Source organism: Ananas comosus, linkage group 14 (genome assembly GCF_001540865.1).
Source record: "Ananas comosus cultivar F153 linkage group 14, ASM154086v1, whole genome shotgun sequence".
Taxonomy (NCBI): domain Eukaryota; kingdom Viridiplantae; phylum Streptophyta; class Magnoliopsida; order Poales; family Bromeliaceae; genus Ananas; species Ananas comosus.
In genome coordinates, this window is record NC_033634.1 from 2,689,086 (window position 1) to 2,813,931 (window position 124,846).

The following is a 124,846-nucleotide window of genomic DNA, read 5'->3' on the forward strand; positions in this document are numbered from 1 at the left end:
ATTATTTCTAGCAATTTATTTTGTGTTCATATTTGTTATTAATATTACTTATTGAGCATGCACATATACATATGTGGATGCAATCATATATATATATTTAATTAGTGCTTGAAGCATTTATTAAGCAATGAAAAATGCTTTACTCACTACCATATTTACCATATAATCGCGTACCAAGAGTGGTGTATATATTGGATTGAGCAATTTAGAGTTTTGTGAGATATGCACAATTAGTAAATAGCAATAATTTATTTCATTTACTCTAAAATAAATAGGAGACGATATATCATCACGTTAAATCACAACTATTCTTTTTTCTTTTGAAAAATACTCATAAATAATACATTTAAGCTATCAAATCATAGTCATTTCATGGTGCTATTAACAAGGAATTGGACGAGGCTTATTTGGCCACGTTACACGTACGAGTGGACTGTGAAAACCCATGCAGTTGAAATATCACTTTTCAGGTGAAGACAAAGTCACCTTCTATTAAAAATAAAAAATAGTATATATATATATATATATATATATATAGAGAGAGAGAGAGAGAGAGAGTGTGAGGCTACTATATTTCTGAAAGCATAGAGCCTTTGTGCTTCTAGATCTTTTTTGATGTTGCGATTTTCGAATTGTCGATCGGTTCTGTTAAACTTGATCTAGAGTATTTGAAGTACTTAGAAAATAAATTTTATGATTTTTTGATATCATTTGCCTAGTGATCGAAGGGACTCAAAATCAATAATTTTAATGACCGTGGTGAGCCGTTTGCAAGTTTAACGGTGTAGAAATATCCAAATCACGTAAAATTTTGATAGAAAATTCTTTATACTATATAAAACAAGATCAATATCTTTGATCTAAAATTTTAATGTCATATTATCACGTTTTGTAAGATTTTTATTTCTGCCGTTGATTTTGAGCCCCTTAGTTCACTAGGCAAATGATATCGAAAAATTGTAAAATTTATTTTCTAGATACTTCAAATACTCTAGATCAAGTTTAACGGAGCCGATCGACGATTCGAAAGTCGCAACATCAAAAACGACCTGGAAGCACGGAAGACTTCGTGCTTCCAGAAGCATAGTAGTCTCACTCATCTATATATATATATACATATATTAAAACTCTTACATAGAATTCAACTAAAATACTATTAGTAGCAAAAAAAAAAAATATTTATTATCAATCTTTTAATCTTTTTTTTTAGAGAAAAAATCTTTTAATCTTTAAATAAAAGCTAGTGCAATCATCTAGAACTAGTAATATGCTAGCCCCACTACAGTTATATATAAATTGTGTTGTTAATAAGAAACAAATAGAGATGTTAAATGCAAAACTGTGTACATATTATGACATATAAAACAAATTCAGTATTGTTATTTTTGTGGTTGAATGTAAATTGTCCCATTAATTAACATGCCAAGAAAATGATATATAGCAAAGTCTCTTTCCTATTTGCCAAATTTTGCCAGTGAAATGTCCCAATGCAACTATTCTTCGTTGATCGATTCTCAATAGATCGACCTCGAAAGGGAACTTGTTGGCTGTTAATGTCGTTGTATATAGCGATCGATTGTTTAGGGAAAGCGTCGATCGAGGGGGACGATGTCGATATCTTTCGAACAAATGTTGATGTGAAACTGCACCAGCAAATCGATCAACATTTCAATGGTGAAGCCATTTTTGATGTAATAATTCAATGTCAACCTATCAATCGAGTACGTACGTAATTTCATGAATTGCTATATTCTTAGTGAGAGGTGAGTCCTTTTCTGCGCTAAGAGGTAAGAGTAGGACATCATGTTCCTTTCAAGGAGATATTAATTCGAGGATTAAAAACTTGCGTTGTAAGTTTTTCAACTTTAATTGTTAACTATTTCTCGGGAATAAAAAAAAAGATATGTCAACTTCTTTATAATTAACCTTACTTTTTTTTTACAACAATAAAAAAGAGTTAGGTAACAAAGATTTTGGCAACATAAAATGTGGTTTAACAACATGTCAAAAGGTGTATATATATTCATATATAGCTTAAGAAATTATGGGAAATGAGAAAAGCATGCTACATTGTCATATATAAATATATATGTCTAGTATGAACAATAAAGTCGAATTTTCTAACAAAGACAAAGGCACACTAATTGTTTCCAACAGCTTGTGATTTGTCTCATGTACACGAGTGCATTATTTTAAGAAATAAATGCTTTTTATACTGTGTAGTTAGGTTAATTTATTTTGTATCATGTTACTTTCTCACAGCTGGCGCGAAAGATAAAGGAAAAAAATGATGAATAGAAATTTCATTAATTTGGATCTTCATCCTGTAACTAATCATGAAAAACATTAATCTTTTTCTACTTAGTTGGATTCTTTCAATTTAATTGATGCATTAATTAATCCATGTCATTATTTGCACAAATAATTTCTTTAAAAAAACAAAAAAAGCACTGCAAATTAAAGTTGGTGTTGACTTATTATCTATAGGGGACCAGGTTTAATTTCTTCAAAAATCCTTTCTTTACCTGCAACATTTCAATTTCCTTGTGATATACAGAGTCTCTCTCATGTCCTCCTGATGCTAAATTTTCCATATATATATATATATATGTCACATACAGCATATGTGGCACATTAATTAGTTGGAGCCCTCATGCAATATTTTAGTGTACTACCATTAATTACAAGATAATTACATTTTCCTAGATTAATTATCCCTAATGGTGACACCAATTAATTAATTAATTAATTACTTCTGATCAATCTTTTTGTCATGAAAATAAGTTGATTATCAATTACTTACTCTATATATGTGGTGTTAAGCGCGTAAGCATGTGCGTGCACTAACAGTGTGCATTTTTTAATTAACATTAGACATTTTGCTTTTCGAGTTACATCAAACAATTAGTGACAATAATTAACATGTTACCAACAGGGTTGTTTTCTGTAATAGTATTAATGCATGTTTCTTTACAGTTAAGCATGCGAAAATAATACGCATGCATGTGCTACTGTAGATATCTTTTTCCTACTCAACTCAAATATGATTTGGTTTGACATGGAAAAAAAATTTAAGACATGCATATGGTGGCAGTTTTTTAAGCCATGAATTATATATAATAAGCTCTCTTTATATATATATATATATATATATATATATATATAGTTGAAATAGTTATAGGATAATCTGATGCTAAATCTAGATTAAGAGAGCTTGAGTTAATATAATTCATGCTATATATTAATAACGCTTATCTTTATATATATATATATATAGTTTTACTATATGATAACAAATAAAGAGCTTATATTAAGGTATAAATATACTATAATAGTAGGTTCTGTGTGCTAATTGGCTTGGTTCAAAGGCACGCAGGCCTTGTCACCTACATTTTGCCGTTTTTCCTTCACAGAATGAAGCATGGGAGCTTACCCCGAATCGACGATCGGCTCCAATCCCTTAGACTCTGATCTAGTATTTGACTATCTTAGAAAATAATTTTTGCGATTTTCGGCGTATCCATTTTATCGCTAGGCGATCGAAAGGGTTCAAAATAAATTTTTAATGGTTGATGTACCGTTGGCAAGTTTAACGTGTAGAAGTATTCAAATCAGATGTAATCTTGATAGAAAATTCTTTATACTATTACAACAAGATCAACATGTTTAATTGAAATTTTAATGCTATATCACCACTTTTTATAAGATTTTTATTTTCAGCCGTTGATTTTGAACCCTTTCGATCGTTAGGTAAATGATATCGAAAGTCACAAATTTATTTTGTAGATATTCAACATATACTAAATCAAGTCTAACGGGCCGATCGTCGATTCGGAAATCTCATCATCGACAAACGGTCATCAGAGAGCCGGAAGCGGTAGTTAACTGAAATCTATATATATATATATATATATATATATATATATATATATATATATATATATATATATATATATATATAAAGAGAGCGATCTCTAGAATATTTTTGTACTACACCGACACTAAACAAATAAATGCAAAATTCTCTGACTTGCTCGATGCAATTGACTTCGGAAGAGAAATGATATACATACCCACAACGTTGAACATGCATGTCAGATTTGTTAGTATCATGAATTATTTATATAGTGATGGATGGACCTGAGTTTTGGCCTATGATTTGTAAACATGTAAATTCTGACCATTTATTTTTCTGAATGAGTGGTTGAGCTGTAATATGACTCTAAAGATGATTGGCCACCATATAGCAATCTAGAGGGTATTTTGATCTTTGCAGAGTGTTTGGGTTCGTAAGACTCTTCGTTGGTCTTGTCCAACTAAGGGTATTATGGACATTTCGAAGTACCTACAAATTGTGAATTTAATTTAAAAACAGCATACAAAGTTTAATTTTGGCTCAAATTTAACTTTTCTTAAATATAAAATACAATCTCAAAATAAAACTTTCAGTTCGAATTCACAATTTCAATTTAAGTCAAAAGTTAAAATTTTTGCTTTTAAAACTAAAATTACAATTTAGATTCACAATTAAAATTTTAAATTTTGGAATTTTATATTAAAAATAAAATTCAAATTTTAAATTTTGAATTTTAATTAAATCAATGTATTTTTTTTGAGTCGGATACTTAACATATTGGATACTATCTAAATTTGCAAATAATGAAAATAAGGAATTTAAAATTTAAAAGGCGCTATCGTATTGTTGGCTAATAACCTGTTCAACAAATTTTTTTTATGTAATAGACAATCATATCCTACGCTAATTAACGGTTCAATTAGCGGTTGAGAACGGTGTTTATATAATTTTATAGTTAACATGTTAGATGATTATAGGTGCATATATATATATATAGAATTAGTTGGATCTTAAATAATTATGTAATCTGTAAAATTAAAAGGAAAATGTCTTGCCTATTGCTAAAATGTAAACGGAATAGTTTGTGCATTTAAATGATAGATATATAACGTAGCATTACTTATAAACCAACTTTATTTAATTGCCACATTTTTAAGTAAAAAAAAAGTGACACCTTAATTTACTAATTCACTAATCTCTCTCTCTATATATATTGTGGTTCTTGAGTTGAATCTTCAAAATGGATCGATCGATCGTACTTGTTCAAAATTGAATTATTGGATAGAATAATTGTACGACGTGTAACATTCGCGACCCTACGAATGATGCTGAGAACTCGAAAGAGGTAGGTTATATTTCTTTCAAACTGGAGGAAAAAACAACTTCAAATGTCATTTTCCATTGGAGTGTTCTTTCTCAAAAGATGGTGGTACCAAAAGTTCAACAAGCAGAATGATAGATACCTCTCCAGCTGGTTGTGCTCAAGTAAATGCTTCCACACAGAATTTTCGAATATAACAAAGTATATTAATGTAATTCCCACATTTTGTTTAATTAATTTTGTTTTAACTTGATCTATGTTCTGTAATCAAGTCGATAGGATCTAATTGTTCCCTTTTCTTTCTTTCTTTCTTTCTTTTTCCCAATGTAAATTAACAACAAAAAAAGTGTGTTAATGTAGTTTCAAATTAGCCCGTCGATCATCATGTCACTATTCAAATGGAAATGTACACGTAGCTAAGTATTTATATGCAAATTAAAACTAGTACAAATATACACAAGAGGGGGTGAGTTATAACTTATAACCGAGCAATCTAACCGAGCAATATTGTATTAGGGCTCGAATACATGACATGATTTTTCATTAATGTGTTTGTCCTCCACTAATTGAGGACAAATTTAGGCCCACTAATCAATGGGACTAGACATAAAATAGCGATACGGATGAGGCTTCATCATTTATCCTATAGCTAATTTTTGCGCCTAATTCATCTCCTCCACAACAAGCTTATCATCATCACGATTTTGTCGAGCATTCGATCAACGGATGCACGAGGGAATCGATGGAGCTCACCGACAAGGGACCCAAAGATGTCTAGTTAGTAGTGATGCATTACCAACTATTACTTAAAGATATTGCCTATGTGAACAATAATTTTTAGTACTCTTCTTTTTAGTGAAATTAATATATACATAGTTTACATGTTTGGAACTATATATATATAGGCTAAGGTTACTATACTCTTGTGAGTATATACCACTTTGTACTTATAACAGTATAGTAGCCCTAGTTTATATATAAATGTGTGTGTGCGTGTGTATTTCTACAATAGAAATAGCAATGAACCATTCATATTTAATTATATAGGCTAAGGTTACTATAGTCTTATGAGTATAGACCACTTTGTACTTTGTACTCATAAGAGTATATATAGTAGCTCCCTAGCCTATATATAAATGTCTCTGTGTGTGTATTTCTACAATAGAAATAGCAATGAACCATTCATATTGTTAATTAATATGCCTTCATGAAATTATATGTGGATTATATGGTAATGGTTTAGCAGGGAAACACAGTAGTACTCTACCTACCATTAAAGCATGTGTGGTATGCTCCATATATACCTTATCTCTTCGTATGGAAATAAATGGGGACAAAGATGCGAAGAAGAGTTGTAGGGTACCCCTTTACATGCAAGTCCAAAAATCCCACAAGTGGACAATTAATAACCATCACCATATAGGCCCCTCTAATTAAGAGCCTATATTCCACATTACCTAGCTAGCTACATATTTAGCTAGCTAGGTGTAGGTAACTAATTTGGATGTCCATGTACATGAGAGGATTACTCTGGGACAACATTATAATTACTTCGAAATTAACAATGTTTGTGATGTGACCTCCAAAAATGATCATGAGTATTTGAAGTGACTAGAAACTAAATGCGTTGTTTTAATTATGACACTATACATCTTTAATTTATCGATGCATGCATTAAGTAGTTTCTGAAACATGTAACAATTTCAGTGGCACTTGTAAGTATAACAGTTAAATATGATTGAAAAGAGTTGAAAATTTATCGAAGATGTTTTAAATATCTAAATCAAGAATAGTTACTTAATTATAATATATATACAGGCTTTGGAAATTAATTAATTTACTCAAATTAATTTACATTATTTATTTATATCTCAACTTGATGTATAGATAAATTAAGAGCATTGAAAACCGTGACGTTTAATATATAATAACTTCAGATATTCTTGATCACTACTTCAAGACGGCACGGATCTTAATTTGATTCGAATATTTCAGCAATATCGAATTTGTAAAGAAATTAAGGATTCATACACAATTTTGTTTGGAGTGTAGATTAGTCTCACTCCACAAATTAACTATAGTAAAATATACTTATTGAAAGTGATAGTGATCATATAAGATGCTCAGAGACAAACAACTTAAAGTAGTAACATGTAATAAATATTTAGGGATAGGTTGAAACATACCTGAGCTACATATATATACCTCCTAATTAACATATCTCCTATATAATAATAAATGTATAGGACATTGTCCTATAGCTAGGAAAGAGCCTTTATTTTCGTGGGACATAAGAAGGGCTCACCTAGGAATTTACCAGAAAAATAAGGGGCCCATAATGCACCCAACCAATCAAAGTACATTAACTCATGATATTCCCCTTAAAGAAAAAAGAAAAAAAAGAAAAAAGCTGAGTCAACACTTAATGATGCAATGTACGTAATATGCAGAAAAAGAATAAAGCACCATGCAATATATGTAACTGGATATATATATATATATATATATATATATATATATATATATATATATATATATATATATATATATATACCTGGTCAACACTAATCCTTTTGGGTGACAATGAACAGAGACCCCTTCAACTACAGGCGAATTTGAAATGGCCCTCTATTTTTTTTTTAAACTTAAGACCTTCTTAATTTTCGATACCTTAAAATTAAGTAATCAGATAATTAATAACTAAAATGTCACTAATTTTAAAGATTTTTAATTTAAATTAATATAAAAACTCAAATGAAAAAAATACAGAAGTTGAAGAAGGTTTAATAAAAAAAATAAAAGTTTATGTCTACCTTTTTAAATTGCCTATAGCTGGAGGGGTTCCTTATACTTTTCCACGCTACTTTTTCTATTCGTGGCGATGTTTTAATGTCACAATCATTATTTTCCTACTCCAACTGTGTCCAAAAACCTAAGACTTTTCCCACAAATAGCTAATAACTGTGGCTGCACACATGGAGGGACCCGAAAAGGTTCATGATATTTACCACATTAATTATTAAAAAAATATTTTTTCTACTCAACTTTTTTTATGATGTGAAATTTTTTTTGTGAGGATTTTATAGTTATATTATCTCCCAACACATAAATTATATGTGCATGTTTTTTCCAATTTCAATTACGGCATTGTTGGGTATTGTCACCACTTTTTATTTTTTGAAATAGATCTTTATATAAATATGGTGGATTATTGACACTCCTTACATCCAAAGTGCTTGTTTGATGCTAAAATTTTCTTTTCTTTTAAGGTTACTTTAAAGTAAGTTATTACTTAATGTTTGACTCGAGTGTTACAAGTTAACAAAATATGACAACATAAAAAAGAAATATTTTCGTCGGTACATTAAATTATATAAAAGTAATATTTAAAATAAGTGAAATAAAAAATAGCCATTCCATATGAGGCTTAAGTAATTAAATAACTATCTTTAATCTTGACATCTTTGCCAAATAGTTATAGAAGCCATATACTAATTAATCTCGACTCCTTCTCAATTATGCTGATTATAATAGGCATTTTATTATTTTCCACACTATATATCTATTTTTTATGACCGAACCAGCCATATAATAATTAATGGACCTCTTATTCTGATACTATATAAAATAACTATATGTTTATAAAAAATTAAACTGTTGAAAGTATTTAGAAACTAAATTTTATAATTTTTCGATATCATTTACCTATCAAACAAGTAGTCTAAAATTCAACGGCTGAAAATAAAAATCTCATGAAAAATGATGATAAAAGATTTAAAATCAAGATCAGATATACTGATCTTACTCTAAATAGTGAAAAGAATTTTCTATAAAATTTTCATCGCATTTGGATTGTTTTACACCGTTAAACTTACAAACACACTACATCGGCCATTAAAATTATCAATTTTGAGATCTTTTGATACTAAGTCAAATTGATGTCGAAAAAATCTAAAATTAGTTCCAATACTTTTCAATAGTGTAAATCAAGTCTAACGAAGCGATCGTCGATTGGAAGCGCGATCATCGAAAACAACTTGGTAGCACGGGAGCGCTCTGTGCTACCGATAGCATAGTAGCCGGATTATATATATATATATATATATATATACTATATAGTATATTACTATATTATATATATTATGGGTCGGCTACTGTACTATTATGAGTACGATCGCCCTCATACTCATAAGTTGTTTATTAATTTTTCGGAATTCTTTACTTACAATCAAGAGGTCACAAATTTGACAATTTTAACGGCTGGTATGGAATACTTGCTAGTTTAACGGTGTAAAGAATCGGAATTTGTTGAATTTTTGATAGAAAATTCTATTCACTATTATAGGGTAAGATCAATAACTGATCCGATCTTGAATTGAAGGATCCGATCATCCTTTTTAGGATGTTGGTCGATTTTGACATTCATTTATGCCCACTTGATGGACTTTATTATGATTTCAAAAATTTACGAAATTATTTTCTAGTTAAGTTTCAAATACTCTAGATCATATTTACACAAGTGAATCGTGGATTCGGAAGCTCCATCATAAAACAATTATGAGCTACGACGGGCTCCATACTCTATAATATAATACAATTGTCCTATATATATATATATATATATATATATATATATATATATATATATATATATATATATTATAGAGAGAGATATATTATCTGTGTGATCACGTAGATCCTACGTCATTAATGGCATGGAAAATTAATGCAAAATTGTTATACATATATACAAATTTTTACGTGGGTGGTGCTTCTTTAACAATATTGGACGTATCACGTGGATTGTTGCTATCGATCGTCCGCATGCAAATTGACCTTTTCTTCTTCTTTTTTTTTCCTTTTTTTATTTTTTCTCTTCCCAACAGTAACGTCGTATTCCCCATAATGTGTGTATAGCAACGTGGAATCAATGCATCGCCCCCACACTCAAAAGCACCTCTCAATGCACGTCCCTCTCACCTTTTACGGTGATGTGAGCCTCGTCCACGCTAGTAATTAATTTATTTATTAACTCCCCTTTTTTTTTCTTTTTTTCTTTTTTTTTTGCTATGTTTCGTACGTTACAGCTACCTCTCGTGGTTGTGAAGTATAATATAGAAAAGAACCTTCTATCTCAATTCTCAGTTAAAATAAACGTTCATCGTTAATAAAAAAAATCAAGCTGTGTAAAAGTGAGATATTTTTAATACTTATGTTCAATGTTTTTTTTTAGAGAGAGAGAGAGAGAGGTAGTATGCTATTCGTTTTGTTTATTTTATTTAGAAATAAACTTAGCTGAAAATATGAATCAATTAGGATTCAAACTTGGGGTCTCGGATACCAACCATCAAATCCTTTGCTACTTGCGCTAGGAACGATTAGTATGTTCAATATTTTCTTGATGTGCAAGACCTGTCCTTTAGTTATACAAAAGAAAATTAAATAAGATTAATGAGGAGTCTAGCGAGATCCAAGTTCAAATCGAACTCAAGATCCTTTGTTTTGAATACCATGTGAAAGGTGCTTTTAACATTCATATTCAGCATCTCTTATGTTGCTATATTTAAACGGTTATATCTTTTACGCCATTTTACTTAATTGAGTGATAGTCATAATTCACGAGGATAAAGATTTAGTTTATGAAAATAATAACAATTATAGATGCAAAAAGTGGTAAATTTGTATGGGGGCAAAGCATTTTTCATGTTTTGCTCATTGAAAGATCATTTAGAGTGTACAGTGTATACATCTAATTTATGTACGAAACTTAGATAACTAACTCGATCCATAGGTGGACATGTATTATTCTGAAAACCTAAAACTATTTAGGGCCATGCAACGGAGTAGATGCAAACTATTACGAGGATCTTAGAAAATTGTAATATAGCTATCGATCAACTGTTTCAAACAGTGACAATATTCGAAGCTGAGAACGAACCTTCTCTAATTTCTTCGTGCAACGACTCGCATTAAACCTCGTTTTGTTACCAACTCCTACGTCGCTTTAATCATATTTATTACTTTCCTATTTAACTGTTCTTAGCATACATCACCATTCGCTCTCTCCTACTGTTTAAACAAGCTCAAACAGTTTAAACAATTTAAAACATGCTCTTTATTATATGCGAAGAAGCTTCTATTTAACAAGCGTTTCGTATAGGGTTTATATTAGATCAATCCATTAGTAATTTTATATTAATGAAATTAAAAATTTAGTGGTGTTTTATTGCGTATTATTATTCGAATTACACGAGAGTATGTGTTATTTATGTTGTTATATTGAAGCTAGCGTTTGCATATATATATATATATATATATATATATATATATATATAAGAACGGTGGATGGAACAGCGAGACACGTGGCGCGTGCACACGTGCCGAGAGCGACGTGGAGGAGCTCCCAATAGCGCGGGATGGGCCCCACTTGGTGGGCTGTGGGGCCCACTCGACAGGCGAGGCCCAATAAGAAAGCGACGCTACGAAACAACGGCTCGGTTTTCGACGGCAACTCCTGATTGGCAATTCTATCTTCTTCTTCTTTTCTTTTTTTTAAAATTTAAAAATAATAAATGGATTATAAGAACTTAAAATTTTTGAATATTTCATAATGATAAAATTTTGTAAAGGATGGTTTATATATTGAATACAATATTTAATTCATATTAAAATAAATTGAATAATTGAATAATAAATTAAAATTTAAAATTTAAGTACCGTAGTCAGCTAAATAATATCGAATACAGTATTTTGCTTTGAAGGGAAGGCCCAGTAGAGGTGAAACTACATGAGATTGAAAAGTACAATAAATAAAATATTTTATTGATTCCTCTAAGTAATATGACATCACGCGGATCGCATTAATTTTACAAAGATATAATTTTTTCCTATTCTATCATAAAATAAAAAAGCTAATTAAATTTATATCTGCATCTCTTTTCTGTATTTCTTTTTTATTTTTCTTTTGATCCAATAGTGTTACCCTACACAACAAGGCCCTAGAACTCTATTACGAAACAAAAACGGATAATTATGTTATTAAATAATATATTCTGTAAAAATTTAAGCCAGTGAAAAACGATATTTAAATATTTTTATATTTAACACTTTTTATAATATCCGGGCCAGAGACTCTTCTCTAGGCCCAAACGTAAATTTGAATTTAATGGAAGAAAATTAATAATGCTCGGAGTCTAGTATGACTCAAATTCAGTATCTACTGTTCTGATACCATACTAAATAATACGAAACAATTATTATTTTTTTTAAAAAAAAAAAGAAGAGAGAAAGGCATAGGACTTTTATGAGTGGCACTTATCGAAATAAATTGATAGGGGCCCACAAGGCCCACGTGTTCAGCAAGTTGCATGGTAAAGTAGTGGGCCGTGGACCCGGCCCAACTTATGAGATTATTGCACAGCTGGATAGAGCGCTTCGCTCAACGGCCCACTGGGCCACTCGCGACCCACCGCACGCGCTCCCGTTTAGTGGTGGGCCCCACCGAAGAAGTCCACGTCGGATGGTGACGTCCCCCGCCAGCTGTCGCTCTCTTATTAGTGGTTTGTTCTAAAGCAAGCGGGTCCCACGCCTGTGAGGGAGCTCTCGTGGCCCCCCCTCTGCTTGCCACGTGTCCCAATGTGTCATCCCACGGCCCGTAATAATTTAGCCCGGATAATATAACATATAAGAAAAATGAAAAATAAAAAAAAATTAAAAAAAGGAGAGAGAGAGAGAGAGAAAACACGAGCTCTACCAATATGAGTTTCCTTGAAGAGTTTAAACAATGGATGCTCAGTATTTGTTTGTTTCGTGAACCAATTTCATAAAAACTTCAATAGTATAAATCATTTAAAATTGAATTGTTATTTTTCTTAAAAAAAAAAAGTGAAAATGTAACATTTGCTACCACTACAATAGCCCTTCTAATTGGTTAGGACGGTTAATTTTAAGCATGAAATTTTTTTTTTTTTATCTATACTTAAAATCAAACATTCTGAAAACTGTCTCCTGCACTTTAGTTCATATCTCAACTAATCTCTCACATAAATAATTATAATAATTACCGACTGTCCCTAGAGCAAGTGGCAAAAGGCTTGGTGGTTGGTATCCGAGACCCAAGTTCGAATCCTAGTTGATTTACATTTCTAGCTAAGTTTATTTCTAATGAAATAAACGAAGCGGGTAGCATGCTATCTATCTCTAAAAAAAAAAAAAAATTATAATAATTTTTATTTCACGTTTATTTTCACTATCAAATTTAAAATTTTGAAATAATTACTAACTTAGCTGCAGAAGTTGCAGTTCATGAACACTCTTCACAGACTTAGCGTACACGGTTACTTTTCGAGTGTATTTCATGACGAGCTTATTATTATTGTCTCCTAAGAAAATTTGACAAAATGTAATTAAAGGTGGGAGAGATTAATGAAAGGAGTTTAGCTTTTGATCTATGAAAAGAATGTTAGGGAACCAAATCAATTGTGATATGACTTTAATAAAAAAAGGTTAAAGCATTCTAAGACAAGGATTTATTTGTCCACATATTTTTAGGTGGAAATGTAACTTTATCCCCCTTGAAGCAATCACAAAACTCGTTTTGTTTAGTGGGATATGATGCTCAATTCTCATCACTCCATGCATCATCACAAAGAAATTAAGGAGGCCAAAGAGAAATTTCACAATCAATTAGACCACTATGTGTATACCTAATCCTTTAAATATTAAATTTTTTTACCAATTTTATCACATCAGGAAGAGACACCACTTTAAGAAATATCATGAGCATTTTTTTTTATTTAATGAATTCCACTAACTTTCTAAAAAAAGGAAAGAAAAGAAAAGGATAAAAGAAAACTAATTCATTCAGCCTTTTTTTTTTGAAAAAAAAAAAAAAAAGGTAATGAATTGAGGCCACATTTCCAAACTGAACCACCTTTGAAGAGAATTGAAAGGCCCATCCAAATTTTGATTGTGACTACAATTCCCACTAGACTAATCCATCTAGCCCCATTTCAAGCTGCAACAATCAAGCCAAATTAGCTTGTCATTTCGTTTGAGAATGTGTTCTCCGAAGAAAAATGCTACACGTACACTTATGTATAGATGTAAATCTTAAACTTGTGGATCCTAAGGTTCACAAAATTTTGAATTTAGTAAAAAAAAAAATGATAAGACTATTAGGAAGATGATGGCTTTTGGATGAACTAGCATAAGAGTTCAACTTCTGAGAAATTCAAAAACATTTTCGAGCTCCGCTGATTTGATGCTAAAAAGTGATAGTGAAAATTTGAAGAAATATCCCAACCGATGCTTTTAAGGAGTGAGACTTCATAAAGCTTTTGAATATTTAGGGACCTCAAACAGCTTGTTTGGTAAGGACGATGTCGTCCACAGACATCAAGTGTTTGAAAAGAATTCTTGAAGTTAGTCAGCCACTGGACCAATATGATAATTATTTCTAGAGGTGATAAGTTTGTGTATGAAACGAGCCAGTCACTTATATATTAGCTAAGTAATGTTGAAGTTATTGAACTCACGAGTGTGACATACTCTTGACTCCATTCGACAAAACATGCCCTAGAGCAAGTAGTTGCGTTTGGAAGACACTTTTTTTTTTTTTTATGTATATGAAGTGATCTTTTGCTCACCAAGCTCAAGCTGAAGTCGGCAAATCCATCTCTTCCGCCACCGACTTCAATTTGAATTCGGCGCATACTCTGTCCCCCACTCCGAGATCACGAAACTCGCCAAAGAGACCTGTTGCGCCGCCGATTTCAGCAAAAGTCGAGGTATCACGGCACCGACTTCTAGGAACTGATCAGCAAACTGTTTAAAAAGCGACACACACACAACTTCGTCGCAAAATCGGCGGATCGAGCAACGCTCTCCTCCCTCACGCGAATACTCCCTCTCCAAAATCTCAAATCGCTTAGGTTCTCTTTTTGCCTCTCCTCTTTTAATTCTTGTTATCAGTTTAATTTTAATAATACACAGGAATGAGCTTTTAGATCTACAATGATTTTAGGATTTTTCTTACTTCACCAATATGGTGATTTTTTTTTTTTTTTTTTTTTTTTTTAACAAATTTTTTTTTTTTTTTTTTTTACTGGGATTAGTAGCACTATTGCAAATTTAAGGTAATTTTCTACACTTTAGATGTAAATTCCTCTGGATTTCTACTAATTTTTAGGGATTTTTCATTAAGGTAAATTTGTTCCTGCATTTTATGCCTACTAGAAGTGGTAGCAGCTAAGTTTGTATACATAATTTGAGTGAGAAAGTGGGATCTTATTTTAGTTTTCCTCAATCTACTATTTACAGTGTTTCCAAGAACTTCAAATGAGATCGTTACGATCGACCCATTTTCGATGATAGGACATCTGAATGCAAGTTAAGATTTAAACTGCAACACATAATAGCTATGCTTTTTTCTTTTTTTTTTGAGAAATAGGTAGCTAGCTACCTGCTTCATTCATTAAGTAAAGTGAATTAGGCATACATGATGGAAGCAACTAAAATAGCTATGCATTTTAAGATCCGAAAAGATTACCCATAGGGTACGTTTGGTTCGCGTTATCTTTTTAAGATTATTAGTAATCCAATAGAAATAAAAAAGTATGGCGGTGTTTGGCTAAACGCACTAAGTAATCTAGTTGGTAATATTAGATTTACTTGGGAATGAGATTCATCCCAAAGTACTAACCTCATTCCCTTGAGAAAAGGTGGGTATCCTCATATTAATGGATTTGAATAATCATAAAATGTCTAATTTTTTTCTTTCTTTTTACCCGCCGGCTAGTTGGTATTATTTTTCTTTACACTCTAACCTCATATCTCTCTCTAAACTTATCTTTTTCTCTCTAAACTTCAACTCTTTTTCTCTCTCTAAACTAAGCTCTCTCTCCCCCTTTTTTCTAAAATCTTAACTCTCTCACTCTCTCTAATCTCGACTCTATTTCTCTTCCTATTTCTTTAATTATGCTCTCTCTCTCTCTAACCTATGTTCTTTTTTCCTTTTTTCTAAAAAGATGTTGAAATTTTTTATAGCATTATCTAAATTAAATTAATTAATAATTAATTAATTGTATATTTTTTGTAATCTTAAATAACATGACTAAATAATATGACCGTGCAAACCAAACATTGGAATACTAATAGGATGAATAGGAATAAGATTCTCGGACATCTTTTTATTTCTAGTAATCTTTCATAGTACGAACCAAACGTGCCCATATAGTTATCATACAGTGTTCCTACAGCACAGTTTTCTTAATGCACATTGAAGTGTAGCTACAACAAAATAAGTTGTTTCAAGCATTCAAGGGGCTTAAAATTATAGGAAGCCCATTCTTAGGTTGTAGAGTAAGCAAGTCCGCTGGCGCATGTTTGTAGTTTGGCGAGACGCGGAACGAGAACCTCTGTAGGATCATCGCGAGCACTATCTTTGCTTCGAGCATCGCAAAGTTCTGACCAATGCATGCTCTCGGGCCGATCGAGAACGCCAGGAGAGCATTAGGATGCTTGGCGGCTTTCGTGATCCCGTTCTGGAACCTAAACGGATTGAACTCATTGGCATCTGCGCCCCAAATCTCTTTGTCGCGGTGCATGATGACCAGCGGAAGCGTTACTGCGGTGCCTTTCGGAATCTGTAGGGTCCCTAAGTTCATGTCTTTATCGGCTTTCCTTTGCATCATGACTACCGGGCCGTAGAGCCGCAGGGCTTCGAATAGAACCATTGTCACCTATAAACAAATTTGAATTTGAAGGATCATTCAAAAGAAGAAGGGCCTTTTATGCATCCAATTCGTAGTAGGAAGTTAGTTTTAGTGCAAATGTGAAAATTCAGATTTTACGAAGGTATATATGTTAATATTGCAAGTATGTTTACATTAATATATCGATGAAATGTGACAAGATTAGTAGAGTGAGTATGATAAACTTACTAATCTTAGTTTGCTGAGCATATCTGCATCAGGAATTTCCTTTCCGCATTCTCTCAACACCTCCTCCCTGAGCCTCTCTTGCCATTCTGGGTTTGCTCCTAATAGAAACGTAGTCCAAGTTAGCCAGTGAGAGGTAGTCTCATGCCCCGCAAAGAAGAACGTCTTGCACTCATCGATGATCTCGTCCATGTTCATCCTCTGATCTTCTTTCTTTCCGCCATAGTGTCCTGAAGTGCACGCCTCGAGCATCAGTCCAAGCAAGTCATTTCCATAGCCTGATTCTTTCGAGTCGAATCGTGATTGTATGATCCGCATGAGCGTGTTCCTCGCCTTCCGTTCTAGCTTCCACTTGTGTAGATTTCTGCTAGTAGGAATATATCTGCAAACGGAAGTATATATTCATATCAGATAAAGAATTTCTGGGGCTTTCGAGAGCCCTTCTCGGAAAGCCAAATTGATTACCTGAATATCGGCAGGTGAATGTTAAAGAAAGTCGCGAGCGCGAGCTTTTGAAGCTCCTTCTGTGCCAGAAAGACTTCTTTGCCCTCCTTGTAGCTGCTTCCGAAAGCAGTATGAGAGATAACGTCAGCTGTTAACTCTTGGAATTGCCTGCCAAACTCAATTTCCTTTTCCTGACTCTCATCTTGAATTTGCCACCCTTCAATCATTGATTGCGCGCATTTGGCGATCGACTTGGTCATCATCTGTCACAAATGTCATACAAAAGCAAATGTGTTATGGTATAATTTGGTGTCTCTCTACCAGATATAATGGGTTCCATTTTCTAAAACCAGGTGCAGTTTGATCAATCTCAATCTTGGGTGTCTATCTATCAGCCCATAAATTGGATTAATCTATGACAATATTGGTTCATTTTATTTTGATTCTCTCAGAGCACCTCGAATTATCAACCACGACCTCAATCGACCAATATGGTTTTCAACGCACTTTTAGTTCAACTATGCTTTAAGATACCTAATAAAACATCTACAGTAGTTTGTAACTTTGCATAGCATGTTTTCGGAGTACTGAATTAAGCATCTATCGCAGTTTGGGGACAGCATGCCAATTAATATATATACTTTTTTTTGAGTAAAAATTGAGAGTAGATAATGTAATCTTGGTGTTTGTATGCTTTTTATTTGCTTTGTTATTACGTGTATAACACTGGAATCAAGTACCCTTAAGCCATCCAATGTTTAGAGAAAAGAACAAAATAATAATGAATGAATAAACTATACATTGTTATTGTTTGTCTATTAAAATATGCAACATAATTCTCATAAACCTCTATGATTCATATGACCTGTTTGAAACCTCGTTCAAACTAAAAAATGAACTTTATTCCAGTAATCTTATGAGTCTTAAACAAATATCTATGTACTACATATCACTGTTGGGAGAAAATAGTTGTTCCTTTTGGCAATGGATTTAAGAACAAGTGAAGCTTTACCTTCAGCTTATCCATGGCGAAAGCAGGGTTTACGACCCTGCGATGCCGTGCCCAGTCCGATCCTTCTGAAAAGACCAAGCCCTTACCCATTAAAGCAAATATGATCGGGTTTGGCTCCGGCTTGATGTAGAAGCCAAACTTGTTGGACAGCACTTGTTTGGTCTGCTCTGGATCAGTTACGCAGATCCTCGGCTGTGGTCCAAACCAATACAAAAATGTTCTGCCTGTAAGACAAGGCAAATATTATATGGTTAATCACACCTCTTGTACTCCGTGTTTATGAGTTAATAGAAACTAAGCTAGCGTAGTATTCCAGAATTGTTTCTCATACTTTCTATTCCGATCCAATTCGGGTTTCCGGATACGTTGGCTATCCGGTTTGTAAGTTTCCGCTGCCCTATTATTTCCAACACTGTTGTAACTGATAAATAACACAAAGCATCTCAAATATGCAACTATTGTTTTATTCATCTCTTTTGTGAAGTTCAAATTGTCCGGAAGATGTTGTTGATGATTCACTACGGCGCAGAAGACTCCACATAGTATGATCATATAAAATGAGAGTGAAAGTTGGTGAACGATTCTATATTGATGCGTCTGTAGTTTGTCTCCTGTTTACAAATTGTATGCGTCTGTAGTTTGTCTAGATTTTTCTGGCTGTGGGGCTTACCAAAGCCTGTTTCCTCTTTGCTTATATCATGATTTTAGGAATGAATGAACTGGCAGGTCTGCCAAATCCTCCAATTTAAAGAAGATGGTTCCTTAAAAAAAAAAAAGTTTTATTTGTTGAGACTATTTGTTGACCATTTTCTATTAGATGGGTGTTTTGGGTAATATGGTATTAAAAACGGTCCTAAGCCTGCAGTTTTAAGAAATTATGGGTTCAAGTCCTACATCTATTATTTAATGGTATGAATTTCTATCTGGTATCTTTTCTGTAGCCTGTTAAGTCAGTGCACAAGTTATGGTTTTAGTTGATGATCTTCACCATGCACATAAGTGGGGGTACTGGGGGTGTTAAGATTAACTATGAATCATCATCACACCATAGGATATAAAGCGAGAAAACTAGATTAGTATCTTTTAGATAACACCATTCATCTCAGTACAGGAGAGAGAGAGAGAGAGAGAGAGAGAGAGAGACCATATAGGGAGATCCATTTGGTGTAGTGAGGAAGGACCCTGGGAGTGATATCATGGGAGTTGATGTCCAAGACCACCCCTTCACTGGCCCTTCTTATGCTTATGATCTCCTTAATAGATCCTGACCACAGCATGTATGCTGGACCCATAATCCCTTGCTCCCTAAACTTCTTTGTTATTGCATATGGCCTCCATATTACATAGACCAAGAAGCTCCAAAGCCTGGTGATGAGCACCACCAACAAGGTACCCAGTATCACCCCTAGCAGATAACCCATCTCACTTGTTTCTACAAGGAGGAGAATAAGAAGTAGAACTTAATGAAATAGCATGAGTAGTAGTGTGATATGTACATATACAAATGATGAACTTGTCGGATATTGATTTGGTGATTATTTTTGTGCTTGTGTGCTCGCTTTCACTTGCTTTTGAAAGTGAGATCATGGGTGATGTAAGCAAATATGGTAGGTTGGCATGCAATGCAATCATACTGCACTGGTTTCTGATGTACCCTATCCTCAGAATGGCTGTATGTGGATGGCTTTAGTTGACACTTCTCTTAGAAGCTGCGGCGCCCACCGTGCATTTAACTCGTGACTCAGAGAGAGAGAGGAAGAGTTTTCCTATGTATGGGCCATTTTTAGCATTGCTTATATATTGATTATTGAGTATAACATATTAAAATGCTGTTACATATAAGTTTTAGCACATGTTTTCAGAATAGGAGTTCATATGTTTGAATTTTACTAGAATCCTAATTTTATTTTGTTTTCTCCCTTTTATTTTGAGTCTATGTCTTTTAGATTTATCAAAAAGTCTAACATTGTTCTCTACAAGAGTAATCTTTTGTAGTAATAAAAAATTAGAACAAACTTTAAGTTGCATAATTTTTTTTTAGGATAATATGTAGGTGCTTCTTTTTCTCTCTCTAGTTATCGAAAGTATTTCAAACCTTCCAATATGCGCATCTTTTATATAAGATTCCCTCTGCATCAGAATTTGATTAGGAACTGTACTACTAGCATCTGGATAAGGTCTTCCCCATAGGACTCTATCTCCAGCATCTTATCTTTCCAAGCCGATCTGTTCATAACTCGGATGTTAGTCAAACTGAGAATGAGCAGAGGAGAACGGGAGTTGACGGAGTTTGCAGGCTTCTAGCGAAAGCACTTTATCGAAATGTTAAAACATTCCAAGCATGTTTCCTCTGTAGCAGAATCAGAATAACCATATCAGAACTTTTACTTTTAAGGCTCAGAATTTTATTCTTCCTTTCAACTACAACAGAAGTTATAAATTACTCTATTAAATATTACTGTTGTCGAAAGCGTAAGCAATCATATTTGTTGCAGGATGTGACCCTTGATGCTAAGGAATCATATACTAATGATGATAAATATGGGCTGCAGCCGCATGGGGACAAATATATTGCTTGTGTGGTTTCTGGTCCACAAGGACTATAAACAGAAGCTGAATCCACATCCACATATACCAGGTAATGAAACTTATTTATTTGTTGCTATTTTTGTGGCTTATCTCCAACACAAACAATCTTTGCTGGACAATAGTACTCCTCTAGAAGCATGCTCTCTGATATGTCGCTATTTGTGTATTTAATGTTTGTTGTGATCTTCTGGTTGTGCTTTTTAGGCGAAATTAAGAAATGTCTCCTTACGCTTACCCCTTGTATCAATAACCCTCCTATATTAAAAAGTGTGCCGATTATCGTCCTATATTTTGCTATTATTTCAAACCGGTCCAGCTATTTTGGATGATCAAGTAATATGGTAGAATCATATAAATTGATTGAAATTGCTCAATAAACTATCATGTCTATTCTTTGAGTTGCAAATTAAATAGATATTAAGATACAAAACAATGTGATCTATTAGGGATGGTGACTTAAGTGTGGTACAGTAATTGACGCAAATTGTAACGAAGTTTTTTTTTTTTTTTTTTTGGTATATGATTTAGCCTTCATTTTATGTTTACCGGTAAAGATGTGCAAAACCATAGAGTGTATTTTGAGGAGAGGGTTTAAGAAGAGTTTGCTTATAAGAATAGCATTATTATTAAAGCCTAATCGCCCTCTTCCATAGGTCGATTTGGCCGGCGAAGAGGTGGTAATTATTATTTTTTTGTTTCTATCTCTACACAATTTTCTCTTTGTTTTTCCTTTTCTTTTCTGATTTTTCTTCGTTGTCTTCTCCGTTCCTAGGAACCTTTCTTTCTCATACATTTGTTACCACCCTCTCATATCTAACCACAAATTAAATTGAAAAATATTGGGTTTGATAAGTAATGTGTTTATAAGTTCTAACCTTAAATAAGTGTGAATGTAGTTGGCATTTTATAGAGATGTGTTATTTCTGATTCCAACCAAACAAACAAAGCAAATAAAAATTTGAAATTTTTGCATTCATGGTGTTACATAAAGATTTCAAACACTTACTAGGCCCAATTGCAAAGGCCAAAATAGTAAGCATTTCTTAAATGGGCTAGAGCCTTTGCTGAGCCTATCACACTTGCTAACCCAACTCCTATAATGGCTCTCTACTTCTCTTTTTCTTTTTTCTTTTTTTCTTTTTTCTTTTTTTCCTTTTTTGGGGAGAATAGTAGGACGTTATTATTTCGTTCTTTTTTTAAAAAAAAAATTAGCTAAAAATATAAAATAACTAAACTTCAAATTTGAAACCTCCAATATCAACCATTAAGTCTAGTTTTAACTTAGATCTTTGAGATTAAACCTGTGATTTAGAAAACTTTGGCGTTAAGGTTGTGAGATCAATTTTTTGACTTCGACGGAGCAAGTGAAGTGAAATTGGCGAAACTCATATATTCTTCACTCTCCGACTTTCCACTTCTAAATAGCTTCTAACTCTCAGATAGAAACTGATAAGTTGGTGTCTAAATTGGGCCACTAATTTTTTTTTTTTTCCTTTTAAAAAAAAAGAATTTTGTAATATTGAGAAAATTCAGAAGAAGGTGTTTTGTGCTTGTACCATGTAGGATGCATCATAAGAATTAGAAAAAATAACAACAAAACCAAAAAAAAAAAAAAAGAAAGAACAATCAATAAACTATTTGTTGGATATTTGGAAGCCCACCAAATAGCCAAACCGAAAAAATGGTGGTTTTTAATTCACTATATAAGTCTAGTTTTGTAAATAAAATTGTTATGGAATTATTTTTATAATTATAATATTTTTTTAAGTCTATTAATATATTTTCTTTTATATCATCTCTTCTTTTACGGGAACACAATCATTTTAGTTTACTCGAAACAAAGAATGTTATAAAGTCAAAGTCAATAAATGTTAGATTCAATTTTAGCTGTTTGACATGAAATTATATCATACGTGAGTGTTCACAAACTAAATTATTTTAAATTAGGTAGTTTTGGGATCGTCAAAAGTAATTAGCTAAACAACCGGGGTGTTTTTAGCATAATTACACATTTCCCTCGAAGAATCGTTGTGGGGGGAAGAGAGAGAGAGAGAGAGAGAGAGAGACAGCGAGCGCGCGTTTCTCTGACAAATCTAATCTCCAACGAGCGACGTCGAGCGACTGAGGCGAAACCCCCACCCCGACGTTTCCGATCACCACCACTCTCCTCCTCCGAAACCCTAATGGCTTCGGTGGCGGCGGCGGCGGCGATCTCCACCCTCCCCTTCCTACCGGTGAAGGCCCGCGGCGCCGGCGATATCCTGCGACGGGGCCGCCCCCGGCGTGTTCGGTGCGCGATCGCCAGCGACACCGCCGTCTCCTCCCGGGACGGCGGCGGAGACGAGGCGGCGCCGCCGCGGTGGGTGGCGGCGGAGTGCGTGGTGGTGGGCGGCGGCGTGAGCGGGCTCTGCACCGCGCAGGCGCTGGCGACGCGGCACGGGGTCGGGGGGCTGCTGGTGACGGAGGCGCGGGCGAGGGCCGGGGGGAACATCACCACCGTCGAGAGGGACGGGTACCTGTGGGAGGAGGGGCCGAACAGTTTCCAACCCTCCGATCCCGTCCTCACCATGGCGGTACACGACGATCCCTCTCATTTACAATTTTTTTTTTAGGGTTTCCTACGACTAGGATTTGATTTGCTTGTAATTGAAGCTTTTTCTGTAGCGAGAATGGTAGTGTGCGACTTTACTTTTGGATTTTGTCTTTTCCGATTTTCTTGGGTAAAATTTAGGTACAAGTTTTCACTCTTACATGCATAATTTGATTATAGCATCCAACATTAACCATATATTTAAAGTAGTTCTCTATGAGTGTTTCAGTGTTGTAATCACTCTTTAATCCAGTTAAATTTACTATATCTGTTTTTTGTTTCTTTTTTTATCTATTTTGTTTCAGGTAGATAGCGGTCTGAAGGAGGACCTTGTATTTGGCGATCCAAATGCTCCGCGCTTTGTTTTGTGGAATGGGAAATTGCGGCCGGTTCCTTCGAAGCCAAACGATTTGCCATTCTTTGACTTGATGAGCTTTCCTGGTAAATTGAGGGCTGGATTTGGCGCTATCGGCATTCGTCCTCCTCCGCCAGTTTGTCCTCTTGATTCGTTCCATGCTTCTTTTAGTTCTTTATTTGCTGTAGTGAATAAAAATAATTGCATTAATTGTTCTGATGTTATAGCATTTGCCAAATATTTTAGGGTCACGAAGAGTCGGTAGAAGAGTTTGTGCGCCGCAATCTTGGAGATGAGGTTTTTGAACGCCTGATCGAGCCATTCTGCTCAGGTTGGTTTTAGTATTTAATCTTTTTGTGTTTTTGCTATATTCCCATAACCAAATGAAGAACATGATAACTTTGTACCTAAAACACCTCACCTTCGTAAGTTTCTTGCATATATATTCTATGTTCGGGTTAGGTGATCTTTAGTGACTAAAGTTGAGTATTAAGTTTGCTGAGAAGTCGACTTACATGGCATATTAATATATATTTGTAATGCTATTCTTTGTGGTTCAACTGTATACATGACAACAGAACTTATTGTATTGAATCTATTGATTATGTGGAAACGGATAGTGGCATTTAGTTATTATGACATTTTAACATTAATTGGAATTTTGCAATGCATAAATAGACGTAATAATGTACACTTTCATAGAACCTTTTCTGTGGCTACCTTTCTAGATTAATACTTAGTTCATGATGATTTTGACAACTATATTATAACTTCAATTCAACTCAAATGGCATGAAACAAGATATTCTTTCCAATCATACATGTTATTTGGTGTTGATAGATTGCTCAAAGTTGCTTTTCAAATTGTAGAACGACTTTATAGGCTTTTAATGTGATGGAGAGCTGCTTTGAACATAGGTGTATATGCTGGTGATCCTGCGAAGCTAAGTATGAAAGCGGCTTTTGGAAAGGTTTGGAAGCTAGAGCAGAATGGTGGTAGCATTATTGGTGGAACTATAAAGGCAATTCAAGAGAGGAGTAAAACTCCCAAACCACCAAGAGATCCGTAAGAGATCAATATGCAAGTGGTTGAATTTTGTGATTGCTCTGCTCACTCAGTCACTGAACATTCAATTTTATTGTTGGATGCATACAGGCGTTTGCCAAAACCAAAGGGGCAGACAGTGGCATCATTTAGGAAAGGACTTGCTATGCTTCCTAATGCAATTTCCTCTAGGTAACTTTGCTACCCTTCTCAGCTTAAACACCCACTTATGAGAATCTTAGACAAAAGTAATTACTCATCGCATGTTACTCTATATTGGGTTACATAACTACACACTTGCTTTTGTAGACTGATGGATATTTTTAGGTAGTCTGTGTAATCATCCTTACATCTAAGAAAATTTTGTTCATTGCATCCTAGCCTCCTAGGTATCCTTGTACAGTTATGCTAGTGCCTTAAAGCATTGATCTTTCCCATTTTATCCCCCAATTAAAAGTTGATGCTATTATGTGTTACCAATTGCCAACCAATTTTTCCCTTCTCTTTTTTCATTCAAGTTTGTTGTAACGAACAAACTAGTAAGTGACTGTTATGTGAAGGTCAGCTCATGCATCTTTTTTTAAGAAAACATTAAGGTATCTTCATAACACAACATTTCATTCTTCAGTGTCAGTTTTACGATTGTTGCTCAATTCCATCACATTCATCTTTCAGGCTGGGTGACAAAGTCAAACTGTTGTGGAAACTCACAAGCATTAAAAAGTCAGAGAACCAGGGTTATTCGCTATTGTATGATACACCAGAAGGATCAGTCTCAGTGCAGACCAGAAGTGTCATCATGACCATTCCATCATACATTGCTAGTGGCATCTTACGACCCCTTTCTGTATGTAACATATCCTTGTTTTAACATACGCCCTAGAGTAATTGAAACTTGTAAAACAATGTGACAACTTTGCATTAGACATTTTATGCTTCTAGCAGCAGCGAAACATTTGTCAAAAAATTTAAAATCATTATGAGCTTTCAGAGCCAAGTGCTTCTGTATAGCGAGATGAGTTCCTCTATCTACCTTTTATCATAACTTACATGTAGCCAGCAAGATGAATTTTCGCATCCTTATCGTGTATGATTGTTACCAGAAGCTATACTGTTGAAGCAACTTTTATGAAGGTTGAAAACACATTTAACACACTGCATTACCTCTTTAACTTTATTGGACTGGCTTACTTTTCTATTATGGCATGTCTAGAAGCTTCATTCTTATATTGTTAAAACTTATCTATTTGTGGTTGGTTCAAGAATGATGCGGCGGATGCACTGTCAAAATTCTATTACCCACCAGTTGCTGCGGTAACTGTTTCATATGCGAAGGGAGCAATCAGAGAAGAATGCTTGATAGATGGCGAGCTTAAGGGGTTCGGGCAGTTACATCCGCGTAGTCAAGGAATTGAGACACTAGGTATTATGCACTTTTTGTTTTCCCAACAACTCTTCTTGCATCTGCTTGATTCATGCATTTCTCTTTCCCTTCACAAATGTTTGTCAGTTTTTCCATAATCCATGTTATCCATTCAATAATATTTCTTCATCATGCTTATGTAAATTTTCTTACTTTTCTGTATCTATTGTAGCTATCTGAACTATCCTGATTCTCCAATCTCACAGGAACAATATATAGCTCATCGCTGTTTCCTAATCGTGCTCCTCCTGGGAGGGTGCTGCTTCTCAACTACATTGGAGGTGCTACGAACACAGGAATCATATCCAAGGTAATCTTCCGTACCTTTTGTTCATATAATTTCACTCTTGGGTTTTCGAGGTGTGGAATTCACTAATAAAGTTCAAACTACTTTAGTTCGGGCATACTTTTAACATGCGTGGAAGCTTTCATAGGCTCGATCTTTTTGTTCCCAATGCGGCATATGGTGGTGCGAATTTTGGTCTTTCTTTAGTAAACAGTGCTCTTTCATTCCAGCCATCTTTGATCCTTTTATTCATTCAGTTCTTCCCGGTATTAGTCTAGGTTAATGAGCAAAACATATACGATTGTCCCTAAACTTGGACTTCGCAACTTGGCTAAGTCTTGCAAAAGAAGAATTGAGTTGTATACTCGCACTAAAAGATGTTTAACTCGGTATTGTTAGTAAAACTTGATTCAAATCACCTTGTCCTTTGGGTTCAATTCCACTGATTGCCATGTTTTTCTGATGATCCTAACCCTACATTTTTGGTGCAGAGTGAGGATGAACTAGTGGAATCCGTCAATCGTGACCTGAGGAAAATGCTAATAAACCCAAACGCCGAGGACCCCTTAGTTCATGGTGTGAGAGTTTGGCCGCAAGCGATACCTCAGTTTTTGGTGGGCCATCTTGACCATCTCGAAGCTGCACGGTCTGCGCTCGCCAAAGGCGGTTTCGACGGTCTGTTTTTGGGAGGCAACTACGTTGCAGGCGTGGCACTGGGCCGATGCGTGGAGGGCGCATACGAGAGCGCTGCTGCGGTCTCCGAGTTCTTGGCAAAGTACGCTTACAAGTAGAGGAGGAGAAGCAGCAATGGAGAACACTTTATATTTTGTAGCTTAGGTGAGGCCGGTAGCACCTGAGGCAAATTCATGTGCATTCTTTGTCCCTCTTACTTGGTTTCCATTTACAACTCTCTTTCTAATTGTGCAATTCTTTCTTGCATGATAAGATGCTTCTTAGAGTGTAATAAGTACCATTTTGTGTGTAGGGCTCTATTTCTGTTTCACTTTTCTCTAGTTTTATGGTTTTTCCTTTTTTTCCCTTTCTTTTTTTTTGTTTTCGGGCCCTGAAAGGGTGCCGATGGCCTACAATCGAGTTTCCAAACTTTGGAGGTTTGTACCCCAGTTGAGCCCAGGATCACACACAATTTAGGCCTGACCTTCTTGCGGCGCGCCCTGCCCCACGTGCGGCCCCGCCATGCACCTGCAGCTGCTCTCAAAAGCAGCAGCGACGACAACGCTTGGCATTGCAACTGCTTATGCTTTTAAGAACAGCCGCTGCTCGTAAAATGTAGGATAAACAGAAAAGATTCGTAGCTTCTAGTGCAACAAGGGATTCTACTGTGGTGCTAGTCCAAAAAAGCACTACAACACCCTACAAGCAAGAAATTGGGATCACACGCCTTAGACATTACAAATAGGGGGCTTAATCCAAATCTCATTAACGAGTTTGGTGCTTGCTTATATTAGCCTTATCATAATTACAGTAAGTAACCCGTGTCATAATGGAGAGACCCTGGACAGAAATCCGAAACATAAACGATTTTGCTTATATTTTCAACATCCAACCCGCAGGAAAATAACTCATTAATTAAGCTCCAAATTAAACAAGAGGAGAAATACCATACATGAAATCCAGGAAAAAAGAAGATACAACTAAATACATCAGCATTTCGACATCTTCCAAAGCATAGAAACCATCGGATGCATCCGAAAGGATTTGCAATCGCATCCACACAATAACATGGTGAACATCAAGATGGGTATATACCCAACTTTTAAAACAATTTGAGGGGCTAAAACTTTTATGAGGTTCAGCACAAAATTGACTTGGAAAAGCCCGAATAACTGGATCAAAAATATTCTGCAATAAGTGGATTCTTAAACAGGCGAACTTCTCAACCTTAGAAGGATTGGAGCAAATAGGAGCATCAAAAGATACTAAAAAAATGGAGGAAAATCAACAGAAACAAATCTTCAAAAAAAATAAAATTGACTCGAGACTTATTTATGACACGAATACAAATGTAACTCTTCAAATTCAAATTGACTCCAATAACTTGACCAAGACACAATTAGACTCAAACTGAGCTCAATCTGGACTTGATTCTAACATAGCCTGACCAAAAATTAAGCCAATAATCGCTTATAAATGCAAAAAAAAAAAAAAAAAAAAAAAACTTCAAGCACACATTTTAGCATCCTAAGGATGTGTCCATTGTTTTTTGACAAGCTGATAAAAGATCAAGCATAAAGAATAAAGACATTTGGTTTGATGCTGTTTTTTGAACTCTAGAGTTTCATGGGTTAACAAGGACTGACCTGAGCACCTGGTAATGGTTCGACCAATTAGATCAGCCGGTTCAAACCAAATTTAAAACATACAACAAGTTCATCAAAGGGACTCACCTAACAAGATTTTCACAGATTCTCCTTCCATCCAATTTGGGATATCTACAACAGTATAACTAAAACTGGCGAATAAATCTTGACGCCTCTCTAGCCACAGGCATGCTTGACATTTCATCATCAGATTTAGCCATGGCAAACAGAAACCAGTATAAACTAGACGTAGTCATAACATAATTAACTATCCATTATTGCTCTGCCTCTTGAGAAAACAGCAGAACGACCATCCCACATATAAGTATAAAACCTGGTTTTCTCTGAGTATCGCCGTTATTGATCAAGTTGCAAGGTAGTCAGAACTATCAAAAAGGACAAGCAATTAGCACTCCATCTAAGTCCTAATGGCCTGCTTTAATCATCAACCAACTCATTTGGAGTCGCAAAGGAAATTATTGCAAACTCAAATTAACAGCTGGCATACTCTGGCTAAAACCTGCCACTGTGAAAAGCAGAAGATAGGAGTTGATGTGTTACAGATATCTATTCTTACATAAAGACCTAATGAAGGTTAATGGGTTTTAAAAATTTCATTAACTAGCAACCAATAATAAAAAAAAAAAAGGAATACATAGACCAGCTAATGCGAAGTTGTTGTCCCTTGGTTACCATGGGTCAGATCTTATCTGATTTTGTGTTCACATTGATCGACAACACATACAAGATCAATAACTTGATTCCAATCCATGCAAAAGCTAATGATATCATTTGTTTCACAGAAGTCAAATGCAGAAAACAGTTTGTGTAATATATCTCTATAGAAAGGATTTTCCACTGTCTAGTCGCCAGAATAAGAAAAGAAAAGGAAGCCTATCCATACAAGAAAATACATTAAAAAACAGAAGAAGAAAAAAAAAAGGAAGACTACAAGAAAAGAAAAGAAAAGAAAAGAGGAAAGTAAGCCTTCATGTTAGGACTTAAGTGGGAAAGAAAGTTCACTTCAAAAATCCATACAAAACAAAAAAAAAAAAAAACACTAAATCCAAACTCCAGCCAACTCATTGACACAAGTAAACACTAACTGAATCAATAATTGGACCAGATTCCCACCGTAATCAAATTGACGATATTTAGATACTACGAACACAATCTGAGACTCAAGGCTTAAATTTAATCTAATCTAATCTAATATAGCATTGCTCTACATCAATAGGATGCCGAAACAGTTGAGAACGAAAGCACAAAGGAAAGTAGAAGGAAAGAAGGAAAATGCCGCTTACCCTTTTTGCTGTCCACTATTACTCCAGTTATTCTAACCAATCAAGTACAAAGACCAAAAAGTAGCTACACTACATCGAAAGTAAATTATTAGAAGGTAAAAGAAAGAAGCTTTAATCTAAAGTCCACACCTTCTAAGACGAAGAAGTTCATTCCGACTAACAGGACAAGAATTATAAGTTAAGAAGTAGATTCTAGCACTTAAAAATACAAGCTTTCTTACAAGCACCTGTAATCAGGACACGCCGGGCTTCTTGAGCTCTTCCAGCGTCAATTTGATCTGCTCCTGCACGAGCTCGATCCGTTTCAAGTAAACCTCCAGCTCCAGAACCTGCTGCTTCCTCCACTTCTCGTCGACCGGTGGTGTTCCCGAAGAATTACTACCCAAATTGCCGCCAATGTTCAGAGACGGTGGGCTAACACCGAGGAGACCTAAGAGGCCTCCCCCGCCGAGGAGACCCGAACTAAGCTGCGGCCCTCCTCCGATTGCCGAGTTGATCAGCTCCTTAAACAGCGGCGAAAGGCAACTCTTTACCGTCTCTTCGATGATACCGGGGACCGTTGCCGGTTGCACCGAAGGTGTTTGAGGCGGAGGGATCGAATTTTCCACCGTGACCATCACCGGAACTGCGGTTCCGGCTCCGGTATCTGCTGCTACAGCAGCAGATTCTTCTGTTGTTCTCCTCCTTAATCGCCGTCTCGTTCTCAACACCCTTCTGTCGGAGCTCAAGGGGCCGTCGGCGACTACGATCGCGTGGTTGGGGTCGGCGTCGTTGGTGGGCGGATTGAGATCTTCGTTCTCGTCGTCGTCGCTGTCGCGGGATCTCTTGATCCCGGGCCGCCAGATGTTGCGCGCGATCTCGAAGATGGCCTGCTCGTGCGCGGACTTGAAGGCGAAGTCCTTCCCCATCGTGCTGATCCGGTTGACGCAGTTCCGGTACTTCTTCTTGAGGCGGCGGAGCTTCTCGATCAGCTGGTTCTTGGTGAACTCGAACTGGAGCTGCTTCTTCATCTCCTCGTAGAAGGGCCCGGTGTCGTACTGGTGCGAGGCGAACGTCGTGCCGCGCCGCGACGTGAAGTCGAGGAAGCCGCGGAGGATGATGATCTCGTCCTCGTCGGTCCACAGCCGCTGGAACAGCCGCCGCGACTCGTCGAAGGCGGAGCCGGGAGGCCGCCGCTCCTCCGAGGCGGAGGACACCACCAGCGCGCGGCCGGGGTCCGCCGCAGCCGTCGGGGTCGCGCCGCCGGAGACGGAGACTGCGACGGGGGCTGACGCGGCCGCGGGGATCGCCCCGTTCTGCGGGTGGGCGGAGGAGGGGGTGAGATCGGAGGAGGAAGGATCGCTGGAGCTAGAGTTAGGATTAGCGGCCGCGGAGGAGGTAGGGTTAGGGTTAGGGTTAGGGTTCGGCGGGCGATCGGAGGAGGAGGGTATGGCGGAGCCGGAGAGTCGCTCCGCCGTCGGCGCCGCCGCAGTCGCCGGCGGCGCCACCGCCAAGGGTTCGGCGTCGGCGTCGGCGTCGGCGTCGTCGTCCTCCTCCTCGGTGTCGTCGCCCTCGGTCTCCTCGTCGTCGTCGTCCTCGAACACCGCGCGCTCCTCCTCCGCAGATGGCATCCTAGCTTGGCTACTGCTGCTGCTGCTGCTGCTTCTTCTTCTTTCTTCTTCTTCTTCGATCGATCGATCGAGATGGGATTTGGAATTGGGGAGGTGGTTTGAGTTTAGGGGTCGGGTTTGGGGAGGGATTGGGCTTAAATTAGGGTTAGGGTTTGGTCGCGATGGCGTGCGCGGGGTGGGCTCGCCCCCTGGTTGGGACCGCGCGATCGCGGGTGGGGGGGGTCTCATTAACGGGTTGATCCTATCCGACCCGGTTTCTGTAAACGGGCCGGGTTTGAGTCGAGTGGATTTGACCCGAACCAAACATTTGCAAGGAATTTCACCTTTCTTAGGTTTTACTACCTGATTATATTGAAAGAAAAAATTTATTATATTGTTTGGTTACGCATGATTACAAATACATATAAAATATTTTATTAAATATTTATACAGTTAAAATTGTTTTAAAAAAATTTTAGAAAACTTAAACAAAATCTATTTTTTGGAAAGAAAAATAATATGCTACTTGTTTTGTTCATTTTTTGTGGCTCGCATTAAAGAATCAGTAAAAACAAACAAATATTGTTAAAAGGGATAAGTGCGAGAGGCGACACCTGGATCCAGACCTACCCAAATCGGATCCGACCCGTCAACAAGTAAAAATGAAAAACAGTGTGGAATCAGAGTGAGCCATGTTAATCCGAGGTTACGATCCGATGCTGGGTCCCACAAATTTTCTGGTCCACGCATCACAAATGCGAACAACCGCTTAGATTTCGCCTTTGTGCTTTTTCGTTTCGTTTGAGTCTCTCCCCGCACGTTCGCAAAAGTAAAGGGGAGCGTGGATCGATGACATGGCTAATTATCCACCGTTCGATCGCGCCGCCGTTTAGCAGAATGAACGGCCAGGATCGTCGCAGAATTCCCAACTACGACGTGGTTCCACGTGCCCCTCTAAGAGGCGTCGCAGTCGCACGTGACAAATTTTCTTTCTTATTATAATATTTCTAAAAAATATCTTTTTTTAATTGATGAAAAAACTAAAGTCCAGGTACCAATTTGGAGGAGAGGCATAGAACAGGGACTACATATATATTTTACCCCTCATGGCCTCATTATAGAGACGCGAAACCTCCTCTTCCTTATCGTACTGGTCCAAATCGTTCCCTTTCCTCCGCGTTTTTTGATTTTTGGATTCGAACGCACCCATCAACTGTTCGATGAAATGCCAAAAAGAGCAAGACTCAAATCTCCAACGCATTTAGTGCTATCGCATTACTTCTTCTAACTTGTTCAATTTAATTTCCGTTGTTTCTTGTTTTGGGATTAGGGTTTTGGTGTTTTCGAATCTTTGAACGACCATGACCCGGAAAAAGAAATCTGCGAAGACTCTAGAGGCTTCGAGAGCATCTCTAGAAAAGTATGATATTTTTGTTTTTTTTTTTGTTCTTAGTTTGTCTTCCTATATATGTTGTTCTTTATTTTTTGTTTTTTTAATTCCGTGGTCCGTTTATTTGCAGGAAAATTTCTACAGTAAGTGGCATCGATAGTTCCGATTGCTATGGAGGAGATCGACTTGATGATCTTCTGCTGAAACTTATGAGGTACTTATTAATCACTGGCTCTGTTTTGTTGCATATTTAGATTTTATTACTAGCGCAATTCATCAATTTAGTTGAAATTTTTTTGTATTAGGAGTATTGAATCTGCAAAAGCTTCAAAAGGAGAATTACCCGAAAAAATTTGGATTAAGGTATTGCAATTTTTATTTCTATTACGACAGAGCAATTTCTGGTCGCAATTTGATTTTTCGGTCTTCGTTCTCATCTACTGTTAGAGAAAAATTGGATATTTTCATCTGTGCACCGCACAAATCCCCACCGCTCATTGAATTGCAACCTTTTATCCGCTTAGAACTGGACGGTTGGATTACAAGTACGAGATGGATACAGGGCCGACGGATTCTTGGTGCACGGATGTACAAATCCGACAAATCAGCCAATGATTTGACTAAAGTGAAGCACTTTCAAAGTTAGAGGTGTCGAATGTCTAACTTAAAAGTGTGAGGATCAAACTGAAACCCAACTAAAATGCTTAGGCATGCTGGGTGCAATTTTTTGGAAAGATGAAATTTCTCGTGCTTTAGCAACTTTGTGAACATGAGTTTGCTACATTCGTACTTCGCTAATAATTAGATAAATATCCTTGCTTGCAGCAACAATTCGCAGTTGGCGTCAACGATGTAACGCGTGTTCTTGAGAGAATGCCTCATTGTGATTCAGCTACTCGTTGTAATGAGGAGCCCGTCAAAACTGCCCTTCGAAGAGCTCCTTTGGTTCCACTGCAGGTAAATTTATATTTGGTTCAACTGCAGGTAAATTTTTATTTTCATATCTTACGCGTGCTGCATTTCGGGTAGCTGCACATATGAGCAAGTTACTTTTTCTTCAAATTTAGGCCACAGTATTTTCCCTACAATGGATATTAAAAAGAATAATCATCTTTGGTATCACCACTAAATGCATCAACTTCTCTAAATTGACGCTTCAGCATCATTAAATGAACAGTTTTTTTCTTTTTTTTCTCATTAGTGTATGTAACGACAATTCGTTTGGATGCATCAACTAGTTGCAAACTTATTACTTCTCTATCAATTAACTAACTGCTGAAGTAGATTGTACCAAATGTCACTACCCTGATGACTTCTTGAAGTGTTAGTTCTCAGTAATGACTCGTTCTTCCTCTATCATTCAAGCTACTGATAACATAAGATGCCTGTGAAGAGAAAGTAACTCTCTTTTTTTTTTCATGTGTGTATATATTGCGTTTAACAGGCGGTGATTTTAGTTGGTGATTGTAACCCAAAATGGCTAACAAAGCATATTCCGAGCATGGCAATGTCCAGAAAGGTCCCTGTGATTTTTGTCAAGGATAACAAAAGGGGTTCTCTCAGGTTAGGGGAATTGGTGAAGCTCAAAACAGCACTAGCCGTGGGAATAAAGGTGGCTCCCTTACCTTTCAATCTCTGTCCTCACTAATCACACATTGCATCATAAAACTAGTTACAGATATGGTATTATGGTACCGGAAGTTTGATTTACGTTTCAATTTTGCGCTTGGAGTTTCAAATTGTGTATTGATCAAGACCCTGAAGTTTGACCACTGATTTCAGTTTCAACTTTCAAATTCCGGTTTTTCTTTTCGTTTAAGTTTGGTCTCGATTCCGATATCATCCCTAAAGCTTGACTTTCAGTAGAATGAATGAGGGTCTTGGTTGGTAGTGAACCAAACTTCAGGAACTAAATTGTAAATTGAAGTGCGGCGAACTTCCAAGGACTAAATTTGTAACCCTTCATCCTATTATTAAGTTCATTTTCTGCTTCTTCTTTCTCCTGTGCAGGCCAGAGGTACTGTAATCAACAAGGCTATAGATGAAGTTCTCAGTTGTGGCATTTGATTATCGACAATTCTCTCGAACGAATTAATCGTTCTCACTATTGCAGCTTTTTTTGACTGCTCATAAACTTAAAAAGAAACACGACGAGTGCTCTGAGAATTATCTTTGTATCAGCAACTTAGAAGTGTTGAGGAGTATGCACATGAAATGAAAAGAAAGAGAAAAGTGATCTGAGACCTAATCTTTTTTCTCTCTTAACTGGTTTAGTGTTCACTTTTTGAAATTATATGACTCGATTGTTCATGATTCTTTCGAGATATGGATTGTGGGTACAGTCAAAGTGCTTGTGTTTTGGCTCTTTTGGAGATTATAGTGGTAAACATGCCTTTTCTTGGTGACTGTAGTGTGTGTATGTGTGTGTATATATATATATATATATATATATATATATAGTTGTTACAGGAAACAACTTAAATTTTTTATTGCTTTATTTCATAACTTTGGTTTAAAACTCAGTGGTGAAGCAGTTTGATTGCCGACTTTGTCTTGAACTCGGTAGCAAAACTAATTGTTTTGCCGTTTTAGCCAAGTGGGTGTTGCGACAGCGCTCTCTCTCTGCCGTGTTTAGCGTTAGCTCGTGGCGTTAGAAATCGGTGGCGAAACAGCTCGTAACGCCGACTCTCCGTATTGTTTCCTCCCTTTTATACCAGGGTTGTTTTACGCTGCATCTCATCCGTCCATCAGAATCGATTATGCATACATCAAAATATATATATATATATAAAGAATCTACTTTTTTATGAGAAAACTATTTTGTCGTGTTATTGTAAATTGACTATATCACTTATTTTAAAAAATTAATACTTTTAATTGGATTGGTAGTAATATAAACCAAAATTTTTGCTATACACCAATGAATTGCTAGTTTGGAGATAAGCTCCACGGAATTTTTTTCTTTTTAACAGATTCAAACTAAAGTTTCATTTTTTTTTATTATAATCCCTGTAGGGCCTAACCACAAAAAGATAAAAAAAAAATTTCCCAAGAACAGTATACATTAAACTCGAAGCCAAACGATCTATCCGTAAAAGGTTGTTTATTTCTTCTAACAAATTTTTAGGTTGAAAATGACTTCAAATAAAGTTCAAATAAATTATTTTTATTACATTATTTGATAGAAAGTAAATAATTTTAGAACTAAATTATTCTATTTTTCGTATTTATTTCATTTAAAGTTCTCATGTGGTCACAATAGAGCCCAAAAAGATGAAAACTAATAACTATCTATCTTTTTCTCTTATTAGTCAATTAACCAAATAGCTGAAGTTAGTATTTATGGTCAAAAATTATGTCTCTTCTCTCCACTTTTAGTATTAAATTATATATATAAAACGCACAAGAACCTCTCCATAAATTTTACCCCTTTTTTTCATACGTCTCTCTATCCATAGGACAGAGAGTGGTTTTGAAAGTGCTGGGCTGCAAAACTATTTTATTATAAAAATAGTTGTTCGAAATTTTTATTTATAAAAATAAGTCTATAAAATGATAAATTATTCACCTCTTTTAACTAATTTATACATTTTTTACGTCTAAACTTAAAAAATATATAGTATTAAACACTAAAAATAAATTTTTAATACTTTACAAAAATTGGTGAATAATTTATCATATTAGAAAGTAACAATCCATTCAATCTAATTTTATAAATATATTTTTTTAGAGGACAATTTAAATAATTATAATGTTTTTTAAATACATTAATAAAAAAAATTTCGGACCAAGACGTGTACGAAACTATATCCATCGCCGCGCCCTCACGAGCCGTTCTATATATATATCTCCTCCGCCCCCAAACCCTTTCCCCCCATTTCCCTCTCCCTCTCTCTCTCTCTCTCTCTCTCTCTCTCTATCTACACCTCACTTCCTCCTCCCCTACTACCCTACCCTTCCGCGACCTCTCCCATGGCGGATTCGATCGAGCTCCTGTTCAATTCCTTGCCGGCGAGGCCTCAATCTCTAGCACGGACGCGGAGCCATGTATGGAACCCTCTATTTAAGCCCCCTGGTGTTGTGAGGTTACCGGAACCGCGGTTGGGGAAGCGCGGGGCCGCGCTGTGCTGCGGAGCCCTCGATTCGAAGAAGGCGGCGGAGGGGGACGTGTTCTCGGTGACCTCGTCGAGCAAATCGGTTGTGGATTATCTCGGCGAGAGCACTAAAGGGGATTTGAATGTGAAGGAGGAGCATTTGGAAGCTTTTGGTGAGAACGGAACAGTAAAATTTGTTTCTTTCCTTCTGTTTTGAGAGAGAGAGAGAGAGGAATTGAGGTGAAGCTTTACTGATTTCTCATATTTGGACTGTTAAAAATCTGACTTTTGATTGATTTCATTGTTTCTGAAATGCTTCTCATTCCTTGGTGATAATGAAATAACAGCTTAAACTACTACAAAATGGTGTTTAGTCCACTATCACAAGCCCAACACGATTTTGAAGTATATGTGAGGAATTTAAATGGGATTAGTAGCGGATCGAACTCAGGATAGCTTGTGTTGGTACTGTGTGAAACAACCATGTTTTTCTAAAATCTTAAACTACTAGAGAATTGTGTTTTAATCATTTTAATGTTTAAGAAAAGCATCAATTCAAATCCTTTCATTCATAAGCAATTTTTTTTCTTTGTCTTGCAGGTGTGGATGGTCAGGCGACTTTAGACGGCCCTATAGAAGAGATAGCATGGAAAGAAGCTCAAGAAGCAGATACTTTGCTTAACAAGTTGGGGATTGCGGTATATTCTTACTTTATTCCCCCTCTCTTTGGGGGCATGGAAAAACTGTAACTTTACATATAGACTGCGGTACTTCCCTTGTGTATGTTTTGTACCATCTTATGTGCTAAAAATGTCAAATATATCATGAAAAATATTAGTACAAAATCTTCATGGCAATCTTATTCTATAACTTGTATCATCATTAGTTGTTACTTTAAGAGTTCATTAAATATCTATCTTCTTTAAACAGCATTATTTACATGTAAAGTAGTTGAAGCTTTTAAAATTACAAACATTTTAATTATTCTTTGTTCTGGCAGTTTAGTGAGATGCAATTAGTTTGAGAGTTGAGCTATAGTTTCTTATTTTTATATATGGTACGAAATGCAGGATCCATTGTCAGTAAGACATTCTCCTCACGGAATATTCTGTAGCAGGACTCTAAATCTCCGATCTATCAGTGCCATTGGATACGATATGGACTACACATTGGTTCACTATAATGTTATGGTAATTAGCCACTGACTCATCATTTTCTTTTAATTTCTATAATAGTCCACGTGAAATTGGTGTTGATGTTTCAAATGAGCAGATACATTATTTTTTTTGATGGATCGCTGAAAGAACTGCAATAGACATTAAGCTGCTGGTAAAGCAAATTTGGTTGAAGCAACTTAATAGATCAAATCAAGTATTAATTAGCCTTAATTGCCAAAAAACGACCTAGTTTCTGATATCCTGGAACAATTGACAATATTGTTATCTATAACATTAGTGCCTCAAATATTAGTGCTATGGTATTTTCAGTAAATGGTGAAAGCTTTATTAGCATCTCTACAGGCTTGGGAAGGGCGTGCATATGATTATGGAATGGCCAACCTTAAGGGAATGGGTTTTCCTGTAGACGACCTCAAGTTCGATCCTGATTTGGTAATCTTTTTAGATGGGCTTACCATTTGTAGCTTTTTTAAACTCTTTACTACAGTTAAGAATGTTGTTTGTTTTTTTTGTTTTTTGTTCCCTAATAGTTCCTCCAATTGCTATTGCGAAGGTTATTAGAGGCCTCATAATGGACAAGGAGAAGGGGAACTTGGTTAAGGCTGATCGATTTGGCTATATTAAGAGGGCCATGCACGGTACCAAAATGCTTTCAACTCGTGAAGTAAGGTATGCCTTTCTTCTTTTGGTACTGCAGAACAAAATATATCTTCTAGACAACCCTAAAGGGAATTTTTGTTTTAATTCATTTATACTTTATGGGTGAAAGTGAGATATACGGGAGAGAACTGGTTGATCTGCGGAAGGAAAGTCGATGGGAGTTCCTTAATACCCTTTTCTCTGTTTCAGAAGCTGTGATGTACATGCAGGTCACTTGCTCTTGAATAAGCTAGTCTCTTCTTCTGATAATAGCCTTTTTTGCTGTATGAGTACTTAATGAATAGTCTAACATCCTGTTGTAATTTAAATTTTTCATGACTTCAATATTTGTTTGTAACACACTGGCACCCTATGATCTACCTGTACATCCTAGAAAATTCTAATCATGTTTAAACTAAATTGACTTCCGACTCTGCTTTTTTGCTGGCTTTGAGGAGTTCATCTTTCAAATTACAGTTAAAGATGAAGCCATTGAATTTTCTTGCAGATGGTTGACAAGTTGGACCAAGGAGTAGTGCCAGTGGAACTTGGGCCACTTGATTATAAGGGGCTTTTCAAGGCAATGTGACAGCTTGTCTGCATATGTTGTACTTCTGTTATGTCATCATTAATGATACTTTTTCTTTCAGGCTGTTTCGAAAGCCCTTTTTAGAGCACATGTTGAAGGTCAACTTAAGGTAATTCTTTGTCACCAATTATGATCTCTGACCATTTCATGTGTGAAAGATTCTTTTAGCTCATGTACATGTAGAGCGAGATAATGGCTGAACCAGAAAGATTTGTTGAGCCCGATCCAGAACTCCCTCTAGCTCTTCTAGATCAAAAGGAGGTTAACATATAAAACCTATTTCTATCTTCTTATGTTCAATGTTTGTTTTTTTTGTGTGTTAATTTGGTACTCTCACAGGCCGGCAAACGCTTACTTCTTATTACAAACTCAGACTACCATTATACAAATAAAATGATGCATCATGCGTTCAATCGGTTTCTTCCTAATGATATGGGATGGAGAGATCTGTTTGACATGGTGATTTTATGCTTCTTTATTTTGTTTCTTAAATTTGAATCTCGAGCCGCTTATCTAATTCAGTTAGTATTGATGTTGAAATTATATCAGATGTTTGTATATGTCTTTTGCAGGTTATAGTTTCTGCAAGGAAACCAGAATTTTTCCAAATGTCACATCCTTTGTATGAGATTGTAACAAGCGATGGATTAATGCGCCCCTGTTTTAAAGCACGCTCAGGTCACTTGTTCTTTCTACTCCAAATAGTGTTGTCTCCCAATAAATATTGATGCAAGATTTCCTGTTGATTTATGCTTCATTGCCACTATCCATAGCAGTCTTTGAGGCTCGCTTACAGAGTAATATGTCTGGGCTCAATTATTCACGCCTGTAACAACTTCCACTACAGTTGATATGTGTGGCTGGCAGTTGTTGTACAATTAATCTTACATGAGAATTTATGATCATTCATTTTAGCAGATTTTGACTTTAATTCTGAAACTTTATTTCTCCGCTTAAAGTTACAACCAATTCTGAATGAAATGAACAAAGGCAGAGTTTGCATCATTCTAGGAGAGATTTTTCACCTTCGGAATTTGGTTGTAATTTGATTTCAGCTATTTGTTATGAAAAGTTGGCACATTGTAATTCTAAACATTTGATAAAGATTGTTTTAGGTTCCTTGTGACCTATGAGAAGATAGATTCCCCTTAAGCAACATCTACATACACAAATGTTTTTTGAAAAATATAGGTTTGTAATCCATGATGAAAGATAGAGAGTCAAAAGTTAGTCTGTCTTGAATAGAGGAAGTTTAGCAGGTTACTGCTGATTCCAACCCACCTGCCTGGTGGCTTTTCAGAGATTAGGGTGTTTCCTGATGCCCTTACATTGCTAAATGTATAAATGAACTTATTGCTGCTAGATCGTGGTTGAGATTCATAATTTGTCAAATTCTATGTAATTTATAGCCTTAATATGTTAAAGAACTTCAACCTTCTACAGTCAAAATAAATTTGAGCATCTTTGCATTCTGGGTTACTACTCATATAGCACGAAGGTGACAAAGCAAAGTATCTTGCTTGTACTCTTGGTAATCAGAAGTTGAAATTTAAGAAATAATGTCCTTGTAAATGTTCTTTTGAACTATAATGGCTTTTGTCAATGCTGCTTTCTGGTAGTAAGCTTTTCTGTTCTTTTCTTTCTTTTTTATTTTATGTAGGTGGCTTGTACTCCGGCGGAAGTGCACAGATGGTAGAGAAATGTCTAGATATTCATGGCGATGAAATATTATATGTTGGTGACCATATTTTCACAGATGTCAGCCAATCCAAAGTTCATTTGCGATGGCGGACAGCTTTAATTTGTCGAGAATTAGAAGATGAGGTAAGTGGAAAGGTAATTGTGGTGTGCAATTATCTTCAATATGTCCTGTAATTCACAATTTCATTTATAGAGCTTGAATTGATGGAAGAGAACTTTTCGGTTTTGATCATACTAACAACACAAAGTGACTGTGTATCTTACATCTGGTCTGCAACTTCTTTAGTATTGTATATTGATTAGTGTATTGATGCTTTTAACCAAAATTCTCCACTAAGAAAAATGAGCATAGGTTGAAAAAACTGGAGCACCATGAACTTAGTGATTTTCGATATGCCTCTAACTTGGCTTTCTTCTTCTTCTTCTTCTTCTTCTTCCTCTGTTTTTTTTTCGCAGTTTAATGCACTAATCAGAAGCCACAGTCACAAATCAGCACTTGTACAGTTTATACAACAAAAAGAAATTGTAGGAGACCTCTTTAATCAGCTACGTCTTGCTTTACAACGAAGGACACATAGTCGCCCGGCTCAGGTAACTATGCTTCCTAGAAATCATACAACCAACACTTGAGCTATACAGTATTTTGAAATAGGTATTGAACTACAGTAGTTTCGTTTTTTATTTTTTCTGTAGAGTTTGTCAGAATAAATTTTCTATTAAAAAAAGTTATAATTATATTGTCAAGTATCTGAAGATTCTGTTTTGAAAAGTGACAAATGTTGTTTAAATTCTGGCTAAGAGTTTTATATTGAAGTCAGACGTAATTAAATGTCAGGTACTGAAAGGAAAAAGAAAACAAAAAATAAAACTCGGTACTCAGGATGCACTAAAGTTTGGGTAGTGTGTGTACATTCTTACTTTGGAGTGTCTAAATGCCTTTTGTTATTCCAATTTTGCCAACTCTGTGCAGAAAATATCTGCATAGTCTTTTTATGTGTACTACATATTCTTCCTACTTCTCAATGTACTTGAAATTTGCTTTCAAGCGGTAATAACAGCACAGAACATAAAACTATACACTCGTGATATAGCCCAACAACTCCTTTTTGTCACCAAGTGCTAATTGTCTTGCATTGTATAATTCATATTGCACTAACATAGATCATCTTATTGCTTTTCTGGTTTGCCTTCAACAATAGACATTGATAAAGCCTGTAACTTGAGTTGATTTAGAATTCTTACCTTATTAATGAGATGATACTAGTGCTGATAGCATTAACACTGCCTCCTTCAGACTCTGGCTGCGACTAACATGGATGATCAGGAATTAACTGAAAGCATGCAAAAGCTGCTGATCGTCATGCAAAGATTAGATCAGAAAATCGCGCCAATGTTAGAAGCAGATGGGGAGTTGTTCAATAAAAGGTATACAAACTTTATAATGGCTGTCCTGTTTAAGCAAATTGACAGTTCTAAACAATGATTCTTCCTTTTATTTTCTTCCTCTCATCCACAGTGGTTTAAACTTTAAAGAGCATCTTGGGAAGTTTACATATGATTCCATTGGTTCAGTCCTGGATATGCTCTTATTATTTGTAATTTAAAATTTTACACCTCTTACTTGAACTTAGCTCATGTTCAAAAGATCGACAAATTTCAAGTTATTGTCATTTTTTTAATCACAAGGCACTCAATTCAAAATCATTATAATAAAGTTTTTTTTTAAAAAAAATATGGTTGAGGTTCTCACCTCCGATTGTGCTATAGTTTTGGTAATTGTCTTATCGCAATCGATGATTAGTCTCATGTTTCAAGAATGGTTTTTAATTTACTTGGCATCTTGTTTTTTGCTTTCTCGATGCAAAATAGTGAAGATATCAACTGACCTATGCTGTTCGTTTTAGATGGGGTTACCTGTCGCGTGCCGGCCTGTGGGATAAGAGCCATCTTATGAGACAAATTGAAAAGTGCGTACTCATGCTTTTCTGGGAGTCATTTACCAATCTGAGTATATTCTTCACATGCTTGGCCTTTTGTTCTTGCAGGTATGCCGACATATACACATCCAGAGTTTCCAATTTCTTACACTATACACCATTCATGTACTTCCGCTCACAGGAACAGGTGAGAGCTTTCATTCCAGTTGCAAAAAAAAACCTCATGTTTTTCATTAAAATATGATCTTGAGTGCTACAAGCTTGCTAATTAACCCACCCATCACCCGAGTCTTCACACTAAGCATTTTATTGCCGAGGTTAGTTTATCCTATAGCTGATTCGCGGAGTTTTTGACTTACTGAAGTATCGCCAGGTTTTGGTTTTAGCTATAACAGTATATTTCTACTTTGATACACCCTTTGCATATTTACTTGTTCTTTAAACTTTCCTTTTTGATTTTCCATTTCTCATTCGATTCTCTCTCTCTCTCTCTCTCTTCTGCAGACGTTAGCACACGATGCGCACTCGTACTCTTCAAGAGAGATTAATGGAGTTGCTGTCGGCGATGTGCGCTGACCTATTTTTCGAGTTTGTCGGCTGACGACAATGATAATATAGAAATGAAAATGTTTACACAGCTCGAGTTTGTATTCAATTAAAATGTTGGCACTTAAGCGCTTTATTTGGGGGAATAAGTACCAGGTTCTAGTGTTGTTCCTTTATGATGCATCAACTGTAAATATGCTGACTACGCTCATCTAATCTAACTTTTTACGGAGAGGCGGTCAACATGTTCCTGATACCTCAATAGAGAATATGCAATAATTGAAAATACATTATATTTACATATATTAAAATTTACATGATATATGAGTCATTAATTCAGTTTTGGGTCAGTTAGTGGATTGATTTCATCACTACCAGCTTATACTACCACGAAAATTTTTCTGATTGGCGCTTGAACTTTTATTGTGTTTTCACTTTTCAATTCAAATTACTTTTTCCCAATTAAATTAGAAGTTTGTTATTAACAGCTCGTTTCAGCAACTTACTCACTCATAGCATTGCACCTCTACAAATTTAATTCTATAACTAAAAAAAAATTAATATTGAAAAACTGGGATCATTGGAAAAACAAAGCTACACCACCCAACCGTACAAACGTGCAATAAAAAGGAGAACTTGAGCACATGAGTGCGCATTTGGAAATTGTTCAAAACTGTCAGACGATTTCAAGTCACACCAAACTGTTAGAATTTGTTTAGCGTCTATCAGAGGTTTCAACTTTTACAAAATTTATTTCGAATTTGTTCGTTTGGTTACAATAAAACAGCTGGGCACTCGAATTCTCGCTGTTTCAGCGCATGAAAAACATAAGAGAGACATAATAAATGCACCCAAAATCTAACCTATTGTGAACAACTAGCATAAGATCTTAATGCGAAATAATGGCTCGCTAAAAAATTTTGACATTCAACAACAAACATAACGCGGATTTTCTTTTTGGATTTTCCCTAATGTTGGCTCAATCAGCTGCCATGAATGGGTCAACTTCACCGAGATCCGCAATAAGGGGTTCGAGCTCATCTGTGTCCTCGCCTTCCGGTATAAAATGGGTTGGAAATGGTAGCGAAGAGATTTCCGGCTTCTTGTATACAGCATCTTTTATGTAAACAAAGCTTCCTTCGGCACCTGGAACCTAAACCCAGAAAATTTTTTAAAAAAATTAAAAAAAAGAAGATTCAGATGATAGTCAATCATCACAATGTTTTATGCTTCATTAGAACTCCGCAGAAAAAAAAAAAAAAAAAAAACAGGAATCAGTACCTGTCCTTTGACCCACATGAAATTTCTGGCGGGCTCTATTTTATAGATCCATACGTTTTTGACTGTTCGTTGCTTTCCACCCATTCGGCCGGGCATTTTCTTGCCCTTGAAAACCTATTTGAGCACGGAGGAAAGCAATGAGTTTCATTTTCTATCTTGTACAATCTAGCTTTCCTGGTGTTACAACTTGAAGATTCAGGAATTGCGCGCACAAAAAACAAATAGCATCTTACAAAGAATAGAAGAATACTCCTCGAGGTTAAAAGTAAAGCATTCAAGGGATTAACAAATGACAATACGCTAGAAGAAAAGGAGATTACAGATACGATCATAAATTGCCAAGTTTAGATATACATTGAAGGAATCAATAATATTCAACTTCAATTTTCTTTACATCCTCTATCACCAAATTAGTCTGGGTTTTGATTCTTCTCTGATTGTTATGAAGTCATTAGAGCTTTCAATCTTTGCTTCACAGTGAAAAAAAAAAAGAGAGGAGAAATCTAGTTGGGATCAAATTTAAAACTTAAACAGCCCCCGCAATCCAGAGTAATCGCCAGAGGCAGTTCTAAATGTAGTTGTTAAAATATCACAATATAGAACTGGGAGAAATGTTAACTTGAGCAACTTGAAGAAAAAGGTTGACCATAGAAAACTTCAAAAGGCCAATAATGGCCTTCCAGAATATGGTCAATCTTATGCCTATTCTAATAAACATCATAGAAAGTATCTTTCATGCATCACATGCCAATGAAAATTCAAATGAACAATCTCATTCATTAAACCAGACAGTCCGCACTAGACAATTATCATCTGAAAAGGAAAAAAAGAAAAGAAACAGGAAAACAACAAACAGATTTCCCGCACAATTAATACTACCGCCTGCAGGTGAAACCTTTATAGAACATTATGTTGGCGTTCAAAAAGGTATTGAACAATTCAGGGAATAGATAAACCAAATGACAAGAAGGATTAAGGAACACATAGAGAGGCATGAAATACCTTTCCAGGAGCATCTCTTTGACCAGTAGATCCGATGCTCCGATGGGATAATGACGCACCATGTGATGCAGGCATTCCAGAAAATCCCCACCTTTTCATCCCACCCTATTAAAATGGAATTAACCAAGGTTCAACAAATGGATACTAAGAGAATCGTTTATGAACAGAAAAAGAACTAAAAACACGGTATAATGGCCTGGACTGGCAGGTAAAGATTGCCACATTCAGTAAAATAGGAGAGACAACTTGTGTTAGGAATTGTTAGAAGATGTAAGGGAAGTCATGAAATATAAATTTGTATATTTAATGCTTCTTTTTGCACCAAAACACTTGGATGAGGAGAGGGATCTAGCTGGTTCTTGTATAATCCAGCTAACAGAATAACAAGGTAATAAAACTTTAAGGCAATGTAATGTCTAATAAGCAGAACACCATCTGTTCTTGGTAAGTGAGTCCAACCGACATGAAAAGTTAAATTATTGAATACTTGAGAATAACGACTTCTGCTGGAAATTATTTGAATTTGTAAAGTAATAAAGTAAAATGCAATTTACGCATCCAACTTTATGAACTATTGTGATGAGCAGAATAACAAGGTTTTAAGTTACAGATAATATCCGACCTTGGAGACTTCGCATGCTGAAACAAACATATAAATTATCAAACAAATCGAGGATTGGTAAGCGGTGAGTACCTGAAACCCTTTGCCTCTTGAGATGCCTGTGACATCAACATACTGCCCAGGAACAAAATGGCGAACCGTAATGGGCGTACCAACGGGAAGAAGCGCGTCCTCTGTAACTGGAAACTCCCTCAGCTTCCTCTTCAGGGGAACCCCTTGGGCCCTAAAATGGCCCACCTCCGGCTTACTCAGATGCTTCTCCTTCTTCTGCCCCGCCCCAACCTAACTACCACCAAACAATCCATCGCTCAATACTTAACCAAGCAAAGCAACATAAAAATGTAAACTGTCGGTAAAAACGTATACGTCTCACCTGAACTGTAGTGCATTTTGAAATGGGTACCTGAACTTCAAAATTTTGATTTTAAAGCCTAACATTACAAAATGTTCCCTCTAAATATATCTAAATTCGAACTCGATTAAATTTTCACCTTTTTTTCGACAAAATATTCTATACACTAACAACATTACATTGTGAACTTCTTTCTCAGCAATAAAAGGATGGGTTGGGAAAGCGAAAGTTGACCAATTCATTTCAAAATGCACTATAGTTCATGTAAGCTCTGTAAGCAGAGATATAACCAAAGATTGATATTGAGAGGCGCGAGATCGTACCTGGAGGGCGAAGATGCCCTCCTTCTCGACGGTTTTGACCTGGGAGACGACGTTGTCGTCGACCCAGAGGACGGTGATCGGAACCCTAGCGCCCCACTTGTCCCAGAGCGCCGTCATGCCGCACTTCACGGCGATCGCCCCCGTGCGCCGCGATTCGGGGCCCATCACCCCGGGCTTCGCCTCGATGATGCGTCCCCCGCCGCCGCCGCGGAGCTCGCCCTCGTCGACGAGGACCTCGGCGGAGAAGCTCCGGTAGGGGAAGAGGGAAGGGATGCTAGGGCTGGGACCGGCGGCGCGGAGAAGGCGGGTGAGGAGGCCTCTAGAGGAGAGCGCCATGGCGGCGGCGGCGGCGGAGACGGTAGAGGAGGCGAGGGGACGATCACGGGGAGGAAAAGGGGAGGTCGGGGAAGGTGAAGAGAGAGAAGGGCATGGCGATGAGAGAGAGAGGAGGGTTTAAGCGAGTAGAGAGAGAGAGAGAGAGAGAGAGAGGGTGGGGACGTTGGGTTGCGCGACGGCGAGGTGTAGGGTTTTGGATCTGATACTTTTCTTTTTTTTACTTTTATATTATTATTATTATTACTATTATTATTATTATAGCATTATTATTGGTTTATTTTTTATTTTTTATTTTTTTCTCCTTGTTGTCCATCCATATAAAAATTATTAAATAGGTTAAGAGAGATTTTTTTTATCTCACACTCTCTCTCTCTCTCTCTCTCTCTCTCTGTTAGGTCTTCTATTTCCTTAATTTTAGATTGAAATTGTCTCCAAAAAAATATTTGTTTCAATGAACAAAAAAAAAAAATCTCTCTTAACCTATTTTTTGTTTTTAACTTTTTTTTTTCATCCAAATAGAGTATTAAATGGCCAGAGAAATTGTACTTTCTTTCGATGCTTGTAATTTTCATACTTTTGTTACTTCAATTTCTCTTTAAATATTAATTCTTATGTCAGAAAAACACTAGCATTGTATATAAGATAAAAATATTTTTCCTTTCATCCGTATTGCAAAGAAAAACTATATATTTTTGTTATAAAGATTAACCATTTTTCACCCTTACTTCAAGTAGGATAAAAAGAATATTTTTATAAAAATAGATTTTGGATTTCCATTAAATATCATTATTATTAGTGGTTTTGGTTATGGGAAAACTTCAAAAACCCCCTATGTGGTTTCACACTTTTCATTTTAGTACCCTGTGGTTTAAAGTGTATCGAGTTAGTACCCTGCGGTTTCTCACTTTATCACTTTAGTACCCTGTGGTTTAAAGTGTATCAAGTTAGTACCCTGTGGTTTTGCACTTTATTACTTTAGTACCCTATGGTTTCACACTTTATCACTTTAGTACCCTATAGTTTAAAAAATCACAGGGTACTAATTTGATACAAAATCAAAACCACAGGGTACTAAAGTGATAAAGTGCAAAACCACAGGGTACTAACTTGATACATTTTAAACCACAGGGTACTAAAGTGATAAAGTGAGAAACCACAAGGTACTAACTTGATACATTTTAAACCACAGGGTACTAAAGTGAAAAAAATTGAAACCACAAGGGGGGTTTTTGAAGTTTTCCCTTTGGTTATTGATCAAATTCTCTAACTTTTTCTTTTTTTAGTGATTTAGTGAGTCAACAACAAAATCCCAGGAAAAAAAAAATGGCAAGGATGATGCCAATTTTAAATTTAGAAGAATGGGGAGAAGAAGCCCAGGATCCAGAAGAGGCCCAATCCAATCCAATTGGGATGGAGAGAAGGGGCCCAAATCAAGGCCCAAAAGTGACTTATTGGGTCAAGGCCCAAAAGTGATGTTGAAGATCAACCTTGGGCCATATGCTGTGTTTGTTTACATTTTCGATCCAATAAAGTCGTTTATACTTTCTCGGTAAAAACGTATATAACTTATTTGAACTATGAAATATTTTGAGTTGGCTACAACAACTTTCAAAATTTTGACTTTCAAATATAAGTCAATTAACAGTATTATTTATCTTTACATGTTTAGTTAGTATATTTCATGTACTTTTTATAACTATAAGTTTATTGAAGTTGGCAATTGGTTTAAATTTTAAAGTAAAATCACTGTTTGATTGGCTCAAGTCAAACAAATTGATAGGCTAAGTAGTAAAATTAAAATTTTAAAATATTGGATAGTCGATTCAAAATGATCTATAGCTCAGATAAGTTTTATATATTTTTAGATATTTTCTTTGACCTGCAGTTATTCTCTTTTTTTTCCAATCAATATTTTATAAAATTACTTAAATCTAAGTTTAACTAATTTTTTATTAAGTTTTTAAAGTACAAGACAAGATTCAGACATTTAGATTCTCATAAGTAAATTTTGGTGAGATACTGATTTGTTTTTCTTTGTATCCACTCTACACACACCTATTTTTTCTGTCAGTAACAGCATGTTTTTTCTGTTTTGTTTTTGTCCAAAATGGTGAACTTATGTACGAAATTCAGTTAGCACCACTATAAATTTCATATCTACATATTATGAAAAAAGAAAAAAAAAATTCAAAAACTGAACATTACTTGTTTGTATCTGTTAGGATTTGGTTAGATTTATAGTTAAATCCTATTTGGATAAGAATTAATATTTAATCTGTTTGAGATAAATTAATATTTAAATATTAATTAGAAGATAAACCTAACTAGATTAGAATTAATATTTAAATCTATTAGAAATTGATTAAAATAGATTTAGATATTAATTAAAGTATAAATCCTAAATATATTAGAATTGGGGTGCATTTTAAGTTGAGCATTATAAATAGGCATTGTGGCTCTCTTTTTTGAGAGGAGTATAACCATTGGGGTGTCGTACCAGAGAGAGAAAAAGAGAGAGAGAGAGTTATTTTAGTGCACCTTGTGCACGGGTGCACGTGGAAAGGTCTTCTTTGTGAATTTTATAGAAACGACAGAATGGTAGAAGAGATTCAGAAAGAGGGCTCGGGTTGTAGCTACTCTGTGTAGAAGAGGAGTCAGGTGTAATCTTCTTTTATTTAATGAATCTTATTTTACCTGTATATTTTTCTCTTTTATGATTGTATCAGATTTTGCTGAGAAGACGGGTTTATGGTAAAAACCCGATTCGACGCTTCCGTTGCGGAATCCCAACAATCGATACCGAATCCACAACAGTCGGTATCGGAGCGGATTGCGAATTCACGAGATCCAGTACCGGGGCGAGTACCGGATTCCCAACAGTATCATGATCTTGTATGTCTTTCTTTTTCTTTTTTCTTTTTTCTTTTTTTTTGGCATTGTAGAGGTTTTATTTGCACATTATCATGAGCTGTTGCGCCTCTGCAACAATTTGGGCCGCGACGACGGGAGATTATTCATGGTTCCAGAGGGTGCTTCTGATTGTTGGCGCATTCATGTGTATTCTAGTTCAGCGTTTGTCCATTCCTCCTGCAAGCAAGTAGATGCATTTGTGTTTGAACAAATTAAACCTTGTAATATTGGTAATGATAGTATTTCCTAGAGAATGACTAAGCCCTCGTTTCGCTACATTATGCGATTGTTTTTGTTTTGTTTTGTTTTGTTTTGGTTTCTAACTATAAGAGTTAGTTTAATTAGTGATGTAGAACTCAAAAAGTTAAATTGTGTGTCTCAGCAACAGGCCAAGAGAAAACATCGAAAAGTGGTACTAGTTCTCTTTTATCTGCCCCGTGTTGTGTATCATTTTTGCCAAATTAAGAGTTTTACGGGAGTTCTTACCTCCGATCTCCCTAGTGTTCTACACCTAATCCTCCGAATTCGGAGGAGAGTGTACCAATGATGAATCTACTGCTGCTGCTGCTGCTGATATTTGCGACATAATTTGTGCTCTAGGGGGTGTTTGTCCAATGTTAATGTAAATATCTTGTATTAGCCAATAAAGCTATGAACTTGGATCCTTTTATAAGTGAGCGAGCTCAATCCAAGTCGAAAATGAGCCCCTTTTTTTGGACGTTTTCAGTAACATTTGATTCAAAAGTTCTAAAGACATGGATTGCGAAGTTATAGAGTGGTCTTCTCATTTAAACGTGTCAGCTGTTCTTTGCTCTTTTTTCTACCATACGACGCTTCAAAAGCTTTCCCCAGTTCTTTTTGTACTAAGATGGTTTGATGATCGATTTTAACTAGTGATAAGCTTCATCAAGTGATTTGAGATAATTAATTGTACTTTTATGTCAATTGAACTGACTATTAGATTACAATTGCAACACGATGGTTTGGATTTAGGGTCACGGTAGCACTTCACAAATCTTCATTGTTTTACTTAACCATTCTAGGTTTCACTAATTCACATCATGAACAGATTAGGGAAATCAACATTGAGACAGGTCGATAAATGTGTTTCGTCCTCGTAATACGTTTCTTCCCCGCAGCTCAGCCTTATTCCTCGTCGTCATCCTCCTCTGGTAGCCCCGCATCATCCCCGATCCCCTCGAGGAGTGCATCCACGTCCTCGCCGAGCTCCTTGAGTCTCGTGCTCAGCTTCTCCACCTTGCTCTGCTCCTGGCCGAGGCAAACTAGCAGATCATTCAATTCAGCCTCGCTCTCCTTTTGGGCTTCTTCCCTTGCCTCTTCCCGTATAGCATCGATATCGGGGTAGGGCGCTTTCTCTCCCTTCCGAAGTGCTTTTGCTTCAGCTTCTAGCTGGAGGTTGGCCTGTTCTAGGCTGTTGTAAGCATCCGACAGGCTTTTTAAATCGGCTTCTAGCTTTGTGGCCACATTTCGATAGTTGGTGGCTTCAGTTTCTATCTTCAACTTCTCGGATTTGAGCTTCTCAATGCGTAGGGCTGCTTCTTGGAGATCTTGGCGAAGGGCTTCAGACTGAACTCTCTCCCTGCTGCTGCTACCACCTGGCTTCTGGGAGGAATCAGATCCGCTGCCTCCGCCTGTCCTCACCAGTTCCTCGGCTAATGCGGCATTTCGACTAAGTAGGGCCTGAAGAGGTCAAAACCGAGATGATAAATTAGAGATAACATCCAAATAATTACTGGAAATTCAACTTTCAAATAAGGAACTGCCGACTTAGACCAGAACCTTTTGCATTCCAACTGTTGAATCTCCTTATTATTAGCTGGGAAAAATTATAGAAACAATTTTCATAAATGCCATCTGAAAAGGGCATTTTCAAGCATTTATCTATCTTTATTATGGGCATCTGTGATATTTCAGACTTTTGGAGGGGAATACACACCAATTTTATGTTTTTGAAACTAAATGTCTGGTCAATAAAAGTTAGGCATGTAGCTGAAAAGAAAGAAAACTTCGATAACAAACCTGCATCTCGCTGCATTGCTTCTCCACAAATGATCTCAACCGTTTGATGTACTCTTCATCAATCTCTCCATCTCTCTGCTCCAACTCTGCTGGCAACACTGTGACCTTATCTTTCGTACGACTGAAGATGTCCACAACACGTTCTCTAATATCACCTTCGAGCTTACAAAGAAAATTCACAAACTGTGAATCAAAGATTTCAACAAGGATTGGATGTCCATCCTCAGTCTTTTCCTCATTCTCAATAACATCCTCAGTTTCAGCCATACTAGCTGTATTCGATCTTGTAATTGGCTTGCGCTGATGGGATGACGTGGAGAGAGAAGTAAAGTTTTTCTTTAACTCGTCAAACTTGAGGAAGTATGAGGTTAGACCAATCTTTTGACTTATAGCATCAACAATGGCGAAGGCATCTCTCCCATTCTGACCACTTTTATTGAATACAACACATTCTCCCAATACAATAGCAGCCAATCCACGCACCCATATAGTGGAATTAGCATTTGACACGAGCTCGAGTAGATATGTGAGATATGGCGGCGAATCCAGAAGGCAGTTCACCGCACTGGGACAGTCGGCAAGCCATGTGATCAGTAGCTTGAGAATAAGCTGTTCGGTATATGACTCCCCTGTTGAAATGGCGGGGTTGTCATCCTTAGTATTTCTTGCAGATGTGGAAAGAGCTAAGTGCTTCACGATTCGGTGCAAGAGTGGTTCTTTCGGGCCTAAGGTTGGCACAGGTGTTTCGAGCTCAATGCGTAGTACCTGAAATTTCAGCAAGCATTTTCAGATTGGTCCAGCTTTTTTTTTTTTGGTCTGGTCCAGGTTAATTAGAACAGCTATTTTCAATAACTACTTGCTTAAGAATATGCTAATCAAAGGGATTGTGTGTATAAAATCCTTATAAGAATAAACATAATTATCACTAAAGAGGAGGATTAGGTCAATCCACATACGCGTTCCTTGCATTGGACATTGTCCATCAGTATGTGAGAAAGAACACTAGCTGCTCTGGAACATGCCTGCATTTCAATGTAAATATATTAGTACAATATTTCATGCAACTGTCAAATCACTATCGGAAAAACAATGGCGCATTAATTCATTGAAATATTTGGTATCAATACGATGGAAGAAAATAAGAAGTCTTAAGAGTTTCAAGCATAAAATTTATGAGCTTTGCGGAAGCTTCATGTCAAAAGTTTAATACCCACTGTCCTCAGTCCTCAGCAATCAGCATTTCCATGCACTGATGAATTACAGTGTAGGAGAGAGAGAAAAATTAAAAGGGAAACAGTACTAGACATATCCTAATGTACATGTTACTTATACCTCATGAATGGATCAATTGTAATGAGCAGGCATTGAAAACTGTAAGGCATAATAATAGATATGAAGATCTGAATCATGTGGAGAAACAGATATTGTAGCTTCAATACAAACAGACAAATTGCGTAATAAAACTTAATTACAGAGAGATCTTAGCAGTCTCCATCTCGATTATGTGAAGCACAAAGATTAGTATTCAAAGACAGGTACTTAGAAAAGGATAGTTTTATTGCAGTGCCATTTAGTTGAAAAATCAATAAAATTATCGTTACACGAATGACAGGAAGCAACTTAAAGCTCACCATATGAAACCTCAAAACTCACAACTTACCTCAAAATCTTCATTAGCTTCAGTTGATATTAGCACTTGCAGAAGCATACTGCCAAACAAGAACAACTAAAATTAATTGAAAGTTTTTATGAGGAAACCAAAATTCTTACGTCTAGGTATGCACTAGACCAATAATTACAAAAGATAATTTGGTGTCTTAATAAATGAACGAACCTTCCAAATGGCATACTGACACCAACGTCAAGAGTAGCATGACTTGACAAGCTAGCATCAGAAGTCACTGTTGAAGCTAATAATGCTTGACCATCTGAATTTTTCTGTTGCAACATGAAAAGTTACTCTTCTTTTTTCATGTATACCATGAAAAGATTAACTTACTAGCAGAATCCATTGAGATTGGATGCAATTCAAAATAATCATTTAGTATTAGAATGATAAACAAGAAATATAGTTTTGAATTATCTAAACTTCAACTGTCTAATGAGACGTTTTTACTTCTCTTTGCGGAAGTCTGTAGCATGATTGTTTTGACAGTGTCCTCAAAATTAATGACCCTAATACATGGTATAGCATCCGCTGATGGATCAACCACTATATTTCTATTTCAAGGAAAATCAGGGGGAAGGAACCATGGGGATAACAAGTTGCATTAAAGCTTATAAACTCTTTGGTCTGTGTACTACTCATTTTAACTGTTGCTGTGGATTAGTTAATTGGAGAAAAACAACAGTTTAAACTGAGGATGTTAATAGCAAAATAGTTCAGGTTTATTGGTATAAATACTGCATCATTAGAAATAATCCTTTAGTATAGTGTAGCAGGTTGGCAAAGTTCTCTGCAATAAGTGTATTTAATGAGTTTTGCATTCTATGTCCCATTAAAACAGTATCTATTGAGCATCAAAAGGGAACATTCATATACGATGACGAGTTGTACAGTTTCAAAGGTGTAGAGTCTTTTTTTTTTAAAAAAAAGCATATTGTAGAAACTTAAGAAGGAACAACCTCACAAAAGCACTTGAAGACATAGCCGGCAGCGACAAATTCCTGTAGTACAGATGTACGTATGAGAACACGAAAAATGGCATTTAGGGCAGGCTCGACATGGGGCTCTTCTCCGACTTGCTTGCTTGCAAGAGCATCAAGATTCTGAGGATTTCTCGCAACCAAATTGCCTATGCATCGCAAAGCCTGAAAAAGGTACATGTATTTGTTAAATAGGTAAACAGCAAAAAGTATCAGGATATGCATGTTTACAACATGATTGAAAATCAAAGAATAGCTTATGTACCACCAAAAAAGACAGACCCACAGTTGAAGGGAAAATAGATTGTTTACTTGAAGAAAAGTTTTACTATATATTTTGGCAAGTAATTTTCTCAACTATGCATCATTAATTAGGTATTCATTTATAAGGTTGAGTACAATGGCCAGTAATGTGGAAGGAGCACAGAATTACTTTCTCATAACAAACAAACCGAAAAAAAAAAAACAAGAGCATGAAGGTAGTAAAGCAATTTCCTTCTTAGCTAAAGCTAGACAAATTATCTAAGTTTGCTCGTGCTAGACAAATTATCTAAATTTGTTCATGCATGATATCCAGTGATTATATGCATAGGTAATAGTTACCTGATGAATCAAGTATCATAGAGGATTAAGTCCCACAAGAACAGATGAGAACAAAGGGCTGACGATAAGGAGATATATGGAAATAACTGATTTGGACCTAAACGTTACACATTCTAATGATATGAGTGAAGTTAGGTAGTGGAGACTTTGGTAAGCAAATATTGTGCAACGTAATAATTTATAGGGAATTATAAATCTTTGTATAATGGGTCTTTAATTAAATATTTTTATTCTGCATGATGAGCCTTTAGTAAAAGATTTTTATCATTCATTTACATATTTGTTCGTGTAACAATTCTAGTGCTCAGTGGTTGAGGAACCAAATAATAGGACTAAATGAAATTGAATGATGCACATGCCACTAATGATATGAAGATTTCCGCGTAAACAATCAAAAGGGCCACCAAATGTCTACAAAATGCTCTCATTGTAATTAAAGTATCTTACCAAACAGCGCACTGCAACTGAAGCCCATTGGCTCTCTACTCCCAAGAGTAAAAGATGGTCCAAAATTTTCTTCTGCAATTTTTTTTTGTAGGCAGTAACGTGATAAGTCACACTTCAGGACTAGAACAGATGTTTAAAATTAGGCTACAATGCAAACATGCAGATATACCTGCGCAAGTGCAGTTTGATTTGATAGCCTATTAGCATCTTTACCTGGGTCACCTGCTGGTCCTCCGATCAGAAGTGATTCAACAGTTTCCAATGCATTTAGAAGATTTACTGTCTAAAAGAAATGGTGCTTTTGTGTGAAAAACCATACATCTCAACAATAGAAAAAAAGTGAAACTCAGGTCAAGAGTGTGGTAATATCTAAATTACAACATCCTATAGCATGAGGACCTAATATGCAGTAAAACAAACAAAAAAAGGATCAATTTTACCTTTTGTTGAGTAAAATTGTAAGCACTACCTCTCCGTAGCTTCAATATTGATACTAAAGGATCAAACCCAATCGTTTCCTTCAATAATATCTGAACAGACAATTTCAATATCAGAGACAGATAGTAATTCAAAATTGTTGGCTTTAAGAGGCACTAACCTGATTAGATGCATTATTACGAATAAGATTATTCAGCAATTCTAGACAATCCTGTACAGCAACAAAAACCATTTAAGTACAATAAAAGGCAAAATTGACAAGCATTTGGGAAATTAAAAACAGAGACAAATAGCTAAACCATTAAAATTAGAAGAACATCACATTCTAGACAATCCCGAAAGTATATCAACATGCAGAAGAATGGATGATATATTGTCAACATTTAATATACTACCTAATTAAATGTAAATATAGAAACAATGAAACAACAAGATATTAGAAGTCTGAATATAATAATTGGGTATTATATGGTGGCACTGAATAAACAGCATTTGTACAATGTAAAAGGTCTTACAGAATAACAGTTTATTCACACATTGAATAAGCCGCATTCCTTCAAATATGATAAGAAACCAAACGTAACGAAAGAGAAAATCAGGAGTAGGATAACAGTTCATTTCAAAGATGGCCAGTCTAACTTTCATATCAATCAAAATATTGGTAAAGTGATCAACTGTCCCACATGGACAAAAGTTCAAAGATAATCACCTGCACAACAACACCTCCATCGGAACCTCCTTCCTCTTTGATAATGCTGAATATCTTCTCAAATGCACCCTCGAAAACAACAATTTTTTGAATTTCCTGAAAAGCCAAAATGTAAGAACAATAAAAGAATTTTGTTAAACAACTGAAACCAAAGGACAGGAACCATAGTTTACCTCTGCCTCTCGAGTCAAATAAGTAAGAAGCAACAAGGCTTCATTTCTTATAACCTACAACACAAGCTGAACTGTCAGTCTAGAGAACTGAAAGGGTGATCAAGCTGCATTAAAAAGGTAAAACTTTAAAAAACATAAAATATTTCAAACGTTGGCAAACATAAAGATCCCAGAAGCATTAAAAATGTAGAATTGCCAACCAATAAGATGCCCCATTGGGTAGCAGATTTTAATGGGGGAAATTTAAAACCCAGCGCCCCCCCCCCCACCCACACAACAGGAAAAAGAAAAAACCCAAAACAGTATCGCCTTTTGGTACTTTACAACCTTCTGGCCTAAACAGTTTTACCACCCTATGGGTGCTATTCAGGTCACCTGTAAGAACCAATTAAGTATTGTTGAAACTAGGCACCTTACAGTTACACGATTTATTAAATGGCTATAAATTGGGAGAACTAATAAGATCAAGAAATAAAATCCTTCTTTACAGCATTCTAATGGTTCACATAATTTTCATGGTGTTCTAATGACAGGTCCTTACAAAAACTGAATTAGGGTTTGCTACAGTAGTAGCAATAATGCAAGCACAAAAAATAGTGGGATAACAACAAACCTCGCGATCCATAAGCATATCCATTAGACGAGTTATACCACGAGGAATTGAAAGAATTGCTTCCTGTAATCTAGAACATGAAAAGCAAAGACTGGATTAAGACAATTGTTATATATCTACCTCTCAACAGAGAAAATTTGTAATCACCTTTTCGGAAAATGTGTAACAAGGGCTGTTAGAAGCTGCAGGGTATAGTATCGCACATAAAAGTCATCCTCTGACTGCAAAAATGATAGTTGACCCACATGCCAGAAGCCAATCAAGTCACAGGACTGAAGAAGTAAAAAAAATAAAAAATAAAGAAGACAGTCCTCACCAATAAACTTAGCAAAAGAGATATACTCTCCGCTTCTCGAGAAAGCATGTCGGAATTCAATGAAGCAGGTTGAACCGCATTTTTTGACGCATGCAATGTTTCTATTGGTGTCAAGGCACTGACAAGAGTTTCTAAGGCACCTCGGACCATTTCAACGTCATCACGTTCTTCTTTAATAACATTCAGAAGTATCGGAAACCCTGTTTTAGAACGCATCAATCATGTTTCAATGAATTTTGTCACATACACAAGGTTAATAGAACCAAAAAAAAAGGCATCTACCCATTGCCCCAAAAGCCATCTGAGCTGAACTACTTTCTGCTACAAGCGACTGAAGTTCCGCCATAGCAGCCCGCCTATCGTCTGCTAACACACCATTGCTAATACGATCGAGGAAACGCTCAACATAGCTGGAACAGAACAGGCAATTTAANGACATCGTCTCCCGACAGCTTCTTCCACCCATCAGGTCCAACATGATAAACTACAAACAAACAAAAAAAAAAAAAAAAAAAAAAAAAAAAAAGAATTCAGGAATACCTGTTTAGACTTGGAAACAGCTAGAAAGTTAAATTCAAGCCTTCAACCATCATAAAAGTGAGCAAGAGGACAAGAAGAAAATCCTCCTATTTAGACAATTTAAAATTATATACAGTTCCCATATATTTGGGTAATTTTCTTCTAAATTAAACAGTTCATAGCTGACACTACTTGCTTGAACTGTCTTACTTGAAACTTCATATATGTCATGCAGAATTTTCTACTTATATAGCCAACTGCGGCATATGCAATATATGTTATCTCCACATCCGTATATTATACCCGCTTTAAGAACATTGATTCATTAAGGCAGCTCAGAAAGTACCCCAAAAGGGGGTAAGTTGAACTGATGGTCTCCAAACTTTTCTTAAATCTTTGTTCTTGTAAAGATGACAAGCGACACTGCAAACTTAATGCGTCCCAACTAAGCCCCTTGCATCATCTCTTATTAAGTAACAGCAAAGCTGACTCGGCAACCACGGTGCTTACACAGCAGCAATGTCAATGTGTGACAGAAAAGATGATGTTAAGTGATGGCAATAGTGATGCAAACTTGTCAGCTTGACCTCACTCAAATTAATTCAAGATCATGGAGAGGACTTTATCAAAATTACAGGTGTCGCTTGTCCACCTTTAGAGAAACAAACTGAAGGGGAAACTTTAGGAGTTCAGAAACCATCAATGCAATTTATCCTAATGACACAAAGATAGACAGTTAGCATTAGTTTGAAGTTTTGAAGTCAAAATGATAATAGTTTTTCAACTTTGCATACCTCCTCCAAGTAAACCAAGTGGAAAAAGAAAACATAAGAATTGTTGTTAGAGCTGAAACTTCAGGTTACTAAGTACTTCAGTTGCGAAAACAAAAATTTGTCATGTGCACTCTATGTTGGTTAACTAAATTCCAATTTAATAAGCTAGAATTATTTAGTTCATATAGAAAATTTTTTTTTAAAGATGATCAAGGAGGAAATCTTTCCCATGTCTATCTGTCATTAGGATCTTATTATAACCCAATATTTGTCTTGAAAGGAGCACAAAGAAGGTCACAGTTTTGTCGCTCATGAGACGGTCAGTGGTCACTGAAGTAGCTGACTCTACTCTGACATTGGACAACTATACTCTGTAGTTTTAAGCTATTAAACTAAAGAGTATTCCCGAGTTATCATTTAAAAAGGATAGTAAAATGCAACTAAAAAGAATTGTCATGAAGCTTTCCAGTGAGTATAACTACCAAGATTGGCCAAACTTCTCTTAATTGAAGAATCAACAAAACAAAATTATATAGCTGAATCTATTGAAAGAAATAATGATATAAATCAATCAGCATGAAAAATAATGTTCAGAGAGAACTAATGCCAAACAATACATTAAGAAAAGACATGCACTCTTCAGTTTAAAATATATTCAAAGAAATAAAATTACTACCTATCTTCACTTGAAGCAGAATTTTCACTTCCAAAAACAAATCCACCAATTCCCTGACGTCACATTCAATAGATCAGTTTCAGAAACACATCGAATGATGTAAGGAGTTGTATATTAAGGTTTTTTTTTTTTAGAAAAGAGAGAACATAAAAGAAACCATAAAGGAGTACATTTAAAAGGCAGCAGCCATAAAGGCTTAAGATATCAAGGTGGTTCATGCCCGTGTTCTTCTCTGCTATTAAGTGCCATGCATGTTGGGCAAAATGGCAGGCAAACAATCACCTTCTAACATCAACTTGTTTTACTGGAATTATAAAATAATTATGAGCATCCCAAATCATAAGACAGAACTGTACTGTACTGCTAAGTGAAAGCAGAATTCTGTTTTCTAATCTTACATCCAGTCAAAAAGCCTAAGTACTATCATACCACCTTCTAGTAACACTAAATCTAGCCCACTATTAAATCCACAATAAAATACCGAATTTTAACAGCTTTGATCATATGCAAATAAGTTAACTGTATCAAGTATATCCCGACACAATAAATGTTTACAGGGATAAGAAAATTTGAAAAAAGAAGAGAAATCATTACGCGAGGAATGGACTATGGCAAAATAGCTTCAGGAGATTTTACTAGGTTTTCAACACTGAAAGAAGTAAAATTGTAGCTAAAGAACGATATAAAGCTAGCACACAGATATTCGTATAATCATGGTAAGGAAAGCTATACAAATTAAACAATCAAAAGGTTTTCAATAACTAAACCTGCATGATATTCCCCGCACTCCCAGCAATTCCTCTGAAATAAGCTGATTTAGAATCCATAACAAAAAGCTTGCAGAAACTAACTAGATTCTACTTAATATACCCTGCAAGAGATCACATAAATTCAAAATGAGGTTACTGTATACAACATTCCCGAAGCATAACTGCTCCTGAGTGACGAGAACCCTTCAACAATTGATCTCAATTAGGGCTTCGTTCACGAATCCTTCATGTAGTGGATTGAGCTACGGGTAAATTAAGCGATGATTCGATTGATTAAATTAAGGAAAAAAATGAGTAAAAATAGCGGAAAAATAGGAATCAAAGTAGCCACGATCCCACGCAAAAGAGAAGTAGAAAACCTTCGGATCGACGCATATAACACACGTACCTGGATCGAGAAGAGGGACTTAGCTATCAAATTGCTTATATCTAGCCCTAAATCCACGATAATCCGAGAGAGAAGGAGAGATGGTGATGGAGATTGGAGAGAGAAACAATGGCGATCGAGGGGATGAGGACGAAGACGAGCGTTTGGGTTCCCAATGGTGTGAGAGTAAGAGGAAAAGAGATCGATACAGAGCCAGAGGAACTATTACGAGGAAGCGTACACTCGACTCGTTTTTGGTTCCATTTTAGATGTATTTTCAAACCGAACCCAGGGTTTTCTGGTCTATCTCTTTAAGAACCGAACCGAACCGAACCATATCGAACGGAATTTACCCGCAAAACCGCACTGAACAAACCAATGCAAACCCGCGGGTTGACTCCAGGGATGCGGCGCAGGGATGAAAATAGGTCCAAGTTGGCATGGCCGTCAAATTCTTTTTTTTTTTTTTTTTTTTTTTTTTTGATCTGTACCGACTTTCATTTTGATCCGATTTAAAAAAAACAGTGAGTAAGAGAAAAAAATTCTGTTTATATCTGTAATATTAGGACATTCGATAAATTTCAATAAAAAAGCCGGTTGAAATGAAAGAGAATAAAAATGAATCAGAAGTGAGAAACCCAATTTTGAATCCCTCATAAAAGGGCAAATTTTTTTTTGGAATAAGTAAGCAGTAAAATTTCTAGAGAATTTCTAACTTTTTTTTGGAACCTATCTTTTAGAATATGAAAGTGAGCATTTGTAGTTTTTTATGCATCACAAAAAAAATATACAGTATGCATAATGAAAAAAGAAAATATATTAAAGATATACTTAATTTATTATATAATTTTTTTTTTTGTTCGACTTTGATTTCAAATCATTTCAAATACAGTTTTTAGATTTGAGGTGCAGTATGGTTGGAAAAAAAAAAAAGAAAAAGAGGCAGATTGGGTTGAGTTGGTCCGTTTGCCGGATCAAAACCTCCTTTTGCTCAAATTGCGAACCAAACCAAACCAAAATAAATCGGCTTGGTCTGACTTGCTCGGTTGGGTTCATTATTAAATAGATAGACCTGATAACTTTAATTCGAATTGCACAAACCTCTAAACTAGTTTATGAATACTATAATTACAAATTAGTTATAAACATTCAAAATTGCAGGCTAGAACTGAACTATATTGACAGACAAAAATAGAATTTTAATTATACTTATATTTTTTTTTGAATGCAGATATATATTAAATGCTAAATTTTATTTGTTGAAAATAAATTCAGCTTTAGATATATATAATTCAGATAATAATATATATATTTATATTTAATATGAATATATAAGTAACTTTTTTTCAAAGAAAGTGTTACCGAAAAGAAAAGAAAAAGTGTCCACTTTCGTGGCTTGGGCCGCTTGCGGCTTTTAAAATGAGGCTCGACTCAAATCCTTGGCTTGGTGTCCTTCGTTCGGTTCGGTAGTGGGTAAAATTGGTATGGTTCGGTTCGGTTCGGTTCTAAAGAGGCTGACCCGTGAGCTTCAGTTCGGTTCGGGAGAAAAAAAAGACCGAAACAATCCAACTCGAGTCCTCTAAGACTTAGTTTGGTATTTAAGTATATCTTATGCTATTAAATAAAAGCATATAAAGATATGCTTCTGCGTTTTTCAATAAAATCGCATAAAATATATCATAATCGATTCATCGCGATATGCGAAATACAATATTATTTATGAAAACAAACATAATATTTTTTTATCGTACTTTCTCACCGCACGTAACCAATCTCTTGATTCTCTTCTCCACCATCAGAACCCAAACACTCATCTTCATCCTCTTCCCCTCGATCGCCATTATCTCTCTCTCTCTCTCTCTCTCTCTTTCTCTCTCTCTCTCTCTCTAATTATCCTGGGTTTAGGGCTAGATATAAGCGATTTGGTAGCTAAGCTACCTCTCCTGGATCCAGGTATGTATGTATGTATGTGTTGCGTGCCGAATGTCCTGACCCTTGACCCGGTCAATAATTCTCTTCGGAAAGATCGTCGGGATGCGAGACGGCTGCGAATTATGACTCTCGAAATATGCCCTCACAGAGGATCAAGCGATTAGGCCGATGAGGGATCAAGTCGGCCGGGTTCAAAAACCTCTGCAGTAAATTCGCTTTGGCAGGATGAGCCGAATGGAGAGGAGAAGCCCAGAATTCGATTAAGAAACGAGCTAAATGGCCAAACAACTTGTGATCTGATCGGCCGGAAGAGCCGAAGATGACCTTCTATTGAATAGCAAAAAGGAGTGATACCCGTAGGGCAGACAGACTCCGAGTATGGGAACAGGGGAGTGATGCCCGTAGGGCAAACAGATTCCGAGTATGGAAAATTACAGGAACTACTCCTAAGGAAAGCAATAAATGCGAAAATAGAAAGATGCAGAAAAATAAAGGTGGTTTTTTGTGCGCAGGGGCGAAGACCCTTTTTTTAGGGTGCTGCATGCCTATTTATAAAGTTGCCCTTGCGTTTAGTTATCGTCAATACACGATCGGCCACTATCTCCTGATTTGTAGGACCACCTTCGGCCGATTGGAACTGCTCATAACCGCTTGTAGTTGCTATGTTTTTTGAACAGACGCGACTCATATTTTCTGGCGTGTTTTATATACTCCCGGTCCACCATTTTGACATGGGTCATGGACGTAGTCCCGGCTTGCAGTAAATACGAGAATAGAAAGATGGAGAAAAATAAAGGTGGTCTTTTGTGCGCAGGGGCGAAGACCCTTTTTTTAGGGTGCTGTATGCCTATTTATAAAGTTGCCCTTACGTTTAGTTATCGTCAATGCACGATCGGCCACTATCTCCTGATTTGTATGACCACCTTCGGCCGATTGGAACTGCTCATAACCGCTTGCGGTTGCTACGTTTTTTGAACAGACGCGGCTCATATCTTCTGGCACGTTTTATATACTCCCGGTCCACCTTTTTGACATAGGTCATGGACGTAGTCTCGGCTTGCCAGCTGTCCGCACCGAATTGACCCAACAGTATGTATGTATATGCGTCGATCCGAAGGATTTTTACTTCTCGTTTGCGTCGGATCATGGCTACTTTGATCCCTATTTTTCACCGATTTTTTCTTAATTTAATCAATCGAATCATCGCTTAATTTACCCGCAGTTCGAGTTCTCATCACTCAGAAGCAATTGTGCTTCCGAACGAAAAAGCCGTAAATGATAATCTCGCTTTCGTTTATGTGATCTCTTGCAGTTGCAGGGTACGTATAGTAAGTGGAATCTAGTAGTTTCTACAAGCTTTTATTTTACCTTTTTTATATTGAAACCTTTTTTATTGTTTAATTTGCATGGCTTTCTTTTGCCATCCTCATACGAATATATTTGTTGTATTACCTTTTGATTTTTTCATGAATTATTTGATTGTACGTAGTTATAACTGTACTGTAATTCTAATTATATATAAATATTTAAATTTTATATTTATTTTAATATATTTGAATTTAACTATTATAGTTGTAACTGCACGAAATATCTTGCAGTAATCGAAACTACGTCTAAATTGACCGTAGTTCAAACTACAGCACTCGATACTAATAAATTTAAACAGAGTAATGCATCTTCTTATTAGCCTTTTCCTTTTTCTTTTCTTTATAAGGTATAATATTATCACCCTATATATAAAATAGTAAAATTTATAAATACAATTTTCAATGGCATGTAGTCAAACAAAGCTTGTATTTTAGCTTAGATTTCATAATTACGTGAATACAGTGTTGGAAATAGTCAAATCTCTCGGAGCTATTTCCCATAATTATTATACATGACGATCCTACTGCATTGATTTATTATACTTTCAAAAGATTTAGATAATAAAATTTGATCTTATGCGTTTGAGTGAGGTAATCCAGAAGAGATTAGAACGGAGGCAATAAATTATAAGATAAAGATACTTCTGAAAAAAAATATTATCAAACACCCTTTTTTATAAGTATGGATAATTTAAAGAAAAAACTTCAAATACTATTTCTATAGTTTCACACTTTTTTATTTTAATACTATATGACTTAAAATGTATCAATTTAATACTCCGTGATTTTATTTTTCTCTTTTTATTATTCAATCTACTATTTTTTTTGTTAAATTAGTGACAAAATTAAAATTAAAAAATATTAAAGTAAATATTCGATAAATTTAGGTAGAAGTATCTGAAATTTTTTTTGTATATAATTTAACAAAATGTTAATGGAATAACTGACGAAAAAAGAGAAATAAAATCAGATGGTACTAAATTGATACACTTTAAACCACAAGGTACTAAAATGAGAAAGTGTGAAATCACATAAGTGGTATTTAAAATTTATCCTAATTTAAATATTATAAATTATATTTAATGAGTTAAGTTTTACTGATTAAACGCTCAGTTAAAAAAATTTGCAGTGTACTAAAAAGTCTAGAATAAAGTAATAATATTATTGGCATGGTATTTTAACCAATCAAATTATTTTTTAATTTTATTATTTTATTATAATTTTTAAAAATATATTTTTAATTATCTTTTGAAAAATATAAATAATGAATCGTACCTGCTAATACTGTAAACTTAACTCGTGGTGACGTGGTGTACACGACGTCCATCCCGTGGAGGCAAATATTAATAATCTATCCTAGCAATAGCGTAAAAGGTATTAAAAATTAGAAAAATATTGCGGTGGGACCCACAAGGTTTGACCGGTCAACACAAGGAACGCAAAACGACAAAACCTCGCGCTCTCCCCCCCTTCCTTTTCTCTCTCCCTCTCTCTCTCTCTCTCCTCTCCTCATTCGTACTTTGACTCCCACCACACTCTCAGAGGAAGAGGAAAGCGAGGAAGAGGAGGAAAAATCGAACCACCCTTTTCCCTTTCCCATTCTCCCGATCTGTGTACGATTTTTCCACAACATCTTCGAAGAGGAGGCCGCGGAGGAGGAACAGGAGGAGGAGGAGGAGAGGAGCCGTTGATTACTTTTGCGTGGAGGTGATTTGGGTTTGGGATCGCCAAATCGATCGGTAATACATGTTTTTTTATCACTTTTTTTTTTTTGAATGAATTGTTGTTGTGTTTTTAGTACTCTGAGGTGCTAATGTGGTTGGATCTGCGGCTATATTTGGGTTTAGGAATTTATGTTGCATTTTGAGCCTTTTTTTTTTGGACAATTAGGTGTTTTCGACGACATTTCGGTGATTTTGTAAAGGTTTTTGCTCTGAAGATGGCAAACCTTTTCTTTTTCCCGGTGGAAGCTTAGGGTTTTCAAATTTGTGTGGAAAAAGGTCCGATTTTGCGGGCAAATTTGTAAGATCTTGTAGTAATAAACTATCTCAGAGCCATCGACAGCGAAGCTAATTACTTTTTTGTTTTGAAAAAAAAATGTATTGATCTTACTTTTCCTTATATTCCTTTTGATTTCAAATGAGTGCAAATTACTCTGTCGAAGTAGTCAAAATAAAACTAAGCATACTTAGATCAAAGATATAGTAAGGGTTGGTGGTAAAGTAAAACTTTTCAGAGTATAGGCATCCATCTTAATATGCGTTTTAGTGCAGGTAAGCTCCATACATTTTTTACCCTTTTCAAAGTTTCTCTTTTTTAAAGACTATTTAGAGGGTTAGTTTCTTAGTTACTGTAATCCAGCTGAAAACAGTCTATTTGCTGGGTAACAGCAAGTATAGTAGCTGTCCATGATATTTTTCATGTTTGCTGTGGATATTAATAGTCAAACTGTACAAAAAAGTAGTTGGACTGGTAGATGTGGAAAGTCACAAGCTGTTGAATTTGATGGTATCTTGGTGGATAATATGGATTTGCATTAAAGCCTTAGTAATATTGGGCCTCATTTGTTAATTGCTTACTTGATTCTTATTTGTTACTCATTTTTGTATAGGGTTCTTGTTTACGATGTATTTGAGAGCAAAGCTGCTTGTTTTAGGTGAAAGAACGAACCTTTGGCTGTTTTTTGACTCTTTTATGTGTATTTCATGGTACAATATAGGACCCCTTTAGCTTATGCTATCGATGCCAAGATGTGGTTTATTTTTATTTTGCACCTAGGATCATTTGATTATGTATCTTATAAGTTAATGAATAGATCTCTTGTTTTATTTTTTTCTTAGATGCTTTTTTCATATTTTGTTACACAGTGAGAACTGTGCTGCAACCATTTTATTCCTTCTCATTTTTATGTTTGATATCTTGCAGTTAATTAACCGGGCTACTAAAGAAGACATGCTTTTATGACACATTTACTTGGATTCTTGGATTAGATTTTATAAAGTATGGCTACAGTTGGTGTTAATGCTGATAGATTGCCTGATGAGATGAATGAGATGAAGATTAAGGATGATAAGGTAAATGATGTGACATCTTATTATGTAGTTGGGCTTTGTGGTTTTCTTGGCAGTTGTTTAAAAATTGGTATTACTTTGTCATACACTTTGTAACATGTGACAACATTATCTCCATGAATTACTGTAGGAAGTTGAAGCAACGGTGGTTAATGGGAATGGGACAGAAACTGGTCATATAATCGTGACAACTATAGGCGGTAGAAATGGCCAGCCAAAGCAGGTAAAGACAAAACCTAGAAATACCGGCAATCTTTCTAGTACGATTTTACTTGGAGTTTAATATCATACATAACTAAGCTTCATAGAAACCACATTTGGCTACCCTGGGGGAAGACTTGCTCAGTGTCATTTACCACCTTGCCAATAGATCAATGGGTTGAAAAAAATCAAATACTTATAGGGGGTTTTCTACAATTAAGCTGTCATCTTTTTATCATGAGAAGCAGAAGGCCAGGCATATGATCTGATTGATTAAGTGATATGTCTATCTGAAGGTAACCAATTTAGCCTGCTAAATTGGTGCTCACTGTTAAGATGTTTCCTGTGCTAGTTGATTCACTATAAATCTTTCGGAAGTGCTCTTTTAATAACATCATCTATCTTAATTGCAGACTATAAGCTACATGGCTGAGCGAGCTGTAGGGCATGGATCATTTGGAATTGTTTTCCAGGTTAGTTTGTAGTGATGGCATTACATAATGTTTGTTGAGTTCCACTGCTTCCACAAGTTTACCTACATGTTACATACCAATGTATAGGGTCTGAATAGGTCAACTTGGTTCAGTTTTAGGTGGTTTTCAGAAACCCAACTGCACCAAAGTAAATTGCTTTGGATTGGTTGGTTTATTAGTTTGGATATGAGACTACATTTTTGCGCTATTGTGTTAGAGTGATTACTCATGTAAGGTGGGATCAGTGTTTGAAAAGGCGCGCCTAAGGCGTGGGCCTCAGCAATAGCGAGGCGAGGCGAGGCGAGGCGCGGTGCTATTGTCGAGGCGCGCGCCTCAGGGCCGAGGCGCGAGGCGCACATAAGGCGCGCGCCTCGCAATATTTAATGTTATTGGGTTTTGGATTAATGTTATTGGGTTGTTGGGTTTCGGATATAAATGTTATGTTTTAACGCGATAAGATTATTAAAAGATCCTAAAAGCAACCTAAAAAAACCCTAATGAAATCCATCTACCGCCTTCTTTCCTTCTACCGCCCTCTCCTCTCCTTCGTATGTACTCCTATCCCTTCTCTGTCCGTGGGCTTCCAGCAAGCATCCTCAGCCATCCTGGCAGCAGGAACAAGCAAGGAGGAGCAGCACGAAAAGGATGAGGATGAGGACGAGGATGATACTTGAAGAATGATCAAATGAAAACATTGGCACCACAATCACTTCTAAGTTTTAAGTTGAAAGTTGAAATATATTTCTTTTAACTTGAGAATCTATATGCATGTGTAGTTATTTTATTTTTGTATGGTTATTTTAGAGTTTTTTTAATGTAGAACATCAAATTAAATTAGTCTTAGTAAATGTGCGCCTCGTATTCTTGCCTCGTGCCTAGGCTCCAGGAGAGTCTTGCGCCTTTTTGCGCTTCGCGTCTTTTCAAACACTGGGTGGGATATAATGTATGATTATCTTATTTGTCAGAGCTTTTATCTGATGGTTGTTGTTGTGGTTAAGTATTGCAACTCTTTGATCACTGTTTAATGGCTAACCTGTATCAAACTATTGTAAATTTTGGTTAATCTGGTTTATTTTGTTAGTTTGCAAACAAAGGTCAACAAAATACTGGTAAAACCGAATCATATCTACTGAAACAACTGATTTCACTCTGGCAACTTAGTTTGGACTGCTGTGTAGCGCATTCCTCTGCCGATGAACTTATTTATTTTTTCGTTTGTACTTTACTATTCTATGTCATGTAGGCAAAGTGTCTGGAGACAGGTGAGACTGTGGCCATTAAGAAGGTTCTTCAGGACAAGAGGTACAAGAACCGCGAGCTGCAGACCATGCGCCTACTTGACCACCCGAATGTTGTCTGTTTAAAGCATTGCTTTTTCTCGACAACTGAGAAGGATGAGCTCTACTTGAACTTGGTTCTTGAGTATGTGCCCGAGACCGTTCATCGGGTCATAAAGCACTACAATAAAATGAACCAACGGATGCCACTTATATATGTGAAACTTTATATGTATCAGGTAAGAATTACCTTTCTGTAAACAGATAGAGGCCCTGTATGGAAACCTTTTGGTTTTTTTTTGCTTTTGTTGTGTTGTCTTTCGGTTAGAGTTTATCAGGTAAATATATTACAGTTTATATTTTTTATAGTCTATGTATGATTCACATATTGGTGTGAGATCTCAATAATGACTATTGCTAGTTGGATTTTTACAGTAGGAGCTATTAGATGCATAAAGCATTGTGAGAACGAATAAGTGATACTTGTTATGTTGCATCTATGAATAATTCTACCGTCATAAAGCAGTCATCATTTTTATTAATCTACTTGTCTTGAAGCATATTACAGCTAATGAAATATTGTACTTTTACAGATCTGTAGAGCACTGGCATATATTCACAATAGCATTGGAGTTTGCCACAGGGACATTAAGCCACAAAATCTTTTGGTATGCACGTGTACTGTTATCATACTTTCCTGCAAATTAGTTTTGGTTAGACTTGTCTGTCTAGTGGGAACTATATGGCTCTTTTGTCTTCTTACATGATTTTTCAAATTGAAAATGCTGAGTATCTTTCTTTACGTAAGTTATACTATTATATTATAACCAGGTAAGTGGACTTTCTACTTTTTCTGTAATAGGTTAATCCACATACTCACCAGCTGAAACTCTGCGATTTCGGTAGTGCAAAAGTCTTGGTATGTAAAATTATGATGCAACCTATCATTATTTTTACAACACATACTAGAACTTTGTTTTAACTTTCTAATTCTCACAGGTTAAAGGGGAACCAAATATATCATATATCTGTTCTAGATACTATAGGGCTCCAGAGCTCATATTTGGTGCTACTGAGTACACTACAGCAATCGATATCTGGTCTGCTGGTTGTGTTCTTGCCGAACTCTTGTTAGGACAGGTAAATACTTTTCTTTGAGATATTTGCATACATGCCCCTGCATAACTATCCATTTATATTTTATATATCTGAGAAATCTAAAATTTTCATATTTATTCCTCAATAGTGCAATTTCTTACAAAAATGGACGCAAATTGAGAGTCAACCAGTTCTTGGTGGCATTTAGCTTTGTATTGGAAAAAATTTGTAAAGAGGGGCATGTTAAAGTATAAGGGTATATGTGTAAGAGACTAGTTTCGAAGGGCACATGTGAAAATTGTAGCTTTGCAGAGATATATGTGTAAAAAAGAAACATATGCAGGGGGTATATATTTAAAATACTTATTTTCAAAATCTTGTTATTTGAGTTGTGAAGAAAAACAATGGCAAAAAAAAAAAGAAAAAAAAAATCTGCCCTTTAACTATTGATCTGTTCTTTAACAGCCTCTCTTTCCTGGTGAGAGTGGAGTCGACCAGCTTGTTGAAATTATTAAGGTAATGGAACCGTTGACTTGATGCTTAATTAGTTGTTCGTAGCTGTTCTTATGGCAATAAAACACCTGTTTTTTGACACCTTTTCTCACTTCTCCTGCAGGTTTTAGGTACCCCGACAAGAGAAGAAATTAAATGCATGAATCCAAATTACAATGAATTTAGATTTCCACAAATCAAAGCCCATCCATGGCACAAGGTTGGAATATTATCAACACCTATTCTTACCAATGTGATACTTTTTTAAGGTTTTTCCTTATTTTAGGCTGTTCCTGATCATGCCACTTTCTTACCAGATATTCCCTAAACGAATGCCACCTGAAGCTTTAGATCTCGTCTCTCGGCTTCTCCAGTACTCGCCAAACCTTCGATGCACTGCTGTGAGTAGTTTAAATTGACACACCGCTCTAAGTATAGAAGTGAAAATTTCCGATGTGCCTATGCATTCTCCTGGTAAAGCTTAATTTTGATTACTCATGCCTTTGAAAATTTCTTCTTTTGTCCAGTTGGAAGCATTAATTCATCCTTTCTTCGATGAGCTTCGTGATCCAAGTACCCGCCTACCGAATGGCCGTTTTCTGCCCCCTCTTTTTAACTTCAAACCTCACGGTAAGTCTTAATGGAAGGTTATTGTGATGCGTGCCCTATGGATGGTTGATGCGAGAATCATGACCCACCAATAGATAAGAAATAATCCACCTCGTTAAACTAGGGCACTCGGGAGAGAAACGATTAACCTGAAAACAGTTGCTTTGCTAGTTATTAATGTGTCTTTTTTTGTTTTTTGCGCTTAAATATAATCAACTGATATTAATTTGCTCTTTTCTACATTGGCAAAACAGAGTTAAAGGGAGTTCCAGCGGAGACTCTCATGAAGTTGATTCCAGAGCACGCGAGAAAGCAATGCGCCTTTTTAGGTTTATAAGACGGGCTGCTTGAGAATTTTAGCTTATATTATCCGTTCTTGTTGCGAGACTGCTCTATGAAGGGAAAATGGCGTTTCTGGTGCACACGTGGTTTAAACGGAACCTTTGAAGCTGTGACAGTCCTCGAATCTCATCTGCTCATGTATGAGGAATGTGTAACACTGTAATTGTGTAGTAGATTCTTATTTATCGGATCCAAATGCTACTTCCAGTTTCTGATACCCTATTAAGAGTTTCTTGTCATTTTGCGTGTTGGAATCCATGCAGCATGCGTTGGTCAATCTATCATTATTATTTGCTATGAGCTGGTGCAGAGTGTGTGGTGCGTTCGTGTCAAAATGTTTGTATTCTGAGAATTCTCTAAAGTTGTAAGATGATGGGCCCATTTGGTTCAGAATCGATTCGCGACATTCGTTGATCCTTTTATAGTTTCAATTTGAATCGGTGATCGTGCCGCTGCAAACCTGGGGGGAGGTTATTTTCAATTTGAATTGGCGGTATTGCAGCTGCTGCACAACTCAGGGGAGTAAATTGCAGGATTTCAAAGGGTTTATTTAGTAAAATTTTTCTAAATATTTCAACCTTGTCTCTGGAGAGTAGAATTCTACATAACTTAAAAATTTATGGCGACTGAATCGTGATTCGGGAAATATTGAGGGTCTAAACTGCAATCTTGCAATGAACCAACATACCTGGCTATAAAAGAAGGGGGAAAGGGAGGTGGCGGAGGGGGAGGGATAATAACTGAGTAAGGATGCCACTGGGGAAGTACTACTGCGACTACTGCGAGAAGCAGTTCCAGGACACGCCCTCCGCCCGGAAGCGCCACCTCCAGGGCGCCACCCACCTCCGCGCCCGCGCCCTCTGGTTCGACTCCCTCAAAGGTACCGGAAAAAAAAATTAAAAAAAAAAGAAACAACTGTTCTACTTTTCTCTCGCCCACGCATTTCCACAAACACCTGGTGCTCAAAATCCTCCTCCTCCTACTACTATAATCTTGTTGTATCCTTTTGGATCAGTCGCGGAGACGACGCACGGGAGCGCCTCTCTTCCGCTTCTCCGTCGTCCTCCCGATGGGACCTTCGCTGCTGCTGCTGCTGCTGCTCAAGGGGTCTGCCGCCACTTCGTGCGCACAGTAAGTTCGGAGCGCCTCTCTCTTCTCAAGAATTTGGAGAGGTTTCTCTTACTTACTGCTTCGTTTTGTGTTTGTAGGGGGTTTGTAGATACGGAGACTCGTGCAAATATTATCATCCGAAGCCGGAATTTGTGAACCAAGCCGCAGCCGCAGCCGCAGCCGCAGCCACAGCCGCGTCAGGTGAATTGAGTTTTGATGCAATTTTTTTTTCAGTAGGGAATTCAATTATTTGTGTCTTGCTATTACCTACTAAATGTGACGTATGAACAGTTTCCTACTAGATTGACATTTTTGTTAACATGTTCTCTTATCTCTTCTATAAGCGAAATGTTATAAATGAGTAGCCACTCCTTATTGTATGATACAAAATGAGTAGTAAGTTTAGGCGTGGTTCGGTGGAGTATATACGAGAAAATTGTGCGAGAACCTATGATACCTGGAAAGTTTCGTAGATTATAAATATTTTGTGGCAGTTTTGTTTATCCCAGATCCTACTTGGTTTTGCTTCGACGGTGGCTCAAGTAGAATTTTAGAGTTCCATGTCTATAGAAACGAATACGCAAAATGTCTAATTATCGCATTTGGAGACCCCTCCATTACATGCCCTAGTATGACTCAGAAAGGATGCTCAGATTTTACACGCTAAGTATGGAGAAATCTCGCGTCTCAAATTGTATGGCTCTTTTTTTTTTTTTTTACCTTTTTCTTTACGAGGAACTGCTGTACTCTGTGCAGCAGGGCTTGGCGTTGCCGAGGGAGTGCAGGCACCCAATTTTTTCGGTAATCCACTGACCGGAGGCAGCTCTTTTTCGGGTAATATAGCATTCAATTGTTACTTTTGTTCAGCAACATGATGTGGGTTGCACATGCTGCTTATACAATAGGATTCGACACTTTGATTCCTTGGATGATCTTTATGTTGATATATCTTGCTCTTGGTATTCAAGATAATTTGCTCATTCACTTAAATAGATTCAACTGCAAAATGAGTCATCTTGAAACCACTGCAATGATGGGTTGTTAGTTTTCGAACCATTAGTGAAGCCAAATTTCCCACCAACCGGTTTTCAATAAGAAATGCTTTTCGCCGACCATATTATACTTATTCATAGAATGATCACTTGAATTTGATAGCGGCGGTTGTTTAGCACCTCTCTCTCTCTACAGTACATTACTGAGTAACTATGGTAGACTTAATTGTCAGATCAGTTTTAACCGTGTTAGTAACATTTTGCGACTGATATATCGCAGGAGAAATGGCAAGGGATAAAATGGCATTGTGGGGCCACTTACCTCCATCACTCCAACCTCCTCCGGATGGAGGTTATCCACCCCTTCCATTTGTCGACTGGGGTTAGATATTTGTGTGAACATGTGTTAGATCACTTATCACGTTTACTGGTAGAATGATGTGAACATATTCCGATTTGGTTTATGTAATGGAAGTTTATGAAAGAAACATTTACGTTATAAGATTCAATCAAGTTGAAAATGCAACTGCAATACTAATTGAAAGAATATCTGAGTTAACATTATAATCAGATTCCATTTGTTCTATGGGGAAGTTAGAATGATTGAGAAATGGAGCAGGGACTGCTGCAATGTATCTCCTTGTCCTTCCAATGGGGGAGTGCTGCTATCTTCGGCAGCTCGAGTTCAACCATTTCAAATGCTGGAAGCAAAATGACAATTCCTTCGAACTAAAAGCCTGGGGCTTCTAGCCAGGACAGAAAGCCAAACGAGAAAGCACAAGCTGAAATTCAAACAATTTTCAGCTAATAAGAGATCGGAGGCCAACATCCTATCCCAATGATTGCAGACAACTAGAGCAAATCTATTTCATAAAATTTTACGGAATCCAAAAGACAAGTCATAAGAAGAGACTAAACTCAAACAAGGTACTCTGAACTCTTAAGGACCCAGAATTAAAAACTTCTGATGTTCAAAACAGCTACATACTTCAAATAGATTAAACTCTTAAAAAATGTCTTAATTATAAGCCAAAAAAAAAAAAAAAAACATTTCGCAGACGGCTTCGACCTGTTTGCTTAGATGATACCGATCTTGTTCGCAACATCAAGAGCATCGTGATCCGGCATCAATCTCACATACGCCTTCTTCGTTCCATCAGGCCTGCATTGTGTTAAAAAATACGGCTTTTAAGTTCTGAGATAGCGGTATTTAAATGCTGAGTGGTAACATCCAATTCTTGTAAGTTCAAGCAACCATTTTAAGATGCGCTACAACACGAGTAAGGTCTATATGCTTTTTTTACATGCTTTTTTTACCTGAGAAAACGAGTACACAAAACTCACCTTATGAGGGTGTTGACTTTCTTCGCCTGGATGTCATACATCTTCTTAACAGCCGCCTTGATCTTCTTCTTGTCAGCCTTGATATCCACAATGAAGACAAGCGTGTTATGGTCTTCGATCTTCTTCATGGCAGATTCAGTGGTGAGGGGGAATTTGAGGATCTGATAGTGGTCCAACTTGTTCCTAGGTGTGACACTGATTCTAGGGTACTTGGGGTCCCTCGCTTTCTTCTGTGTCTTAGGCCGGTGGAAGGTCACCTTAGTACGGATCTTCTTGGCCTTCCTCTTCAGTGTCGCCGGCCCGGCCTTCACAGCCTTCGCGACCTTCTGGGCCTGGGATTTGGCATCAGCTTTCTTCGCAGGAGCTGGTTTAGAATAATTAGAAGGTATTATCCATGAGAGGCATAGGGTTAAAGAAAACAATGGATAGACCCGATATTGTAACTTGGTCTTTGAACTTTTCAACACAGACACTTGGTTTCCTTAACTTTATTATATACCGCAATATCTGACCAAAAAAATGTAACTTTTCTTGTGAAATTACCACTTTATCCATTCCATGTTTTGATACACATAAAGCAAGGTTAAAAATCATATCAACACAGACTACCCGTATAACTATGCATCTCCCATTTCAAACCCTCCAAGAATAGATTTGAAAAAACATATTAACACATCTTATAGAAGAGCAAGGATTGTCGAAAAACCTAGTAAGTCCAGCTTCCAAGGGCATTTTCCAACATTACAGACAGCAACAAATTCTAACAAATGAAAATTAAGCACCTAGACCTTTGACTCTATTGACTTGTTCAAGCTACATACATTACGGTAAGTAATATTTTGGAGTCAACAGAAGGCCAAAACAGCCTGTAATGCTTTATAAACAGATAATAGTTTGCACAACATGTATACTGCAAATTGTCTCACAGCTAAAGATGCAACCGGTAAAACACACAATGCGGACACGAACCAATAACGAAGAACAAACTACATAAGTAAACTTAAAAACTAAAAGATGCGAAAATATATCAAATTATCAATATGAACGATCCCTGGAGCAATAAAGTAATATAATCTCAACGAAGCAACACACCTTTCGATGGAGGAGCCATCTAATTGCTCAGAAAAGCTTCAGTAAGTGAATAAGCTGCAAAATTAACAAATTAATGTCAGAGAAGTTGGAGAACTTATTAGCTATTCAATGTACTGTATAGCATCTCACCAGAGCATGAAGAAACTTGATATGATTACAATTTTTCATATACAATGCGGCAATGTGGCAAAAATTGATATTCCATTCACCACTCGAGACATAATGTCAACAAATCATGAGTAGAAGTAAATAAGCTACCAAACTATAAAGTGCAACAACTCTTACGTAAAAACTCGACTGCATAACTATTCTTCCAATCCTAATCACCTTTAATTTTATACCTAGATATTAAATAACCTATCTCCTCAAGGCAATAAAATTTTCCAATTATTAAAAGGGTGGTTTCATGAACAAGAGGAAACGTATAAATGGCTTGTAAAATGGCGCTGCAAAGCTTGGAGAACATCTGAGGGAAGTTTTTTTTTTTTCATGAACTAACGATGAATTAAACAACGACACAAAATAACTTGTAATGATCCTAAAACCCCTTTTCGATCTACTTTCCGTCAGAATCTCACCGTTTTAGACTCTCTCCTACACTCAAATCTCTAGCAACGTAACAATGTCGAATCATTTCTCAAAACAAAGTAAAATTACCATACTCAAACTTTGAATCCACGCTCAAAATCCCATCTTCATACGAAATTTTTTTTTTAAAAAAAAAAACAGATTTTTGGCATCAAAATCACATCGCTATAAAAAATAATCAGCATATAATAGCAAAGAACAAAACTTACAAATCGAAGGTGGAACAGAATCCAACAAATCAGATCCAATTGAAGCAACGAGAGATTTATACTTAAAAAAAACAAAGAATTTAATCTAAGGTTTCGAGAGTAGTAAACGAGAAGCGAGATAAGCTCACCTCGAATCCTCTCTTCTAAACCCTAGCGCGCCGCGGCCAACACGAGCGAAGAAACCCTAGAAGGCGAGGGAAATAAGCGCCGTGATCAGAGGATTATATATAGTATTCCTTGGAATGATCAGGACCGTCGATTTTGTTTCAACGGGTATTTCGAACGGTTCGATTGTCAAATAGATTGGGCTTGTTGTTATAGCTTATTATGGGCCTTACGACCTTGTTGGGTCGGGTCGGGCCCATTAAAACCCGCTTAGGCTTAGGCTTAGATAACACTAAAACCCATATTAAAATTTAGGAACTTTTGCTTATATACCCTTCATCCTATTCAAAAATTTCAAATTTACCCCCTCATTCTCAAAACATCCTTCTAAATTTCAAATTACATTACTAAACTCTAGTAAGAGTGAGAAATATATTTTTGCAAATCAATTTAGAGCATTTTGGTCCACAAATAAATATATTAGATATTTTTTAAGTTTATTAGATATTATCCATAAAATTTAAAAATTGGAGGCTCTCGGCCACTTCATGTTATTAATTTTTAGTATATTTATTTAAACATTGTTAAATTTAGATCGAGTCTTTATATTTATTTTTTAATGCATTCTTTATTTGAGAGTGAAATTTTGGTAAGAAAATATCAAGCAAAACTTCAAATTGCCCCTCTGTGATTTAGCTCATTTTTACTTTGCTATTATGTGGTTCAATACTTGTGCTTTTCCCTTTTCTGGTTTAGCGTGTTTTTATTTTACCGCCCAATGAATTTCTAAAAAAACTTTATTTTGTCATCTTATTTGACATATAATTTTTTAGTGAATTAAAAATTAAACCAAAGGAGAGCAAAATATAAAATTTTGAGCTACCCAGGGACCCAAAAAAAATATAGAGAAATGCTAAGTCTACAACCTTTTGGGGTTGTAATCTTTACAATCCCCAATCTTATGGCCAAAAGAGTTTACCAAACTTTTTTAATTTTTAGTCAAAAAAAAAAAAAAAAATTGAAAGTTCTAATAACTAGGCCCTTAGATGGGCCGAGTTCGAAGATTACAAAAAGGTGCACCCATCGTACTTAGGAACTCAGTCAAAGAGCTCACAGACTTCGACCTGACTCAACTCACCTGGATATTAGGTATATTATTGGGTCTCCTGCTGTTAGATTTATTATAAATCGTAGTTCGACTCAATTTACTCGGCTTAATCCAACTCAACTTATTAGTTCCATCAGTCAATTGGTACGGGACAGAAAGTTCCACCAATTTTAGCGAATAATAAACAACCAACAAAATATATATAGATAATTTATTTGAAGTATAACCTATTAGACTCTGACTATCCACTCATCAAGGATTCGATGGTTGGTACTTGAAATCCTAAGTTCGAAACTTAATTGTTTTACATTTTTATATTAGTTTATTTATAAAAAAATGAACTACATGAGTATAAAATAATGAGTCTAAATTTTGTACTAAAGAACAATTATGTTTATATACATTTCTACCTAAAATTTACTAGTTGATTATTTAAACAAGTCCTAGATATTTGAACTATTCTATTGCCAAAAATTTGAATTTGAACAACTCCTTTGTGCCCTACATATATAAAAAAAAAATCTATTAAATATCAATAAATTATGTTTACTATGCCCTTTTGCAGTTGGAAATGTTGCAGTTTTTTTTCTCTTGCGGCTTAACTCATTTTTACTTTGTCATCTGTGGTTTTTTAGTAATATTTAACTATTCTGTGATTTAGCGTATTTTTCACTTTGTCGCTTCGTGATTTTCTAAAAAATTTTCACTTTGTCATTCTATTTTGGCATAAATTTTTTTGATAAAATAAAAATTAAACCACATACCACGTTTTGAACTCCGGAATAACAAAGTAAAAAAATGCGCTGTACCACGAGAGGTCAATTTGAAATTCACCCTAAATTATGTTATGATAAAACGTTTTTATTATCCGTAAATCAGGGATTATTTGAATTAGTTAATCCACAAAAAAAATCTGAAAGCGATATGGATATGATTGCCAGCAAATTTAGCAATACTACAAGCAAACACTTTCTTTCCCCTAAAAAAAAGAAAAAAAAAAAAGAAAGAAAAAAGAGAGTTGGTAAAAGAACAATTAAACCATGGTGGGGTTCAATCTTAAATTAGAAATCAAATATAATACGTCTAGTTCGAGCATTAATTAATTAGAAAAATAGAAGCAATAATGTCGCAAAAACCAGCTAAAAAACAGTGATTGAAAGGTATAACAAATAAATGCTTGTTATCGATAATTATATATATGTATGTTGCGTATCCAAGTGTACATGTTCTTCGCATGCAAACATTTCAAATGTGATAAAAATTCTTAATTATAGAGCACATTTTGATGTCATGTTGCAGTATATATTGATATACTTTTGTTGTTCTATATATATATATATATATATATATATTAAAAAAAAACATTGTTTATATTTTATAAATAAATATTCAGATGATTTTTTCGATTCTCTGAATTAATTTGCTAAATTACTGTTGTAATATTGGAATTCACCAAATATATATATTTTGTTATACAATTACTTTACTATAAAATTACATGATATATATTAAAAAACAAGCTCTTAGAGAAAATATCAATTTCTTTTAAAGATTAAGTAGTAGAACTATATATGGTCTTAACGAATCCTTGAAAAATATATATATATATATTTATGAAAAATATTTCTTTTTACAGTTTTCGTTTATTGAATTAACAAAATGAAAAACTAAAAAAAAAAAACTATTTTTTTCATAAAATCTTATCGAGGAAAACTACTTTTTTTACTAACCAAATAAATGAAAAATGATTTTCTAGTCAGAAAATTATTTTCTAACATATTTTTCGCGAAGCCAAATGCCTCAGTAATTTTCTTACAAATAAGCATTACTAATTAACACAATAGTAGTTAATTTTGGGATTTTGAGTAACTTATGCTATAATTAATGGTTAGTTCAACAACACCTCATCGTTTCTATTTGTTCATGTTAAAATACAGAAAACTTCGATATAAGCATCTATTTTTTTTATTTTTTTGTTTGACTTTTCAATATTTATATTTTACTTTCTCAAAATTTTAAATTGATGCATTTAGCCTCCTTTATTAGGTTTCTGTCACTATTACTCTCATTTATTATAATTTATACTAAAAATATTCTTAAAACTGAGTAAAATATATTAAAACATTTTTTATAGGCGAGCACGGATAATTTAGCCATTTGGCTCCTTTCATTAACACCATAACTTTCTGAAAATATTTTTAAAATTCTAACAGAGTAAAATATAAATTTTTAAAAATGAGAGGAAAAAAAAGAAAAAAAAGTGAATATTTACTGAATGATTTTCTATATTTTATCTTTTTTTTTTTTTTTTTTGGGTCCTTAATTTCAAACCCTACTCCGACAATGGTCTTATCCTTTATTGCTATGCTTACTTGGATCCAAATAATAAGAAACAATAATTGGTAGCGTACACCACTACTTCAAGAAAAAAAAAAAAAAGAAAAAAAGAAAAAAAAATGATTGAAGAGCATTAAAGGCATTGTTAGCTTACAATTATTGTTAACTCTTTCCATATATGCATTGCGTAATATTTGGATATATATTTAAATATGCAATGATTATGGATGTACAAAAAACGAAAAAAAAAAAAAGCATTTATGCACAAACATTCGATCCTGTATTAAAATCCAAAATAAATGTTATAAGTTATTTTTGCAGTACATAATATGTTTAATTAATTTGATTCTTTTTGTTACGTTGATATTAAGGGATTGATCACGCATGTTTCTATCTAATCGTCCATTAATTATATAGAAAATATTTTAATTAACTCTTTATTTTGATTGATTTTAAACAACAAAACAACGTAGATTAATAAAATTAAGAAACCTCGAGATATTTTTGTTTCGTACAAACAAGGTATTACTTTAATATATGGGCATAGTTTGATCTTAGGATCTATTTTCTCTTGCCTCTAATTTTATTTTTAGCTTAAAACGTATGAAATTGTTGTTATTTTAAATTGAGCAATTAATTCTGTGCAAATTTAGACTCTGATATTTTTTTTGATAGATTCAAGTTATAAGAGAAATTAAATTAAAAAGGTTTAAAGATGCGAAATAATTATTGTTCCTTAAATACTTAAGCCAGCAAAAAATATATAATGCTTTTGTGAAATATATTATGCAAAGTGTATAATGAAAGTAAAATTGTGTTTGTTTGTCAAAATCTAAAAGGTATAATTGAGCAATTGAGCTAGAAACTTAAACAAGCATAGCGAATTCGATATCGAGTGACGTCGCTCGATCTGTTTATAGTTACTATCTAATGATTATTTTTAATAGAATTGTTAGCTTCTAAAATTATAGTTTTGTCGACAATACAATAGTATAGAAATTAACGAGAAAATGATAGTTCAGTAATATTCTTTTAAAAAAATATATAGTATAAAATAGCAACCAAAAGTATATCTAAAAGATATAATATATAGAGAATGATTAAAAAGATTAATTCAATAATACTTTTTGAAGGAAAAAAAAGAGGGTACAAAAGTAGGATATATATAGTGCACGCATTTGGGTGTAATTAATTAAGCCAAATGAAAAAAAAAAAAGGTGTGGTGGACAGCTGACGTGGTACACCTGGTGCACGTAATTTTCCGATATTGGCCCTCTCCTCAAACCCCTCCGAAGCTTTTGTCCTCATGCGTGACCAAGTGGTGGTGCAAGCAACCGCGCTTCCCCCTCAAAGCGGTTTCACTGCTTTTTCTCCACATCACACACCTCCACATAAAGTATGTGAGGGTGACTCATCCCTCTCTCTCTCTCTCTCTCTCTCTCTCTCTCTCTCTCTCTCTCTACATCTCTCTACATCTCTCTCTCTACACGCATAGAGATAGAGAGAGAGAGGGAGATAGGGAGAGAGAGAGAGAGAGAGAGAGAAGAGTCCAAAACTTAACAGAAGAAAAGCTCACAACAGAAGCAATATAGCTAGCTAGATAGAGAGGCTTCTTTTAACATTGCAAAGAAAACACCGACCGTCCCTAGAGTAAGTGGCAAAGTGCTTGATGGTTGGTACTCGAGATTCAAATTTGAATCCTAGTTGTTGATTCACATTTCTAGCTAAGTTTATTATTAAATGAAATAAACGAAGCGGCCGGGTAGCGTGCTACCTATCTCTCAAAAAAAAAAAAAAAACATTGCAAAGAAAACAAATTCAAGCACCCATAATAGATAAATATTAGAGTCAGACTACTGTATTATTAATAGTACAAAGTTATGGTGTTAATTACTAATAATTTTTCGACCTTTGGATGAAAGGATGTACAGTTAGAATAATATAGTCTTCGGTGGAAAACCATGCAGCACCAAACACTTGGTGCTTTTGATAGCATACCGCTGGCCGGACTTTGAAGTCGGTCACCATTATAGAACTACTTTAATCCCAGCACGCTTAATTCTCTTAATTTTTTTGATCTAACCGTCATCCAAATGCTATAGTCGGATTAAAAGGTTTAAGTCATATTATACCTTGTGTATAGAATTATTCTTGGATTTCATAGTTTACATACTATCATATATAACAAAAGGTCTTAAATTTAAATCCGGGCCCCAATTAAGTCTCATTGTTTCGCGTAATCTTCTTTCCATCCTGAGCCACTTATTAAAAGTTTCGAATCCAAATGTGAACTAAGTTATCTATCTTCGAATTAATAACATGATATTAGATGAATCAAAATTCTTTTTTCTTTTTTTTTTCTTTGGGGGGTTGCACTTCTACCATGCTTTCTGTTACTCTATCACCTTTGCGCAAATCATTGCAGAACGTCATATTGCTTTAATCTCTCTCTCTCTCTCTCTCTCTCTCTCTTCACGAGTATATATATACCCACACACATCCTCTCCTCTCCTGCATATATATATATATATATATGTATATCCTTTCTGGGTTCCATTATTAATATTTATATATATCTCTCTCTCTCTCTACACACACACACACATATATATATATATATATACATACTATTTACGTATACATTATATATACATATATGAGCATGAGCATGGGGGGAGGATCAGGTGGTGGTGGTGATCATGATCACATTGATCATGATGATGGTAGCCGCGGCGGCGATCGCAGTCCGACGGTGGCGATGGTGGCGGTGCAGGTGGGGTTCGCGGGGCTGAACGTGGTGTCGAAACTCGCCATGGACTCCGGCATGAGCCCCTACGTCCTCATCGCCTACCGCAACCTCGTCGCCACCCTCTTCCTCGCCCCCCTCGCCTTCTTCCTCGAGAGGTATACATACATGCACACATTATTTTAAGATGATTTTCTATGCTCTTCGTGAAGTTAATAGTGCCGCATGAATCTTAAGGTGATTTTATGATTAAAAATTCACAAGCATATTGAGCTTCTGTGCTTACATATGTAATGTGTATACATAGATACTCACCCCCTCCACCTACTACACTCATCTTCCTCTTTCTCTCTTTTTTTCTTTTTTTTTTTTTTAATGTTTGAGTACCTGTACTAATGCAATGTTGCAAATCGGTCCTTGTACTTTTTTACTTGAACATTCTTTGAGTTCTTAGTATTTCACATGCATGCATGTGCATGCACATAAAAATTTCGATAAAAATGATCATTTAGATAAATATATATATATATATATATATATATATATATATTCTGTGGTCGAAGATGAAACATTTTATCTAATGTATAGAAACCAAATTAATATACCATAATGATACAGGGGCTACTGAAAAATGTTATCTATAATTTTTTCCTTTATTAAAATGTGGGTAAAAACAAACAAAACTTATTTGAATTATGAATTATTTCGAGTCGACTATCGAATCTCTCAAAAATTTTATTTAACTACCTAACATTTTAACTCGTTTGATTTGAGTCAGTTGACGATACTTCGACCTCAAACTTTAAGCTAATTGTGTATTTTAATAAATTTATAATTACGAGATTTGAATGAAATATATTAATTAAATACGTAAAGATAAACAACGCTTTCAAGTTTCAAAGTCAAAGTATCGTTGACTAACTCAAATAAAACAAATTAGAAAGCTGGATAGTAAAATTAAAATATTTTAATATTGAATAGTCAACTAAAAATAATTCACAGTTTATATAAGTTTGGTACATTTTTTACTCTAAAATGCATAATTATCATTAACTAGAAAATGGAGGGTGGTAACCGGATCCATTGATTAATGTAGGTTTAGTTTGATATTGAGATCTATCTGATGCTATTAGATAAAATAAAGTTGGGATAAAAATATATAGAGATATGTTTCTGCGTTTTCCGGTAGGACCGCAGAAAATAAATCGTAACCGACTTATCGCGATATGTAGAACGCAATACTACGTACAAAAATAAATATGATGTTTTTTCATTGTATTTTTTCACTGCTCTTAACACAAGCCCTAGACTCTGCTGGTGGCAAAACTTCTATACTGCTAATTAACTGCTTATTAAATGAAAGATTAAATACCAATTGCTAAGCTCTTCTTTAGTTGGATTAATGTGCATGGGTTGGAGCTCAACTTTAATGCAGCATGATGCCACGCGTCCCTTTTGTGGTGCCAGGTGGCAATTAGTAGCTACTAATTAAGATTTGAAATTTGATTCAAAAATCACTAATTTGTTTAAGGAAAAAGGTATCTGAAGTTTGAATATTTTGTAAACAAAACTCCGAATTTTTAATTTTAATAATTATACTTTCTAAATTTATCAAATAGTTTAATAAAATTTTCTTTTCAATTAAAATTATTTAATTATGTAGCAGCAGCCAAACTCTCTTGTGTTACATAATCTATAAAGTGTAATAACAAAAAAATAATAATAATAAAATTTGAAGATGGATTCACTCTATTCCACTACAACAGAATTAGGTTATAGGGATACATGTTTGGAACACTTTTGTATAAGTGTCCCATTTATGCTAAAACTTTTAAAAAAATCTACTAATGCCTAACTATAAAGCCCAATCCAACTAAAAATAAAAAGTTACTCCTTCAACACACTTTCACTGAGCCCATTCGGCCTGATTACAAACAGAAAAGAAAAAGAAAAAGAAAAATCGATTACCATCTCTTTTTCTCCCCTCACTCAATCCACTGAAATTCTAGACGAAGAGCCCTTCCCTCTCGTTCTCCTCCGCCACTGCAGCAAACGAGGTAGTGTTCCGGCGGTTGCTAAATGTTTAAATAAGTGTTGGTAATTTAGCAGCACTTTTTTTAGGTTATGGCGACACTCTTTAACTGTTACTATATACCTAGCGATCCCACATATAGCAACACTTTTTAAAAGTGTCAGTAATTTAGCCAGCAGTACTTTTTTTGACTTATACCGACATTTAAAAGTGTCGCTATAGACCGTTTTTGTTGTAGTGTTCTTAAATGCTAATGTTTATATCATAACTAGAAGTGAATTTTTTTTTTTTTTTTTGTGTTTTGAATTTACACAAAATCATGCGAAAGATATGCGAGTAAAACAGGTGTTTAATTATTAACTTTGTTCGAGCAAATCGGTGTCTATTAAACTATTTAATAAAATTTTGCAAAATTAAGCTCAGAGATTTATTTGCAAAAGAGCTAAAATTCAGGAGATCTTTATACATTTTATGGTCGATTAAATAGTCTGATTTATCCTTTTTTTTCTTTTTTTTCTTTTTTTTTGGTCTTTCTCATGCAGGAAAACTAGAATGGAGCTCACAGGCAAAGTCCTATTCCAAATTTTCCTATGCTCAATTTTTGGGTGAGTATAAATTAATTTCCATAATAGGGAATAATAAGTGTTATAATTAATCTATGAAAAAAAATATTGTAATATGAACCATATTGAAATTAAAATAGTTCAATCCTGGTTTATTCGGTTTGAACACAAAATCTATTAAAACTAGTTATATAAATCTAAGTATAACATGTCAGATATAAGCTATGTATCACGGACACTTTTATTAGCCAAGGGTGTTTGTGTTCATATCGAAAACATGTCTTATGTAGACGCTCATTGGGCCTGTGTTTAATACTCATACATAGCTCAAACAATTAAAAGAAAGATATACATATTTTTATTTTACTTTTTTTTTTTATGCATTATAAATGTAAAATGATAAATATTTTAATTTTTGGCTGAATGCATATAATTTTTTTGACAATATAAATAAATTATATATAGTGTAGAATTTTTTTCTTAAAATATATAAATTATCAATAAAAATTTTACTAACTTTCATCCGTAATAGAAATATAATAATATTTTATCAAAATTAATATTTTATATATAATAAATATATATTATCATATTAATAATATTATATTTTATTAGTGGTGTCCGTATCATATCCGTGTCCTAATTTTTTGAAGGCTGCCGAGTCGTGTTGTGTCCCGTATCCTGTGTAAGTGTTCGTGATGCCTAAAATATAAGTAAAATTAATCTTATTTTTTAAACTTTTTGATCTAATGGTAATATTTATTAAGCATTTTTTAACATGCATAAATTTATTGGAAATTTGGTTAATTTATTTTTATTCCAAAATTCACACAATTACTGAAAACAAAGAAAAAAAAATGGTCGTAAGTGACGAAGTTGATTTAGTGCATATTTTTTTTTTGGTGAATTAATAAAATAATCAGATATATTTATTTATGTATTTATACGCGTAGGGCTACGATGAACCAGATACTGTATTTTGAGGGGCTCAAGTATTCCACACCGACAATAGCGTGTGCCCTCGGTAACACGCTACCCGCCATCACCTTCATCATGGCCGTTCCTTTCAGGTATAAATAATTCGATAATATTTTTATTTCAATTCTCAATTTAGAATAAAAATTAGGGTTAATTTCATATGTCTATAAAAATATAGTGAATGATAAATATATTTCTATAAAATTCAATTTTTATATGTTATTCCTAAAAATACCATGATGTTTTCAAATATATCCGTACTCAGTATCTGTTAGAAAAATTTAGTTAACCATAGGTTAAATATTTAATCTTGATTAGTTTTTGATATTTTTATTCCTCTTATATTATATTGTTATGATTTTTAGAGCGACATATTTGTGATGGCAAAATTGAAAATATAAATAGTTTTCTAACAGTAACAAATTAGAGAGATATATTTGAAAATATTAGAACTTTGACAAAGACAATATATAAAAATTAAATTTTTTAGGAATATATTTGTTATTTACTATATTTATAGGAACCTGTATAAAATTAATCCTAAAAATTATCACTTATATTTGATTTGGCATGCATGTTAAAAATCTAATAGTTAAAAATAAATAAAAAATGCTATTTTTATACTATCAATAATAGAATTCCAACTACATTCTTATAATTACTTCTTTATTAACATAAATACTTATTATACTTTTATTTTTTAAAAAAATTGAACTGTAATATTAGTGCTGAGGTTATAACATGTTGGCATGATACAGAACAGAGGTTATAACGTACCGATATGATACAAAATCGAAATACGAAATCTGTGTCGATGGGTGTTTAAATACTTTAGTTATATATTTTTTAATTTTATTTTTAAGAGGGAGAGAGATGGGGACATAAAAAGTGCATGTTATACTCACGAGAAAATGCACCGAGCTTTGGCACACATGATGGACATGGCACCTCTCTCTCTCTCTCTCTCTCTCTCACACAACCGCGTCTTAGTTTAGAGACACGACGGAGTGACACGTGGAAGCTTCTCCACCGCAAACGTGTGGAGGAAAAAGTCAACTCATTAGGAGAAATTCCTTGGTGTAACAGTAAAAAAAGAAAGAAAGAAGGAAAAAGACAAAAAAAGAAAAATATATAGCAGTCACAGGAGAAATATGGCCTGTGTAATTAATCATATATTTAGCTTTTAAAATTTGGGAATAATTACCTATATATCCTTCAAATTTTAAAAAAATCTCATTTATTTTTTTTTCAATATACTCCTTATATGTTCTTCCATTATAGCTACCATCCGTTAAGTTAATTTAGATTATAAACGGGAGTTAAGTATTTAGTAGGGTTAAAAAAAATTAAACTATCTCTTTTGTCCTTAACTTAAGGACAAATAAGAAATATTTGTGCTGATAGAAGAGTACATTTGAATATAACAAAAATCAAAATACTCTTTGTACGACTAACTTAAGGACAAATAAGAAAAGTCGGTGATGATTTGAAAGGATAAAATAATAATTTTATATAAATAATAGCTATTGCTAATCGTTCATTAATGAAATTTAACTCTAGAGGTATATTTGAAATAGTTAGAACGTAAGAAAGGTATTTTTAATATTAGCTTTCTAAATCAGAAAGTGAGAACTTTTCAGGGATATATAAGTAATTACTATTAAAATTTATGTATTTTATCATAATTTTTGTTAATTTTTTAATATTTTTTTTTAAAAAAATATAATTGGCTGGATATAAATAATGTGACGTAGATGTTATACATTAGACTTTTTGTGTTACCGTTGACTTCAAATTATCGTGATGCTTTGCCCTGGTCCACCGAGTCAGCTGTGAACCGGGCACCATGGCATAGTTCTTTTTTAGAATTCAAAAAATATTTTATCACTACTTTTACTTATTTAGATTTTAAATTAGTAATTAAAAAAGGCTGGTGATTTGAAACCCCACGCGCGCCTTTAAAATCAGTGGTTCAGCCTCTCGTTTGTCGAAAAAATAAAAATTTCCATCATTAAAAGAAGTAATATGTGAGAATCTTCTACGTATCTTCATTTTAGAGCTAAATAAGAAGCTTTAAATTAAATTTTTACGATTCAAAATTCTATTTTAGTTTTCCTTGCATGCATTTGATCCCAAACGGAGCCTAAATATACTCAATTGCTCATTACATTTCGTATTTAGCTTTTGTGTTTTAACAATCAATTAGTACATATATATTACCGTTAGATTTACTTCTCAGATCCATTTCAATCATNATATATACCAATCCACAAAATCATAACTAGATATCATCCTTTGATCATGTTTGAACAATTTAGGATTATTTATTTATATTTATATTTTTCTATATTTGTAAATATATTTTCCATAACAAAAGAGCTCAAACTCATTAGTATTAAAAAAAAATATTATTTCTAAATGAAATAAACAAAACGGGTAGTGTGACCTATGTCCCAAAAAACATATATATATGAATTTTGTTTTTCAAATTTTTGCTATTGCAGGATGGAGACAGTTGGCATTAAATCATTGGCTGGGCAAGCGAAGGTTGCAGGTACAGTGCTGTGTGTTGGGGGGTCCATGCTGATGACATTCTACAAAGGGAGCCTCATCAAGCTGTGGCCCTCCCACATTCACTGGAGATACGCTGAAAACGCGACCGCCGGCGGCGGCGGCAGCGGGAACATGGCCCTCGGTGCCGTGCTCGTCATCGCCAGTTGCTTCGCCTGGTCCATCTGGTTCATCATTCAGGTAGTCATACGAAATGGAAAAAAAAGTATAAAACTTTTTAGCTATCGATCGTTTTAATACAGTCTCAGAATGGTTATCCGATCGCTAGTTAGTGGTTTAATTCTTCAGAATTGATATTCGTCTCAAATATCACATCTTATATTTGAATAATCAGTTTTACGTGTGGTGAAACAAATCGAGGAAACATATATGAAGTTGTTTTGTTGTATTTTATTTTATTTCTCTGAGGTTGACTTTGTCGAGTTTTTTTGCGAATGCTTTTAAAGTGATCGATTTATTCTGTTTGAATATATTCTATTAAATGTGACAGACTAAGATGAGCAAGAGCTTTGCCTCTCCTTACACGAGCACCGCGATAATGAGCTTGATGGCCGGCCTGCAGTGCTCCGTCATTGGCGTCGGCGTCGAGTGGCGTCTTTCTGCGTGGGCACTTGGTTGGGACATCAGGCTCGCTGCCGTCCTCTACATCGTAAGCATCTTAGACCCTCCGTCCACATTTGCTCTTTGCGGCTCGACCGTTTAGCCCCGATCGACTTTACGATGTGGCATTCTACAATTCTCATACAGCTTCTCTCGATAGCAGAGAATATATAGGAGGCTCCGAATAGGAGTCTCAAATTTTGAGCTTTTCGCCATTTTAGACATGAATTGCGAAGATTCTTTACTTTTCTACTTGCCAAACATTTTACAAGTAATTGTCACCGTTGAGATCAGAAACAAAAACTAGGCTAAACATTTTCGATTGTACACTCTCAAATATATTCTCACCTTGATCTTATATCAGGGGATCATTGGCTCCGGTCTCGCATTCGCGCTCATGTCTTGGTGCATTCAAAAAAGAGGTCCCTTATATGTTTCGATGTTCAGCCCTTTGCTACTCGTCATAGTCGCAATCCTCGGATGGGCCATCCTTGATGAGAAGCTATATGTTGGGAGGTATATCTAATTCCTATATGTATATATTTTTCGTAACTTATCATAAGCCAACACTAGAACTTATTCGGTCGGTCTATTTTGACATTCCGGCTTGGTCTTTGTACTTTCCACTCAAATAAACACGTCAGTATCGTTGCGAGTGTTCAAGTGTAAACATTTAAGTACGAAGGTATTTGAGTTGAAAATACAGAGACCAAGTCGCAATATTGAGTTAATACAGAACGACCCGAAGAAGAGATTTTGATATTTCGCTTCTAATTTGGTTCATATCTTTTCTCTTTTGGTAGCGCCGTGGGATCGGCTCTTATAGTTGGAGGACTCTACATGGTACTCTGGGGGAAAGGGAGAGAGATGAAGAAGATGATGAATTTGGACGACAAAATAGTTGAAGTAGTGCAACAAGAGAGAGGGGTAGTTGGCTCTCCTACCTTGCCTATTTATCTCAACAGCAGTAATCAGGAGGATCAGTGTGGCCAACCATAGAAGGGGATTTCCTTTTTCCTATCTTCTGAATCCTAGTTTGGGATTGCATTGTCTAGAAACAAAAGCATTGCATGTATTCTGGGCTCTTAACTTGTGCATGTACTAAAATGTGAGAATGACTGTGAACAACAATTACAAATATCATCATCATCATCATCATGTCTTATAAGACTCATTAAAACAAAACTGGTGTGAAACAAAGTGCAATAAAAAAGTTAAAACTTCATGCTTGGCCCAATGGGGGTAAGAAAGGGTGTTCCAGTAAGTCACAAGCCCAAGACTAATTAGGGTTAGGAATTAGGGGCCCTTTGGTTAGATGTAATGAAAAATATAGTATAGTTAAAGATGCGTATAGCTGAAAATACAACTATTATAATTGCATACATCTTGTTCGGTTGAATGCAATAGAAAGTTGTAAATAATTTATTTGGTTGCATGTAGTTAGGAAGTCCATTTTTACAATTTAGCATTTTATATATGTGAGAGCGAGATTACCTTTAATTAATTTATGATAAAAAATATTTTCTAGTTAACAACCGATCAGACTTCAATTTTAATGGAGTTACAAAAGCAGCGCAGTTACAATTATATACAACCAAACAACCCCATAGTTGAGTTGGCGGAACAGGCATTATAAGAACAAACCAGCTATGGATTCATCCAGAATGCCATATAATCTTAAGCCAAATATGCAGGTAATTTTTTTGCTTCCTAGCCTAAATCTTCTTCTTTTTTTTTGCAACTCTCTGCACAGCAAATTCTCCAAACATTTTATTTCTAATTTAATGAAAATAATAATAGAGTCGTTTATGATATATTTCTTTAATTACTAAATTTCATTAATAAGGAAAACTACAATTTCGCCTAAACTCTTAATTTGAAAAAATAAAAATAAAAATTAAAGAGATGCGACCTACAAAAACCAAACTTAGGGATACTAATTAGAATGGCCTTTGAGAATCACCAAATCATTTAACAGGATTTTCACTAGCAAGTGATGGAGGATCAAATTGAAAGTTAAATAAAACGTTCGATCGTAAATTGTAAACTCTCTAAATAAATAAGATAAATTATTCGCCAAGCAATAAACTGTATAGAAATAATTGCCGCAAAATTAAGTACCCATATTCTTATATTCGCATAGTTTTGTGTTGATGTGGAAAATATTGTATGTTGCAACATTGATGGAACTTTTGTTTTTAGTTTTTTATAACTTAGCTTGGACTTCTATTGACTTTTTAGTACTCATGAGAGATGTAGCAGCAGAGAGAGAAGCACGATGAAAGGTTTTAGAATAATCAGAATATACGCGCACAACTTTTCAACTATGAAAATTTAAAATGATATTCTCTACTTTTTTTCTTATTTTGAATTAAAATTTGATTTTTTTAGAATTAATATAATTTTAGTCCAAAATTTTAAAAAAATTATTAGATTTATGATCATTTTCTCAAATTTTGAATTTTCATTTGGATCTGCATGTTCCAAACGTGGTCGGATTCAGCCCACTATCCATTCTTGGCGAATTCTTTAACTAACCCGTCGTCAATAACCGCCATACCAAAGATCTAACAATTAGTAAGAACCAGGTCCACCACGTCATCAGTGTATCTCAAACGATCGACTCTCCACATCATCCTTCTTTAAAATCACAACCGTCCAATAAATTTCTATTTTTTGAAAATTTAAAATGGAGATTTAAATAAAAATCGAGCGAACCGCTGATAATTTTGGTCCACAATGAGTTGGTGCACCAGGTTCAGAAATATAATTTGTATGTTTCTTCTAGGCGTTTCCCTTCACCCCACTTTCCTTCCCGAAATACCCCAGGCCAAAACTCTTCTCTCTCTTCTCTCTTTCTCTCTCTCTCTCTCTCTCTCCTCTTCCATCCTCTCCAATCCTCCGAACCCTCTCCTCGGACTCTTCTTCTCCCTCTCTCTCTCTCTCTCTCTCTCTCTCTCTCCTCCCATCGCCATGTCGCGTCTCCGCCCCTCCTCGCGCCGCCTCCTCTGGTGCGGCGGCGCTGCCGCCGCCGCCGGAATCTTCCCAAAATGCCCACACCACCACCACGTCCTCGGCCGCCGCCTACTCTCCTCCGCCGCCGCCGCCGCCGCCGCAGCCCGCCGCCTCCTCGACCCAGCCCCGCTCTCCCCCGATCCCATTCGTGTTCCACCACCTCGCCCCCTCGGGGGCGCTTTGGGGACCCTCCGCCGCCTCCACACGTTGCCGGAGCAGGTCTCCGGCGCCGGCCTCGGAGGCGGGGACAAGACCTTCGAGACTATCTGCATCCACGGGGTCGGCGCGAGGCCTCTCGTGGTGGAGAACGTGGCGGCGGCGTCCGGAGCCCTAGAGGACGACGAGGAGGAGGAGGCTAGGGTTAGGGTTAGAGAATCCGAGGTGGGAGAAGAAGGTGCCGTAACCCTAACGGAAGAGGAAGCTAAAGTCAAAGAGGGTAGCGGCAGAGACGCGATTTTGGACGGATCGGAGGTCGAATCGGAGGCGAGGAGGGAAAAAGAGGAGTCGGCGACGGAGAAGGAGGCGTGGTGGCTTCTGAATAGGGCGGTGGTGAGCTACTGCGGGAGCCCGATTGGGACCGTGGCGGCGAACGATCCCGGAACGGTGAACCAGATGCTCAATTACGACCAGGTTTTTATCAGGGATTTCGTTCCCTCCGCCATTGCTTTCCTCCTCAAGGGAGAGGGCGAGATCGTTCGCAATTTCCTACTCCACACCTTGCAGCTTCAGGTTAAATATCTTCTATTTTTTCGATCGAATACCTTGTTAGGCTATCATATTGGTACTATTGTTGTTTAGTAACTTCTTTTTAGGGTTGGCAATTTTGCTGAATACTTGGACATAATGTGCTTAATATTTTCATGAGAATGTTTTTTAAGTTGTTTAATTTTTGTTGGTAGGATGTGAAGAATTCTAGTAGTTGCTAAATCTGGCAAATTAAACTGAAGTGAATTGTTAGCACCTACCAGAGAACTCATTGGCGCCGCACTAAATGATTCCTAATTGCAATGAAAGGTAGCTAAAAGAAGTAATCTTAAGAAAAGCTGTTTGTGATGCACTAATGGGCAGTAACCTAATAAAGATATATACTGAGAATTACTTTATTCATGAAGGAGTTCCGTACTTTGTTATTACATAAGTTTTAGTAGTAGTTGATGAGCCAGTTAGTTCATTTTTCTTGTCGACACCATTGAATGATCTTGGTATGAGGAAAAACAAAAAATATTATGCGTAATTAAAGGTATTGAACTATGACATCCTGTTACTCTCCGTAGACAGGACTGTCTATATGCTTTTAGATCTCAACAAATATTGAATTTCGAATCTCTCAACATATGAATTCCTTGTAAACTACAATCCCTGCAAACCTGCTAATTTCAATTTTCTCACGTCTAAATGGTTTCTATGCTACTTGGTGAGCAGAGTTGGGAGAAAACTGTGGATTGCTACAGTCCTGGCCAAGGGCTAATGCCTGCTAGTTTTAAGGTTAGAACTGTGCCTTTGGATGGAAGCAACGAAGCGTTTGAGGAGGTTTTGGACCCTGACTTCGGAGAATCCGCTATTGGGCGTGTAGCACCTGTTGATTCTGGTGAGTATATGCTGTGTACTTTTATAGCTTTATGAGTGTTTCTTGTGTTTATACCTCCGCAAATATGTAAAACTGCATAAAACCCGTACAAAACCACGTACATGAGCATATCTCTGAGAAACCTTATGTATTTCCATTCATGACCCTGCCGTGGTATCTAAGCAAAAAACTTTTTAAGCAAATATACCCCTGATATGGCATGGATGCAAATTTAGGTTGTTCTTAGGGGTACACACGCAAACACCAACTCTGTATGGGTAGGTGTGCAATTTTGCATGTTTGTTGGAGGCCATTCTGTAATGGCAAATGGATCTGTTATTACATAGAATCAATGGATAATTAGAGGGATCTAATGGTTATCACTATTGTTGCTAGGACTTTGGTGGATTATTTTGCTGAGAGCTTATGGGAGGATTACTGGAGATTATGCGCTGCAAGAGAGGGTTGATGTACAAACAGGCATTAAATTGATTCTGAATTTATGTTTATCAGATGGATTTGATATGTTTCCTTCTCTATTAGTCACTGATGGCTCTTGCATGATTGATCGACGGATGGGCATTCATGGGCACCCTCTTGAGATCCAAGTAAGTTGATATAGTACATTTTCACTTCAGTGTTCTGTACTGTCATTTATATCAGTTAGGTGCCCTAAGCTTGCTAGTCTAGTTTCTTTGGGGACCTTTCTATTAATCCTATTAGAATTTGTGTTTGGATGGTGCTTAGGCTATATAGTCCTCAACGGTGCTTAGGCTATATAGTCCTCAACGGTGCTTAGGCTATCTTATTGACATGCGTTTTCCTTTTGTCCCAAGTTGGTCCATTCATAGTTTGTTTGATTAGAAAATGCAGAAAGATAGCTGAGGTAGCTTTTTTTTTTTTTCATTTATTTTCTGTCTTTTTAAGTTCTTTCCAGTCAAATTACATGATCTGCCAAAAAAAGTTTATAATCATTTTTCACTTTCTTAACAAAATTCATTTTGCAGGCTTTGTATTATTCAGCTTTGCGGTGCTCCCGTGAAATGATATCAATCAATGATGGATCTAAGAACCTCGTCCGCGCTATTAATAACAGACTCAGTGCTCTTTCCTTTCACATCAGGGAGTACTATTGGGTGGATATGAAAAAGATCAATGAGATATATCGTTACAAAACTGAAGAGTATTCGCATGATGCCATTAATAAATTCAATATATACCCAGAGCAGATTCCTTCATGGCTAGTTGATTGGATTCCTGAAAAAGGAGGATACCTGATCGGAAATCTACAGCCGGCCCACATGGATTTTAGGTTCTTTTCACTTGGGAATTTGTGGGCCATAGTCTCTTCTCTAGCCACTGAAAGGCAAGCGAAGGGCATTCTCAATCTTATTGAAGCCAAATGGGATGATCTAGTAGCAAATATGCCTCTTAAAATATGTTACCCTGCTTTGGAGTACGAGGAATGGCGTATTATTACTGGGAGTGATCCGAAGAACACGTGAGTGTTTTAATGGACTATCGTCTTTTTAGTGCTTTCCGAACAGCCTCTTTTTTCCCAAAAAAAAAAAAAATTACTTCAGGAGGTATGGGATGTTGTACACCTCTACGTAACCAAATTATCAAAAGTTCTCCACAAAAAAAAACATTTGATACATTTAAGATTATTAAGATTTTCGAACCTTTAGAAATTGTGGGCAATAATCATTTTTGTCTAACAAGAAGCATTGCTTTATGTGCAGCCCTTGGTCATACCACAATGGTGGATCTTGGCCGACGTTACTATGGCAGGTGGCTTTTCCATCACTTTTGACTCAATATCTGCCTTTCCCAATTATAATTCTGAAATTCTGAAGTTTTCTTCTGCATTACATTTGTCAGCTCACACTTGCCTGCATTAAGATGGGCCGACACGACCTAGCTGAGCGGGCTGTCTCCTTGGCCGAGAAGAGGCTATCGAATGATAAGTGGCCGGAATACTACGACACCCGATCAGGGAGATTCATCGGTAAGCAGTCGCGCTTATACCAAACATGGACGATAGCCGGATTCCTCACCTCCAAAATGCTTCTAGAAAACCCGGAAATGGCTTCGATATTAACATGCGATGAGGACCTCGAGCTTCTGGAAGGTTGTGCTTGTTGCCTCAGCAAAAGTGCTCGGATCAAGTGCTCCCGCTTAGCTGCCCGATCACAGGTCCTTGTTTAAAAGGTGGCCAAGTTTACCACCCCTACTTTTCTTTTTTCTTTTAAAGAAATAAATTACAGTGTACACGAGAGGAAAAAGAAAAATATATTGATAGAGGTGTTTGATTACTTCGAAAACAACAAAGGGATTCGTTTGTTCAGGTGAAAGTGGTTCACTTGCATGTTAGTATCTGTACATTAAATTTTCTTCTTGCCGGATATTTCTGTAAATATTGCCAACTTCTTACATCACTAACTATTGTACTGGACCATAGTCGATGCAACAGATTTTGACAGATCAGCAAATTGGATGATTTTAGAGATGTAAAGTTGTTTTAGTCAGCTATATATATATATATATATATATGTATATGGAATTATGTTACTATACTATCGATAGTACCAAATGTTTGGTACTATTAAGTTTTCGGCCGTTGGATGAAAGGATGTGCAATTAGGATAATAGTGGTCTCCGGGTAGGATGATAGTGATCTCCTGGTTGGATGATAATGGTTCCCTAGGGTTGAGTGGATGGTTGATTGAATAGTATAATCTAATGGATGGAAATGATCAAAAGGTAGATCTAACGGTAGAAACCTCGATAATATTAAGAGCTTGGTACTGTTGCTAGTAAAGTAGTTAGACTCATATAGAATTGAGCTCGTACCATTGAATTAAAGAATGTGCGGTTAGGCTGAAGTGGGACCCTTAGGGTTGAGTGAGTGGTTGGTTGAATAATATGATCTAATGAGTGAAAATGATAAAAGGAATAGATCTAATGGTAATAAATTTACAAATACCAAGTGTTTGATGTTTTTATAAGTACCATAGCCGGACTCTCTCTCTTTCTCTCTCTCTCTCTCTTTCTCTCTCTCTCTCTCTCTCTCTCTCTATATATATATATATATATATATATGAGTCTATGGGGGAGTAATTTGTTTTTTACATGAACTTTTAAAAGTTTTGATATCACTTACCTTAATCTTACAGAAGAATTTCATATATCAAACATATTTCTAGCCCTTCCTGATCGAGTATTTTGAGACCTTATAGAATATTCTTCTATCTGATGAATTGTTACATAATTTTGTTTGGCTGAAAAATATGTGTCGACTTCTGACAAACCTTGCCTGCATACTCTGGAATCAAAAGTTGCCAAAATTTCCAAGTTCAGGTTTCCGTCGCAAGATCCACTACATTTCATGTGAAATCTAAATGATGGATCTTAAATGATTCATAGACTATTCACCTATAGTAAGAAGTTGTCATGAAGACTCAAAATGAGAGCACTAAGGCCACAGTAAACAAGTTATCTGCAATCTTTCCTCAGCTTGCTCACAGTATTTGCTGTCGAAGCAGCGAACTTCCGTCCTCGGCTTTTGGGTGCTCCTGATTTGCTGCTGCTTCGACTGCCGCTGAGCTGAAAATCGATTGAGCAGCCGCCGTTCCTCCGAATTTGCGAATTGCAAACAACTGCTTTCGTCGTCGAGAAGCGCTCTAAAGAGCAAGAGGAGAGAGGCCATTTTCATGCAAAGGTCCATATTTTCCTTTCACTGTGTTCGTATGTTTTTATATCTGTCAATCTCAAGTTATTACTTGTACCTTAATTTCTGGTAGATCATATAAAACTGCTGTTGGGTCGCATGTAAAGATCGTGTGACCTGCTCGTTCAAATATTAATTGCTCGGCTTCGTAACAAAATAGAAACTAACCTCTTTTAATCGGTCAATGGTTGTTGATCCACCTGTATACTCGTCCGTTTAGGTGGAGTATTAAATTAAGTTAATCTTAGTTATGTTTGTGTATTGTAAACTTTGGAAAGAATAAGTACCTCAACTGTTCCTGGTACTCAAAAGTCTAAAAGACCGTTATGCCCTTCTCTCATCATTCCTTTTCGCTTTTATACCTGAAATCCCATTATTATCACGAAGAGATGCTAATCTTACAATTAAGTCGTCCAGATTTTTTCAAATTTAAATTCCCTTCCTCACCAGATAAGCAATTTTTTTTTAGAACATGTTTAAACTAAATTGCAAAAGATCCATACGTATATTTTATAAGGCCCATTATGGATCTGAAGCCCAGCCCAATTCAAGGCCCATTAGACCCCTCTCCCCCCGCGAGGCTACCACCATCATCAAGGCTCTATGCGGACGCGGCGCCACCGCGCTCGCCCGCAAGGTGTTCGACGAAATGCCCCACCGGGACGTGGTCGCCTGGACGGCCATGATCTCGGGCTACGCATCCAACGGCCTGCACGACGAGGCGTGGGCGACGCTCCGCCGCATGGCGGGCTCGGGCGCGGCGCCGAACGCGTTCACGCTCTCCGCACTGCTCGCGGCGTGCCGGGGCCCGGGGCGGCGCCGCGCCCGCGCTGCGGCGCACGCCTCCGCCGTGCGGCGCGGCCTCGGCGCCGCGCCGTACGTCGCCAACGCGCTCCTCGACGCGTACGCGTCCTGCGGCGACGGGGCCGTGGGCGACGCCCGGCGCTTGTTCGACGAAATGGCCGAGAGAACGGCGGTGACGTGGACGGTTATGATTGCGGGGTATGCCAGGTGGGGTAGGGCTGACGTGGCACTCGAGATGTTCAGGAGAATGGTCCTTGTGAGTATATTATACGCGACATGCATTTACCATACTAGAAATATGTTGGCCGGACCCGGTCTATAGACCGGAAGATATGACTACGTTCTTCTTAGTGGGAGTGGCAAATTGTGACCCGACCCGGTTCCCCAATCATGCCCGACTCGAAAAATATCCGGATCTAGACCCGTAATCCGCTTCGAAAAATCAGGTGTTCTGAGTTCTATAATTCTTATAGACTTATATATATACACCCCGAGTCGTTGAATCCAACTCCTAATAATTGTTTAAATAGACGTATATATCTACGTTTGAAGCAAATCTTACTACAAATGTGTCATCAATTTTACATTTTTAACATGCATATGACAATTCAATCTTTTACAAAGCAGGACAGCGTCGAGCCGAGCCCGTTTGCTTATTCCATCGCAATCAGCACGTGCGGCTCGATCCGACACCCGACACTCGGTCGGCAGCTTCATGCAGCCTCTGTTAAACATGATCTTATTTCCAACACCCCCCTCTCCAACTCGTTGATCGACATGTACTGCAAATGCACGAAAATTCGCCATGCAAAGTTGTTGTTCAACACCATGCGTCGAAAAGACGTGATCACTTGGAACACAATGATAGCCGGGCTCGACCGTCACTCTCCGCACGAAGCCCTTCAGCTGTTTCTCGAAATGCGCGTGCAAAACATGCGGCCGAATTGCTTCACTTTCACTAGCGTCGCGTCTTCCTGCGCTAGTCTCGCAGTTTTACGATGCGGGCGGCAAGTTCACTGCGCTGTGCTTCGGAGCGGGTTCGGAAATAACCTGCAGGTATGCAATGCGCTTATCGATATGTACGCCAAATGTGGGAGCGTGGACGAGTCGAAAAAGGTGTTTGATGAGATGTCCCGTAGAGACCTACTATCGTGGACATCGATGATGATCGGTTACGGGAACAACGGGTACGGCTACGAGGCAATTCGACTGTTTGACGAGATGGTAAATGTGGGTATCCAATTGGACCATGTTGTATTTCTGGGTCTAATCAGTGCTTGTAGCCATTCTGGGTTAGTCGAAGAAGGATGGGAGTACTTTAATTTGATGAAAACCGAGTATCATGTCGAGCCTAATTTGGAGGTCTATGGTTGTGCTGTAGATCTGTTAGGACGTGCAGGGAGGATCGAAGAAGCCTTTGATTTAATACAGAGAATGCCGTTTGAACCCGGCGAATCGATTTGGGGGGCGCTTCTCGGAGCTTGTAAGATGCATAAGAATGTAATCTTGGGTAAATTGGCGGCGAAAAAGATAATGGAGTTGAAGCCAAGAGGGGCGACGACTTATGTTCTACTTTCGAATATTTATGCTGCGGAGAGAGAATGGGGTGAGTTTGCGAAGGCGCGGAAGGCGTTGAGAGGGACGAGTGATAAAAAAGAGGCAGGGATGAGTCGGATTGAGGTTAGCGATAAGTTGTGCAGCTTTGTAGCTGGTGATAATACTAGTTACTATGTTGGTTTGTGCAGTGATGTGTTGGATAGTTTGGCTCGGCATATGGATGAGAACTCGCAATTGGAATTTATAAGCTGATGGTGTTGCATAGTGTTAATTTAGATATATAGCTCGGGAGCGCGGTGAAACTGTATATTGATCTTATTTTTCTGGACTTTGTAAAGGGCGACTTGCGTGAATGCACAGTATCATCCATCTTAGATTGATTTTGCGAATAAAATACGGGGTAGAGTTTAAGAAGAAGATTCGGAAATTGGTGTCTCAAGAAGAGGGTCTATCAGTTTGCTCTTTGAGCTGGTACATAGTGAAAAAGTTTTGGAACAACTCGGAGAATAAGAAGTTCAACTATCTGATCCAAGTTGCTTTTAGCGAAATCGCTCACCAGGTATAGCTAAATTAGTCATTTTGCTTTTGCCATTCTTTCCTTGCCGTTGAGACGTAACGTAACAAGGATGTTTATGGCTATTAATTTCATGTTAAGAATGTTAACTGGTTTTTTTTTTTTTTTTTTTCNTTTTTCGCCATCTGGTAATTTACGAAGATATACACTTATCACAGAACAAATACATCAGCCTTGTTATTGGCTTTACCACTTAGGATGTACATGCTAGAGAAGCAGACGATGACGGCGCAAATTGTCTTTTTACAATTCAACTGTCCAACCTACACTTATCTCATGAGGAACAGAACTACAGAAGAGCCAAAAAGTCCAAGATATTTCTGAGGGGAGGGAAAACCACAGCCTCAGCTTTGTCTGATGCCTTATACTTGTGTTTGATTCTTTCTCACTCCTCTCTATCCTCTCCTTCTCATTGATTAAAACAAACATGCTAAGCAATTTAGCATCGGCGTCTCCTCCCTCTCTCTTCTCAAATTTCCTCCATCGTCGGAAGCCCTGCTTTTCGCACTCTAAACCATTGTGCAGCAGCCTCAGTAAGGAAAGAAGAAAAGGCACTAAATTCAAATGGCTCTCTATCTCCTTTTCGCTTTTCGGGTCGGGGTTCTTCCTGGGCCCTCTTCTCGATGGCCTGCATTCGAGGGTCAATCTCCAAGTGTACCGAAATTGGGCCGTCGATATCGGCCCTCTTCGCACCAACATCCTCGTACTGTTTCTTTCAAATTTTCCCTCCATATATATTTTTTTCTTTAATTGAAGTACAATCTCTATGGTTATTATTAGGTCCCTCTCCTCCTTGGGGCGTTTTACTGCACTATCGGATTGCTGCAGCTCTACTTGGATGAAAAGGCCACTTCTAGTAATGCAAAGCCTTCAGGGAGCTTGAACAAGGCGGCGATATCACTAATGTGCGTAATCTCAGTGGCACAAAATCTTTCGGTAAATACGTATCGAGACGCCCTGAACTGTAGGCCATTCTGAAATAGACCGCTCAACTTTATTTTCAAACATTTGCTCGTTTCTGTTAAACGTAATTGCGATTCTGATGAATTGAAGAGCTTTACCGGCTTTAAATCGATCCATTTTTCTCTCTATTCTTTGCCGTCAGAGCCCTTGCATTATTCGTCGAACTGAGCGCTGAACTGTACAAAGCTGGAGTTCCGAGCAACGTTGAAGCCTACATACTATTTGCAGCAGCAGAATTTTTGTGGCTATTGCTGGATGGAACATGGCTAGGGTTTGCGCTCGCGTGCTTTGTCGGCATTGCATGCCCTATTGCTGAGATCCCATTAATGAAGTAATTTGCCTAACATTTTTTAAACTTCTGATTATTAGCTCAACATTCTCTTTCAAATCATTTTTTGTTTTTCAGTTTTGGCCCACTTTTTTTCCTTTTCCAGTTAAACCTCTTAGGGGCATTCCATGCAAAGATGTTTCAGCTAAAACCGAAAAATGGCCGAAAAACGTGCCAACATTTTTTTTATTGATTGCTGCTTCTGTATCATCAAATATTACAGGATTTTTCACCTCTGGAATTACCCAAATGCTGATATCCAACTATTTGGTGAGGTAAAACCCTCATTTCTTTTCCCCCCCCTCAGTGGTTCTTCAAATTGCTAAGCAATGAGAAATGTATAAATGGTATTGTTTCCTCTTTTCGCAGGGGCTGATCAGTTGGACAACTACCTGCTATTTTGTTTACACTCCATTTTTGATCAATTTGTCGCGTTGGCTCAAGTCGTCCTTCGCCGATGATAGCGATCAAATAGTTCAGTAGGCATACAGCAGCAGCAGCAGCAGCAGCAGTTCCGATGAAACAATGGATTTCTCAAAAATGACGGTATCGGAGAAGTGTCATTTGATTTTATATTAACACTCTCGTTCACGCCTTGGCTCAGAATTTCTCAATAAGCCCAAATTGTTGACGTTGGGTCAAACTAGTTTTGGGTTTTCTTTTAACTACTATTTAAACAACAGAACTGTTTACTGTTTGATACAACAAACTCGAAACTTCTTGCTCTGATCATGTCTTGCGAAAGATTTGAATGTTCCAATAACTTAAGCTAGCAGAGAAAGTAGTACCGTACCTGCTATAGGACACGAAAGTGTACTCCGTATTTAACTGATGTACACGGAAACGAATTAAATACACAATGTGATCAGTTTAGCCTGAGGTGCTAGCTCATTTATGTGGCCATATAAGGTTACCTGTTTCATTATAGAAATGAAGTAATGCACAGCTCAAAGACAATGAATCTGGTTATCAGCAAGAGTGACCAAATAGATACATATCTTCTTCAGTAGTAATACTTTTTGGTACAAACTTACCGAATTTATTTGAACTAAGGACTATTTTGAATTGACTACTAAATCTTTCAAACTTAGTTTTACTGTCTAATTTTTTAATTTATTTGATTTGAGTCGGCCAATAATATTTTAATTTTAAAATCTGAATGCGTTGTTTATTTTTATAGGTTTAGGTAGCATACTTCATGCAATTGCTGCAATTATAGATTAATTAAGCTAAGTAGTAATTAGCTTATATTTTGAAGTCAAAGTGTCGTTGGCCGGTTCAAATCAAACAAATTGAAAAATTAGATAATAAAATTAGAACTTTTAAAAATTGGGCAGTCGATTCAAAACGACCATTAGTTCATGTAAGCTATGTACATTTTTACATATTTTTTTTAGAGAGAATGATAGCATGTTACTGCTTAGTTTATTTTAAAAAAAAATAAATTTAACTAAAAATATAAAGTACGGGTACCAACCAACTATAAAGTTTTTTATCACTTGCGGTAGAGACGGTCGATTTCTTTAGCCGTAACACTACTCTGGATAAATTACCACCCTATGCAATTTTCTCAGAAATGGTAAATGTACTATAATCCCTCTTGAGTTTAAATTTGAAATTTGTGATATATATATATATATAAAAACAAGATGACATATTCTCTCACTTAATGAATGGCACATCTTTTTGTCAGATGGTAGTTGGCTCTTATTTTATTCTCTTGCACCAAAAATGTATACAAAACTCACCAAATTCAAAAGCTTCATTAATAAGAACATGCACTTCTCTTCCCTAACATGGGAGCTACAGCACAAAATAAATGATAGCAGTGCAGTAGCACATTGTGATTCTTCACCATTTTGGGTAGCAAAATTATTAGTTACTAACCGACCGTCCCTGGCGTAAGCGACAAAGGACTTGGCAGTTGGTACTCGAGATCCCAAGTTCGAATTCTAATTGATTCACATTTCCAGCTAAGTTTATTTCTAAGTGAAATAAACGAAACGGATAACGTGCTATCTATTTTTTTTTTAAAAAAATTTATTAGTTACTATTATTGGCTAAAAAGCCCAATAATTGTTAATCAGTAGTGTCACATTATTTCTTAGAGATGAATTATTAGTTATCTCGTGGCAGAAAAATAATATGATAATTAAAATAGCCACCACTTTACTAATGTGTTTAAAAAAATTACATGGAGGTTAACAAAACAGTGATTAAAATATAAATCAAAGTTTAGTATCTCAATTAAAATAAATTATAGTTTGATGACCCAAATTAAAGCCTAAAGGAGAGTTCTCTCCAAAAGTAATATGCCTCATTTAAAAGAGTTCAATTTGTTGCTCTTCTGAGGATATTAGCCACCTAAGAAAAGTGGGCTTTCTATGTATTTAGTATGTTCAAATTTTTTTTTTCACAAATAACCTCATAAAATTTATAATTATAAAATTAGTCATATTCCTGCCACGTAAACGTCACGCGAGCATGGCTGGAAGTCCAGATTAAGTTGAACACGGTGAATAATTCACCGTGTTAGGACACAAAATGAATAATTCACTATGTTCAACTTAAACTTATATAACTTAAATTTATATATTGTATAAGTTTAAGTTGAACACGGTAAACTATTCATGACGTCCAAACAACGGTGAATGAGTGGTTCACAGTATTCAACTTATTCCATACTCATATGACATTTGCTTGGCGGAGATAGGATCAATCTTGTAAATATAAATTTTGTGAGGTTATTTATATAAATTTTTTTTTTTTAGTAGGCTAAAATGCAGAAAAAAAATCCCCCAAAAAAAAGTTCATGGAAATCAAGTTTTGTTCACTTGTGCATCAATCTTTGTTAGAAAGCAAAAATGCATCAAACTTTTCCATCATTCAAACTTAATTACACCTTTGCACTCTATCAAGTCCATCGTATCAATTCCATAGCTTTGTTATTGTACTTTTAAGTTTTGGTAAAAAAGTATAAAATTTATCCAAATTATAGTCCATTTTTATTTTAGTACTCAAATCTTTCAAAATTTGATTTTAGAGGTTAGAATTTTAATTGGTTTGATTTAAATAATTTGAAGATTCTTCGGATATAAAATTTAAGCTAATTAATTATTTTAATAAATTTATAGTTACACAGATTGAATAAAATATACTAATTAAATACGTAAAGATACTAAAGCTTAAATTAAATAAACTAAAAGATTAAATAGTAAACTCAAAATTTTTAAAATTTAGACAGTTAATTAAATTTGAATGAATAATAGTCAAGTTTTATACATTTTATCCGAGACCGCACGCATGCATTTGAGTTCGTGCACCTAACTTATGCCTCTCGGGTCCGACTATTCAGAATGCACTAACCATATGAGCACATATATCGCGTCTAAAACCTGCTTCGTTCGGGTCCAGTTATTTTGAGTGCACCAAAGAGTGTAGGATCATCAAATCATCATCGGCTCTGATATCACTTGTTAGGAAGATCTAAACCCAGGCCGAGCCCACGCGAGGCCGAGGGAGGATGTGTTATATTTAATAAAAAAAGTTTAAGCCTATTAATTAGGTCCGGACTGACTAGTCTATATATATCAACCAACTACTTTTTTATGAAATAGCTAATATGGTACAATTCATATATAAATTCTTAACAGGAAAAACTGAACTACTAGCCAGCTACCACATTATATGCACGCTCGTGCGCACGTGCACACACGCATATATACATAGAGAGAGAGAGTCTAACTATACTGTTTTTAAAAACACCGAGCATTTGGCGTTTATAAGTTTTTTATAGTTAGATTTATTACTTTGATCATTTTTATCTGTTAGATCATATTATTCAACCAACCATTCATTCAATTTTATGGAGGCGCACATCTCTTAATATAAGGTCTAAAATAATTTGTTTTTTTTTTTTTTTGAGAAAAAGATAGCAAGCTACTTGCTTCATTCATTAAGTAAAATGAACTGAGCGTACATGATGGAAGCAGCTAAGGCCTCTGAAGAAAGGCGAGGAAAGAGATCGAAAAAGGTGCAAAAAGATTACAAAAGCAAGAGTGGTGTCGGGAAGATGGAAGTGTAAGTTGGAGAGCTAGCAAATTGTTATCGCAGCACGTTCCAGTCGCTCATCAGAAGGTTGACCCGTTCAAGTGCCCGGCTGGCATTGGCCGGTATTGCCCGGAATATAGAGTTGTTTCTGTCCGTCCAATAATTTGGTATTTTTAAAAGTATAGAAATCAATTCTATATATGTATGTACACAGAGAGAGAGAGAGAGAGAGAGAGGGGCCAAAGTGGCCAAAGTGTAATTAATGTTAATGAATGACTACAGTACTAGCTCTCCAGCGCAATTTATTGAAGGGCTCCTTAATAAAACCTCATTGAGACAGTTTATACGTAAATCTTATAATTTGAAGGGCTCCTTAATGAGATCTCATTAAGACAGTTTATTCGTAAATCATATAATAATTTACTCTGCGTCCAAATCCTAATAAGGTCTTATTCCAATTGAAAACCTATTAGCTTTTTTTCCCCTCTTTTTTTTTCTTTTGTGTGTGTCCGGCGGGGGATTGAGTTTTTTCTTTTTTTTTAGAAAAAGGTAACACACTATCTGTTTTATTCATTGAATTTATGAATTAGGCTATATGGATGAGGCAACGGTAGTCTCGGGTGGGAGTGGAAAAAAAAAAAAAACACTCCCTACATCAGAGCCTCCGATTAGCCCGAAGTAAAAATTCCTAAAGGTTCAGAAGTTACTTAATCCTCCTAAATACAAGAAGGGGATCCGGTCGAGCCTTTCTAAAGATCACGTCGTTTCTAGTCCCCCAAATAATTCACTAACATTGCGACCAATCCGGTTAACTTCGGGCTCGTCGCTTGCAGTCCGGTCCCAGCGGACCAATAATGGGTGTTAATGGGGCGGATCAGATAAGCAGTGCCGTGGACCAGAATCCGCTAAGCCCATTAAATCAACTTGGGATTCTAATTGTGCATATATTAATACATATATATCTGGGCCCAATGCAGTACAAACTGGGTCGTGACTCGAAATCAGATTAGGTGGAAACAACATTAAATGCATTGTCCCCCCTGATAATTATGCCACGTCACTGTTATGCCATAAATTCTATTCTTTTACACCCTCCTCTTTGTGAAAAATTCTAGAATGCAACGGGTATATTAGTGACGTGGCGTAACAAATCAATCAAATTAATTTTTTTAAAAATATATGTTCCATCATGATTATAAAAAAATATTTTTATTGTACTTTTGTTTGAAAAGAAGGAATGTGATTGGCTTGTTATTGATGACGTGGTGGTGCAAGTGTGACAGTGTAGAATTCCTCCCTCTTTGGCAACAGGCCAACAACTAACTTAAACAAAAGGACTTTTTCTTTTTTTCTTTTTTTCTTTTTTTTACATTTAGCCCTTTAATATTTTTTTTTTTTACAAATAATCTTAATAAATTTATAATTGTATAAAAATATAAAGTATACTAACTAAATCTTTAATCATAAAAAATGACGCATTCCAAGTTTCAAGTCAACATGCCCTCAACGAACTCAAATCAACAAACTGAAAAATTAAATAGTAAAATCAAATTTTTAAAAAATGGAGTAGCTAATTCAAAAAGATTTGTGGCTCAGATAGTTCCAATACCTTCTTATCTAACTTTCACCTGTTCTGATAATATTTAAAACAAATACAAATCTCGTCTTAGGACCGTACCCGACTAAAATAAACATGAATCCACTCTGATGGGATTTTTGTTCTATTACGACTAGGCTATCATATTGATCTCTGAGTCTCATTTCATAACCATGTCTCACTAGAAACAAGAATTTTAAATAACTTTATACTAATGACAAATTTAAGATTACATGGGAAAGAAAAGCACATTAGTTGCTCTGTGGAGGGATCTGAATTCCAGAAAGAAATATACAACTACGACGGCGCCGAGGTAGACCATGTAGAGCCGGCCAAATATCCGAATTGGAACTGCGGACGAGACCAGAATTACCACTTCTTGAGTTCCATACCTTCAGGTGGNATATATGTAAATATAAATTTGTTAGAATTATTTGTAAAAAATTTTTTGTGAGGGCGCTAAATGTAAAATAATCCCAAACAAAAATATAGAAATTTGTTTTTTTTTTTTTTTGAGAGAGATAGATAGTACGCTACATTTTTCGTTTATTTCATTAAAAATAAATTTAGCTAGAAATGTAAATCAATTAGGATTTGAACTTGGGATCTCGGATACCAACAATCAAACCTTTTGCCACTTACTTTAGAGAGTAGGAAATAATATTATTGTTGTCATTTAGTACAAAGAGTGTGCGGTTCCTCCAAAAAGTATGACAATTTATTAATTTTTTTAAAAAAATTATGAAAACACATTATACTTTGAATAAAAAAAAATCTAGAAAAAAATTACTTTTTTGAAATTTACAAAAAAAAAAAAAGTGTTTTAGGAATATTTTTTTTTTCTAGCGACCAAATGGGCAGAAACTTTTTTTTTTTTCAGCTAAAAAATTATTCCGTGACACTTTTTGAAAAAGAAAGTAGTTTTCCTATGCACGAGTCTACAAAAAAAAAAAAGAAGCGATTCTTTTAATCGATTCATGCACACAATATTACATTTGAAAAATCTTGTTTTTGTTTATTTCGTTATAATTAAATGACGATTCCATTAGCGATATCAAAATTGATAAATATTTTTTAATACAAGTGATATTAAATTTGAAAAATGGCTCTTTTTTTTAATATATATTTTTACTATTAGATGAGAGTTTAAATCATGTTCTTGTATACATACTCTCCGATGCTCCCCCACGGCCCCACATTATATTGCTAAAGTAATTAATGGAAACAGTGCATGCACATGACATGGCCAGCAAAATTTCAGTGTATGTCCATGACTGGATAAATGTTACCTTTACTATTCCTATATTGCAATTTGGTTCAAGTTATTTCAATTAGAATATTTTAGTTTCTAAACTCTCGTATGTGTTGAGCTGAAATACTATCAGTAGCAAACGAATTTCGTTGCCACCCATTTATTTTCGATAATGAAGCTTCCAAATCGACGATCGGCACCGTTGAACATGATCTATACTACCTGAAGCATCAAGAAACTAAATTTCATGTTTTTTTTTTTTATATAGTTTTCTTATCCATCGAGTAGATGCAAAAATGAACGGTTGAAAATAAATATTCTTTAAAAAGTGATGATAGGAGTTTATAATCAAGATCAAGAGTATAGATCTTATTGTAAATAGTTTTAAAAAATTTCTAATTAAAATTTAATTGATTTGGATATCTTTACGCCGTTAAACGAGAAAACGTCTCATATTGGCCGTTAAAATTATAGATTTTGAAACCCTTTGATCATTAGTCTAATGATGTTGAAAAGATTTGAAATTTGATTTCTAGATACTTAAAGTGGTATAGATCATGTTCGATGATACCGATCGTCGATTTGGAGGCTCCGTCATCGAAAACAAATCGATGGCATCAGAGCCTTTTGGTCCTGATAGCATTTTAGCTCAACTCCTCTTATTTATTCTGTGCGCTAGTCCCTCACTACCTAAAAAAATAAAAGTTAAATAATAAAACATTCAAATAGTCCCTATAATTTTAATTTAAACACTCATTAGTTTATGATCCAGCACTAGTTTCTGATCTTAAATTAGGTTTTTTTTTTTTACACTAATAAAGGATAAATTACTACATGCAAAAAAAAAAGAAAGGAAAACTTCAAATACCCCTTCTGTGGTTTGGCACTTTTTCACTTTAGTACCCTGTGGTTTCAAGTGTATCAAGTTAGTACTATGTGGTTTCGCATTTTCTCACTTTAGTACCCTATGGTTTCAAGTATATCAAGTTAGTACCCTGTGGTTTCAATTTTCTCTTTTTATTATCCATTTCGGGTTATATAATTTAACGAAATATTAAACCACAGGATACTAAAGTAAGAAAATACGAAACCACATAGTACTAATTTGATACACTTGAAACCATAGGGTACTAAAATGAGAAGGTGCGAAATCATATGATACTAACTTGATAAACTTTAAATCACAGGATATTAAAATGAGAAAGTACGAAACCGCGAGGGGAGGTATTTGAAGTTTTTTCTAAAAAAAATAGAGATCAAGTTGCAATATTAAAATAGTGCAGGAACTACCAAGTACCAACACACCAATGAATGAACACATGCATCACCCTGGAGGGTAGGGCATGTTGTATGGTTTTTATGGCTAGCTAGCCACCAAATTGGCCACTGGCAAAGTCTGATCTGATTCATGCTGATCTCCCCCACCCCAACCTCCTTAAATTCTACAATGAAATCTACCAACCCTAAAGCCCATGTGTATTTAATATTTTATTATTATTATTATTATTATTATTATTATTATTATTGCAGGAATCTTAATTAGCATTCACTACATGCCATGCACAATAACAATCCCTTTGAAATGAAAGGAACTTATTATTATTATTATTATTGTTATTATTATTATTTTTGCTTCTCAATAAATGATGAAGGAATTATTGTCTTGGAAGAATTGGCTAACTCGTTTAATATGGAAATTGATATTGTCAGAGCAGAGATATTATTTTTAATCACAATTTAAACATGTTTGCTCTAGAAATTATTGAAATTGTTTTGATGATATCAATTTTTTATTTAATTTATATCTCAACTTGTACTTATTACTAAAATAAGTAATTCTTACTTATATCCGAACCAAACGCAGCTATAACGAATTACAAGTATATTCCTACAAACTTCAACTTTTAACTCTTATTCATGTAAAAGTTGAGTGATATTCATATTTGTTTATCTGGTTTGTTATCGTTAGAAAACTGTTTATTTTTTAACAGCAGATTAGTGAAATATTAATTTAATTTGTCATTATAAATATGTCCATCCAAAAGCTCCAACTGCTATAATCGTGCAGAAATGTCTCCCCAAAAATTTTTCAATGGTCATCTTCTTCCTCATCTTCTTTTTCTTTAAAATCCAATCCAATTCACCATTGTTGCAACCCTTTCTCTCTCTCATTTTCTCCTAAATTTTTTTTTGAGCAAAATAATAAAAGGTTATAGAAAATATTGAATGGAAAAGCAACATAGTTCGTCGTAGGCGAAGCAACACGCGTCATAGATGAATAGGGACAGAGAATTCTAATTATGGATTCGAAATTAGTATGAAGGAGAGAGAGGAAGAGAAAGAGGAAGAAGTTCTTATTGTTAGGGTCTCGATTAAGAGAAGAAGGTATAATATAAGAGGGGTAAACATATTAATTTATCTCATTAACTAATCAGGATTAAGTAATTTACCTATGATTACCCAATTTTTCTAATGGATCCCAACGGCAGTGGCATATTCGAAAACTCAGAACTTTTGTAAAAATAACATAAAAAAGTTAAACTTTATAAAAATATATTTACAACTCATTATATTTGCAATAAGCTGTATGCAATTAACCTTTCCTCAATAGCTGTTAGTTAGACAAATTAAATTTAAGTGACCGTTAAATATTTCTAAACATTCAAAGGAAAGGAAAAAATCTGAAATCTTAAGAGCCACATAATAGTCACGTCCTCATGGTAATTCTATTAATAGATCAAAAATAAGTTGGAGTTGTCGATTAAAAGTAGAGTCGTGCTATGTTTTTCGATTCGATTGAGCAAGCCGAATAGACTCGCTGAATCGGAGATCGCATTGATTAGGGAGGGGGTGTCGGGATGTACGTCGTTTGGTCCTAAACCGAAAGCCAAGCCAAACCAAACCAAACCAAATAAGACTATTTGGATCGATTTATATAGTTTACGGCTTGATTTAATTTTGAAATTTACTAAAATTTGATCTTTTATTTCGGTTTTGGTTCGGTCTGAACATGTTTTTTAACCAAACCGAATAGTAATATTTTTTTCACGCATTGTGCCTAAGCTGTTTATTAAAATTTTATATTTATAAATTATAATGATTCAAGTTTTGATCTTAAATTATAAATTAATTTATAAAAAATACAAAATCTAGAAATTAATTACAAAACCGAACCAAACCGGATCGGTTTTGAGTATAAATCGGTTTACTTTGGTTCTAACAAAACATACGGTTCAATCTAGAATCTGCCTCAAAACTAAACCAACCAGAGAGTCGATTAACCGACCGTCCCTAGAGCAAGTGGCAAAGGGCTTGATGGTTGGTATTCGAGATCCAAGTTCGAATCCTAGTTGATTCACATTTCTTGCTAAGTTTATTTCTAAATAAAATAAACGAAGCATGTAGCGTGCTACCTATCTCTCAAAAAAAAAAAAAAAAAAAACTAAGAAAGTCGATTACAACCTCTAAGAGAGGCAAACCTTGTTGTATAAGCCCCTTTAAGTCTAGGATGCAAACGGAATTCTGGTTGTGGAGTTCCCATCCGATCCGCTCCGAATGGATATGCAAATGAGAACAAATTATAAAAAAAATATTATCCGCAATGGAATTCATCCTGATCCGCGAAGTAAATGGAGCCGAAGGCAGGACGAACTTTTTTTTTTTTTTTTGGATCCGTTCCTCGATCTGCTAAATATTCGTCAAAAATTCGCTCTAGTCCTAATCTATCCCAAATAAAGCAGTAAGTAAAAACAAAGAATTAAAATTAATCTACTCTGATCCTATAAAAAAACAGAGTGTTAGCCCAAAAATCCCTCCCGCCTCCGGATCTGCCCGTCTGCATCTTACTTCCATCCACGTTGTATGGTATTATTGTTAAGTTACATAGTATTATTTTAAGCTCATTAAAGTTTGAATAGTGAAATGCAATCATGCTATAATATAGACATAAATAAATTATTATATAATATTTCTTGGGACCAGAATCAATACTCTCTCCACCTACTCCACTCTAGGATATTACGAATTTTGGCTTTTCTTAAATGAGTATTAATTTTCATGCAATTGATAAGACATTAGATTTTTTTGTTTTACTAGGTGCTCTAATTGAGATAGTGATCCAAATTTTTATTGTGAAAAAAGCATGTTCTTTTTTAACGAATTCAATCTAAATTGTTTAAATTCTCTTCAATTCCGATGAAAGATTTTTAAGTATATCCTTTTTATCAAGCAAATAGCATGTGATGCACCCAAGATGGCACGAAACATGCTTCATTTCTAGATTCTAACATCCTCTCTTTTGATGAATTTGTGGTTCTATGGCTGTGATTAATAGTACAGTATGAAATCCAAACATTTTACCATCACACTGTTGATTTAAAAGGGTCAGTATCTTGTCCTGTCGCAGAAGATTAGGTTGGACTGAGCCACGTTCAAAATGACAGAAGGTCTGATTGGGTCGAAGCTAAAGCTGTCCAAAATATGCAATATACCATACCTAATCCAAACCCTACCTGGACCTTATCTGGACCAGAATCGGATCCAATAAAAAATAAATAGTATACGGGTAAAAAAAATTACCCATTAAAATTTCGGTTATGAGATCGGATATTTTATACCATACCCGATTTGGACCCGACCCGAACCCAACTTTTAAATGGGTAAGGTCTGGAATAGTTTTCAAATTTGGACTCGGACTCGAACGATGAAATATCCGATAGTAAATAAAATTTTTTTAAAAAAACTTTTGAAGTTGAGAGATCAATTTTAATAGGATTTATATATGAGGGGTCTCTAAGTATTTTCATCCTACTTAAACACTGAAACCCTAACCTTTCTTTTATTTTTTTCTTTTTTCTAATTTTTTTACTCTTTGTTTTTTACTTTTAAATTTTTTTGTTTCATTTCTACCTAAGAATTTTTTATGAAATAATATTTCCATCGTCATCATCATCAGCGATATTAATCCTCTACAGATGTGGCACGAGTGAGTTTTTTCCAAATCCTTTTTCCATCATAGTCGACAATCTAATTTTTTTAAATAAATATTCTATTTAGTAAATTTTCTGACTCTTCTTTATTTTTTTCTCTTTTTTTTGAATGTGAGCATATAATATTAGTAATTACTACAACTTATGTTCTCTTTATCTATAATATGATATCATAATTTTTTTATTTTTGTGTGTTTACATATAAAATTATTTTAAATTTTAGACTTTTAATCAGACAATATAAAGGCCAAAACAAGCTCTACCCAGACAATTTAATAAAGCCTATAAAAAAGTTTATGTATGCGGATACCCATACCCAATTTGGATCCGACTCGTATCCGGTCTTGAACGGATAACATACGGATAGTCACTATCCAGACCTGCTCAAATAGATCCGATTGATATATTAACAACTTAAGTACCCAGATCCGGACCCAACCTAAAGTTAAATGGGTAGGGTATATTTTTTTTTCTAACCATTATTTTTAGGGTACGGGTACAGTATATTGATTATCCAAATCCGATCCAGTCTACAGACACCTTTAGTCCAATCATCTTCGAAGTAGCGTAAGACTGGTTACACTGAGTTACAATTAAAATCCATGAGCGCTGTGTCGTTATACTTTAAGCGAATTGGTCGTCAGCCATTCGAGTTTTTAGAATTAATAGACAGGTCCAACGATCCGGCATATACTCCCTCACATATTATAACTAGTTGGTGCATACCATCCTCTTTTAATTCAAGTATTAGCAAAAATTTTGAGAAAAAGAGGGTGATCTCTTCTATGATCAGCTTATGTACATAAAAATGGGGGAATGGATGAGAATGCATTTAATCCTTCTTCATTCACCCAACCAACTTATCACCCTGCAGCAAACTATTACAGGCTGTTCCTTTTTTGTTTTTTTTGTTTTTTTGTTTTTTTTTTGGATAGAAGGAGGGCAATATTTTGTTTTTTTCTCCATAGAAGAAATAGGAGGACAACAAATTAAATTAATTACATTCCATTTTTGAAATGAGCCTCTCATTCATTTTTATCCACTCCTCCTCAATTTTTAATTTTCGGGAGTTAAGAGATTTTATTCAGTTATTAGATTTTTTTATCATCTTTTTCTTTGTACTTGGATTAAAATTAATAAATTTAATTAGCCATATATTGATATTAATAAAAAAGAATAACTTAATTTTTTAAAAAAATCAGAAAGAAGGAAAGAGGGTGTAAAAAAATAAATAAATAAAAGATGAAAAGACTAATTCAAAATAGCCTATTCTTATACTCTCACCCAACTTGTTGTTCAAATAAGCAAATAAGGCAAACAACCCTCATACTATTCTTCACTAAATTTGTGGTCACATTTATTATCATTATTATTGGAGTCACTATCATCTACAAGTTTTTCCTCCTATTGCACACTTTTTAAAGTGTATCTTGAATTTAATAGTAAGTTGACCATAACATAGGTAGTTGTTTACTAGTATATTGGTTTTATAGATCGAACATCCTTGAAACAGAAATGAAAGGTAACTCAAAGACTAATGTTCCTTAATTTCAAAGTAATATTTCTAATTATTTTCACTATAGGTGTAAACGGGAGTCATAAGTTACAGTTGGAGCTGTACTACAGTTTGAAAATGCGGCCTCGGTGTGACTTCAAACTACTCGCTTATTTAAAGCAAGAATTTAGGTGCCATGATAGAGTCAAAAATTTATCAGCACGACACGACACGATGAGTGCCGAACCGTCCGATACATTATCCAGAAGATCAATTCTGATAATAAATAACACAAAATATATTTGACGTTTTTCGCTCACATGCATAATGAATATGAACAGTTGGTAAGGCGAGTGATTACATCACATGCTCATGCTTTTCCTCTATCCTAGTGGGCATCATTTTGGAGCCTGAACTGAACCCTGCACAAATTTGTTCCTTGTTTTGGGAATTGGGACCCCCCCAAATGAAAGCATCTAAACTGATTTTGGCGCCACATTTCATATGTTTAGACTACAGCCCCTTGTATCTCTCTCTCTTTCTCTCTCTCTCTCCATTAAATGTGAGAAGAGGTGCTCTTTCAACTGCTTAACCACTTCATTACTGCAGGAGCAAGTCCTTCTCTAGATCTCTCTTCTCTCTCTCTCTCTCCCATTTGCACTACAAAATCCATGGAAAGCTCATCCTTTTGATGTGTACTTGCTCCTTCCTCTTTAACACCCTCTCTCTCTCTCTCTCTCTCTCTCTCTCTCTCTCTCTCTCAGCTTTGGAGAAAATAGATTAAAAAAAAAAAATGAGTTGTTGGGTATCTTAGAACAAATTTTCCTCTCCTTGCTTTGCTTGGTTCGATTGCTTTTCCTTTGATTATACCTAAATTTGAAGAATTTTCATTTGGGTTTTACTCTAATTCTTTCAATTGGGAAATTTTTTGAACAAATGCACTTTGTGAAGAGAAGAAGTACCAAATTTCGAATGCGAAATTTGTTTACTCTATTGTCCCGATCTTTTTTTCTTTTTTTTTTCCCTAGGGTTTTGTTTTGTTTTTTTAAGAAAAAGGTAACACGCTATCTGTTTCATTCGTTCAGATAATAAATTTAGCTAAATTCATTTTCTAGGGTTTTGTTGGATAGAGAATGAGGAAGGTTTACACAGTTCAAGTGGAGAGCGGAAGGGCCGGGAAGGACGGGCGGCCGTCGGTCGGCCCGGTCTACCGGAGCGCTCTGGCGAAGGACGGTTTTCCTCCGCCGGATCCCCGAATGAGCACCTCATGGGATATCTTCAGGTATTGATGGCAAACTTATTAGAAAAAAGGAGAAATGAATTTATTGTTATAAGAACAAAACCATGATTTTTAATCTTTAATGTGTTTAGTCATCTCCTTTTAGTTAGCTGTAATGTTCTTCTTAAACTATCTTGCTTAAGAAACTCAATGCCCTTCGCAAAACTCGATAATATGTGTTGATATGTGAAATTCTTATACTGCAGTGTGGCAGCAGAGAAGTATCCGAACAATAGAATGCTCGGATGGCGCGAGTTCGTGAAAGGAAAGGTATGCAACTTATGCGTCTTCTGGTATTTCATAAAGTATCAATTTTTTTTAAAAAAATTTATAGATCATTTAGATCCTCGAGTAATTCTTTGTTTTTGTTTTTTTTGTTTTGCCAATGTATATGATCAAATAGCCAGGATGCTATATATGGAAAACATACAAGGAAGTCTATGAGGAAGTGGTTCAAGTTGGTTCCGCTCTGCGGCAGATGGGCGCTGCACCTGTCAGAAAACCGACTTTCATTTGATATTTTTCTGCTCCTTTCTTAATTGTTGTGATCTCACCTGTTCATTCTGTCAGCTGCATTCGGAATTTCGCTGAAATTAGCAGCTTATCCCCCCTTTTCAGCTGACGAAATTGCGTATTCAGTTAACATCGCCATTAGCTTTTACCGAATCTCCTATTCATTTGACAGAATAACTAATTACTAGGGCTGTCAATCAGAAAAAGATTTTAAGTTGTGAGTTTATTTCGAAATATGGAATATAGTTGACGAAGGCCTATAGATATTTCGTTTTCAGGTGGTAGTATCTAATGTTCATATGCCCCTGTTATACTGATGTTACATTAATCGGTTACAGGGTTCACGCATAGGGATCTACGGAGCAAATTGCCCTCAATGGATAGAAGCAATGGAGGTAACTCTAGATCTGTATCTAGTTTAGCATTTCGATGGTTTTAGACCGCATTTATCTTATTTATTGATCAAGACCATGTAGAAACGCTTTTAAATTAGTAAACTCTCTCATCTGCAGGCTTGCAATGGATACAGCTTAATATGCGTTCCGCTCTACGATACTTTGGGTAAATGAATTTATTCCAATTCCTTCTTTTGTTGTTTTAAGTTCTTGCATTGAAGATACTTTATCTTCTTTCCACATGCATTTCCAAAAGGGTTTGAGCATACATGTGATGATTTTTGTTACTATACACTGTCGACCACAAAGCAAATTTTCTGGTAACAGGGTCAGGGGCTGTTGATTACATTTTAGACCAAGCGGAAATCGACATTGCTTTTGTTCAGGATAAGAAAATGAAAGAAGTGAGAACCAAGTTATTTTTCTGAGTCTCTCGTTCGCAAAATGGTTGTTTTCAACACGAAACTGAATACTCAATTTTGCAGTTACTGTTCTCCGACTGTGCATCTCTTCGGAGGCTGAAAGGTAAGAAGCGATCGATATTCGTATCTTGATCAAGCTTTTGAAGGAAAAATAATCATAGTGCTTATTTATTGAACATGATTGCAGTAATCGTTTCATTCACTTCGACTACAATGGAACAAGAGGAAGCTGCATCTAAAATCGGATTGCAAATTTACTCATGGAACGATTTTCTTCGAATGGTCAGTTTCTAGTTACTTAATTCTCAAATTGTGGAGTATCTTACGCGAACTCTTCTATTCCAGTGTCCCTTCGCACTGATTCTACGATGCTCCCTTAGTCGAAGCTATTGTTTTGTACCGTTAATACAGGGAAAGGAGAATTTGTGCGAGCCTCTTCCTCCTCGACCTCTTGATATATGCACAATAATGTACACAAGTGGAACCAGCGGAAACCCCAAGGGTGTGATTTTGACCCATGAGAGCAACGCAATGTATGTGAGAGGAGTAGATCTCTATATGGACCTGTTTGACGACAAGGTAAATCTATTTTTTTGATCATTCGCAGTTACTAGATAATATATTTTCGGCAATTCTTTGTGTTCTATCCATATTGTGTCATAATTAGTCCCCGAATTTTCGAGGATCAGTGATCAAATTGTGGTATACGATAAAGTTCAGAGACAAACTTGCAATATCGGGATAGTACAGTCGACAACTTCGACCATTATTTCTCTCTTCCTTTTATGTATTCATAAGCATGTATATGTGTTTTGTATGTACGCATGTATGTATGCATGTACGTATTTGTCGATAAGAGGTTGAGAAGTTATGACACATTGTTGTTATCAGATGACAGTGGATGATGTCTACCTCTCCTTTCTCCCCCTCGCTCACATTCTCGATCGCATGCTCGAAGAGTACTTTTTCCATAAAGGGGCCTCTGTTGGGTACTATCACGGAGTATGTACATCGTCTTTGCGTTACTTTCATAAATACAAAGTTTTTCAACTAATTCTCCATATCTTAAATAATTTGCTATATTCTATTACATTTCCGCCAAAAATCTACACTGAACCCTATTTTTTTGTTGTATTAAGGATATTAATGCTTTGAGGGATGATCTCATGGAATTAAAGCCAACTCTATTTGCCGGAGTCCCTCGAGTTTTCGAAAGAGTCCATGAAGGTTTATATTGCTTCTTTATATATCGAACATTATCAACCATATTATTGCAACTCAGAATTATTTGTATATTTTGATTTCTAGGTATATTAAAGGCTCTATCGGAACTCTGGCCGCATAGAAGGATGATATTTAATGCTCTGTACAAACAGTAAGTTGTTCTTTCTCTTCATTTCTTACTAAAATACATCAAGTGCATCGATTTTATTTTTATCTGACAATTGAAATTTCAGTAAATTATCATGGATGAGATCAGGATATTCACATAAAACAGCATCCCCTCTCGCCGACTTCTTGGCCTTTAGTAAGGTCTTATCTTCTCTATACCAAACATGAAAGTTTTTATTTTTTATTTTTTTGCAATATTATCTGTTAAAAATATTTTTCATAATTATCTAAATTGTCGGAATTTTTCCTTTTTTTTTTCAATTTAGATCAAGGCTAGGCTTGGGGGCCGAGTTCGCCTAATTATATCTGGGGGCGCTCCGCTGAATACTGAGATTGAGGAGTTCTTGAGAGTCACAAGCTGTGCTTATGTTACTCAAGGATATGGTAATTTACACAAAGCTGGTTTCTGAAGTTTTTCGACTAGCATTCGTGTAATCCTTTATTACTACTAAGAAATATATATGCCCTTGTACTTATTTCTAACTAGGTAAATAGTTATGGCCTTCTAAGTACGCGGTTTTGTGATGCTTTGATTAATTAATTCCTTATATGATTCAAATTTATGTTCCATCGGTCGTTTTAACAAATAATTTCTTCATCATTCACCATCTTTAAGTCCTTTTTTATCTTGATTCTTTTGAATTGGTAATGAAAACATTTGATGGTGAAATTCTTTCACTCGTAACTCACATTAATATAATAAGAATGAACTCCTTGAGAATCTATCAAATATGACAGATTTAGGATTAAATTTTGATTGCTGAAGTTTATTTCAGCAAAACAATCAGTCAAATTTTCAAATCAAAACCTTCTTCCTTGGGGCTTCAAATTTTTTTTTAATCGTTGGGAAGAAACATTCCTGCTCTAAACATTGTGCTTGTAGTTGAAATGCCGAGGACTAAAAGAGTGTACATTGTAAAAAATCAATGCCTTTTCATCGTTCAGGGTTGACGGAGACATGCGGTTTGAGTTCGAATGGAGTTCCTGACGAAATGTCCTTAATCGGAACTGTCGGAGTGGCCTCTACGTATACCGAACTGCGGCTAGAAGAAGTGCCCGAGATGGGTTATGATCCGCTCAGTGTCCCTTCCCGCGGTGAAATATGCGTCAGAGGGAAAACTCTCTTTTCCGGGTACTACAAGAATCCCGAACTGACGAAAGAAGTGATGATAGATGGATGGTTTCACACAGGTACATGAAAATCTCACAATTTTGATGTATTGCTCTTCAAAATGTCACATTTAGCCGCGAGAAACTACACCTTCGAAGGGAACAGATTAAAATTCAGATTTTGCAAGGGTGTAACCTCATTAATCCTTCGTGTTCAGGGGATATTGGAGAGATCTCCCCAGAGGGAGTACTAAAAATCATAGATAGGAAGAAGAACATATTCAAGCTATCTCATGGGGAATATGTTGCAGCAGAGTACCTGGAGAAAGTATACGGTTACTTGCCGATTATCGAAGATGTAAGCATTTTACACTACTTTTGCTGTGGTCGAAAGAGCTTAGCGATTCCTCGAGCAATTATAATTAGACACAATCATTTTTTTTCTTTCTTTCTTTAGATCTGGGTTTACGGGGACAGCTATCGATCCATGTTAGTTGCGGTGGTTGCACCGCATGAAGATAATACTATGAAATGGGCAGAGTCGAACGGCCACAAGGGATCATTTTACGACATTTGTGCACTAGAGGAGCTTAAGATTTACATTCTTCAGGAGTTGAAGGCACTTGCAGAGAAAAATAAGGTAAGATTCTCTCTTTTTTTCCCTGATGTAAAAGGATAAAATACTTGATCAAGAAGAACAGAACTATTTAGTTGGATATGAGCTTTGGTTTATTATATCTGTCGTATCTTTTACAGTATGTTTTATAAGAACAAAGTTACCGATAAATTGTTCAGTGCACTTGCGCTAACTTATCGTCACTTGTTTACGAACCAGCTAAGAGGTTTCGAGTGCATTAAAGGCGTTGTCGTGGATCCGGTGCCTTTCAACGTTGAAAGGGATTTGATGACTCCGACTATGAAGAAGAAAAGATCCCAGATGTTCAAACACTATCAGGTAAACAGAAAGAACTGAAACTATTGTTGTTTTTTGTGCTCTCTCTTATTACATCCATTTCATTTAGTCGTAATTAAATCTCTCTCCTTTTTTCTTTTTTTTGGTGCTGTGACAGTCGGAGATCGAGAAACTCTACAAGAATCTTGCAGAAAGGCGAGGAGATAATAATAAAGTTAGAAATGTATGATAATTGGATTGCATTGTATGTAATGTGTTAAATGGACAAAATGCATTATTGTATATGATACCTACTTAAAACTATGGCCCTAAGATCCTTTTAAGGCAATAAAATTAGAACTACTTATTGCTATTCTCGAAGCTTTTATCACGAATCTGTTTCTTTCTGAAATGTTTGTTTGGTTTGGACATAAAATTGTGCCGATGATTTATCGATAGTAAGGCGACAATTAATGAGCCTGGCACTGAAGTATGCAGTTGTGGAAGTTCATGGGTGTTTACTTTTTGGATGAGTTAACAATGAAAAGATGATTAGTTCCGCGTTGTTCTTGCGTTAACAGGAGTACATTTATATTTCAGCTTCACAATTATGATGTTTCTGTGCGCATTTCTAATAACATCAAACGCTATTTTGGTTGCAGAATTTTGAATCTACAGATGTTTCAGCTTCAGTTTGTGAAGAACTAGAAAAGTTCTCTAGATGTTGCATTGTTTAAGAAACACTAGTTTCAATGCAGTTACTATTGTTTAATTATTTTTCAAAATAATCACATAATAGTATATCAGATTGTTAGGTCGAATTACAAATGAACGATAATTTTTTAGATAAAAAATGGATGACAATAAAAAGAAATTATAATTTTAGTATGCATTTTTTGTGCTGCCGGCGCATTCTTATCCATTTAGGCCGCATTTGGTTCGGCTAAAGACGAATCGACAAATTTTTTCCGGTATAAAAAATATTTTTCCATGACGAATCTACAAATTATTTCTGGTATAAAAAATATTTTTTCCGTGTATTTAGTTTTACATAAAAATATTTTTTTTACGGATTTTGAAAAAAATTATAATTTTCGTCTTCCGTTGTTTTTCAGCGAAAAATGAATACTCCAGCCACATAAAATTTTTTTATTTATTTTTTTCCAAATCAAAGCAAATGTGAATTTTTTTCTTATAACCAAACAAATGTTGATAAAAAAAGAAAATTTTCTACAAATGAAATACTACAAAAAAAAAAATTTATCAAAATTTTTTTTCACGAAAAATTATTTTTCAATTGAACAAAAACCCGTAGGAAAAGAAAAAAAAAAAACGTTGAACTTAGTTAGCTGCACGATCCATATAGACCACTCCGTCCAACAGCTTACACGTGTCTGTAGATTATTGGACCTCCAGTCATCCGATTCATGAATGACGTGGTACACAAAGACCACGCAATAATGTATTCTAATCGCCCGATTTTAACCCCACACCCCACTCCGTTCCCACTCCATCCAACGGCTGTAGCGGTTCCCTCCTTGGAAAATGGCGGCGCTATGGGCTCACCTCTCCAAACGCCTCATCGGCGGCGGCGGCGCCTCCTCCTCCTCCGCCGCCGCGCCGCCG

The 124,846-nt window shown here is 35.8% G+C and overlaps 14 protein-coding genes and 1 long non-coding RNA gene across 35 annotated transcripts; 10 read left to right on the top strand and 5 right to left on the bottom strand.

The window, feature by feature from the left end:
• Positions 14,652-23,101, top strand: LOC109720260. The gene is made up of 3 exons (XR_002218889.1): positions 14,652-15,109; positions 21,068-21,210; positions 21,366-23,101. It is a non-coding gene; the product is annotated as an uncharacterized LOC109720260 (long non-coding RNA).
• On the bottom strand, positions 16,337-20,103 carry LOC109720259 (cytochrome P450 709B2-like). The gene is made up of 5 exons (XM_020247245.1): positions 19,717-20,103; positions 18,573-18,796; positions 17,582-17,823; positions 17,120-17,498; positions 16,337-16,918 (listed from the first exon to the last, which is right to left on the bottom strand). The coding sequence occupies exons 1-5, from the start codon at positions 19,991-19,993 to the stop codon at positions 16,487-16,489; spliced, it is 1,554 nt and encodes a 517-aa protein (XP_020102834.1). The 5' UTR covers positions 19,994-20,103; the 3' UTR covers positions 16,337-16,486.
• On the top strand, positions 23,166-27,862 carry LOC109720258 (protoporphyrinogen oxidase, chloroplastic). The gene is made up of 9 exons (XM_020247244.1): positions 23,166-23,734; positions 24,057-24,242; positions 24,353-24,437; positions 25,024-25,171; positions 25,262-25,342; positions 25,826-25,997; positions 26,414-26,573; positions 26,780-26,883; positions 27,351-27,862. The coding sequence occupies exons 1-9, from the start codon at positions 23,345-23,347 to the stop codon at positions 27,648-27,650; spliced, it is 1,626 nt and encodes a 541-aa protein (XP_020102833.1). The 5' UTR covers positions 23,166-23,344; the 3' UTR covers positions 27,651-27,862.
• LOC109720601 (probable transcription factor At5g28040) lies at positions 30,453-32,236 on the bottom strand. Its single transcript, XM_020247834.1, has one exon. The coding sequence runs from the start codon at positions 32,089-32,091 to the stop codon at positions 30,715-30,717; it is 1,377 nt and encodes a 458-aa protein (XP_020103423.1). The 5' UTR covers positions 32,092-32,236; the 3' UTR covers positions 30,453-30,714.
• Positions 33,046-35,865, top strand: LOC109719937. Of its 4 annotated transcripts, none has more exons than XM_020246792.1 (7): positions 33,046-33,135; positions 33,401-33,490; positions 33,591-33,674; positions 33,766-33,823; positions 34,286-34,417; positions 34,905-35,072; positions 35,471-35,865. In XM_020246792.1, the coding sequence occupies exons 2-7, from the start codon at positions 33,432-33,434 to the stop codon at positions 35,525-35,527; spliced, it is 558 nt and encodes a 185-aa protein (XP_020102381.1). In that variant the 5' UTR covers positions 33,046-33,135; positions 33,401-33,431; the 3' UTR covers positions 35,528-35,865. The 4 variants fall into 4 exon arrangements, with proteins under 4 accessions (XP_020102381.1, XP_020102380.1, XP_020102379.1 ...); XM_020246791.1 differs by lacking the exon at positions 33,046-33,135 and adding an exon at positions 33,163-33,307; XM_020246793.1 differs by lacking the exon at positions 33,046-33,135 and adding an exon at positions 33,205-33,223.
• Positions 37,321-44,464, top strand: LOC109720573 (5'-nucleotidase domain-containing protein 4). Of its 2 annotated transcripts, XM_020247798.1 has the most exons (17): positions 37,322-37,727; positions 38,155-38,252; positions 38,625-38,744; positions 39,075-39,164; positions 39,286-39,401; positions 39,502-39,601; positions 39,880-39,951; positions 40,022-40,069; positions 40,144-40,221; positions 40,300-40,419; positions 40,533-40,638; positions 41,621-41,784; positions 42,118-42,252; positions 42,956-43,086; positions 43,566-43,628; positions 43,707-43,785; positions 44,103-44,464. In XM_020247798.1, the coding sequence occupies exons 1-17, from the start codon at positions 37,433-37,435 to the stop codon at positions 44,172-44,174; spliced, it is 1,887 nt and encodes a 628-aa protein (XP_020103387.1). In that variant the 5' UTR covers positions 37,322-37,432; the 3' UTR covers positions 44,175-44,464. The 2 variants fall into 2 exon arrangements, with proteins under 2 accessions (XP_020103388.1, XP_020103387.1); XM_020247799.1 differs by lacking the exon at positions 42,118-42,252 and having other exon boundaries at positions 37,321-37,727.
• LOC109719909 (50S ribosomal protein L3-2, chloroplastic) lies at positions 44,807-48,206 on the bottom strand. Its single transcript, XM_020246752.1, has 5 exons — positions 47,725-48,206; positions 47,122-47,331; positions 46,428-46,532; positions 45,426-45,539; positions 44,807-45,297 (listed from the first exon to the last, which is right to left on the bottom strand). Exons 1-5 carry the CDS (start codon positions 48,058-48,060, stop codon positions 45,124-45,126), a joined length of 939 nt encoding a protein of 312 aa, XP_020102341.1. The 5' UTR covers positions 48,061-48,206; the 3' UTR covers positions 44,807-45,123.
• Positions 51,885-62,297, bottom strand: LOC109720282 (golgin candidate 6). Of its 11 annotated transcripts, none has more exons than XM_020247288.1 (20): positions 62,082-62,297; positions 61,837-61,935; positions 61,691-61,724; positions 60,924-60,976; positions 59,238-59,365; positions 58,956-59,155; positions 58,787-58,860; positions 58,640-58,709; positions 58,027-58,080; positions 57,854-57,949; positions 57,305-57,355; positions 57,147-57,236; positions 56,876-56,989; positions 56,707-56,778; positions 55,636-55,821; positions 54,845-54,948; positions 54,671-54,719; positions 53,967-54,032; positions 53,011-53,775; positions 51,885-52,671 (listed from the first exon to the last, which is right to left on the bottom strand). In XM_020247288.1, the coding sequence occupies exons 2-20, from the start codon at positions 61,839-61,841 to the stop codon at positions 52,117-52,119; spliced, it is 2,766 nt and encodes a 921-aa protein (XP_020102877.1). In that variant the 5' UTR covers positions 61,842-61,935; positions 62,082-62,297; the 3' UTR covers positions 51,885-52,116. The 11 variants fall into 11 exon arrangements, with proteins under 11 accessions (XP_020102877.1, XP_020102875.1, XP_020102874.1 ...); XM_020247286.1 differs by having other exon boundaries at positions 61,830-61,935; XM_020247285.1 differs by having other exon boundaries at positions 61,830-61,935; positions 62,053-62,297.
• LOC109720076 (shaggy-related protein kinase alpha) lies at positions 66,891-73,313 on the top strand. The gene is made up of 13 exons (XM_020246955.1): positions 66,891-67,098; positions 68,285-68,433; positions 68,561-68,653; positions 69,045-69,104; positions 70,348-70,620; positions 70,975-71,049; positions 71,244-71,300; positions 71,381-71,521; positions 71,945-71,995; positions 72,096-72,191; positions 72,289-72,372; positions 72,499-72,601; positions 72,835-73,313. The coding sequence occupies exons 2-13, from the start codon at positions 68,362-68,364 to the stop codon at positions 72,915-72,917; spliced, it is 1,188 nt and encodes a 395-aa protein (XP_020102544.1). The 5' UTR covers positions 66,891-67,098; positions 68,285-68,361; the 3' UTR covers positions 72,918-73,313.
• Positions 73,626-75,571, top strand: LOC109720077 (zinc finger CCCH domain-containing protein 3). 2 transcript variants are annotated; one of them, XM_020246956.1, is made up of 5 exons: positions 73,626-73,802; positions 73,938-74,053; positions 74,131-74,233; positions 74,789-74,866; positions 75,305-75,571. In XM_020246956.1, the coding sequence occupies exons 1-5, from the start codon at positions 73,673-73,675 to the stop codon at positions 75,409-75,411; spliced, it is 534 nt and encodes a 177-aa protein (XP_020102545.1). In that variant the 5' UTR covers positions 73,626-73,672; the 3' UTR covers positions 75,412-75,571. The 2 variants fall into 2 exon arrangements, with proteins under 2 accessions (XP_020102545.1, XP_020102546.1); XM_020246957.1 differs by having other exon boundaries at positions 74,792-74,866.
• LOC109720078 (60S ribosomal protein L23A-like) lies at positions 75,867-78,491 on the bottom strand. Its single transcript, XM_020246958.1, has 4 exons — positions 78,386-78,491; positions 77,461-77,514; positions 76,369-76,732; positions 75,867-76,186 (listed from the first exon to the last, which is right to left on the bottom strand). The coding sequence occupies exons 2-4, from the start codon at positions 77,477-77,479 to the stop codon at positions 76,102-76,104; spliced, it is 468 nt and encodes a 155-aa protein (XP_020102547.1). The 5' UTR covers positions 77,480-77,514; positions 78,386-78,491; the 3' UTR covers positions 75,867-76,101.
• LOC109720195 (WAT1-related protein At1g09380-like) lies at positions 84,394-92,459 on the top strand. Its single transcript, XM_020247114.1, has 7 exons — positions 84,394-84,711; positions 87,128-87,190; positions 88,102-88,218; positions 90,631-90,877; positions 91,188-91,346; positions 91,662-91,813; positions 92,101-92,459. Exons 1-7 carry the CDS (start codon positions 84,464-84,466, stop codon positions 92,294-92,296), a joined length of 1,182 nt encoding a protein of 393 aa, XP_020102703.1. The 5' UTR covers positions 84,394-84,463; the 3' UTR covers positions 92,297-92,459.
• LOC109720454 (neutral/alkaline invertase 1, mitochondrial-like) lies at positions 94,190-98,296 on the top strand. Its single transcript, XM_020247579.1, has 6 exons — positions 94,190-95,041; positions 95,735-95,900; positions 96,276-96,487; positions 96,887-97,380; positions 97,622-97,670; positions 97,761-98,296. Exons 1-6 carry the CDS (start codon positions 94,271-94,273, stop codon positions 98,085-98,087), a joined length of 2,019 nt encoding a protein of 672 aa, XP_020103168.1. The 5' UTR covers positions 94,190-94,270; the 3' UTR covers positions 98,088-98,296.
• On the top strand, positions 99,945-102,949 carry LOC109720455 (putative pentatricopeptide repeat-containing protein At1g56570). 3 transcript variants are annotated; one of them, XM_020247581.1, is made up of 3 exons: positions 99,945-100,669; positions 101,038-102,529; positions 102,686-102,949. In XM_020247581.1, the coding sequence occupies exons 1-2, from the start codon at positions 100,082-100,084 to the stop codon at positions 102,220-102,222; spliced, it is 1,773 nt and encodes a 590-aa protein (XP_020103170.1). In that variant the 5' UTR covers positions 99,945-100,081; the 3' UTR covers positions 102,223-102,529; positions 102,686-102,949. The 3 variants fall into 3 exon arrangements, with proteins under 3 accessions (XP_020103170.1, XP_020103169.1, XP_020103171.1); XM_020247580.1 differs by having other exon boundaries at positions 102,703-102,949; XM_020247582.1 differs by having other exon boundaries at positions 101,041-102,529; positions 102,703-102,949.
• On the top strand, positions 117,746-123,593 carry LOC109719877 (long chain acyl-CoA synthetase 1-like). Of its 4 annotated transcripts, none has more exons than XM_020246709.1 (20): positions 117,746-117,828; positions 118,333-118,499; positions 118,703-118,766; positions 118,900-118,989; positions 119,348-119,404; positions 119,522-119,570; positions 119,732-119,808; positions 119,890-119,929; positions 120,014-120,108; positions 120,238-120,405; positions 120,718-120,828; positions 120,966-121,053; positions 121,135-121,201; positions 121,284-121,359; positions 121,485-121,602; positions 122,164-122,409; positions 122,547-122,686; positions 122,786-122,968; positions 123,164-123,283; positions 123,399-123,593. In XM_020246709.1, exons 2-20 carry the CDS (start codon positions 118,351-118,353, stop codon positions 123,468-123,470), a joined length of 2,010 nt encoding a protein of 669 aa, XP_020102298.1. In that variant the 5' UTR covers positions 117,746-117,828; positions 118,333-118,350; the 3' UTR covers positions 123,471-123,593. The 4 variants fall into 4 exon arrangements, with proteins under 4 accessions (XP_020102298.1, XP_020102296.1, XP_020102295.1 ...); XM_020246707.1 differs by having other exon boundaries at positions 117,822-117,912; XM_020246706.1 differs by lacking the exon at positions 117,746-117,828 and adding an exon at positions 117,943-118,060.

Coding starts and splice junctions, on each gene's coding strand:
- LOC109720076 (XM_020246955.1), top strand. CDS start 68,362: ATGGCTACAGTTGGTGTTAATGCTGATAGATTGCCTGATGAGATGAAT. Junction 69,105..70,347: donor CATTTGGAATTGTTTTCCAG/GTTAGTTTGTAG, acceptor TATGTCATGTAG/GCAAAGTGTCTGGAGACAGG. Junction 72,192..72,288: donor AAGCCCATCCATGGCACAAG/GTTGGAATATTA, acceptor CTTTCTTACCAG/ATATTCCCTAAACGAATGCC.
- LOC109720077 (XM_020246956.1), top strand. CDS start 73,673: ATGCCACTGGGGAAGTACTACTGCGACTACTGCGAGAAGCAGTTCCAG. Junction 74,054..74,130: donor GCCGCCACTTCGTGCGCACA/GTAAGTTCGGAG, acceptor TTGTGTTTGTAG/GGGGTTTGTAGATACGGAGA. Junction 74,867..75,304: donor CGGAGGCAGCTCTTTTTCGG/GTAATATAGCAT, acceptor GATATATCGCAG/GAGAAATGGCAAGGGATAAA.
- LOC109720454 (XM_020247579.1), top strand. CDS start 94,271: ATGTCGCGTCTCCGCCCCTCCTCGCGCCGCCTCCTCTGGTGCGGCGGC. Junction 95,901..96,275: donor TGTAGCACCTGTTGATTCTG/GTGAGTATATGC, acceptor TATTGTTGCTAG/GACTTTGGTGGATTATTTTG. Junction 97,671..97,760: donor GGCCGACGTTACTATGGCAG/GTGGCTTTTCCA, acceptor TACATTTGTCAG/CTCACACTTGCCTGCATTAA.
- LOC109720078 (XM_020246958.1), bottom strand. Junction 76,187..76,368: donor AAAGTCAACACCCTCATAAG/GTGAGTTTTGTG, acceptor AACACAATGCAG/GCCTGATGGAACGAAGAAGG.
- LOC109719877 (XM_020246709.1), top strand. CDS start 118,351: ATGAGGAAGGTTTACACAGTTCAAGTGGAGAGCGGAAGGGCCGGGAAG. Junction 118,500..118,702: donor ACCTCATGGGATATCTTCAG/GTATTGATGGCA, acceptor CTTATACTGCAG/TGTGGCAGCAGAGAAGTATC. Junction 122,410..122,546: donor AGATGGATGGTTTCACACAG/GTACATGAAAAT, acceptor CTTCGTGTTCAG/GGGATATTGGAGAGATCTCC.
- LOC109720573 (XM_020247798.1), top strand. CDS start 37,433: ATGGCGGATTCGATCGAGCTCCTGTTCAATTCCTTGCCGGCGAGGCCT. Junction 40,639..41,620: donor CTGTTTTAAAGCACGCTCAG/GTCACTTGTTCT, acceptor TATTTTATGTAG/GTGGCTTGTACTCCGGCGGA. Junction 43,786..44,102: donor ACTTCCGCTCACAGGAACAG/GTGAGAGCTTTC, acceptor TCTCTTCTGCAG/ACGTTAGCACACGATGCGCA.
- LOC109720259 (XM_020247245.1), bottom strand. CDS start 19,993: ATGGGTTATCTGCTAGGGGTGATACTGGGTACCTTGTTGGTGGTGCTC. Junction 18,797..19,716: donor CAAATGGATCTCCCTATATG/GTCTCTCTCTCT, acceptor CTTGTCTTACAG/GCAGAACATTTTTGTATTGG. Junction 17,824..18,572: donor TCGCCATGGATAAGCTGAAG/GTAAAGCTTCAC, acceptor CATTTGTGACAG/ATGATGACCAAGTCGATCGC.
- LOC109720455 (XM_020247581.1), top strand. CDS start 100,082: ATGTTTAAACTAAATTGCAAAAGATCCATACGTATATTTTATAAGGCC. Junction 100,670..101,037: donor TGTTCAGGAGAATGGTCCTT/GTGAGTATATTA, acceptor TCTTTTACAAAG/CAGGACAGCGTCGAGCCGAG.
- LOC109720195 (XM_020247114.1), top strand. CDS start 84,464: ATGAGCATGAGCATGGGGGGAGGATCAGGTGGTGGTGGTGATCATGAT. Junction 87,191..88,101: donor TTCCTATGCTCAATTTTTGG/GTGAGTATAAAT, acceptor TTATACGCGTAG/GGCTACGATGAACCAGATAC. Junction 91,814..92,100: donor GAGAAGCTATATGTTGGGAG/GTATATCTAATT, acceptor CTCTTTTGGTAG/CGCCGTGGGATCGGCTCTTA.
- LOC109719937 (XM_020246792.1), top strand. CDS start 33,432: ATGACCCGGAAAAAGAAATCTGCGAAGACTCTAGAGGCTTCGAGAGCA. Junction 33,675..33,765: donor CTTCTGCTGAAACTTATGAG/GTACTTATTAAT, acceptor TTTTTGTATTAG/GAGTATTGAATCTGCAAAAG. Junction 34,418..34,904: donor CTCCTTTGGTTCCACTGCAG/GTAAATTTATAT, acceptor TGCGTTTAACAG/GCGGTGATTTTAGTTGGTGA.
- LOC109720601 (XM_020247834.1), bottom strand. CDS start 32,091: ATGCCATCTGCGGAGGAGGAGCGCGCGGTGTTCGAGGACGACGACGAC.
- LOC109720258 (XM_020247244.1), top strand. CDS start 23,345: ATGGCTTCGGTGGCGGCGGCGGCGGCGATCTCCACCCTCCCCTTCCTA. Junction 23,735..24,056: donor ATCCCGTCCTCACCATGGCG/GTACACGACGAT, acceptor ATTTTGTTTCAG/GTAGATAGCGGTCTGAAGGA. Junction 24,243..24,352: donor GCATTCGTCCTCCTCCGCCA/GTTTGTCCTCTT, acceptor CAAATATTTTAG/GGTCACGAAGAGTCGGTAGA.
- LOC109719909 (XM_020246752.1), bottom strand. CDS start 48,060: ATGGCGCTCTCCTCTAGAGGCCTCCTCACCCGCCTTCTCCGCGCCGCC. Junction 46,533..47,121: donor CAAGAGGCAAAGGGTTTCAG/GTACTCACCGCT, acceptor CCATTTTAATAG/GGTGGGATGAAAAGGTGGGG. Junction 45,540..46,427: donor AAAGAGATGCTCCTGGAAAG/GTATTTCATGCC, acceptor GTGCTCAAATAG/GTTTTCAAGGGCAAGAAAAT.
- LOC109720282 (XM_020247282.1), bottom strand. Junction 61,156..61,690: donor GTGCGGGGAATATCATGCAG/GTTTAGTTATTG, acceptor ACTTAATAGCAG/AGAAGAACACGGGCATGAAC. Junction 54,949..55,635: donor TCTTCAAGTGCTTTTGTGAG/GTTGTTCCTTCT, acceptor ATGTTGCAACAG/AAAAATTCAGATGGTCAAGC.